The sequence below is a fragment of the Oryzias latipes genome, chromosome 5 (genome assembly GCF_002234675.1).
Source record: "Oryzias latipes chromosome 5, ASM223467v1".
NCBI lineage: Eukaryota > Metazoa > Chordata > Actinopteri > Beloniformes > Adrianichthyidae > Oryzias > Oryzias latipes.
The window spans coordinates 3,564,205-3,705,721 of record NC_019863.2 but is presented as its reverse complement, the minus strand read 5'-3'; the positions used below and the strand labels follow the sequence as shown (position 1 = coordinate 3,705,721).

The 141,517-nt window shown below is 40.9% G+C and overlaps 10 protein-coding genes across 14 annotated transcripts; 2 read left to right on the top strand and 8 right to left on the bottom strand.

Annotated features, from left to right (window-relative positions):
* Positions 1-12,314: 12,314 nt before the first annotated feature.
* gata2 (GATA binding protein 2) lies at positions 12,315-19,516 on the bottom strand. 3 transcript variants are annotated; one of them, XM_011474612.3, is made up of 6 exons: positions 19,062-19,516; positions 18,497-18,891; positions 17,559-18,140; positions 16,445-16,587; positions 14,279-14,404; positions 12,315-13,502 (listed from the first exon to the last, which is right to left on the bottom strand). In XM_011474612.3, the coding sequence occupies exons 2-6, from the start codon at positions 18,723-18,725 to the stop codon at positions 13,218-13,220; spliced, it is 1,365 nt and encodes a 454-aa protein (XP_011472914.1). In that variant the 5' UTR covers positions 18,726-18,891; positions 19,062-19,516; the 3' UTR covers positions 12,315-13,217.
* Positions 19,517-36,408: 16,892 nt separating this feature from the next.
* On the bottom strand, positions 36,409-43,234 carry LOC101171157 (fibroleukin-like). The gene is made up of 6 exons (XM_004068554.4): positions 42,617-43,234; positions 40,641-40,836; positions 40,256-40,333; positions 40,063-40,175; positions 39,673-39,935; positions 36,409-38,116 (listed from the first exon to the last, which is right to left on the bottom strand). The coding sequence occupies exons 1-6, from the start codon at positions 42,893-42,895 to the stop codon at positions 37,774-37,776; spliced, it is 1,272 nt and encodes a 423-aa protein (XP_004068602.2). The 5' UTR covers positions 42,896-43,234; the 3' UTR covers positions 36,409-37,773.
* A 1,539-nt stretch (positions 43,235-44,773) lies between these two features.
* rab7a (RAB7A, member RAS oncogene family) lies at positions 44,774-54,549 on the top strand. The gene is made up of 6 exons (XM_004068500.4): positions 44,774-45,115; positions 50,028-50,090; positions 51,633-51,759; positions 51,915-52,133; positions 52,361-52,489; positions 53,312-54,549. Exons 2-6 carry the CDS (start codon positions 50,038-50,040, stop codon positions 53,405-53,407), a joined length of 624 nt encoding a protein of 207 aa, XP_004068548.1. The 5' UTR covers positions 44,774-45,115; positions 50,028-50,037; the 3' UTR covers positions 53,408-54,549.
* A 2,593-nt stretch (positions 54,550-57,142) lies between these two features.
* Positions 57,143-63,003, top strand: LOC101157122 (actin-related protein 2/3 complex subunit 4). Its single transcript, XM_004068499.4, has 6 exons — positions 57,143-57,366; positions 61,223-61,341; positions 61,423-61,534; positions 61,644-61,739; positions 62,148-62,318; positions 62,539-63,003. The coding sequence occupies exons 1-6, from the start codon at positions 57,364-57,366 to the stop codon at positions 62,542-62,544; spliced, it is 507 nt and encodes a 168-aa protein (XP_004068547.1). The 5' UTR covers positions 57,143-57,363; the 3' UTR covers positions 62,545-63,003.
* A 274-nt stretch (positions 63,004-63,277) lies between these two features.
* Positions 63,278-81,047, bottom strand: LOC101174905 (6-phosphofructo-2-kinase/fructose-2,6-bisphosphatase 4). 2 transcript variants are annotated; one of them, XM_004068487.3, is made up of 15 exons: positions 80,854-81,047; positions 68,737-68,931; positions 67,708-67,824; positions 67,525-67,621; positions 67,373-67,439; positions 67,188-67,262; positions 67,048-67,104; positions 66,771-66,892; positions 66,486-66,693; positions 66,251-66,397; positions 66,067-66,171; positions 65,856-65,985; positions 65,712-65,774; positions 65,556-65,620; positions 63,278-63,858 (listed from the first exon to the last, which is right to left on the bottom strand). In XM_004068487.3, exons 1-15 carry the CDS (start codon positions 80,894-80,896, stop codon positions 63,799-63,801), a joined length of 1,551 nt encoding a protein of 516 aa, XP_004068535.1. In that variant the 5' UTR covers positions 80,897-81,047; the 3' UTR covers positions 63,278-63,798. The 2 variants fall into 2 exon arrangements, with proteins under 2 accessions (XP_004068535.1, XP_011472962.1); XM_011474660.3 differs by lacking the exon at positions 68,737-68,931 and having other exon boundaries at positions 63,665-63,858; positions 80,854-80,985.
* Positions 81,048-81,591: 544 nt separating this feature from the next.
* On the bottom strand, positions 81,592-92,798 carry LOC101170920 (neural Wiskott-Aldrich syndrome protein-like). Of its 2 annotated transcripts, none has more exons than XM_023954731.1 (9): positions 88,713-92,798; positions 84,308-84,454; positions 84,022-84,108; positions 83,864-83,939; positions 83,711-83,783; positions 83,558-83,642; positions 83,293-83,446; positions 83,072-83,171; positions 81,592-82,932 (listed from the first exon to the last, which is right to left on the bottom strand). In XM_023954731.1, exons 1-8 carry the CDS (start codon positions 88,809-88,811, stop codon positions 83,107-83,109), a joined length of 786 nt encoding a protein of 261 aa, XP_023810499.1. In that variant the 5' UTR covers positions 88,812-92,798; the 3' UTR covers positions 81,592-82,932; positions 83,072-83,106. The 2 variants fall into 2 exon arrangements, with proteins under 2 accessions (XP_023810499.1, XP_020558687.1); XM_020703028.2 differs by having other exon boundaries at positions 82,171-82,965; positions 88,713-92,797.
* Positions 92,799-95,084: 2,286 nt separating this feature from the next.
* On the bottom strand, positions 95,085-100,751 carry LOC101156158 (MAP kinase-activated protein kinase 2). Its single transcript, XM_023954730.1, has 10 exons — positions 100,158-100,751; positions 99,256-99,395; positions 98,067-98,131; positions 97,909-97,988; positions 97,710-97,836; positions 97,515-97,590; positions 97,276-97,400; positions 95,999-96,084; positions 95,513-95,593; positions 95,085-95,430 (listed from the first exon to the last, which is right to left on the bottom strand). Exons 1-10 carry the CDS (start codon positions 100,422-100,424, stop codon positions 95,218-95,220), a joined length of 1,260 nt encoding a protein of 419 aa, XP_023810498.1. The 5' UTR covers positions 100,425-100,751; the 3' UTR covers positions 95,085-95,217.
* A 1,273-nt stretch (positions 100,752-102,024) lies between these two features.
* Positions 102,025-113,688, bottom strand: uroc1 (urocanate hydratase 1). The gene is made up of 19 exons (XM_004068486.3): positions 113,444-113,688; positions 112,692-112,822; positions 111,120-111,213; positions 110,977-111,036; positions 110,770-110,898; positions 110,635-110,696; positions 110,493-110,559; positions 110,248-110,391; positions 110,076-110,164; positions 107,856-107,918; positions 104,505-104,684; positions 104,308-104,405; positions 104,156-104,228; positions 103,355-103,544; positions 103,163-103,261; positions 102,966-103,065; positions 102,654-102,735; positions 102,473-102,572; positions 102,025-102,375 (listed from the first exon to the last, which is right to left on the bottom strand). Exons 1-19 carry the CDS (start codon positions 113,567-113,569, stop codon positions 102,235-102,237), a joined length of 2,028 nt encoding a protein of 675 aa, XP_004068534.1. The 5' UTR covers positions 113,570-113,688; the 3' UTR covers positions 102,025-102,234.
* A 3,478-nt stretch (positions 113,689-117,166) lies between these two features.
* On the bottom strand, positions 117,167-119,730 carry LOC101170668 (mitochondrial intermembrane space import and assembly protein 40-B). The gene is made up of 3 exons (XM_023954729.1): positions 119,497-119,730; positions 118,381-118,479; positions 117,167-118,294 (listed from the first exon to the last, which is right to left on the bottom strand). The coding sequence occupies exons 1-3, from the start codon at positions 119,516-119,518 to the stop codon at positions 117,960-117,962; spliced, it is 456 nt and encodes a 151-aa protein (XP_023810497.1). The 5' UTR covers positions 119,519-119,730; the 3' UTR covers positions 117,167-117,959.
* A 3,656-nt stretch (positions 119,731-123,386) lies between these two features.
* sec61a1 (Sec61 translocon alpha 1 subunit) lies at positions 123,387-128,878 on the bottom strand. Its single transcript, XM_004068490.2, has 12 exons — positions 128,751-128,878; positions 128,102-128,169; positions 127,886-127,951; positions 127,058-127,136; positions 126,840-126,971; positions 126,657-126,766; positions 126,285-126,438; positions 126,029-126,189; positions 125,735-125,932; positions 124,870-125,061; positions 124,701-124,777; positions 123,387-124,341 (listed from the first exon to the last, which is right to left on the bottom strand). Exons 1-12 carry the CDS (start codon positions 128,755-128,757, stop codon positions 124,155-124,157), a joined length of 1,431 nt encoding a protein of 476 aa, XP_004068538.1. The 5' UTR covers positions 128,758-128,878; the 3' UTR covers positions 123,387-124,154.
* Between the last annotated feature and the right edge of the window lie 12,639 nt (positions 128,879-141,517).

Below are 141,517 nucleotides of genomic sequence, written 5' to 3'. Positions count from 1 at the left end.
TGTTTTTTTTTTCTTGGAACAAGGGTCTTTTTACTTACTTAAAACTCATTTCAATTCATGTTTTTTTTTCTAGCAGCTGCATTATCTGTGTGTTTCCAATTGGCACTGTATCTCATCATTGCTTCATTTCTGCCAACAAAAATATCCTGCTAGGTTAGTTCCAAAAAGGTTAGTAGATAAATCTTTTAAAAACGGATGGTGTTTGGAGTCAGGCCGGTTAGGATCACGTTCTTACTCTCAACATTAAGAGTGTATTCGGACTGGAAAAGTTCGTTGGTCCGGACCAAGTCCACCTATTTTAGTCTGAATTGAGTTCTGAACCAGAAAGTCCTGAAGAAGTGACTTACTGTTTCCTGTGTGGCAGCAGCAGTTTGATTCTTAGCAAGATTCTAGAAAAACAAACAAACTTTTTTTTACTATATTTCTGGATTGTGGATAAAAAACAAAGGATTGACCTGCGATTCAAGGGATATATGGCAAATTGAAAAACAGGCCTCCTGCTTACCTTTACTACTGGATTTTATTTCTGGATTTTTGGGTTAAGTCAACAAAATGTCAAAAAGAGGTGACGATGAAGTTACTACATGGTCCAGCAAAAGTATTTTTACAAAGAACTCCTTGATCATCAAGGAAAAGTTTTAAATCTTGTGTTTATGTGGACTCTATGTCTTCTCGCATGGACAACTTGGTTAAAGATGTCCAACGCGTGACTAAAGACATCCAGCACCTAAAAACAGGCCTCCAGTTTTCTTAAGTTGATTTAGAAGATATCATAACTACTGCAAAACAGCGAGCCGAAAGATTGCAAGACCTTTCAAAATGTCTAAATGACCATCAAGCTTCCTTAAACAGCTTAGCAGCTATAACTGGGTGTGATGAATAACACAACAAGACAAAAAAACATCATTATCGATGTAGTTCTAAATACAAAATCTGAATCTCTTTTTTTCCAGCGGTAAAAAAAAAAAAAAAACTTTTCTAGGAATACCTGAAAATTGATCCAATGTTCATTCTGACTGTTTCTTTGTTACAAGGAGAAAACAAGAAATACTGAAGAGAGCAACGTCTTGTAAAGGTACAAACATCTTTATCAATGAAGACTTCTTCAAGGGATTTTGCATGAACCGAAAAACTTCCACAAAAGAGAGGGAAAAGGGAAATATTGCATTTCTGAAGCATAACCAATCGGTTGTATGCCCTCCATGACCTGGACACAGCCAGATGCCTCTTGACTTTGCATTTGCAGGTATCTTATGTTATATTCTCTACTTTAACTATCCATGTAAGTTTCACAATGGCTAACTGTAAATTCAAACACTAACTGGACAAACCATATATCGATATCATTGATCCATCAATTCCATCACCCACCTTAGAAGAACATAAAGATCCACTCGAGCACAGGTGCTGTCTCACCTTTGCACAAATAGTTTGAGTGATTAAATGAAATATTTCAGGTGTTGGTCCGAATGCACAAGTATGCGTGTGTGAACGTCATGATTCATAACCCCTATTGTAACAGTAGAACATGTCCAACACAAGAGGCTTTCAGCTCTCATCTGTCTGCTCAGCTGTTGGACAGGACAAGTTAAAAAAAATAATAATAAAAATAAAAAAATACCAGACATTGGATCAGTATTTATAGAAATCCCAGACCGTAGAGTGTTAGGCAGATCTCTGAGTATTTGGCGTGTTAATCGCCCACCTGACAGTAATGTTAATATTGTATATGAATCACTATCCTCTGTTTTGAAGATACTAAAGATAAAACCTGCATTTTGCATGGAGATTTTAGTATTGAAATAATAAATGATCAAGTCAACGTTACAGTTCATTTTCTTAATATTGTTTATACAAATTCATTTGTCCCTCTTTTCTGTAAGCCAACAAGGATAACAAGCTCTTCTACAACTTTAATAGATCGTATTTTTTACAAGAACTGCAGGTATCTTACTCACAGATATTTATGAATATGCTGACTGTTTTGTTTAATTAATTTTTTCCTTTTGTATGAAAAAACAAAGAAAGATTTCATAAGCTTTGAATTACACCTGCAACAAAAAGTCTTCTATTACAGAATCAACATGAATATAAAGTCAATTACAAGTCCCACAACATTTATTATTTCATGGTACAAAATTTAGAAGAATCAATTTGTTAAAATTGTTAAAAAAGCTAAAATATACATCAGAATCAGAATCAGAAATACTTTATTGATCCCACACGTGGGAAATTTGTTTGTCACCATAGCAACTGACAGCAGAGGGGGAAAAAAGACTTAGAAATGATATAAAAAAGACAATAACAAAGAAAATGTAGCATAAATGCAAACATCAAGGTAGTATAATTTAAAAGCTTTTACTCAGAGAGACTGGCAAATTCGTGCAGGAATATAAAGAATACCTGGAATCTTACAAATTATACAAAAAACAGGTTCCCAAGTCTCTACCACCTAATTTTTGCAATGGAGCAAAGAGTTGTAATGACCCCCTTAATATTGCTAATGGTTTCAACAATTCTTTTTTAAATGTAGTTGCTTCATTGTCAAGAAGTATAACACCAGCAACAAAATCAAGGTTACCGATCCTAAATTTTATCTAAGTTTAACTCATTTTGATCCACCAACACAAAATCAGGCAAAGCCGATACTGCTGGAAATGAAGGACACAGCTCCATTATGACGAAATGAGAGCTGGTCTCATGAAAAAAGTAGCTGCTTTAATAATTGTGCCGTTGATTTATATTTTTGTTTTGTCACTTAAAACTGGGGTTATGCCAAAAGAACTGAAGTCAGCTAAAGTAACTTCTCTGTTTAAATCTGGTGACTCTGGCCTATTTAACAATTATCAACCAATTTCTGCACTTGAAAAAATTGTTTACGTCTGAATATCAAACTATCTTTTAGAAAACGATATCTCATATAATCATCAGTATGGCTTCAGAGAACACATGTCCACTGAATTGGCTCATAGAAAAAACAAAATCACATCAAATTTAGAGAACAAAAAACATACCATTGGTATATTTTTGGACCTGTCAAAGCTTTTGACACAGTCAACTATGAAATTTTCTTTACCAATCTTAAAAAAATATGGAACACAACATCATTTTTTAAGGTAGATACAGAATTATTTAGAACAGAGAGAGCAATTTGTTTTTTTAATAATCAAAGGCCAAATAGAGGTAAGTTAGTAGCTATTGCTATTTAATTTTCTGAAAAAAAGGTTCAAATTTAAATTTTAAATGATAAAGTTTTAAACTGATTAAGAAGCGTACAGTTAATACTTCAGTAGTAATTCATAAAGTCACTATTTAACTTCGCTCAAGTGATTACTAGAATTTATTCTACAATTATTTAAGTAATGTTCCTAAAAAAATAACAAAAGTTTGTCCTCTTTGTTTCTATAAAAACGATGATTCCCTGTCTTGTAGTGTTGCTTTATAGAAATTATTCTGAGTTCAAAGGATTGTGTTACTGCAGTGGCATTTTGAAATTAGCTAAAAATATGAGCATGAATTCCAAAACTTTTGTTTTCTTCTTCCTTTATAAAGTGTGCAAAATGACAAAGGCTAAATCCCTGAATGTTAAATGTCTGAGGGCATTGAGAGATGCGCTAAAGACTGGCGGTATAACAGAAGTCGTTCAGCTGGATTTAAAAGCTGCTGCTGCTGTGCACTGCTGCAGAGACAAGCTGGTCTCCTAAACCAACAAACATCAGGCTTCAACACTCTCTGTTTCTTTTTCTTGCTTGTTATTATCTTCTTTCATAGAACTTCCCCGGCCTGTCTGTCATCACTGGCTGTAGGCTGTCACACATTACCTCAGCACGGCTTGTTCAAACAAAGGCGGCAGCAGCAGTTAGCAGCATAACTTCCAGTCTGTCCAGTCCCACCGCCACATCTTTACATAAACTTAAAGAACTGGACATTCTTTCAGTCTGTTTTTATTTGTACGTCATCAAGCAATGGACAACTAATAGATAGTTCTTTACATGTTCCTATGTGAGAAACATTTGGAGGCATAGAAAGACAAGAGTTTAATCTTGCCAGCAGCCTCAGGGTGTCATCCACTGTTTTTTCTACTATGCCCTTATTTACAGCAAATGCAGCAGCGTGGAGACTCAGATTAGAAACATAATTTGTGAAACTGACTTAACAGTTTCACCATACCTTTTATCAATCGCTGGTCATTTGAGCAATAAAACACTCGATTTGGTCATTTAATTTTATTAAATTGTATTTATTTTACATTTCCAAATGGTTTGTTGTCATTGCCTTTTCAACTAAAATGACCATAGCAATACTTAAACTGCAAACCTTTTGTCGATTACATGTCTCATGATCTAGAAAACATAGGAAATGAATTTACTTGTGCTTTGTTTTCCCAGCAGCACATAGCTTCTCTCTGAGTCTGCAGAATGGGTTTCAGTGAAGCTGGTTACCAGTTTACACAGCTTTGATATTCTTGAAACTCTTTAAGTTTACTGTTTAAATGTACATGTTCAATTTAGTTAAATCGCAATGCCCTGTGATACTCAACAGGGACAAATTCCCCTTAAAAGGTTGTCCGAGCCTGCACTCCAGCTCTGACACGGAAAGGACCGGATAGGTGCAATGTACCTGAGAAGTTTTGTCCATCCTTCTCTCTTTCCTTCTGGCCTAGATACCCCGCCTCTCAAATTTCCTGAGGGCTGAGCCCTGGGCTTTTTGTCAACTTTGTTATAAGATAGTGGGGCCCAGACACCCAGTCCCAGGGGCCTTAACACAAGGGACATTAACCCAGTGTCTACAGTGTGGCACTGTCAGGCAGATGTAATTCTCCCTCCCTCTCTCCTGGACCTTCCTTCCTCCTTTCATTGGTGCAGCAGGTAGAAGAAAAGAGGTGTTTGTTCAGAGACGAGAGGGATGAATTTGTCTGCTTCGGACAGGAGAAGAAAAGCAGCTTGAAAGGGACTTGTCAGTGGCTGTGGATCGTGTACTTGAAGGGTGTCCCACTCCCACTCAGAGAGAAGACACTGTGTGCCAGCGTCTTTCCCTTTTTCTGCAGAGTCCAGTCAAACAGTGTCTGTCCTTAAAAGAGCGGAGGGCTGAATACATCTAAGATGAGTTGCATTGAGCATTTTTATTTAGAAAATAAGGCACCACAGCTGAACTTTCTCCTGGTTTTGTATCTTTCTGTCTCCATGAGTCCCTTTTTGTAGTTTTGCTGGTGCTTTGCCCCCTTCACTGGTGTAAGGATGGTAACTTTATTTTAAAAACTAGACCTAAACCTCAAACAAACAAAATTGGTTAAAATTTTAAGATCTGGTGGAGGTATGCCGTGCCGGCCGGAAGATCAGCTGTGTGGCCCAGCTCTCTGCTGCTTCAACACTTATTCAAAAGCAGCTGCGGGCTCAAACTGCCGCTAAAACTGTGAGTCGGGCAGCTCTTTATCTCCTCATTTTAGTGTCTCTGTGGTTTTTAGTGTCTTATCATCGCTAGTATATGTGGCCTACGTTGCTCTGTCCTTTCACATTATCCACTAATTCTGTCACTTTCCTAAACAAACACGACTACCTTCAGACTTGTTATGCGGGGTTGTAGTTTTCCAGATTTATTCATTTTGAATTATCTGATTCACTGACCTAAAATGGATCCAGGGCATCTTTAGCCAAAACTTCTGTGACTGAAGTTTTCCAGATTCCTCATATTTCTTGCAAAATAATTAATTGTAAAAAAATATGTTAAACAGGTACAGGTAACAGGTAAACAAGAATGAATGTCAAATCCATTCACATTTTAGTTCAGCCCACTGTTGTTTGATTTGAGTTCCAAATAATTTGGAACTCAACATTCTTAGAACATTCTAGCACACTGGATGGTCACATGACTTTGCTAAATTCAAAGTGTTTCCACACATTGGACTGGAATGATGGACTTATCCGTTTTTGATGACATCACATGTGTGTGTGTTGCTGTGATGCACTTGATCGTGCACTTTCAGTAAGAAAACACTCCTAAAAAAAAACGGATTCCAGAAAAAAGAAGAAATCTCAGGGATGCCCACATGAAGGAGGGATTCTCCCCCAGGACGGACAGGCGGTGTACCAGAACTCTTAGAGAAGAGGGAACTAATCTAACTCTACAACTACATGTTTAAATGGTCCAGCAGATGGGCTTCATCCAGATGGATTTGGGGGATGGCTGGGGCCGTGAGACGAACCAGAGGTGAGGTCCACGGCCAAGTGTGGGAGCAGGAGCAGAGATGAGCCAAAGACGAGGTACACGGTCAGGTACAGGGGCACAGACGAGCCACAGGTAACTGACTGTTTTACACTTGAGGAGTACTTTTTGATACAGAGCAAGTTTTGCCTTTTGGGAATAAACTCCCTGTGAGTCACAATGGTCACAAACCAGGCTTTCTGACCATTGCACAAGCTCCAAAAAAGTCTTAAAGACCCACTCCAATGAAAATCGTGTTTTTTCTTTTTGTATCATGTTTTTGTAGCATTTTATTCATGACAAAGGACATAAGATAAGATTAGATAGGAGTTTGTTGATCTCTGGAGGGAAATTTAATTGTTACAGCAGCCAAACAAGAAAAATAACAGTTGGGAAAACAAATAGCAAGAGAAAAAGACAAATGTGGCAGTGAAAAATGGTGGTAAGAAAACATGTCATTAATAAATAAGTAAATACAGTAAATATAGCAGCAATTTCGGCAACCCCTATACCGTGTTATTGTACAGTCTGACTGCTGTTGGGCAAAGAACCTCCAGTAGCGTTCACGTATAAAATAATTAAACATCAAAACTGTGTTTCTGTGTACGTCTTTATTCAAATTGTGGCGAATCAAAGCAGTTGAAAAAATGCTGTTTGAAAAAGCTCTCAGTTGTGACTTAGAAACTACAACCGGCGGGTCCCAAGCTATCTGTTCCACTCCATTCTGATGCATCCAGCAACATTGGAGCTAACCAGCTGTACAGCTTAGAGCCAGAAGTGGATGCATCAGAATAGAGAGGAGCAGGGAGCTTGGGACCCGCCCAGCCTATTTTCCACGTCACCATACACAATACAAGTTAGTTACAACGCAGTTCTCCAGAGGTTTGTACAGCCACCTTAAGGCCCATCGTGAAAATGGAACGTGTGTGTAGTAATGTGTATCGTAAAGTATTTTTAAAGTAAATGGAAGTTACACGCACTTATGACGGACGGGAGGTGCTGTTGTATTGTGCCCTTACGCCATCCTCCTTTCATTAGTAAAGTGCAAATTCTGGCTTCCTACTGACCGAGTGCAAATACTTCACGCACGGGGGGTGCACGTGACACGTAAGCGTCCGTAGAATGTTCACGCAAACTGCGCTCTGATTGTCTAGTTCCATCATTCCTATCAGTCAGGCTGCAAGCACAGAGTGTGCAACAGGAGAGGCAAGAGATGCACAAGGAGTGCGGTTGTATCACACGATCAGCAGTAACCGGCCCCTTGCACAGTGTACAGGGTCTGGTGGGGTTGAAAAAAGGAATAATCTGACGTGCCTGTGTCACGCTGACTTCACCCTTACTTAAGCCTGGTCTATACTTCACAGCGATCAGCCATCCTATCAATTCTAGTCACAATCGCCCAAACTAGTTAATACTAAAGTAGGCTGTTTTACTTTCAACTGCACGTGAGAACTGCAATGAACCTCTGAGTGGTGTTTATACTTTTCAAGTAGCGTGTTTTTTTACGTGAAGGACATCTTGCCCATACCCTTGCTCCTTCTGAAAACGCACAGGTACACCATAAGGCAGAGGAGGTGGTGTCAACTAGAACTAGAAGCTAGACAATACAGAGGCGAGAAAAAAATGAAAATTAAAAAGCAGAGGCCAGCTGCATTCTCTAGTGCTGCAAGATATGGGACATAGATATATCTTTCCAGTAACTTGCTCTATTTTCTATCCAGTTGTCCGCTCTCCCTGTGTCTGTCTGTGAAGTTAGATATTTCCTAACTTCTTTAGTTACGTTTTCGTCATCTTCAGTGTTAAAAAGTCATTTCTCTGGACAGGTTGCTCCGTTATCATGTACTCTAATTACTCAAAATTGTGTAAAATTCCAGCCACTGATGGTATCATCAGCAGGGGTCACATTTCCCAGTGATTGGGGTGATTCCGCTCCGATGGCCTTGCGACCAATGCAACCCATGTGATTACAAATCACTTTGAAGTACAAAGCGAGCCTAACCCTTGTGTGTTGTATAAGTGTTCACTATGACTCTTTGCCTGCAGCATGTCTGTAGAAAAAAATTGCATGAACATTTTCTCTCTACGGCTTCATGGAGTGGTCCACATACTTAAAATTTTGTGTGGGCTACTTGTGTACCCCAAACAAGTTTATCCATTTTTTGACAAAAAAACAGACCACCAATATTATGACGAAAGCAGAAATGGGCAAAAACTGTCCATTGAAAATGAAACTATAAACTCCAACATCTGTTTTCCTCTACATTTTAATATTCTTGCCTAGATGCAAACTGTGTAATCCTGTATTACATTAATAAGTATGTCTAAAGCTTTGAGCCAATGAATGTTGACATTTAGGACTTTTTTTATTACTTACTTTAGTATAAAATTGTTTAACAAAATCAAATCCATGCTATTTGTTTGTTTGTTTTTTTAAATCATGTGAGACAACGCTTTTATTATTTTTATAATTACTTTAAAAAAATAATATTTAAATGTGGTATCATTGTCCATAAATATCCCAGATATGTTTTACAGGCAAAATAATGTCTTTGGAAAACCTGCCATTTTGAATAAATCCTAATCATGTTACAAAAAATGTTCTCCAACTGATTACTTGTTCTTTTATTGATCATTTAATCCCATCAGGGAGGCACATGATTGGCCCCGCGTGTATTCTAGCAGGACAACAACCACAAACAGCCAAAGTCAGGAACCATGTTCACTGCTAAGAAGATCAAGAAGTGCAAAAAATGATGGCATGACTCCACAGAACCAGAGTGTGTCTGGAAATACACAAAGAGACAAGTCAACATCCACAGAAAATCTGAGGTTAGTTCTCTATGATGTTTGGAACACCCAACCAACCGAGTTCCTCAAAGACAGGAAGAACTGATGCTGTTTGAAGGCAGAGGGTGGTCCCACCAAGCTGATTTGGTTTGTATTTTCATTTTGTTCATTTACTGCATTTTTTTTAATTGCTAAATAATATTTTTTGACTTTGTTCTGCATTTTTTCACACCACTTTGCCTCTGTGCAGTAAATCTACTACTACTTCTTTTCCAAGTCACAATGGTTTGTATCAAGATCAAACATCCACAGTGTGGATCATTTGCACCCTGCCTCTCTACGGCCCTATGAACGGCTGTCATAGACTTGTTGTTTTGTTGTTGTTGTAGTTTTTCTTTCAGATTTCTCTGTAATGATGGTTAACAAAACTGAAATTCTAAAAGTCCTTTATTTTTGCGCTTTTATGTTCCAATGACAGAAAAGTCAATTTCATAAGAGCTTATCCAACGAGCAGATGTGACTGATTTTGCAACTGGGGAACATAAGCTTCTTCCAGCTCAGTTTCTATCAACAGTGCTGATCTCTGCTTTCAGGAGAAGACGGCTGTTTATTAGAAAACGGTGGGATATGTCAACAAGGGTTACCTGGGTAACTCTAAACTGCTGATCATGTGGTGAAAAAACATTTTGACAGTTCCATCGCTAACTTTCCATTCTTTTCTGCTCAACGACTATTTTTATGATCAGGATTCATTTAATTTCTTTGCAGTTTTTGACGATTAGCAGATCCAGAGCTCAAAACTTTCAGGTTTCCCCATTTAACCTGAGGTAGTAGATTTCATAAACTCCCGATCCAGTTTTGAAGGCCCCTGTCTGCCTTACTTCATTGTAGCTTTCACAGCTTCAACAAGCCTATTCTGATGTAGTTTTTACATTTCTGCAGAATTATAACCCAAAATATTGAAATGATCACAGAACATGAGCCTTTGTCCAATATTGCTACAAAATTCTGACAGTTGAGGATCAAGTTGCAGTAGCTTCAGCTCTGTCATCTATCTTTTTAAAAGCCCAGTGACACCATTTTTACAGAAATGTGCTGAATATCCAGCGCTCAAAATACTCCTGTACCATTTGAGCAAGAGACCGCTACTGTGCAGGTTCCATAGATAGCAGCGTTAACCACTGTTGAAACCCCTAAGCCAATGGGCTCTCTTTCTATTCTACATCTACGTTTGCTTTGAACGTTCTCAAATCTTATCTTCTACCAATGAGACGCAGTTTCAATATAATGGCAAATAACTGGTGTCAAAAAGGGAGGTCACTTTTCGTACTCACAGAACAACCGTTCTCACGTCAACCCTTTTCAAGCAGCCCTGATAATAAAATATTGGTAATACTTCTTTGCGTATTCCACCAATCACAGTAGTTGATTGTAGTTTTACTGACATGTTTTGATATCATCTTTAAAAGATTTCCAATAGAATCAGCAATAGATATTTTCCATCAGTGGTTGAATGAGATTTCTGGCAAATTCACAAGCAACCTAAACCATGAAAGTACGTGGAAGTGGCCGGTATTTGAACCATAACCTTTTGGCTATAAAGCTACGTAAACACTAAAGCGTGTTCTTGAACATGCATTTTACCCATGGTGTTTACACTGGATAAGCATGGAGAGGATTCTTTTTTCTTTTTCCTCAGCTACTGTTTACTAGCTTATGTCTGCCTCCTACGGTTGGAGGAGCCTTGGAATGAAATGTTAAAACTCGGAGCAAATCTTGTGAATCTTGCTCCAGGCTTTTTCTGTCATGGCCTTATTCGAATACATGAAAGACTTGGTGTCATATAATTCCGGCCGAACACAATCCGTAATTAGAAATTCTCCACCGTGATGAATCAATTAAAGGTCCTATTTCATGCAAAATCAACTTATTGAGCTTTTAGGTACAATATAATGTTAATTCCTCTCAAAGAACAACCCCAAAATAGTATTTTGCTCCATTCACGCACTTCTGAGTGAGTAGTCCTCTAAAACCCTGCACTCTGAACACCAGCCCCTCCCAATCCATGCAAAGGCAGTGGGTCCTCACATTGTGACGTCACAAAGTGAAGAGCAGCCCGTTCCAGCAAGAGTCCACACTGCCAGCTCCGCCCTCAGGCCAACACACACCCGAGTCGTCTTACATTTGGGTGGGAAAATTTGCCTTTAGCCCTTGTGCTATCCTAGGCACTTTAACATTGGGAGTTGGGTCATCTAGACCCACTAGACAGTGCGCTGAACCTTTTTTCTTCAATGATTTGTGATCTTCACTGGTGTCCATGGATTACATGAAATCTTTCCACCTTTATCCACCTTTGTCATGGTAGGGAGAACACGTCAATGCAAGGGCGGGGTCATCTAAGATAGCACAAGGGTTAAAGGGGCCGCCATCCATACGTCACTGCGTGATCGGAGTCCCTGATTGGTCCAAGTTTGACTGGTCTGACTTGCCACAAGTGTTCAATGGCCGTGTGTTTTGTACGCAGTGCTTGAAAATGGTTGTAGAAACTTGCGTAGCTGTGTCATCGTGAGAGTTTTAAACATGGAAGCCCGAAACCGGTTTCTATAGACTTTTCATTAGAAGTGGCTGGTTGAACACTCGCTGTAGATAGAGGGCGATGTGAACGTAGCTTTAGGCAGCAGAACTAACCGACAAACCGCCGTGGAGCCTGGGTTGTTCCAGACACTTCAGTAATTATCAGATTGGAGGGATTTTTTGTTGTATTGTTTTTGTTTTTTTAGGGACTTTCTCGAATTCCTTTATGCTGGATTCATAAACATGAGCCGATAGTTAAGAGACCAAAAAAAGATGACTTACTTTAGGCCTTCATTCAGTCCGACCATGACAGCTTAATATATCGTCAGAATCGAAAAGTCTTTGTTTACTGTTTGACACTGAAGTGCTGCATTCTTGACTCTGGAATTCCATGAAGATAAATGATTTATTATTTATTTTCCAAACTTGCAGATCCCTTGAGGAAACCTTTGGAAAACTGATTTATCTGTTCTAGGACTCTTTTCCTAAAAGCACTTAACAGGCATCGTTTTATCGTATCGTTCCGGTTTTATGGGGGGGGGAATAAATTCATGAATGACTGAAAGCATCACATAAATGTAATGTTCACTAAAATTTTAAACTTCTTGTCTTATTTTACCATGTTTGTACACAAAACTCAAAAATGTGGTGAAAGTTGTACCACTGTAATCATCTGCAGGACCAGTAAAAACGGGCTTTATTAATATCCATGGAACCCCATCACCAGAGAAAGGAATTAGCTTAGTCATGACTTCAGATTAGATACATTTTTATTTTGAAATCAACAGTATGCAATGGCAATCAGACGTTCAGCTTTTAGTGACAGGCAGCTGGAAGCACGCATGTGCTCCCTCCTCATGAGTGATTATGGTTTGAAGAATGAAGATAAAACATTTGCATTCGCTTAGAAGATCTGTTACCCCGGTTAGGCTCAACTGAAAAGAGAACAAAGTTTCCTACATTTTAGGTAAATAAAAGCGTTTGATGCTTTGACTTGTTATTTGCACATTCCTCATTAGCATATTGAACCTTTCTATCTCAGACTGACACAGAACAAGCAGAGCGGAGAGAACAATAGGAACAATCTCTTTATTCCTTGAGATCATGAATGTGGCGCTTCGGCTAAAAAATATACTCAGATCTGGTATAACAGCCTCAGGAGCTAAACAATAGTTAAAATAAATTATCTGCATAACAATATTAATTATTATAAAACTTATAATAGACAGTGTAAAATCAGAATTCATAAACATTTTTTATTTGCCAAGTGAAAAACTGCTTAAAAAATGTCCATGAGCAAAACAACAAAATCACATTATTTAGTAGTGAAGGGCAGTTTTGTGTCAGAGACCCTCCCTCCTGAGACATATTTACAATATTAACACTAATTAGAAAACTTCCCATTTGTGAGCAGTCAGGGCGTCAGTGGAGACCAGACCATGAGGCGCTGTGGCGCTCTCTGAGCTTGTGTCTGCACAACAGGAAGCCAAAATCTTTCTCCGTTAAATTTGGTACCATCATTACTAAAAGCTCTTCCTTTCTTACAATCACAAAGTAAAGACCCCCTCCGTCTGCACCACCAAGCAAGATGCGCTCCACTCAGTCTCTCATCGCCCTCCAAGTCCCCATCCGCTCAGGCCTGGCTCCTCTTCCTCTCAGCCCATTGCAGTCACCATGTTGGAGTGGTGGGGGTGGCTGAAGGACGGGTGTATAGGCGTGGGCGTGGGGAGCATGTGTCCAGCATGGCTGAAAGGCTGCAAATGGCTCATGGACATGTGACTGGCCAGAGAAGCGGCACTGAAAGGAGAGTTCTTGTCGTGCAGGCTTTTAGTAAACTCTTCGTAGGCGTCGCCGCCCCGCTTGCTCTTTTTAGATTTGTTGGACATCTTCCTGTTGCGTGTCTGTATCCCTTCCTTTTTCATGGTGAGGGGCCGGTTCACCTGCAGGAAAGAAAGGAGGAATGAGAAGAATGTTTGGAAGGACACAAACAATAGGATTTAATTACGTCATGCAAATTGTCTGGTTTTTAAAATGTTTTAAGATGAAAGAAAAAAACATGAACAAACTCAATTAACTAACAGGTGGAAAGCTCTGAATTCACAGGTTCTTGCTTACAAACGTGGATCCTGACAACTTTTCTGAGCCTGGTTTCTCTCCACGTATCTGAATAATGATCCTTCAGGAGCAAGATTTTATTCCTCGCTCTTAGTCCAACAAAGTAGGTGATAATTCTGTGATAAACCCGTGAGGCCGTTTTAATATTAGGTATGTTAGAAAGTCATCTTGGGATTTTTGTCCCTTCTTCTGTGCTGATCTGCTGCATTTCCACACTGTCCAGAAGAGTTTTTGGATTCACCATAAAAGCACTGCTGTTAATCATCAGAAAACATGCCACAGGGTTGGCTGAGGAGCTTCAACGTTCCTCTTTGCTGCAGATCTATATTTCCACAGGAAGCGCTCGTTAATTCAATCAAGTGTTTGTTTTTATTTTCTTATTCTTATTCCTGCAGGCTTGATGCTGTGGATTTGGATAACTACCTTCTGGCAGTCCCACTCAAAAACAGACTGAACGTTGTGACTCTCTGGGGATAACACCTTTCCTGGAGACAATGTGTTCGACTCTACTATACACTCTGTTAACACTCAAAAACATCGGGGTTCACCCCCTAACTTCTTGACTTGAACCCACACTGGAGATCTATGGTCAAACACGTACATTATGAAGTTTGTAGTAAAGGCCACAGGCGTTGCACACCGGATCTCCGCTCGCGTTGCGCCTCCAGAGTGTGGTGGTGGTCGTCTGACAGTTGGCGCAGCATGTGCCCGCTCGTCTGGCCGCAGACTGGAGGAATACAAGGAGTGACCTTAGCTTACATTTGTATCCCAGACACGAGAAGAGTACAAGTAGCAGTTCTTCATGAAGACACCTGGGAAACAATCACAGCTAAGATTGTCTGCATGACACCCATTTATCACCTCTTTGCTCCGTCTGATGCTCAGCACTGTCACCCTTTCTCATGTCTCTTTTGATCAAATCAAATGGAGGAAGAAAAAGAGGAATTCTCAGAAGTGGAGGCTTTTAGAAAAAATTTACTCTTGAAATGACATTTTGAATGTAAATGCCACCAAGAAACTATAGTCAAAATATTTACTTTACAAAAAATAATCATATGGATTAAATTAAATCTGTTTCTGATGCAACACAGAGAAAATATCAAACAAATAGCAATGTGTGTTTTGAACACAGGGTCTCAAATCTGTAAAAAATGCTTTATTATAAAATGTTTTTGTAAATTATCTCCGTCTGTATATGGGGCATTTAAATGGAGCATTTTGTCCTCAATGGCTTCTTTAGCAGCAGCTTCATGCTTTTTATGGCAACTTGCATTGCAGGAAATTGCTGTAAGTCACACTCTAACCAAATGTGTTTTGTAATCTAAATACACATGAAATCTATATTTGGTGCATTTGTTATTTCAATTATATATTTTTTTAAAACGAAAAGGGGGTAAAGGGCACATGTCGCCCTGTGGAGCTGACAGCCTGCGTCGAGGCTCCACTGGGTGTTTTTTTAACCTCAGTGCGTCGCTGCTCTGCGGTGGACGGAAGGCTTGACCACTCGAAAGTGAGGACTGGGCCTGAAGTCGGGAGGCCGCAGGAGGAGGGCTGGCTTTATCTGGACAGTCAGACATCCGGAAAGGAAGCAACTGGAAAGCTGCTGCCGCTGCGGGCAAAGACGCAGCGCTGCGCTGCGCGCCCCCACCGGGCTGCGCGGAAACCAGCCCTGATATATGGCCGCATACTCATTTATAGGCATTATTAATGGCGCTGAAAATGATTTGTAGGAAGCAGACAGTTGTTTTCCTGCTGGATTTTTTTGTCGCTGTTTAGAAAATTGAGCTTTTAAGGCAAACGATTGTGGGTTAGTGTTATATACGATACAGATTAAATCAAACGTTTTCCCCTCTTCTGATAAAGTTAAAACAATGTTTAAAGTGGTCAACATTGATGGCATCTCTTCAGTGAAATGGCTGATCAGGGGTGCAAACATTGCTCTCATTAAAGAAAACCGTCAGCGACACAATTATCCATGCAGAGATCCAGTTCATTACGAAAAGTCAGTATTTTAATAAACGTCACGCGCGATCGTGGACACTGCGTGCGTTGCTACCAGCTGCTTTTACCCAATAATAATAATAATAATAAAATTCCTCCAGATTGTTATCACTCTTGATGCCTTTTGTTTCACATGAAAATCACATTTCATCCTAATCAAAAACTGTTTTTTTAACGTTTTAGATTATTTAATAAAAAGCTAAACATTGATTTCCTGCAGCTGCATTGATGAGGAGATTTAGTTCCGGGTTCCCAAATCTAGAGTTGATCTGCGATCTTAGACATTTAATGATACAAATAAACAAAGGTGATCACTGATCTGTAGTTAAGCCTCAAGAAAAACGAGGGGTTTCCTAAACAAACAGCATTTCCAAGAACAAAAACCTGTCAGAATCGGCCAAAGCGCAGACATCTGAACATCTCAGCTCTTCTGGCCTCAAACCAAAACACAGCCAAATATTTTTCTGATGCTTAAAAGGGTGAGCAGGCCAGACCCATGAAAAATCCAAAAGCTCTGTGTGATTTCATGCTGGCCCTGCTATCAGTGTCAGTATCTGAAGGAGCTATAATAATGATAACAGCATCAACACAGATGGCCCCGTCGCCTCAGCAGAAGAACCAAGAGGTGAACCGACAACACAATTGCTGGAAACTGATTAGGAAAATATAACTTTCCTGGAATTGTGTGACCTCCCCCCTTTCCCCCTCAGGTTACGCTCTTTATATTTACTGCCCTTCACAACACACACACATGGAGGGAACTCACCAGCCTGCGTTTGGGTTTGATGAGAGGTCTGTTCTGGCCGTTCATCTTATGGTAGAGGCCGCAGGCGTTGCACAGGTAGTGTCCAGTGCTGTCACGTCTCCACAGAGGTGTAGACGTTGCCCCACAGTTCACACACTCGCGGCCTTCTGTAGAGGAAAACAGAAAGTTTTTAGCTATAATTCTGTAAAATTGCTGAAGAGCAATAGACCTTTCTGTAAAATCTACAATAACGGGAAAAAAGACCTAGACCAAAGACTATACTGGAAAGCGTGCATGACACTCTTAGAAAGAAGGAAAAATTAAGAAACCTTTGATAAAAAAAGGCTTTAAGCTTCTATTCCTCTAAACTTATTTAAAAAAATAGAATATTATTTTAATGCACCAAAGCAGAGCCATCTGCAGGGCTTTTGATCATTTGTTTTAGCTTTAGAGTAAAAAAAGCCAACTCTGATTAGTTTTTTAAGCACAAGTTAGAAGCAAACTCTCCTTGAGTTACAACCCAGTAATAATATACTGATTAATATTTTCATTGAACAAAATAAAAAACTAAACAAAGTCTGAGATGCAGCATAAATAGCAGTAAGTACAAAGGGTTAAAGCATCAACCAAATGATCTTTATATGGTTTAAGATCAAATTTGCCCCCCACTCCACGCGCGCGCTTTATTTTACCATTCTCAATTTTTCAAGGGATATTGTGAAGCATCAGCTACGTCACAGCCCGCACGTTTACAGAAAAGCCCGATCAAGACGTGATTTTTTAAAACGATAAATCAAAATATTCCTATACATTTATTGATTACATTTAAAAAAAAGTTTGTTTTAATTATTAAAGGTATTTTTTTCCAGAATAAAGCCTCGTTTATAAATCTTTCCATTTGAGGGTAATTTTTTTATAATAAAAAAAGCTGCAGTATTCGTGTTGTGTATTCTACCGATAATGTTGTGATAACACTCTCTGTAAATGGTGCAATTAAAACGCGTAACGACGCGTTTCTGCAGCTCTTGATTTTCTTTTTCTATATTATTCCCACTCGTGTTTTATCTGTGACACTGCCTCGGGGCCGTAGCATGATCAGACCCACAAGGCGGCAGGTTCTGCGCGGCCGACTCACCGGTGCAGGAGCGTGTCTTGCCTTTGTTCTTGAAGCTGGACGGGGATCCCAGCAGGCTGCCCGGGTGGAACAGGCTGCCGCCGTACTCGTGGGCCGCTGGGAGGGAGTAGGGGGAGTAGGTGGGGATGGGGTGGTGCGTGGAGGGAGTCTGGGCGCTCATCGAGGATAGGCTGCTCCGCAGAGGACTGGATCCCTCCATCTTCATGCTTTCGGGCATTTGATATTTAATAGAGTCCTTTTCGTCCATCCTGGTGACCGGGGAGCACGGAGACGCGGCCCCCGGATCCGGAGACACGTCCTTTGGTGGCGTGGGGGGGAAAGCGTACAGATGGGAGCTGGGGTGGGACGGCGGGGTCAGGGTGGACGCGGACACCGCGCTGGAGTTGCTGTTGCACGGGTAAACGGCGGAGAGCGCGCCGGGGGACGCGGAGCCCGGGTGGTGCAGGCTGGGCTTGCTGAAGGGGCTGACGGCCCAGGCGTTGTGGTGGTGCGCAGACAGAGCAGCTTTCCCCCCGTCCAGCCAGGAAATGCCCGGACTGTGAAGGAGATGAGGCCGGCACACTTGAGTCCCCGTCAGGCGCGCTGTCAAACCAAAGGCATTTTTTAAAAACACGGAATGCGTGAACGACTGCGTAAAATGTAAAAAAAAAAGAAAAAACGCTTTATTTATCTGTTTATTTTTTGGTGCAAGGAACTTTACCAACAAAAACAATTAAGACTTGTTGATTCAGTGGATTTGCTGGCAGGTAAAGCAAGATTCTTTTCCTGAACTACTCCGAGTTGTAAAAATTAATTATATTTTTATTACATATATATCAAGAATTACATGTGAATCAAAACAAACAACTTTTCCTTTATTTTAACATAGGAAAAATATTTTTCATTGCAGTTACGAGGATGAATACATGTGTATTTTGGTCTGCATGCTGCGTCCTCACCGTGCGCCTGGCTGTAGGACACCCGGGCCCTGGCAGAGTTGTGGTAATACGGGTTTCCCTGCGAGTCCAGGTGGTTAAAGAAAACGTCCACCTCATCTGGAGGAAGCAGCTGAGCTGCGGGCTCCATGTAGTTGTGGCCCAGGCCAGGGTGGTGGGAGTCCGGGTGCTGTCCGTGGTTTAGCACGGGGTGGTGATGCAGCCAGCGGGGCTGGTCAGCCGCAACATCCATTTCTGTCCTCCTCTGGTTTCAGCAAGTTGGAGGCAAGAAGACAGACTTTTGCTTTAGAGCTGTTTCTCTGTTTTCACAGTCTGTTCAGTGAGTCCATTAGCAGCGCGAGGCGGCTGGTGTTTAAATGAATTCCCTCACGTCTCCTGGACGTGGAGTCCAGTTTGACCTGCAACAAGGAAAGATCAGAGGTCGATATTTTAAAAAAAATGTCATAAACTCAGGTGAAAAACCTCTGTCGCGATGAATGTACAAAATAATAAAAAAATGATCTTATTATAGAACAAAAAATGAAGCCTTCAATGTCTTGTCTGTTGCGCTCCTTTGCATAATATTGACCTTTTTAATCCGGATCCCCGCAGCTCGGTTCGTTTTGTCTCCGGTTGCAGCTGCTGAATGTCGGAGTTGAGCGTCCGCCGGGACTTGAAGCGACAGTGCGGCTGTCAGCGCCGGGCCAGGCTTGATAAGTGCACGTGGGCGGGGCCTTCAATGAAGCCTGCACCCAGCCAATTAGGTTCCAGCTAACGAACGCGCAGAGACGCAACCGCTCGTTCTCCTCTTCAGAGGAGGGAAACAAACCGAAAAGTCAAGTAAGTATTTATCAAACAGGCCGAGCTGATGCTTTGCAGGTTTCAAACAAACTACAATGAAGCAGCATTTTTATCTGCGGCAGACTCTCTGTGGTGAGCCGCTCACGTCGCATTTCTGCGCAAAACTCGCAGAAATGAAAGTCCGATAAATCCGTCTGCGCGTGCGTAACGCAGCCAGAAACAGCAGCAACAGCAGCGCGGCTTTCTTTAGGCTCTTTTAGTTCATATTCTGAAGGTTATCGACGTTTTAAGGCAAAAGAATAGAACAATCACAAAATTATGAAAGAAAATATCAAATTGATTCAAAACAGACATAAGGAAGGAAAGAAAAGGGACTTCAGCATTTTGCATCTCACCCCCCTTCTCTCCCTCATGATTGACAGACAATAATTGGAGAGGGAGCGCGTGCTGCCCCAACCGACCGGCGCTGCCGCCTGCTTGACGCCGCTTTCCCGCGTCACTGCAGGACAGAAGAGAGAGGAAGAGAAGAAGAAGAAAGATTCCGATTTAGCAAAACAGGAACTTTTTTTCTGAGCCGAGCTGGTCCTGTCCCGGTGGACGAACTCCAGGAAGAGCAGCGATATTTACACAGTGGAAGCATTAATAATACATCAGCAGCCTGGACCCGCATGGACTATGAAGAACAGAACAAGGAGCTGTGGAAGAAAACACAATAAAAACACTTAGATTAGATTAGATTAGATTAGATTAGATTCGATTTGATTCGATTCGATTAAATTACATTATCTATCTATCTATCTATCTATCTATCTATCTATCTATCTATCTATCTATCTATCTATCTATCTATCTATCTATCTATCTATCTATCTATCTATCTATCTATCTATCTATCTATCTATCTATCTATCTATCTATCTATCTATCTATCTATCTATCTATCTATCTATCTATCTATCTATCTATCTATCTATCTATCTATCTATCTATCTATCTGTTTGCAGGTCTTGTATTTGGGCTCCAACTCAAACAGAACCGTCCATTTGTACAGATGATGATTTTCTGAAGGAGCTGTGATTCAGGCTGAGGCCAGCGGAACATATCAGGGTTAGGAGCTCAGTATTAGAGCTCATCAGCATGATAATGTGGAGATACACATGCTTGGAGTCTGAGCCCCTGTGATTTGGCCCTGCGATAAAACCTTATCGGCGGCAAACATCCACTTCCATTTCAGCATCTGACATTAATTCAATCCGCCCTTTTTATTTACGCCCACTTTCCTCACGTGAAAGAGCGATTCAGATGAGAATTTCATTATCAGACTGACACACACACACAAAAAACTGATAAACACATAAAAAAAGAAATGATTCTTGTTATTAAAATCATCGCAGGAATCCTGCTTTAGATGCTTCTGCCTCGTAGGTGCGATGTGCGCGTCAGAGGAGGAGAAATCCAGCGAAGGCGTGATTCTTGGATGTGGGTGATTATAGCCCTTCCCGGGGTAATTTTTCATCGGTGCTGGCTAATCTTTGTTCTTTGTGAAGATAATAAATAGCCTAATCGTTATCAGCGCGCTGCTGGAGGTGTCAGGGAGAAAGGGGCTGATCGGCCCAGAAAATAGGCTCCAAAGTGCGGTGGAATAAATGACATTTCTTATCTCTCCCTCCCAGATTACCGCCCCCCTCCTTTAAACTCACAACAACAATCTAAAGGGGGGGGGGTCGGTCATACGGACCAGATCTGTGCGCATGATTATCAAACACATGCGGGGGGGGGGGGGGGGGTTGCATGGGGGGAAATATTATTTTCCTCACCTTCACCATTGTTTTTTAATAAGAAATAATAATACTAATGATAATAACAATAATAATAAAACCAAATGTTGTGTCTTTGATGCATAAGAAACTCTGCTTTTCTACAAGGTTAAAGCACATTGTGCTTCAGGAGGCCTGTAGTCAGACTGAAAAAGGTATTTTTCCAATAAATACAAGCTGGGTGCTTAATAACTTGGCAGCTGCAGCAGCCTTGGGCCCTGCTGATGGTCTCCATGGTAACAGAGATAACAGCTCAGTCATTTTTCATATCTTACAGTCTATTATATTCAAGGATTATTTCTTCTTCCTGAAAAGGTCAAACATAAAGTCAATCCAGCCAGGAGAGAGCCTCGTCCTCCTCTTCCTCTTTATCATACCCTCTATTATGACAAAGGGATTTGCCATTTTTCACATTACCTTGTTAAACCAGTGTCATGCCCCGTGCAGACACAGTTTGACGAATGCAGGCCCATCAGCAGCAGACAACAAAACTCTCCTAATCTTTTACAGACTCATTTGGGTTGTGGAAACACAGTTTGTCCCTTTCAGTCATGACTTTTTCAGAGGTGTTCCTTCTGTTTTGTGTCTTATTGTAATAAGTTTCTTTATTTGTTGCTTCCTTTTAAATCCAGAGGGAGAAGAACAAGAAGAGAGCAGAGGGTGACCTTCTCCTCATCATTTGGAATGCTGTTCAACATCTGGTCTTTGCTGCTCGTTCAGAGGTTGGACACTTTCTTGCTTTGCCCACTGTCCAGTGAATGTTTGTTTGAAACAGAGAGAAACACTCAAAAGAATATAAAAAAAACTAAAGGGCCAATCTTTAGTCCAAATAGGATTTTTTTTTACTCCCACATCTGCCAAGCTGTTGAGGAATTTGAAGTGCCGTTCTTTGGTCTGTGTTTTGGTAAGATGTGAGAAAGATGACCCCATGAATGGTTATTTTTTGCTGAAGGTAGAGACAGAAGAGGCAACAAAACTGATCGTTCAATTATCAATTTGCTTAATTTATCCTTAAAAATCAGTTTATTGTGTTGATGAATTTCACACAGTCATACTGTTTTCAAGTATTCAGGTATTTGTCTAAATTAATTAATTTTTAACCATGTCACCCAAATTCACATTCACTAATTTGAACAAAAACTTAGGCAATAAATTAAATAAAACAGAATATTTACATAAACTATTTTTTTCAACTTGTTTTTCCAACACTCGAAAAAGTCAAAGGTCACAGCAAATGACAGAAAAAGAAAGAAGAGCTTGGAAGTGTGTTTGTGTGTGAATATTCCTGCCTCTGAGCTGCAGCTCTTAATGCTTTGAACAGCGTGAAACCAGAATGTTCTCCTGGAATAACCGAATGGTGACGTTTGCATCTTCTGGAGAGCATGTAAGCCTCCTCATGAAAAAACCCAACAGTCTGGATCAGCTCTGTGAGGAGGCTCCGTCACCTTGTGGTGGGTTAGAGGTGATTAAAGAGTCACAAGCCGAGCATTTTTAGTGATCAATGCAGGGTTGGAGGAACTGAAAGTTGAGGATAACCAAGGTGCTGCAGCTTGTAAATGTATTAATATTCCACCTGATACTGTTAAATAATGATGTAGTGTTTGATAACTAAACCACAGCAAACGATACATCAATTCTTTAGCATATAGAATATTAATACATTTACAAGCTGCATGTGGTTTGTCACGTCTGTTAACTCTGTCAGCAGCTGCGGTCAGTGTGATGACGTCACTTCTATATTCATAATGAATACATATATTTTTCTTTTTCTGCTTTACGTCTGTGATTGACGATTTCTGTGAAAGGTTGAAAAATGATTCTGTTTAAGTCATTCAACAGTCTGATTACATTTGAACAAAAACAAGTCACTTATTAAAAACTAAAATTATTCAATTATGTCTCATAATAAATGTTTAAATATTTATTAAGGTTTTGTAGTATTTGTTTCAAAAGTTTCAAAGTTTAATGTTATCTTTTGAATTCAGATGATGAGGGTGTGAATCATGAGTCAGCAGTCTGAAACAGTGTGTAACGAAAATTGACTTTTGTAATCTTTATGAAAGGCATATCAGGACAACTGATGCTGCAGAACAGTGCAAGGTTGAAATATGTAGATGAACAGTGACATCTAGAGGTGATGGTGATGCAAACTGGCGTTGCTGCTTCATCACCTCATTTCAGGCCGTTTTTGGATGGACAGAAGAGTGTGGGTAAAATTCTCTGATAAAACAGTAACATACACTATAATTGTTCAACTGTGTTCAAGCTTTTACTCTTTAAATTAATTACAATATGTTTAATATATGTTTAAAGCAACTCTCTTCTAAACAACATGTATACAAATCTAAGAGAGTTCAGACAAATAAGTTATCTATTTTAGAAAGAGGCAAACTTGTGTGACGTTTTCTAACTCCAAAACTTTGCATCCTAAATGTTTTTTTTGTTTTGGCATTTAAACTGGGATGTGGCTTTGACATTGGTTTTGCTACTGCATTTTACTTTTAAGCCATTTTGGAAAAAACAATCTGCCAAGTCACCAAATGTAAATGTGAACTAAAATGTCTTGAGAACATGTTCCTCTATATCACACACACCTAGGCACACCTGTCCAACTGCTCATATCACAAATTTGTAATCAGCCAATCACATGGCAGCAACTCAATGCTTTTAGGCGTGTAGTCCAGACAATCTGCTGCAGTTCAAACCGAGCATCAGACTGGAGAAGAAAGGTGATTGAAGTGACTTTGAACGTGGCATGGTTGTTGGTGCCAGACGAGCTGGTCTGAGGAGTTCCAGCTGATAGAAAGACAACAGAAACTCAAAGAACCACTGGTTTCAACCGAGGTCTGCAGAAGAGCATCTCTGAACACACACGTCCAACCTGGAGGTGGATGGACTACAGCAGCAGAAGACCACACCAGGTACCACTGCTGTCAGCTAAGAACAGGAAACAGAGGCTTCAATTCACACAGACTCACCAAAACTGAACAATAGAAGATTGTAAAACCGTTGTCTGGTCTGATGAGTCTCCATTTCTGCTGCCACATTGGAATGGTAGGGTCAGAATTTGGCATCAACAACATGAAAGCATGGATCCATCCTGCCTTCTATTAACGCGTCAGGGTGGTGGTGGTGTCATGGTGTGGGAGATATTTTCTTGGCCCACCTTGGGTCCCTTATTACCAAATTAGCCCAGTTCCAATGCCATAGCCTGACTATTGTTAGTGACCATGTCCATCCCTTTCTGACCACAGTGGACCATCTTCAGATGCTACTTCCAGCAGGATAAGGAACCATGTCATAAGGCTGGAATCATCTCAGACTGGTTTCTTGAACATGATAGTGAGTTCTCTGGACTCAAACAGCCTCCACACTCACCAGAACCCAATAGAGAACCTTTGTGTCGTGTGTCCGCCACAGTTAACATACCGGTCCGTGAGAATTTTGCCAGACATTAAACCGGTCCGTGGTGCAATAAAAGTTGGGGACCGCTGGTATATGGCGTATACTTACATAGCGCTTCTACCTTCCTTGAAGGTCCAAAGCGCTTTACAGTCACAGTCCCATTCACCCATTCACACACACATTCACACGCTGATGGCGGCTGATGCCAAAGAGAGGCGGCAACCTTCCACCAGAGGCAAGGTGGGGTTCAGTGTCTTGCCCAAGGACACTTCAACACAAGGGCGAGCAGCAATCTTACGATAAGTGGTCGACCGCCCTACCGCTGCACCATGGCCGCCCGATGGAGGACATGTATGAAGAAAAGTAAGATTAAAATTGTGTTTCTGAGTATTTTTTTATTCAAACCATTTTTGAACAGACGATATGAAAGAGCTTGCAGCAGTGACATGCTAGAATTGGCGGGCCACAAGCTCCCTGCTTGCATCCACTCACAGACAAAAACATCCACGAACGTCTTCGTTTTCCTCATCTGAGCTGGAATCTATCAGAGCTGAGCTCTGATACTGCTTACCATTTTTGTTGCACCCCTAATGTTAGATTAGGAGAGGGTGTGACCAGAGAGCTCTCAGATATGGGTGACAAGAAGATGGGTGGGGTTTCTCTACACCAACAGTTTCTCCTACAACTCAGCGGTGAATTTCCAATGAACTCCTGCTGCTCTACCGAAACTTTATCTAAGAAAATAACTCAGGTTTTTAATGTTGCCTAAAAATGGCATAATCCTAATCAAAGACCACTGGGAACGATTTTACAATTGCCCCAGGCAATTTCAACAGGGGGCGGTGGTGGGGCAATGCTTGGAAAAAAACTATTGGTTTCCTATTATCTGTTATATACAGAGTTTAGAATAGAAACCTATGAATTTCCGTCCCAGCAGCTGTTCCTGTCTCCTGTCACACTCGAGCCATAGAAGGAAAGGGGAGGGGTAGTGGGCTCAGGCAGCGCAGCCTCTATTGCGCAACACCAGGATCGTGGCGTGCCTTTAGATTACTCATGCCAATTATGCTAATAATGTCATTCTTTATGAACTATTGTAGACATTTTGATGACGTGTCTTTGTTTTCCATAAATGTAGTCTTTGTCTGCCTGTCTTTAGTTGGTGTCAGTATTTGACATGAAGACAGCAGGTAATGCAGGAAAACAGCTGCACTTTATGAGATCATAAATAAACAATCATTTAGGAAAAAAATCAACACAATGTTTTGATCTATTTCTTCAGACGAAAAACGTCAAATATATTGGTGCTGCTGTGTTAATGTTTCAGATCAATTTACATGTAATATTATTTATTGATTGAATTATTTTTCTCGGTATCAAATGGTTCAGTTGGTCAAAATGTTTCTAGTTTAAATAAGGACTGACAGATTAAAAACCCGCTGCATTTTCTTACCTTGGTTTTGGGTGCCAGACACACACACACACACAAACACACAATTTAAGCCATGTTATTTCCCATAACACACTCCTTTACTTATAATACAACAGGGCTGGATTAAACGTCGCAGTTTCAGTTATGGATGTTTTTTTCTGTATTTGACGTTAACACATACCGGTAAAACATGCATGCTGAGGTGTTTTAAAAAGGCAGCGAGCGCAAAACATGTTGGTTGTGATTTATTTTTATTTTTTTTCAGTCATCAGCCTCCAAAAATCCATCAAAGTCCTCATCTTCTGTATCTGAAATGAACAGCTGGGCTAAATTTCTATCAAACACACCAGCTTCCCTTTCCTCATCTCCAGAGTCCGTCTCGTTGCCATGCGGCTCCAAAGAACAGGGCAAGCAGACGCGTCCTATAGTCCAAAAGTGTGGTGTAACTCGCCCGTCCCAGTAAAAGGAGCAGAGGATGGACCACAAGTGACAAACACACCCCTAAATACCACCCCCCAAGTGACAAAAACGCCCCCTTAACACTAACCGCGGTTACATGGGCAAAATATCTTGATCGGATCAATGGTCGGGTTAAAATTCACCCGTGCACATGGGCACAGAAAACCTTTTTCCGATTAGAACAAACGTTCCCATGGCTAACACTTTCGGTCGGAATGAATCATTTGGGCATGCGCAGTAGTGCTTCAAAAACCCGGATGAGGAAATAGGTCCTGTTCGAAACAAAGAGCTGCCACAGACGTTTATTTTATGCAGCAGCTTGGTAATATATGAGACGATCTTCCAAACGTGCTTTTATTAATGTCATGAATAGTATGAAGCGCCTGTTTGCTCATCGTTTTATTTAATCCGTGTGGTTAGTGCTTTTTTTGTGGAAGAACGGAGCTGGGAGAAGGGTTAGGACAGGCTATAAACACAGGCTAACAACATTAGCCTGATGGACACAAAATCCAGGACCATAAAACGCTGCAATCTGCATTTTGGCTGCACGTAAATGTCTGGGAATAACATCAGTCTTTATTTTATCGGGACACAACTGGAAACACAAATCCACGTGATTGTTTGAACAGTTTCTAAGGACTGAGCGACATTTATTTCTGCTCTGAAAAGTTCACACACACCGCCCAAAAGCCGCAGTATGCTGGCGGTTCCTCCTGGGTCCTGCAGCCGCTAACCCAGAGCGGCGGGACGGCCCGCAGTCTGAAGTCTCCCACACATAACAAAGCAACAAAACGCACACGTAAAAAAGCATCCTCCCTCCGCTCAGACACAAAGTTATTAATCCGGCTCCTCTGCCCACTCGGGTGCCAGTGGACCGAGTGAGTGTCGGGGGGCACGAAGTGCTCTTTCCCCACATCTCCCTCATGAGGGGTGTAAGAGAAGGGAGAGCCAGCGGGGCGAGAGCGGAGCGGCGCTTTTCACGGGGCGTCCGCAGAGCAGCTGGTCGGTCCTGTATGCGCTTCAAAGCTTTCTCTCAGCGAAACACCATCTATGCATGATGTAAACCAGAACAGAAGTGACACACGATCTGAATGACCGTTTACATGATCAACGATCGGATAAACTATATTTATTTTGAATATTAAAATATAACTGAAACCCTCCAAAATGAATGACTAAGCTAAAGAGAATTACTTTGTAGAGAAATCTCCAAGGATGCAGGCAGTGTTGTCACCATGACCTTATGTTTACAAGACGCCATCTTGTTCTGGCTGAGCTTTGTGGTGTCTGCACCATAACCTCCAGGATTCATTAGTCATGGAGTTCTATTGGTTTCGAGCAGACTTTGGAGTCTTTTAGTTCCTTCATGATGACATGAAATGATGTACAGAAAACGTCCTTTGTTTTCATTTGCATCGGGGTCACAGAAAGGCTTTTGTTCATTTGCAAGTCCAAAACCTCACACTGACAAAACCGGCACCACACTTTTTACACTGTCGGTGAAGGTTCTCATTCATCGTAGCAACTGGGCTTAAAAAGTTCTTCCTCGACCGTTGAAGCCAGTGGTGAAGAGGATTTTAAGTCCAGTTGCTGTGCCTTAACTTCAAGACACTTTCAGACTCTTACAACCAAATATATTAGACAGATTGCTACAGTCAAACAGAGACAGTCCAACTCTTTTTAACATCCTTTTGGGCTAAAATTTGTCCACAAAGCCAACTTCTTGAATTTGAACAGTGATTATACCTGAATTTTCTACTGTATCTATGCTAGTTCTGCACTGATAACACAGTTAGATGTGTTTTATTCAAAAGGGAATCTGGCACGCAGTCTTTTTTGTGGCCTAAAGAGGACCATGAGACAAGTTTGTTATGTTTCTTTCTTTTTATTCAGAAAAAAACAGACTTTTCCATCTTAAAATCCAACTTCCTTCACAGCCTTTGTGTGTTGGGACCATGCTAATGCAGCAGAAGCACTTTATTCTGTTCTCACTCACATGTGGACAGGGGCCCAACCTCAGTTGCAAAGTTTGACTAAAAGTATAAAAAGTAGCATGTAATGATACAGTTCCAGATCTTTCTCAGCATTGCATTTTGTGACCTAGAAGATTGACAAACTACACGTTTATTTTTAAATACTTCTTATTTTGCAGAATGTTTTGCGAAAAAAAATGCACAAACGAGAATGTAGTGGGATTTAGAGAAGATGCAGCAGTGAAAAAACACGTCGGTTTTGCCAGATTTCTCCAGGTGCACCACAGAAAGCAGCAGACTGAAGAGGAACACAGCTGACCATTGGGCTGCCTTACCACATCCTTTACCACCCACGCACTCAAACTTTCTCGATTTCTTCAGAATTTCACAAACACGGCCTGTAAAATAAATGAATGCTAGATTTTAATCGAAGGTTGACTTTGAAGCAGGCACATTTCTAACCACATTTGTTTTAGGGTTTTCCTATCAGCCAGTATTTTCAGATGAGTAAATCCTTGGATTTCACAAAGATTGCCTTTTCTCTGCCTTTCTTGCTGTCCGTCTTTGAAAATGAGAGAGCAGCAACAGCTGTAGCAGACTACAGACTATTGGACCTCAATGTATTCAAAGGCTCAAAAACGTATACACAGAGCATGCTCTGAAGAAGTGCTGTTGTTTATGCACACACAGCTTCATCACAATACATGTATGTAATACTCCATGACCTGCTTCCAACATGGTTTATGAACTCAGTGTATTCATAACTAACAAATCTGCTAGCATTGGTTGCTAGCAAAGGAGCTAACAGCACAATTTTATTCCTTTTGCTGGTAAACATTTAGACATAAACAGATTTTCTGTTTCCAAACCACAGTTCATCCGTTTGAGTAAGAAAAAAAAGAAAGAACAAGGAGGCTTGATTACTTTCTGTTCACACATGAGCATAAAAAAGGTATATTTTTTGAATAGGTTAGAAAGGGAAATAAAAAAATCCTCCAATCTTTTAGGTCAGAAAAGGATCTCAACACCTACCATAATTTCTTGTGGAAGATATGTTTTTCAAGTGTGTATTAAAAGTAAAGCATGTTTTCTAAACCCCCCCCCCCCTCCCCCCCATCCTACCGTATGCACAACCGTCTATGTAATGTGACAATTTAGACAAGAGATGGAGAGAGGCCTGGCCTCAGTATCTTCTCTCCCTTTTCTCCCCTGCTCACCCCAGCTCTTCACCACATCAGGATACACTTGTTTTACTGAATTCCGGTTTCAAACGGAACGCTGCCTTGCTCTGGTTTTCTGCAGGGCCAGTATTAAAAGCAGGCATGTGTTGTCTCTCAGTGGTCCTGTGGTCAGGGACGGGGAGCCCCTAACGGCCTGTCATACTCACACACCTTTCAAACCTCACTAGCTCCTGCTTCCTCCCCACCCCTTGGCTTTCCTCTCCTCCTTGCCCCAGACAGCCGCAACATACACACTTATCACCACTGGAACATATTAAAGAATGAAAAGTTTCTTCCATGACAGGCCACAAAAGGCATCACTTCTTCCCACTTTTCTTGTGCTGTCAATTTCTTCCGGGGTGTCTTCAACTGATGGGTTTGTGGTTTATTTTTTCTAACGGCACTCAATACTACTAAATTAAAGTCTGTATAATAGTGAAAAAGTAGGTGTTGTGTAAAAATAAACGTACAGTTTTTCAATCTGTGGAGAGGTTTCTTCCTTTGACCTATGACCTCCATGACATTGCCCCCAGTGCTGAAAAAGGGCACTGCAACTGAAAACTTTTAGTCCAAAATTTAAACATTTAAATATTTTAGTCATATTTCAATTTTTAAATGTATACATTTTTTTGTTTTAAGTCCAAAAGGTTTTTCTCTTTTCAAAAAAACAACTAAAAACAATGTCATACTTCTTTGTACTTCCTGTTATTAAAAAGGAGACTTTAGGCTTGACTTATCACAATGCATTTTTTTTTAAAGAGAAAAAAAATAACCTTGGAATTAAGTGCTTTTTGTTTAGATCTGCAGTTCAGTTTTTCTGGTAAGTTATTCTGATTTTCTGTGTGCAACAAAGCCATCTAAGGGTGTATTCAGACTGGGACAACCGTTTGTCTTGGATCCAGTCTGCTTAATTCGGATGGATTCCTGAACCTTGCGTTTGGTCTGTATTCTGACTGCCATCAAGCGGCCTTTCCTGATTCGAACCAAAGCTAGTAAATACAACCACATGAATAAAATCTCTTGACTCATTGGTCATGAATTACAAGGATGGAGCAAAGCAACTAGAGAAAGTAATTATGGAAGTCCTGAGCTTTGCAGCCCTTCTCAGGGTAGTTCATTCAAGCTTAATACTTTGCTGAGCAATTCCTGTATCAACGTCAGGTTCAACACTTTTCACTGCTGCTTTGGTTAGGCTGAGCTATGCTGCAGCGCGGTTACTGATAAGAAGACATGAAGGTACACTGAAGTGTTTATGTCAGATAGATTGTTGGGAAAACGGTGAGAAGCAATGTGTGTCGCATTAAAAGTTGTTTGAATAAGCCTGCATTCATCTGACCACGTTTCAGTGAGTTGCTGTGTCTCATCGTTGTGGTGTTATAGCACTGTTTTTAAGAGAATTCTGTTTAGGAAACTACAGGGTAGCTTATAGGATGACGTCACAGCAGCGCCTGCCGGGCGTGTGCCGCGTGACGAGACCCAGAAAGCATGTAACAATTGTAAAATAAATGTTCTAACAAGTAAGGAGTTGGACCTTTTTAACTGTTGTCATCTGTTGCTACATTCCTACTCCGTTTACATCACATGACCACCGGCTACGGTGGCCGTTTTGGGTCAGTTGTTCCGCTCCGGGAACAGATTGTTTTCAGACGAAGAAATCTCAGAGCAGACTGAAGCTCAGTCCGATTGGAAACGAACCAAGTCCACCTCAAAAGATGGGTCAGAGAGCAGTTCCTGGTCCCACACCAGGGTCACACTTAGATGTATTCAGACTGAAAATTTGAACCAGATAATCAGGGAAACAAACTCTGGTTCACTTTAAGAAAACCAAATGTGTCCAGTCTGAATACAGCCTACAGTAATGTAACAACCTCAATGTGTGATTTCATTTCTGTTAACAATTGTTTTGTGTGTTTTACATTCATGACTTGTTTAGTTTTATTCATTTTCTGGTATTCATTTAAACCTAAATGCACAAATTTCTTTATTTAAAAAATAACAAACTCACTGCAACCCCTGCTGTAAATCTGCCTGATCTTACAAGACACGTATCTTTTCTTATTATCAGTCAAATTATTTTTTTTAATGTTTTTAAGGACAATGAAGTGATTTAACTGGAGGGTTGAAGAATTGCCTTTCATGGCACAACGCATTGGCAAATACTCATGGCTGAACAACAATCAAACAATTGCTTTAAATTTAAACTAACCCACTGAAGAATCGATGGAAAAAACTGATATCAGTTAATAAATCTAATGAATGCCAAATAATGGAAGAAAATGCATTGACCCACAAAAGCAAGACAAAAATGACTACAGAGTTTTGACAAACTGCTAAATGTCAATTTAGCTCAAAACACTTTAATAAACGATTTTAATGTTTGAAAATAACAAGCGATAACTAAAAAAAAAGATGTAATGAGAAAAATTTGGTAAAACATGCTCTAAAAATGTATACAATGCATTTACATGATCAAGCGTGGTTCCTTAAATTACATTATAGTAAACACTTGATTTTAGGGGTGTAACAATTAATCGAATTAATTGACGAATGAATATTATTCCTACAATCCAACCAGATCGATCTGTCTGAGGCAAATTGTTAATCGAATCGACCTATGCCATTTTAAAATCGTCTCGAAATGAAATAAATTGATTATATCCATCTTGGAAAATACCATTTGAATTGAGACACTGTAGGTTTATTTTACTATAACATGAAAACAATCAAGTCCATCACAGTGAACAACACACATATGATGTCAGCAAAAACTGATCAGTTCATCATTCCAGTCCAATGTGTGGAAACACTTTGAATTTAGCAAAGTCATGTGACCATCCAGTGTCTAGAATGTTCTAAGAATGTTCCCTTTGGATTCTTTGGATGTGAAAAAACAACAGTGGGCTGACCTTTAGGAAACTAAAATGTGAATGGATTTGACATTCATTTTAGTTTACTTGTTTACATATTTCATTTACACTTGATAATCTGGAAGAAATCTGAGGAATCTGGAAAACTTCACTGTTCAGTAGCAGGTATTTCTCTCTGAGTCTCACTGGTTGAAGCTTTGACTGAAATTCCATTTTAGGTCAGTCAATCAGATCCGATCCACAAATTGTGATATGAATCGAATGATTGTTAAAATGAATAATTACACAGCCATTTGATTTAAAGTATTTCTCTGACTCAGTTGTACACAACATAACTACAGTTAAAAATGACATTTGAAAAGCTGAGTACAAGTGAAGGAGTGTAATCTCCACTGAATTGTTTAAAGTAGCTTAGCTCTCACGATGACGCCAAGTTTTTAAGGCTTTGAAGCTTTCCTCATTCACTTTCAAAGAGCAGAAGGTGGCTCTATTACTGAAATGTAAAGAAGGGAAAAAATCTTAAGAATCAAAATCAGTGTCCCAAAGGAGCTGAATGTTCCCCAGAACGGTTGAAACAGCTGAAAGTATAATGACAATATATATTTTAATGCTAGATATTTAGGAAACTGAAAAGTCAGTTCAGTTCATTCGTAAAGTACCTGTTCACAGCTAAGGATGTCTTAAAGCGCTACACAAATTCAGTCAGAAATGTCAAACCAAGCAAAACTAAAATAATCAATGGTTGTTGTAATCCACTTTTTGGCAAATCCATTAAACCCACTTAAAGGAAAATGGCTTGTTTTTGGCTTTTTTATTTTTCTCAAAAAGCTTAAAAAACTACAGTCGGCGGGCCACAAGCCCCCTGCTCTGCTCCATTGTAACGCATCCATTTGAAGATTTGCCATTGAGGTCCACACGGGGGGGGGGGGGGGGGGGGGGGGGGGGCGCTTACCATTAGGCAAAAGTAGGTGATCGTCTGGTGCCCCCAATTCTCTAGGGGCCCCAAGCTAAACACTTAATGCAAATCTCTAAAATATATTTTACGCCCAACTGTCATGAAAAAACACCCCAAAGACTGATCATGTAAAAGTGCTTTTGGTCCTCCCGTCCTTCTGCAGCAACGGTATTATCCAGTCAACAGCAAGTCCAGAGACTTGCAAGTAAGCGAGCAGAGGCAGCATTGCCAGACTGGGCAGTTTCCTGCTCAGTAGGGCAGTTTTTAGTCTGACTTTGCAGGCAATAATAGCTCTAGGTGGATAAACATAATTTGGGATCGGTTCAGGAGCTTTTAGTTCCTGGTTGAAATACGTTTTTATGTCTAGGGAGAGGCAGGTGACAAGCAGTGCTTCACCTGTTGTCTTTCCCACCTGCCATCATGAGATGTAAAGCAGACTGATGATAAAATGAATATGTTTTCACATTAAACTGTTCAATAAATGCAATTTATTCATATCATTTTTTTATCCTCAAAATCACTGTATTTTGGTTATTTCCTGTTTAATTTTAGCGCAGTCAGCGAGCTCTGCTGCATAAGAGATTACACAGTCCTGAGGGAAGTCGGGTTGATTGTTCCTTTAGTTTACTTAGTGTATGCTAATAATGTACAGCCTGTTTTTTTTACATCCTAGACATTTGTATTTGCATGTCTGCCCTTTCTATATAATAGGTTATGTATTTCACTTCAGATCTGGCCTGAAGCTGCACTAAAAAAACAGAATGAGGCAGAAAAACAACTGATGTTTGTGATATTAATATAAACAATAGATCGTTTGTTATATGAATGCATATATTAGTTTTTGGGAGGATTTTTACTTTTGGTGTTGTGCAAAATTTCCTTTTAATACACAATTAGAAAAACAAAAAATAACTTTTTGGAGTCCGCTCAGGTGATATTTGATTTGGTTCCTAAGGTTTTATTAAATACTTGTAAAACTTCTATTTACAAGAACCAGTTTTCAAAAATCAAACTCTTATTTATTATTTTTTACAAGAAATGTAATTAACAATTGCTTTTATGTTATCTCACCTAAATTCATGAAAAGTCAAAACACAAGAACATTTTCCAGTGTTGTTCATGATAGACCAATAAGTTCAACTAGAACTTCTACAGTGTTTAAATATTTGTGTTTTATTCCCTTTTTTTTCTGATTGTTCCTAATATTTGAGAAAGACATCTGTGGTTGTTCGTAAAGTTCAATAAGAGTCCATTATTTTATGTTTTTCTCTGACTGACTGCAAACATGGTGGATGTAACTTCATAAAAACTCAGGAAGTAACAAATAATCAGTGATTAATTATTGATAATTAATCACTGATTATTATTTTGGGTGTTTTTTTGCTGGGTCTTGTGGTTTTTAGATGATTTTAGGCTGGAAAACCATGACTATCTGGCAACGCTGGCAAATTTTAAAAAGTAGTCAAATGAAGCAGAGTGATGCGGGGGGCTGCGAAAAGAGAAAAAGGCAAAGAGAAAGTAAGACATTTGTTGCTTAACTTTCAAAAGTGCTGGAAGACAGATAAAATGAAAAACTAGAAAAGAAAAAAAACGCTGTTTCTTTTATGCTCTTTAGTAATGCCTGGCAAATTAAGGAAAAGACAGAAAATTGTCATTTATTCATTCTAGCAAGTGAGGGATTAACACATCCGTGCATTTAAAAAATGTAAATGTAATGTTTTTCCAAGTAAAAATAATGAATATAATATAAAACACATTTCTTTAACATTTAAATGTGATTTCAGTTTTTAAATTATTTTCAAAACATTCAGATTTCCTGTCATTGATGTAGTCTAAAAGTGAATCAGTAAGGAAGTTATTAGACGATTAATTCTATGGGTAAGGGTTTTATAAACAATTTAATAATACAACCTGCGGAGGGCCCCGTGTTCTTATTCGCCTGGGGCCCCCAAACTACTAAATCCACCACTGGAGACATTGAGGTCCACTTATAGATCCATGTACAGTACAGACCAAAAGTTTGGACACACCTCCTCATTCAAAGAGTTTTCTTTATTTTCATGACTATGAAAATTGCAGAGTCACACTGAAGGCATCGAAACTATTAATTAACACATGTGGAATTATAAACCCAATTTTTCGGACTGACTGACCTTCATTTCTTAAAGTAATGATGGCCACTCGTTTTTCTGTGCTTACCTGCTTTTTTCTTGCCACAATACAAATTCTAACAGTCTATTCAGTAGGATTATCAGCTGTGTATCCACCTGACTTCTGCACAACACAACTGATGGTCCCAAGAAATCACACTTATTAAACCTGACAGGGCACACCTGTGAAGAGAAACACAAAACCTCGCACCCCGCACATGACACAAGAGTGTCATGTGCGGGGGGCTCGAGAGCAGGTAAGGACCCAAATGCAGAGACGGGAGGCCAACGGGTTCAGGACTAAAGGGTTTAATAACAGAACAAAAGGCGCTGCAGAGCAGGAATACTAAGACAAAACAAAAAATCACTGTGGCTTGGCGAGGGACGAGGACCGAGGCCCGAGGCCCCTAAGACATGAAGACGTGAACACCATGACACAAGCTAATGGACCAGCACAAGAGGAAGGGAGAGACGAGACTTAAATACAGACAGGGCAGACAAGAAACAGGTGAACACGATCAGGGCAGATGGGGACCAAAGGAAGTAAAACTCAAGAAACAAGACAAGACACGAAACCTTTCAAAATAAAACAGGAAACAGAACCAAACAAGACAGAACAAGAACTAAAGCAAAAACCAAGACAAAACAAACTCAAACCATGACAAAGAGTGTGCAAAGCAGGAATCAAAGCAAAAGGTGGTTACTATGAAGAACCTTGAATGTGACATATTTTCAGTTGTTTCACACTTTTTTGTTATGTATATAATTCCACATGTGTTAATTCATAGTTTTGATGCCTTCAGTGTGAATCTACAATTTTCATGAAAATAAAGAAAACTCCTTGAATGAGAAGGTGTGTCCAAACTTTTGGTCTGTCCTGTATGTCTTAGTTTTCCTCATCTGAGTTGGCATCTGGATGTAAACTGTAGCAGGAGAGAGCTATGTCTTAGAAAACAACACAATTCTTTTTTTCATTTTGGCTAAAAACGATATAATCACGATAGAACTGGGAATACTTTTACAAGAGATCAAATGAGGCTTGGAGTGGGACTATTGTTACTGTCTAATTAAGTCCAGATCACTCCAATAAGGACATAATCTTCACACTACATCAACGAGTTTTTGGTATTGACTAGTTGTTGTTGTTTTTTTCCATCGTTAAGCATCTTCAAATTACTTTATTTAGACAGAAGTGTGTTCATGCATGAATGCAGCGGTTCAAAACTCTGCAGTCACACTCTCTTCAGGGAGAGTATGCATGTTTCTAGGTGCAAAAGAATGTAAAGTTGTGTACAAACATTGTTTATTGTGTTGTCACAAAATCTAACATTGAACTTTTTAACTCAGGCCCAAAGGAACTTTTTTACGTTGTTCTTTTTTATTTTAGCAGTTTCTGTAAGCGTTGCATGTCTACTTCGTCAAAAGCTGTAGCAACATAACTGCTTGTACAATATCTAACCAGTGACAACGTTTCACAGTAGTAAAATATTGACTGTTAGGAAACTGCAGGTTGCAGCACAGTATAGTAAGTGGCTGGTTCAGTACAGTCACAGAATTGGAAGGACATCCAGCACAAACCGTCGTTCCAAATCTCTCAGGCTGTGTCAATGCCTGAAAACGGGCAACAGCCAGGAGATCAACAAATGTCGTGTAATGGAGTCTGAATGGATTCTATAAGTCCCCATAACCTGTCTCTCTTTGAACATTTTCAATGCAAAGCAATCTGTTTCTGTAATATTTCTTTGTAATACATGTACCATCCCCTGGCATTCTCGTTGTTATGACTATCGTTCTTGTCAGACATATTTGTTCTATTTGTTTTGAACAATAAAGTTAAAAAAAGTCCTTATAACAAAACCCAGAAGAACAAAACCTCATCTCTGACTAAATCTCTGCTTTCACTGAAATATTTGCTTTTGTTGACAATCATCCAATAATCATTGCATTTGAATGGCAGCACCAGACTGACCTTTACCTGACTTTTTTACACCCTGTCAGAGAACTTGTTTTTTTTAATTGAGAGAATGCAATTGGACATGTGCTGTTGGTCATCAGATGCAGCATTTGTCTCATTTTAACACCTGTGGAAATAAAATAAGAACTATAGAAGTCCAATATGTTGAATTTTTTAATCCCATAGCTGCCGTTAATTCATCTACTATTTTAAAATTCCCCAAACCATAAGTTTCATTTTTGTCTAATACGTGAATTATAGGACTTTTTCCTTATCTTGCTCCAATGACGTTTTTTGGTCTCGTCTTCATCTCCACCCTCTTAAAGGAGTAGCGTTCTCCAGTCCGTCCATCTGTCAGGATGTACCATGTCCCCCAGTAGATGCCATTGGTCACACCGCTGTAACGTCCACGGTAATACCGACCATTCAAGTTAGCTGCCAGGCAGGCGTCAAACCACCACCCTGCACCGTAGTATTGAGCACAGTTTCCAGAGGTGTAGCGGTCATGGTCTTGATCAGAGGTGCTGAAGAATCTGCCATCATGGTTGTAGCGTTTACTGTAGCTCAGCGCGTTTCCTGCATCGCCGCTGTATTCTCGAGCTGTCAGACGAAACCTGGAATGAAAACATGCAAACTATTTTAAAGGACTATTAGTACTTTCTATCTGTTTCTCCACCAGGCATGTAAAATGACCACATATTGTGGAATTTAGAATCAAACTGTGATAGTTTGGAAGTGATTTTAACGGCCCACTTTGATTTTCCTTTAATCTATCCTCAACGCATTCCCAGTGCTCCTTTTCCAAGAAATAGCTTCTGCAAAGCGGCAGTGGTCAGGGGCGGAGCTACAAGGGGGCAAGAGGGGCAGCTACCCCCACCCCCCACAAAAATCGTCACCAGCCCCATTTGCCTCCAAGTTTTGAGTCAACATTAGTTTCAGGATTGACAAAGATTAAGAAATCATTAACACAAGCTTCTTTAAGCTGAAAAATAACAAAGCAATACTTTTGAATTATATTTTGAAACCCTCAAAGTATTTCTACAGTCCCCTGATTCCTGGAGGTTGCACATGCAGCACCGCAGCTGAGTAAGGAGCTCTTTGAGTTCCCCCGTCTGCAGAGTTAAGGCTGTTTAAATTAAAAGCTTCTTTTCATGTTTTCCCTGAATTCAAATGATAAATGAATGTCTTAGAAGAGATGGTGCACCAAAACACCCCTGAAGGTTTCCATCAGCCATAGATACCATTGTGATGAATTCATGTGATCATGTCTATGATCCAAGATTCCTTGCAAAGCATCTAACTGCCTTTTCATCTACAATGTCCTGTAGTCTCATCCCATCCAATCATCTGCTTTGAATCCCTTTTAATGAACTGACAGCCGTGAAGGAATACAGTTTGAACCTAATTGAAGTTTCACTGACAGCTCTAGTACATCGCCTGTCCGTCCTGAGAGAGGATCCCTCCTTCATGTGGACAACCCTGAGGTTTCTACTTTTTTTTCTGGAATTTGGAGTTTGTCCTTACCAAGAAGGAGGGTCTGAGGTTTAACTTAGTCAGTTTAGTTTGGTTTAGCAATCAGTTATTGTATTTTATAACGGATTTTATGTTTTTTTTAAATTAATAAAGCCCATTGAGACAACTGTATATCTGGCTATATAAAATAAAACTGAATTCAAATTGAATAGAATTTCTTTAAAAACTAACCCATTACTCATAACTCTAGGGCTTAATATGGACATTTAGGAAATCCCAAGGGTTTCACCTATTGCAATGGTCCTAATCAGCCACTATAGTCTCTCAGTTGCTTTGATCTTGTAGCGATCTAGACAAAGGTGGATCTGATTTCTTCTCTGTGTTTGTTTGCAGCCATCATCAGTCAGTAGATGCTTGTTAGCTTTTGAGTTCATGTCTACTGACTAACAGTTTAATGGCTGATGCATGCAGTCAACCCTTTTCAATGGCCGTTTCTCCAGCTGTGTCCGACTCACCTCAGGCACAAACACAACCAAAGGGCGGTTCCAGAATTTCTGTCGGAATTTATTTGACCTTGCTTGTTTGTGTAAGCTACATTTTCATTGATGATACTGGAGAATTTCCATTTTTTGCTTTAATGCATGTTATATGATTGTTATTTACATAAGAACAGCTGTGTTCTTGCAGTGGGCGTCACCTCTGTGCCTCCGAGGCCACTTTGAAGTTGTTGTAGGTGGCCTGGCGCTTCTGCTGGTGCCAGTCTTCCAGCTCAATGCAAAGTTGGTGTTGGCCTGTGGAGGTGAGGGCATGCAGTGCTGCATTACCCAGCCAGTGCTCTGCCTGCATGTTGCCAAAGCCATCCCGATATTCCTGCCATGTCCTGTTGAAGTCCACTGAGCCATCCTGTCGATTCTGGATCACCGTCCACCCACCACCCGCCGCCTCCATGTCACATTTAGCCTGAGCCAAAACAAAAAGTGCTCTGACAAAGCCTAGATTTCACAGCCCTGCAGACAGATTTCTAAATGAAGAGAGGTGAGACGGGGGTCAGTCTGCGTGTTTTATGAGTGTGGTCAATCTGAAATACCTCCAGAGCTGGGCTGTGCAGATCAGGCTGGATTGTGTAGATTCCATTCTCACTGATCCCAAGCCTATAAATATCTGCACAGTCTCGGGGATGTAATCTTTCCACGGGGGCAACTGAAAGCCACACATTTCAAATTTTTGTCACCCTATCCATGAAAAAAAGGAATGTCTATAAATACCTTCAGGGCTCTCACCTGTGGGTGGGTTTTGTGTGATGCTTTTAAGAAAAAGCAGCAGATCCTTCTCACCCTCTCTGCTTGAGGCAGCAAGTTCTGTCAACCCGGAAAAGGTCAGGTTATCATGGAGTCAGAGGGGGTGTATACATATTTAAATATAGCGATAGGGCTCTTGCAAATGAGTTGTATGACAACACCTTACAGCTCCTTAACAAAGCTTTGCATTGTGTGTATGTGTGTGTGGGTACATGTGTGCTTGTACCCACAGTGTTTAACATGCTTTCCACTGCAATTGAATTCCGATGCACTCACCTGTAACCTGCAGCCCAAAGGGAGGTTCTGTGAGTATGAGAGGGAGGGACTGCAGTGGCATTTGTGTGTGTAGGCGTGTGTGTGTTCTCACCCAGGCGCTTTGCCATTGCTCCAAGGGTTTGGCTGTGACAGTGTAGGTCACACTCTGTCAGCACGGCAGCCATTAATGCCAGGATGGCCCCCAGAGAGTCCCTGTCCTGGCTTCCATGACTCCAGCGGTCCCTTGATTCCTGGAGGTTGCGCATGCAGCGCTGCAGCTGAGTTAGGCGCTCTTTGAGTTCGCCAGTCTGCAAAGTCGTGACCACAGGGCAAGGTGTTTTGTATTTTATTAGATATTTCTGTCTTTTTGAACCTTGCTTTTGGAGAGTAAATGACTAGACTTGACTCAGACTACTTTAATAGAAAACTTTAAAATCAGTCAATTAAAAGCAACTAGTTTTTTGACTGAATGACTTGAACTAAGTGGCCCTCGCATTCCAAGAAAGAAGTACCTGATGGCCCCGAGAAAACAAAATCCCATAAACTTCTAAAAAGAACTGACCATAGGTCAGAACAAACATGACCTTTTTCTTAACATTTTCTTGATAATCCTTTTTTCCATGATGTTTCTTTAGTACAAGTTATTCAAGATATAAGTTGACCTATCAGAAGCCTCAGTAAAAGTAGGGGCTCTCATGTCCCAAGTGTTTGATTGATAGATTTTGTGTGTAATCCGCTTTCAGTGCTTGGGGTGTGGCCTTCCATTAAGCTCACTCCTGATTGGCACGAGTGGTTGCCATAGAAATGTTGACTCGGACCAATTACTACTTAGTGACGACATCTCGTTCCAACGTGGTGATGTCCATGTAGCAAAAAAATGCCGACTGAATTGATTTTATTTGGTTGGAACCTGAAGTAAAAATATATAAATAGAAATTACTTTAACCCATTCAGAAATTAAGAAAGTTTATTTGCTTTTCTAACTTCAACAAAAAACGTAAACACAACACTTACCGGTACTTTTTGTCTAGAACAGATAAACATCAAATTAGTTTATGCTTCCAGGTATGTTCATCCGCTTTGTTTCACACTAAGAGACGCAAATTGCTCAAGATTAAAAATATAAAATGTAGAAATGTGTCTCTCGTGTGCTTTCGATAAAATAAATAGATGTGTTTGGAGGCATCTAGTAAATCTCTGCTTGTGGTTTATTAAATCTGCTCTCCTGCAGCTGCAATTACTGGGTTCTTTTGTACAGTGTATCTGAACGTGATGCACTTTCTTAAATTTACACCCTTTATTTATCCACCACACCCTCGACAGGCACTGTGACTGAAACTGAGCAGATTTTCAGTGATGAGGATGTGTTTCTCAAATGTGTGGATGTTCAGGCTTTTCTGGAGAATATACTCTTCAATTTTCCTAAGCTTCTACACTATCCTGTCTCCATTTTTTGGAGAGGATTTTTTAAAAAGAGGAGACGTGTTGCACTAATGCATGTTAATCACGGGTGCAGTAGTCTAAATGCTGCATGGTTGCATTGTTGGGGAGGTGGATATCAAGCAACAGTGTGTGCTCTAAATGGAGAATCTACTAATCCAAGAATAAATTGAGTTTAAAACCTCAAAAACTTTGTCTTTGAATAATAAAAAGCCACAAAAAATGTGTTTTTGTTATGAGTCTAACGGTATAAAGTCATATCAAAGATTAATAAACCATAAAGAACTCATCCTTTAGTTTTGTGTCACACCACGGTCGAGTTCCTCATACACCTGTTGCTGATGAGGTCAGCACAACCATTTGATGAAGACACTTTTAAAGCAGATCTATTTTTATCCCTTCTTTGATTGCAGACAGTTATTGCTCCATGGTGGTGCCAAATTTAGCGTCCCATGAGAAAGAGCCTGCAGCCCGATGATCGTACGCTGTTTGCTGCCACTGGCACAAATTAATAAAAAAATCAAAGGTTCTGTTCTCTTCTGAAAACTTATAGTGGTGGTCAAACAACATGGAAATAAAAAATATTAGGAGGTTTAATAAATGGAAACAGCAGCAGTTGTTTCCATTAAAAAGTAAGGAAAAGCTTACGTTAAACGGAGTGTGTCTGTGCTCCATCCTTTGAGGAACATCAGAGATGGCAGGGAGAGAAAAGCCCATCCTGCATGCACCTGTCCCAGCTTGACTCTCCGCCTCAGCCCTCACCCTTGCTCCTGACCCCGTTGGGATGGGCGCAGCCACCAGACTGTCCCTGCAGGGTTCCTCTGTGCAGGCTGGAGATGCATCTGAGGAGGGCACCCCTCCCAAACACAGTGACAGCAGAGGAAGCACGCTCCAAAAGCTTGAAGGAGTCCCTGGAAGGTGCTTCATTTCCAACTTTAAAGGGAGGCTTCGTTCTTGCGTTTTTCTTTTTTCTTTTCTTTGATTCTCTCTTGCAAATGTTTTGGGCCCTTTTCTTTTTGTTCTGAAAAGCACTTCTTTAAAAACCCTTTGCCAGCATGTCCTTTTTGTCTAAACGTTTGCGCCCTTGACCTTGTTGGGCTTGTTTCGTGCCTTCTCGTCCCTCTTGGTCTCTAACTCCTGGTAGTCCTCTTTGCCCTGCTCAGTCTGTTAGTAAGGCTGCTTTGGCTCAGATTCCTAGATAAATGCGGCACTCTTTGCTGTCTGACACGGACTAATGCACCCACCCCCAACACACACACACACCGTCTCCCCATCACCTCAACTCATCTCATTCTCTCCTCTACACTCCCACACAACCACACACAGATGCATGTTTGCACACAGTCAGAAATAACCAGACTCTGGGTCAAACATATCTTCGATGTTGTCCACTTCTTATTTTCCATGAAGACAAAACTATTTGACTCTTTAACTCCTCCTAACTCTTTTCTTCTGTTAATAATGTTTTGGTTGCATTGCAGCTTTCATGTACTGAGATCTGCAAAAGCCATGAAGAGTCTAGACTGAAAAGGTGCAGGAGGAAGGAATTCTTCTACAAACAACAGAGTGATCGTCATACTTTGGAGGACAAACAGGATCAAATTACTTCTTTCTAAGAGTTACTGATAATGGACACTAAGATATTAAGAAGTTTTATGTTTTATTCTGATGTATATGATATTAAAATAGACTGTTTATGAATTAACAAAAGTCTGTTGATATCAGATTTTCAAAAACAGTTGTGACTCTTAAAGGAACTTCCAAAAATCTTTAGAAGTCCAGGCTAAAAGTTAAATTACGTAAAATATAATTCAATGATTGAAAGATGCCAAAATTTTAGGGAACGACAGGTTTTTTTGTATGGAATCTTTTTTTTGGGTCATAATTCAAAGTAATATGCCATTCTCAATTTACAATTTATTACGCAATTTGATCATGCAACATGAAAATACATGTTGTCATTTACAATTCAATTATTTAGATTTGCAGTAGAATAAGACAATTTTAAAAAAAAAAGGTTAAATAACAACTTCAAGCTTTTTTTTTAAATCCCAAGCTTTCGTCTGCTCCTGATTAAACATGATTTGAATAATAACATACCCATAAATGCAATTTTTAATCTTAATTTTCTTCATTTATGTCCTTTAACATGAAAAAAAAGTCACAAAAACGCATTTTTCATTGGAGTGGGTCTTTAAGCATTCTCAGAACAGCCTTGTGGGACGGTCTGACACAGTTTTGATGGGATTAAAAATGAAAGGTTTGACTTTTTCTCTTATCAATGTGGGTCAGGGTTGACCTCTAGCTTCATAGCCAGGGTTAGAATAGAATAGAATACAATAGAATAGAATAGGTGTTTAATAATCCCTAAGGAAATTTATATTAAAAACTTTATTTTTTGCTAAAGAAAAGAAGAAACAAGCAGACCTTTTAAAATAACTTTATTAACAAATATTCCACATACAAAATACCAAATACAATACTCCACACTGTGTGCAAAAGACGATTTTCACGTTTGCCATGGAAATAAACAAAAATTCAAAAAAACATAATAATAACAATGTAAAACAGGTTAAGCAAAAATAAAACAAAAATAACAAAGGCAAAAGAATCTGTTAAAGTTTCAAAAGAGACCATGTTTCAACTGTTCTAACAGTGTTTTTGTTAGTAGAGGATTTTATACGGTTTACATACAGTACAAGCAAACTTTTTTTTCAGTACAAGCAGACTTTTCTGTCGGAAGCACTGAAGGGATTTTTTTACGTAAACGTCCAACGTCATGACGTCAGACGCACGGTTCTCTAGGAGGAAGTGAAAGGGGAAAACAGAAGCTCGCGCTACTAGCTAGTTAGCTTGCAGGCAGGGAAGTAGTCCAGGAAAGTGCCAAATTTACACAAGAATAGTAGATAACCTGCCCTCGTCATTTTACAGAGCGGGACCGTCTTTGATATTAGTGGAGTAGGAATTACATTTCTTGGGAGAATTTGGAACACGGCGTCTCCGAATTTACGATACTCTGTCTTAACGAATAACAAGATTCCGGCAAAGCTGACATAACCTCGTTAGCCGCCGTCGCTAGCTATCCTGAACAATAACAGCCGGCTCTCATCCGGGAAGGAGTCCGCTCGCTGCTCCGTTAACTTCGAGGTAAGTTGTTGAGACTGCTTTGATATTTTATCTAATCTCCGTTTGTTTGTTGTCTGGTGCACGCGCTGTGACTGACTGAACAGCTACGGCTGATGTCAGGATTTTGGGGAAGCTTGTTGGAAAAACTGAGGCCTGTAGCTTCTGTAGATCGAACTCAGACAGAAGGAGAAATGGGGAGTGGAGCTGAGTGTAGAAAAATACCAAAACCGTCTTCAAAAGCCTTAGTGGAATGGCGTAGATGTGTTTTTCTCAAGCTAATGTTGTTTACCCTAGTGAACTATGGGGGTTTTATGACCTTAAATGTTTTAGCTTGTTGTTCCGATGTCATGGTTTGACAAGTCACCTCGGGAACAAACTGCTGCTTTTCGCTTTTTGTGTGTGTGTGTTACTGACAGCTCATTTTCAGGTTTGGTTTCGTTTCAGACTCTTTGTTCAAGAAGGAAAACCCTCCTTAAATTAACCCAGTCCACTGTATAAAAGTTGAACGAGGTCCATTAAGACTACCCAAAGAGAATATGGTCCAAAAAATCTGTATTAATAGATGCACAACAACATTGAAGCTGACATTTTGAACTAACAAAACCACATTTTCCAACACTTTGTGGACTGGAACTTTATGTTCCTGCTGTTTTTGTTTAAAGATTTTTTACATGAAAAATTGAAACATTTTATCGAGAGTTGGTGCAGTTTCGCTGTAAAAGGCATTAAAGTTACCCCAAAAAAAACAACTTAGCTTTTCTTCAATTGAATTTCATTACTCAGTTGGCTCTTTATTTAAAATAAACGGTTTTACTTTTGGTGTTTAATGATATTTCTACTTCAATGATTTGACTCTTGAGTGGGGTCTAAGCAAATCTATAGTTCAGGTCATTCTACTGTCAAGTATTGTGTAGTTAGAAGTATTTTTGCCACTGGAGTGCTGCGGTTTTTCTGATAAGAAGAGAATTTGAGTCTTGCACTCAACAAAAGCAGCTGGGGTTTTTTGTATTTCCCAAGAATACTTCTAGAATCCACTTTTTTGTTAGAAGTTCTCATTGCTTTAGGTTTGGTCTTGAGCTGATGGCAGGTCATCTGATGATTTAGAAAATTCTTACCCAACAGGTTGGGATGTTTTTACTGCATTAGCTGGAAGCATATTTCCCTCCCATAATGAACGACAACATTGTGTTTTGTTGATAGTGAATGTATTTATTGAATACAGTGTTGGTTAGACCTAATGAGATCCTTTTATTGTGGCAAAAATGCTGCTAAGCATCGGCCTGAAGCAGCTGGTGCTTCTGCCATTTTTACGCTGTAATAGACTTTTTTTGGTTTGTGTCTTAGAAGGCAATAAAGTGACATTCATAAGGAACAGAAATATGAAAGTCTTGAAAAAGAATTCTTCATACAGTTTTCATGGATTTAGGCTTAATGGAAACAGTTTACAGCTAATCCCTGAACAGTGGATCATGTTATTGCTACATTTTCATAATTTCATATATCAAAAGCACACATTTCCAGTTCATTTAGATTCTAAAGCCTGAGTCTGTCGTAAACCTGGCTTTAGGCCTGCATGGTAAAAAGGATTTAGAGTGACTTCATGTTTTTATTTGGTCTTAGTGAAACATGTAGTGCAGGGGTCGGGAACCTTTTTGGCCGAGAGAGCCATAAACGCCAATATTTCTAAATATAATTTCGAAAGAGCCATACAATAATTTAGCGCTCCTTTTCCACACAGAGGCACGGAGACCTAACCTCTTTTAATGTTCTTTATTCTGGTTTGTGCAGACCGTAACAAACAACGTACAACTTGTTGAGCAACTCCTGAATCTCTCCCACCGAGAGCGCTTCTCCACAACTTTTTATTCTCTCGCTGCCTGCCACATCAGCCCTCCCATTTCCCTTATTTGGCCCATAGCTGAACCCCATTGGTCCAACCCCCCCCAATGACAAGCTGAGCGACACAACTAAGGGCCAATCAGAATGAACTCCTGAACTTAGAACGCGACCCAACAACAGTCAAACTCAGTCCGCTACAATATGTTTAAAACTAAAAATACAAGTGAATGTGTGCATTTGATGTATTTTCAACATTTTTAAATTATAATAAGTCTGTGGATTCTTTTCAATAACACTGCTATGCTGTTGCTAGTAAATGATGAGCATTTCTTATCATTAATGCGACTTCTGATGCTGCATTGTTTTGCTGATGCTCTTGTAGTCTGGCTGATAAGATGTGAGATTGAGCTTCATGCAGGCGTTGAGACTTCCGTCGGTTAGACGAGATCGTACATTGGTCTTAATGTTCTTAAGATGTGAAAAGGACTGCTCACATGCGTACGTGGAGCCAAACATCGTCAATACAGCAACACTCACACGCTGCAGTGTGAAGAATGTGACAGGCAGCGCGTTCCAAGTTTTGAGAATCAGCTGGTCTGCGGGTTGAAGTTTTTTTATTTCTTCCCACTTGTGTTGGCTCGCCAGCTCCGCTTTCTGTCGTTCAAGTCTTTCCAGATCTTCATTCAGTGACTTGAACTTATTCACCCACAAGTCTGAGGCCTTCAGGTCAGCAGCTTGTAGCTCAAAATCTCTGACAGAGACACCGGGGATGTAACTCAAGTCCGTGATGTCCACAGCGCACTCATGTGGATGGGTGATGAACTTAAAAAGAGGAGTGCGCTCGCGAAATTCTCCAAAGCGCGCTTTGAATGACTGCAGGAGATTAGATGTGAAGCCTGCTAGCTGCTGAAGATGAAGATGTCGATCAGGGTCACTTGCTATGCATGCATCTTTAAATTCTGCCAGTTTTTCAAAGTGCAGTAAACGACCCGTTTCAATGTCGGCGATGAAGAGTTCCAGCCTGTTTTCAAATGCAAACACTGCTTGTTGCAGGGAAAAGATTGTATTTCCAACGCCTTGCATTTTTACATTGAGGTGGTTTAAATGTCCAGTCATGTCCACGAGATAATAGAACTTCAGGAGCCACTCCGTGTCAGCTAACTCAGGATGCTCGACATTTTTCCTTTCAAGAAAAGTCCGGATTTCGCTCAGACAAGCCGCAAAACGGCTGAGCACCTTCCCCCTTGACAACCAACGCACGTTGCTGTGCAAAAGCAGACCAGGATAACTGTTCCCAACTTCCTCCAGCAGAGCTTTAAACTGGCGATCATTTAAAGCTCGGGCAACAATAAAGTTGACCACCCGAACGACCAGTGACATCACCTCGCCAAGCTGCTCGCCACACATCTGAGCACAAAGCGCCTCCTGATGTAGGATGCAGTGAAAACTTAGGATGCGTCTCTTTTCATGTTCACGAAGAAGCGCAACAAATCCTCTGTTTTTCCCCACCATGCACGGAGCACCATCAGTGCACACCGAAACAAGTTTGTCCATCGGTAGATTCTTTTCTTTAGCAAACTCATTGAAGGATTTAAATAAATCCTCCCCTCTTGTTGTCCCTTTCAGTGGCAAAACAGCAAGACTTTCCTCACGTATTGTGTCACCAGCAACATACCTTGCAATCACGCTGAACTGGGATAAATTGCTCACGTCTGTTGACTCATCCAGAGCGAGAGAAAAAAACTGTGCCGCATTTAGGTCCTTCACTTGTGTCGCCTCAATTTGATTTGACATCATGATGGTCCGATCGTGAACAGTTCTTGCAGACAGAGGCATGTCTTTTATCTGTTTTATTATCTTGTCTTTATCCGAAAAGTTGGCATAAAGTTCATTGGCAACATCAAGCATGAAAGATTTGGCAAACTCCCCATCTGTAAATGGCTTTCCGTTTTTTACAATTGCCAAAGCAGCAGCAAAACTAGCCGAATTCCCGTCACCTTGTTGGGTCCAAACACGTAGTTGCTGCTGGCTAGCTTCCACTCTGGACAGTAGCTCTTGACATGCTTTTTTTCTGCTGTCGCCCGCAGGATATTTCGATGCAAATGCAGCATGACGTGTGTCGAAGTGTCGTTTGATATTTGACCTTTTCATTGATGCAATTTTATCACTGCATATAAGGCACATTGCAGAACCTGCTCTCTCCACAAAGGCAAATTCATCTGTCCAATCCTGCTGAAACGTACGATACTCATCAACTTTTTTTCTTTTAGCCATCTTTAGCCTCAAAAGGTTTCTAAAGTTAGTTAGCAACAATGCGAGTTCACGGTAAGCCGTTGAGCGGACCCTTTTGCGCATGCGCACATCGTCCCGCTATTTTACGACATAAAATACGGCAATCCCACTTGAACAGTGTTTCTGCCTCATCTGCGTTGTCTATACTATAGGATTGATAAATAATTAGACAGCATGATATGTATTTTTGCCACTTTCACACTGAAATGACTGTGAACCCGCCTCTAGTTGCCGGTGACAGTCGCCGGTGACAGTCACTGGTCCGCGCATGTGCAAAGCAGTCTACTAAAACATTTTTCGTCTGCGAGCCATATGTGGCCATCAAAAGAGCCATATATGGCTCGCGAGCCATAGGTTCCCGACCCCTGATGTAGTGTGATGACACAGGTCTAACTCTGCATTTCCAAATAAACCCTGTCGTGATTCCATCCTTTAGTAAACTGATGCACCGTAAAAAAAAAAAAATTGGTTCTTTTATAGTTGTAATCTCATTAGGAGGGTAAGATTGAAAGGGTTTCCTATAGAATTCATATACGTCTGCATATGTGTGCCCGTAAAAAAAGGGAGGGCAGGCGGAGGAGTGATGGGATCCTCGTGATTTTTTTTTTTCTCCTGCCAGCAGCTGAAAAATCACATGACTGGAATGAAAAGCCTTCAAACCTCTGATGTAAACCATGAAAACCATGCTGGTGTTTGTGCAAACTGTGATCAATCCTCTGTGCTTTAGAGTGGATTTCACCCTTTTTGAGAAATTCTTAGACAAATAAAACAAAATAATTAATGATGGTTGTGTTCTTTGTAGCTGTGGAAACATGACTTCTAGGAAGAAAGTGCTGTTGAAAGTCATCATCCTGGGAGATTCTGGGTGAGTGTTTTTTAATCTGCATGTTAAACTGTTGGTTGATGTTTTTGGTCTATAAAAACATTTAGAAAAGCATCTTGTGTACTTTATTAGTTAGCCATACTTTGGTGTGTTTATTGGTGTCAGTTCAGTGGAACTAAATGAAAGCAGTTTCTTTATGCTCTGCTGCTTCCTTGATGGGAGGAGCCATGGCATAAACTGTCGCTAGGCAGACTGAAGCATTAGTGGCTTCAAATATAGAAGGATTTTTTAATCTATTTATTACATCATACTTTTTATTGAAATGTTCCCCTATTTTCGCATATTAGTGTTTGAATTACAACACAGTTTTAGTCCTCTTGTTTTGAGCACACTTGAAACGGTCTATTTCAGTTTTTTAACTTCTTTCTGAAAACAACGTGATTATAGTTACAAACATCCTGTTATGTTTCAAATCTAGGAAATGAAACTTTATTATTATTTAATCCGAGTGTTTTTCTGCTTTTCAGAACACAATTGCCTTCTATTTTTAAATGACGTTTATTCTTAGCACCATGATTGTTGGGGCTGTGCTGTGGTGTCTGTCCTCACAGTGTTTGCTCGGTGACTTTGGCCAAAACGAACCGTTAACTTCCCACAGTTTTGTCACAAATGCAAAGCTGCTCCTCAAACATCTTCTCACATTGATGGTCCATCTGTTATTGTGGCATCACCTTTTCATAGCTACACTCCATTTCACTTACAATGATGACAAAAAACATACAGCAATAAGACTGTGGATTGTTACTCACAGATCAAACCACTTTTCTTCCTCTTTATTATGAATTCATCTGAACAGTTGCTGTATGTTTGTATTTTTACTGGATGTATACAAATTGAAATAATTATTTAATCACTAACATTTTTATCTTTTTTTAAAACAGGAAAGCAGAATAAGCGAAACATAACAGACAAAAACACAAAGATATAGAAGGAAACAGTGTTTATCCCTTTAAACCAAATCCCACTCAAATGTTTTTCTGTCAACTTCCTGGTTACCTTTAGCAGTAAACAAAACATAAACCTGGCTGTTGTTTTGGATCATTGTAAATGGTAAATGAAGACACTGGAGCTTTATTTACTTTCAGGAACAGTATCACATACGGTTTCTGTTTGTTCTGCATTTTAGAGCAATCATTTCATTGTTTGAAGTGGATTTCTACTACACTCTACTAGATTGATAAAGATTACGAATCAGCGGCGTGAAATATTTCATATTTATGAATATCCAAGTCTTCTGATATTCATTATAGCCTTATACATTCATATGTTTAATGTTAAAACTGTAAAATCCTTATTTTTATTACAAATGTTTTGTTTCACTCTAAAGAATTAATTATCAATTTTGTATCCTCATATCCCATTTTTAAAATTCTATTTTTTTAATTTAAAAGCCTGTGCAGTATTTTTATACCAGTCTGAAAACAAAACTTGTCTTGATTTTATTAAAATCACATCGACCATTTTTTAAGACCCTATCTCCTAAAGTTTTATTATTTTTTATTTTTTTTGCCTTGTCTTTTTCAGTGTTGGAAAGACTTCACTAATGAACCAGTATGTGAATAAAAAATTTAGCAACCAGTACAAAGCCACAATAGGAGCCGATTTCCTGACCAAGGAGGTGATGGTGGATGACAGACTTGTAACAATGCAGGTAGAGTTGCAGCTGGAAGCCTCTGTGTGTGTGGGGGGGTGTGTGTGTGTGTTACACTTGAAGCCACATTTAAATGTTTTTTTTTTCTATTTGATGCCGATGCATTTAAGACATTTATTCTTGCTGAACGTTTTTTCTTTGCTGTCATGATCCAGATCTGGGACACGGCTGGCCAGGAGAGGTTCCAGTCACTGGGTGTAGCTTTCTACCGGGGAGCAGACTGCTGCGTCCTGGTTTTTGATGTGACCGCGCCCAACACCTTCAAAACGCTCGACAGCTGGAGGGATGAGTTTCTAATCCAGGCCAGCCCCAGAGATCCCGAAAACTTTCCCTTCGTGGTTCTAGGCAACAAGATCGATCTGGAGAACAGACAGGTGCTTATCTGGTTCAGACTTGTGAGACACAGACCAGGACTGGAGTCCATGAAATAACACAGCAGCAGTGTAGATTACTGATAGCCCGACTTTATGATTCTTACCTTGGCCATACCATGAAAGTGAACACTATTTAGATACTTTATTTAGTCCAAATAATGTAATTTAGTAACTTCATAAAATGAAAAACCTTCCTAATCCTTGTTCATTTATCTCTGTGCACCCAGGTGACCACCAAACGGGCTCAGGCGTGGTGTCAGAGTAAGAACAACATCCCTTACTTTGAGACCAGTGCCAAAGAAGCCATTAATGTTGAACAGGCATTCCAGACAATCGCACGCAACGCCCTCAAACAGGTCAGTCACAGCTCGTGTCAATGATTACAGCTGCTTTTCCTTTCAAAATCTTTTTAACCCTCAACACCAATTTTCTTCTGGGCTTTTAAAGTTCATTTGATTTGTTTGTTTTTTGTTGCATGTTCATTCTGGGTTGCAGCAATTAACAGCAGCTAAAAGGAAAAACATGGAAGTAAACTATTAAATTTAAAAAGCAGCCAAATCTGACCCCCATGGGTTCTCCGGGGTTAGAATCCTTTTAATATCTCTTTGGATTATATATGCAATAATGATAATTGAATGAGTTGAAGCAGTGATTTGACGGTGGGTTAAAATGTATAAATTATGGATAAAACTGGTTCTGTGTGGGTCAAGAACTTGCAAATGACCTTGTTTCATAAATTCCACCAGAACATGTAACAAAATCAATCATCAAATAAATATCAATAACCAGGTGCTTTCACTTTTTATTCACAACCTTCCAAATATTTTCTGAAAAAAACTTTCCACTGGCCAACAACAGGCAAAAAAAAAACATTTACTTGGTGTCTCATCTGTGGTAGAAGTTCATCAATGTGAGGCTTTGAGCTCAGCAAATCCTCAGGCTTGAATGAAGGTGATGATTTGTTTATCTTCCTTGAAGACGCATGGATTCAATGTGAAAACAATGCATTGTGGGATTTGTAGTGCATTAGTAGCACATGTGGGTCAGCTCTAGTAGTAAACCGTTATAATCAAGCAGCTCAAAAATGATAACGTTGTGGACTGAACCTACGCTGAATTTGACATATGAGCGTGCTTTTTAATCTTCTTTTTTTTGTGTGTTTGTGTGTCGTGTCACAGGAGACAGAAGTCGAGCCGTATCCCGACTTCCCCGAGCCCATAAAACTGGATAGAAATGACCGAGCTAAAGCTTCTGCAGACAGCTGCAGCTGCTGAGGGAGAACTGGGACCGTCTTTTCACGTGAAACATCCCGCCATCACCTCCACCTCGCTCCTAGGGAAAGAACTTTCCCACCGGTCTTCCTCTTTCACACAGCTCTTCACTCTTACTGTCACAATCCCTTCACGCATTTTGTTGCACATGGATGTATCTCTCCACATTTGGTACACAAACTAAGACATTTCAGTGTTTTCCTTTTAATATGTAAACAAGTCCAGTGTCCAAAGAACACACAAGAAGGATAACGCCCCCTCATTGCAAATGAACTGCTGATTTCTGCTCCATGTGTCAGGCGGGACCCTTACAGACAAGGCCAGGTTGGGGGCTCGTGTTCAAAGAGTGCAATCTGGGTGGACTGACCGTTTGTGAGATGATGTTGGCTAATTGCAGCATCCCAAGTATCACTTCTTTCGCTTTTTTTTGCCAATTTCCTAGATAAAATATGACAAAATATGTAGTTGATGATGCCATTTTTGAACTAATATAAAGAACTTTTTCCTCCCTTTGTTTTTTTTTTTGTGTGTGCACTTTTTGCCTTTAAATGTTATGCCATGGGGGGGGGATTGGATGATTTTGGGCAACATCTTCAATTGCAGTTTTCAGAAAGTTACCTTCCTTCATCGATCGATCGGTTCCCCTTTTCAAACACTAGTGATTGTAAGTCCTCTCCCCCGTTGAAGTCGAATTGAACTGCCTCGTACTCTCTTAAGTAAACGTTGACACGGCGCTCACTGTGCAAAATGTTCTTTCTCTGAAACAATGATTTTCTTTTTTGCCTTTTATGTAACATTGCTTGTACTGCTTCTATTACCGCTGTATGTGTTCTGTCTCTGATCAGGCATCTCTGTGCATCAAAACAACAAAAAAAGACAGAATGCATCACCAACAGCATCAATCTGAAGTCTTTGTCATTGCTGTTCAATCTATCTGCTTGTAGCTCAGGTTGGCAAGTACATATTTTTAACAGATTGTGTATTATGGTGTATAGACGGCAAAGAATTAAACTAAAATCTTTCTTCTGTCTTTCCATTTAAACAAATGATTTGACTTTCGGCTCTGGTTTTGCTCTTTACAGAAAACTTTACTGCAATGCCAATGATGTTGTGGAAGAAACAATAAAACTCTTGAATAAATCAAAGGTTTTGCATTATTTGTCTCAAATTTGGTGTCAGTGTTGGTGACGCCTCAGTGGTAAAGCTTAGGTGTTCCATTATTTTGCTTGCCTGTCAAGGGTTTGAACATGTGTTCTTTCAGCATGATCAACCAACTGAGAGGGAGTTGACTGTAAGAGCTCTTGTTTTCTGAGCCCTTAAAGACCTACTCTGGTGAAAATGGTGTTTTGGTTTTTTTAACACGTCCTTGTGGCATTTTTCTGATGATGGAGGACAGATATCAAGCAAATTAGCATCAATTTACACTTCTGAGTTATTTCTTTACTTAAATTGTTGTGAATCGGAAGCAGACAAAAAAGGCAGTTTGAAAAAAAATTGTATTTATGTAGAAAATAAACTGGGCGGAGCCACAAGCTCCCTGCTCCGCTCCATTCTGATTCATCCTCTTGCAGACAAATAGATCCATGAACGTCTTTGTTTTCCTCGTCTGAGCTGGAATCTGGGTCTAAACTGAATGGCTGGATAAATTGAATATTGCTCACCATTTTTGCTGCACTGCTGATGTTAGGTTGGGTTTGTGAGAGGCTGTTGGCCAGCAGGAGAGCATGTAAAAAAAAAAGGCTTGATGGAAAGCCTTTCGCCATGCCAACAGTCCCGCCCAAAACTCAGAAGTGAATTTCTAATGAGCTCGTGCCAATCTGAAGAAACTATGACCTAGAAAACGACAGTTTTTTCTTTTTTTTTTGTAATTGTGGCCTAAAACAGCCTGATCATGATTCAGAGACCACTGGGAATGATTTGAAAATAGATCAAAAGATGATCAGAGTGGAACTTCAAGAAAAACTCAATTCATGTTGCTTCAAAGCATTGTGAGCACTCTGGTGAAAGCCTTGGCAGCTTCCTCACCCAGAGATCTCCCTCCAGTAGACCATAGTAAGGAAGCCCTCGATGGAGTCCTTCCACCAGCCCAAAATACCACAGTTGAAGTCAACAGTTCCCCATTTGCACCGAAATCAGAGCTGGCAGAAGACTACTTCCTCATCCTGAGGCGTCCAACCAACAGTCGGTCTTCATGACGTTGCCAAACCCCTCAGAGGACAAAGTTTTTAGCCCCACAACTGTCATTTTGGACCGCCAGAACCTGTCAGTTGTTACCACAAACCATTCAGGCTTGGCAGGTTTTCAGCGGACAGGATTCCTCTCTTCTGGCAAACGTTTGGGTCTGCTTCGTCTTCCTGTCCCTCTCTTTACCTGGGGGTCCAAGACACACAGCTGAAGTTCACCCAAGATGACTACAACTTTGAGCGTCGGGCCCCTGCTCAGAGGGTCTTGGTGTCACGTGCACTGGCAACACCGTTATGTTTGAACATGTTGTTGGTTATGGACACGCCATGAGTAGTCCAACAACAGAAAACCGCTCCGATCAGGAAAATCGTCCTTTCCAATCACACCTTCCAGATGCATCCGTTAATGCCCAAGCAGGCATCGAGGTCCTCCAGGAGGACAATGGAGTCCCCCGTGGGACAATTTTCATTACCCCTCCTAGAGACACGAACAAGGACGAGACAAACTACTATTTGGCCCGTCAGAGAATTATCCCGGTCCCAAAGAGACAACCCTCTGCTCCGTCTCCACAGGTAGGCTTGCTCCAACATTTGTTTCTGTTGGGGTTTTGTTTGTTGCTGACTTACACATTAGTGTTGCACTTAAAAAAAAAAAAGAAATTTTTTGGAAATGGTTTGTGGGATTTTTTTTTGTTTAGGCTACTTTTTTCAAATTTGTTTTGTCTTGTTTTTTGTTTAGACCAAAAGGCCGTTGACCTTTAAATGAGTGTTGCCCTTTTTGTTGCTGCTGGCCATAGAAAAGGATTAAGCCTTTCTGTGTTATTCCGGTGAAGCTGCTTTTCTCTTTTCCTTTATTTTGTTGTTTCTCAATGTCAGCTCTTCACATTCAGACTGGCCTTCTGTCACAGCAATAAGACGTTGATATTTCAGTTTTGAAGCCTCAGTAAAATAAAAAAAAGCCCAAGTTTATTCCAAAGCCTTTTTAAAAATTTTGCTTGAATATTTTTTTAATCTAAATTCTGTTATTTCAGATTTTGGAGTGCATCTACTGATCCTTTCTTATTTTCTAGCAGTTTTTTGTAGTTAGTGCAATTTTTTTATTTATTTTTCTGCCGAGTCAAATTAGAAGATTCAGTTACGAGCTCTTTGTTCTGGTATTGCCATAATTACCTTCCTCTCATATTGTTATGCACTTTCCCCCCTAAATCTATACTAACAATCAGACGTAAGACAAAAGGCCAGGAAAACACTTAGAAGAAAAAAGTCCAGCTAAGCACAAACGCTGCAGCAAAAAAGCATTATGACATGGACATCTGTCCTCTTTTTATTAAATATATTCAAATTCAAATACGGTGGAACCGGCACACCAACAATCAACATTTACTATCTAGAGGTTTATGATCTTATTATATATAGAAAAAAATTGAACCAAACAAGAAATTGGCTTTTTAATAAGTCTTTTAAGAAAAAAAAAAGTCTATTGGTGGATCATTTCCTTGTGGTGTCCACACCTCCAAAAAAATAAAACTTCATTGGTTCCAGGTGTCATCTATAAAAATAGAAACTTTTTTAAACAAATCAGACTGACAGAGAAAAGTGTCTTTGTGGAAGGACAGCACAGGAAACTCCAAAAATCCAAACAGTAAACGTTAGACCAAAGCATTTGCATTCGTTTGGTAAAACCTTCGTCTGGATTCGTTTATTTCCGGAAAGCTCTCGGAAGGCGCCGCCGCAGCTGCTACTTCCGCCTTCAGTCGCTTCTCCAGAGACTTCAAAATGGTAAGAAAATATAGACGCAGAAACACTAAAACCACCTCCTATGTCTGGATTTATTTTCTTGAAATGTTGTTGCTCGATAATTGTCTTTTTTTTTTTTACTCATGAAAGGAACGCAGTTCCCATTTCCTCGGCATTGAGGGTAGCTATTAGCCGACAATAGCTGTTCGTTTTGATTCCAGTCAGCTAAGCTAACACCCACCGTGACCCCCGCTCTTTTAATGTGGACTCTTCCCATTTCTATGTTAAAAGTTGCTGCTAAACGCCGTTCTGCAGAACAAGGAACCCTAAATCTGAATTTAAAGACCAACCATCAGTGCCAGTTTAGGTGCTGTCCATATTAATTTGACATCTGGTGAACTATATCGCTTATTTTTGTGAACATGTTATGGATCTGGTGTCCTTATGATGGAACCGGAAGTTGTGAAAAATCAGATCGAATCTGTTCTCAAGATCCTTCATATGTGATAAGAGGGATTCATCCTCTAAAAATCCTCCTGACGTGTTCACAGGATCTTTACAAGTGTCATATTTTAAAATTATGAGGTACAGCACTAGTTTGTGTTACCAAGGATGGAAAGTGCTTTATAAATCAATAGATTTAATTTTAGAGAAAAATCCTAGTGTACTATGCTGTGTACAGTAAAATTCAGACAGAATAAAAAATACCACTTTTGTAAGGACACCCGGTCTAATATGTTTAAAATATTATTCGCTGTGCCAACATTGTCTGTTGGACAAATCTTTATAAGATAGTCTACATCAGTGTTTTTCAACCGGTGTGCCGCGGCACACTAGAGCGCCGTGGGAGATGGTCAGGTGTGCCGTGGGAAATTGCCCTCATTAACTGATCTAAAAACATTTTCCATCTCCAGGATATCAGCTCTGTGTTCATCCAAACAGGCCCTGATAAAACACAGAGTAGTTAGGAATATGAAAGATCATAAAATACTTTTTTCTTTCTGTTTATTTGATTCTATTAAAGACATTTTGATAAGAATGACGGTACCGCGATTTAGCCGTAGCTTCAGCTCTGTTTTCTGAAAAGTCCCGCCCCTTTCAATGTCTCCACCAATCATTCTTGGAGTCTTAATCATACGTCATCAGTCTGACCAATCAGAAGTGGTTAAAGTCTTCACTTCCTTGTTCCATTTCTGCTCATAAAGTCTCTCAGTTCCAACAAAAATACCAGCTAAAGCTCGTCTTTAGCCGTGTAGTTTCCACAGAGTCCGGTATCAGACCGTGGAACAAGTGAACAAAACAATGAATCTCAGATAAGGGAGTCTGTCTGGCATCACTACATCTCCCATGATGCATTGGGTTAAAGTGACAGCATTTCAGCGCACAATGAGTCTTCCTTGTTAAACGTCTTGAAACCACAACAAACACACATCAAACCGTTTTTAAATCTTCTAACTTAACTTTTATTACATCTTTTAGAAAAAACAGCTGCAGCTTCCAGCTTTTTCTGCCACAATGATCACAAAATGCATGTGAGATTGCAGAGGGGCTGAAGATCAATACAGACCAGGAGTTTCTCCTTTTTATTTGGATGCTGGTGTGCCGCCGGATTTTTGTCAAGGTTAAAGTGTGCCGTGGCTCAAAAAGGTTTAGAAAAACACTGATCTACATACATTTTTTTAGTCTGTTAGGGGAAAAAAACATGGCTGGTTGGTTTTTATACAGTTACATTTATGTTTTTAGTTAAATTTTCTGGATTCTCAGGTCCAAAAGAACAAAACAAATCAGATAAACAAGTTTACACATGGGTTGAAACCAGATTGCGGGGTAAAAAGTTGTATGTAAATCACATTTCTTAAAATCAAAATTACTTCCATGTTCATGAAAGGAAAATATTTATCTTCCGTACTTCAAACCGTTTGATACCTTCACAAATGAGATTGTTGGTTTGTGTTAAAGCGCTGATTACCATTTTCTCCAAATAGTTAAACATTTTTGTGAGTTGTCTCCCCTCACAGAGACGGTGTTACATTTGAAAAGCCTCTGCTCCAGAGCATCGATGTCCAGCCTGTTCACGATGGCTAAAACGTTTGTCCTTAGATCAGGAAAATGATTGTACTTCTCTCTCCTTTTTGCTTCATTAATGTATAACTTCTTAATTACAGCAATATTGTTTTTATTGTTAAAATAAGCTCCTGTAATAAGGACTATCACTAGCTGCATTTCCATGGTTGACCATGAAATTGCATAAATTGGATTTGCGGTAGTAAATTCTCTTAATGGAGACACGACAATTACAAAAAAAAACTTGTATTTACCGAAAAAAAAGTTTGCACATCATCGTGGGATGCACCAGAAAAAGTACAGTGAAAGTCATCAGACGTTGAGTTTGTCATCTGAAATTGTTGGATCCTCTGCAAAATCACCAACCACCATTTCCCAAAACGGCCTCAACCGTAGTCGCTCCCACGTGTAAGGAGCTCGCCGCTCCATGGCCTGAAGAAGACGCCGGCGTCTCCTTGGATGGATGATGATGAGGGCTAGTGCCGTGGCAGAAATGCAGTGGTTCACATAGGGGTGTGACGATAACCGCATCACAAAAGTAACTTTTTTTTTTAAAGTTCTGCCTATGGTGCGTGATTGGAACTATAATAAACACACTAAACACGTTCATCTTTGCTGGTAATTTACTTTCTCTGCTAGTCCTGTGTTCAGACTTTAAGGGTTTCTGGGGGAAACCTTTTATTAATGTTCTCCTTCACTCCCTGCACCGCGCCTCTCTCTCCCTCTACGCTGCACGTGGTGCGCTCCCTCTACTCACACACACACGCATGCGGTTTCAGCAGCACACAAACACATCCTCATTCTACAACAGAGGTTTGTGTCTCGCGAGGAAATACGACAAATTTACTGCATTCTAAGTATTAATTTCCATCGTATTGATTCCCATTACAAGCTGCGTGCGTTCTTGAGTGCGCAACACGGCCGCCCACCAGAGGATTTTGTGTATTTGGGGGGGGTACTACTGTTTTCAGTCACTCCATTACACCAAACATTAACGTGCGCTGTTAGATTTCCATGAATATCACTTCATGTTTTGTTTGGGAACTATTTTGTGGAGGGCAAAGTTTCGTGTCTGTGTAAATAAAGGCGGAGCCTCCTGCGCCGCCTTCTTCATGGGTGTCAGGCTTCATAGGAACCGGAAAGGTGACAAAGTGTCTGCATTCTGTTTATTACTGGGCAATATATGATATTCTGAGAAGATGTCTGTACCAGAGAGCACAGGTGAAGCCTTGCATGCAGCTAGAGAGCAGAAGAATCAACACGCACCCCCAACACACGTGTGTGCTCCTTCCTCCTACACATATAGCGCGCTGACACACACACACACACACACATAGTCATTCTACAACATTCTCAGTCAATATATATAGTTAGTTAATTAGTTAGATAGGTAGTAGTTAGTTCTTACTGTCATTTGTCAATAAAGAATACTGCATTGTAACTGTATTCATTTGCGCCTCGGCTGCCGGGGGATTTTGTGTTTGGCGCCCCCTGCTGGTTGCTCACAGCGGTGATCAAAAATCCCACACCGTCACAGCTCTAGGTTTACATCCGTCGCCATGTTTCTGAACGACTTATCGCTGGAGTTGGTTTCTGTTTATTCCATTTATGATTTAAAGGAAACCGTGTAATTGCCAAATTGTGACAAAGTTCTGTGCATGTGTGATGGAGACGCAGCTACTGATGAATTCATGAATGTCCGTTACTTGATCTGCTTCTGTTTTCCACCAAGCCTCACCTGCAATTGTTGTCTTAAATCTGAGTTCAGGGAAGACCTGCACTGTTATGTGGAACAAGACTCGTTTACATGTAAATTCTTGTTTCCCACCATCAGACGGCCACTTTGCGTCCTTATCTGAATGCTGTGCGTGCCACGCTGCAGGCGGCGCTCTGCCTGGAGAATTTCTCCTCGCAGGTCGTGGAAAGACACAACAAGCCAGAGGTGGAAGTCAGGTACAGCTAGCAATGCTTGTGTGAGAGTTTACTTCCCTAAGTCATGACTGGAACAAACATCTTTACTGGTGTTTCTTTTAGGAGCAGCAAAGAGTTGCTCCTTCAACCTGTCGTCATCAGCCGTAATGACAAGGAGAAGGTTTTAATTGAAGGCTCCATCAACTCTGTTAGGGTCAGCATCGCTGTCAAGCAGGTCAGTCCTGGTTCTGTCTTGGTTCTGCTCGTCATTTTGAGCCTGTGGTTCAACAGCCGGTGAACTGTAACCTGTTTTAAATCACGTTTTCTTCATATTATATTTGTAGGCGGATGAGATCGAGAAGATTCTGTGCCACAAGTTCATGCGATTTATGATGATGAGAGCGGAGAACTTCTTCATCCTGAGGAGGAAACCAGTGGAGGCAAGTGCAGCTGAAAGTCTCCCATTCAAGCTTTAAGGGGCCTATATCATGCAAAATCCATTATTTTGGCGCTTTTAAATATATTCTAATGTAAATTACACTAAAAACCCCAAAGCGTTACTTTGATCCGTTCACACATGTCTGAATTAAAACCTGCTCTTGAGCACCAGCCCCTCCCAATCCACAAAAAAGCTAGCGGGTTCTCACATTGTGACATCACAAAGTGATGGCGGGATGCTGACTCAGCCTTTTACTTTCTGTGCACATCCATCTTTGCAAATGTTGGGATGTTGTCGTCTCTTTTTGGTTGGATGCATTTGCGCTTGCAGGTTTGGATTCTTCGGATGGTCAGATGGTGAAACGGCTCAGTGTGATGAAGGTCTGAACCCCTGTCTCCTTTCTCTGCAGGGTTACGACATCAGTTTTCTCATCACCAACTTCCACACAGAGCAGATGTACAAGCACAAACTGGTGGATTTCGTCATTCATTTCATGGAAGAAATTGACAAAGAGATCAGTGAAATGAAGCTGTCCGTCAATGCGAGGGCCCGCATCGTCGCCGAGGAGTTCCTGAAGAATGTGAGTACAAAGTTCATCACATTGTGGATGGCTGGAAAAAAACACATTTTTGTTTGAACTTAGAATTAGATAATATGAATAAATATAATTTTTATAACTTAAAGACAATTAGGGTGACAGATATGGAGTGACTGTAGTAATGTATTCATGATGAAGATGAATAAAAAAATCATTTGTTCTGTCCAAGTCTTCCATTTCCAGTTTGATTGTTTTTTTACAGTTCTGAGAGGAAATCCTGCACCACATTCCTGTCGAGCTCTTGTCGGTCACAGAGGAGGCTTTGGATCCCAAACCAGATCAGTGCCAATGTGATCAGTCAAGAGAAGAATCAGAGGACGTACAGTAAGACTGTAAAGGAGGAAAAACTCCTGTGCTCCAAATATTGATGGCTTTACGTGACGAATGTTCACCGCAAACTTCATTCCTGCCTCTGGGACGTTCGGGGCTTTAGAAGGAAAATGGTTTGAATATTCTAGAGCACAAATATTTAACGTAAAAAAAAAAAGAACATATATGAACATGTATATATTATATGCATATTAAAGTCCTTTTTTTGCTATGTTTTGTTACCATGAACCTCAAATCACGAAGGCAATCAGTGACGCGTTTTAGTTGGCCGGGACATGCGTTCAGTTTGGTTGTTTGCTGGAATTGAAGACGATGAAAATAAAAAGTGACACTCTGACATGTTTTGTTTTAATCAACAAAAATATTTCACGTTTATTTACTTTCACAGCTGCAGACAGAAATGCTGTTTACATTTAGCTCAAACACACACAATGGAGGGAAAAGCATCGCGTAAAAAACTGGTGGTTTTAATTTGATTTGGCAGATTAAAAAAAGTATTGATCATAGTACCTGAGATGACATGCGGACACAGATTTATCCTAGCTTGTTATCAACGTCACCTAAAGACACGAGCCACACCAGAACTACCACGGTTTGGGTTATAGCACTTGTTTATTTGATTTAAAAAAAAAAAGACATGATTGTTATTTTCATTTTTCTTTCATTTCTGACATTTCTTTTTTATTGCTGGAATGTTGATGAGTAATTGCTTCTACATGCACCATGTGGAATCTCTCCTTGTGCATGTTTTTTAGTTTTTCCTTCAATATTTATCACCAAAAAACAAACAAATGTTTGGAAACGATATTTTGATTTGTTTTCTGGAGATTTTCACACTCATCAAAAAAAGAAACATCTTCTTAAACACAGTGTGAGGGGAGACGACTCACGCTAGGCTAAATATCAAGTAGATTTCAAGTGTTACAGTAGAAAAGACTTCACACCACAATGTAACAGTTGATCCACGCGTTTGAAATACTGGCGTTCCGCGCTGCAGTGTAGGTGGCCACAAACGACAGTGAAACGTCTTGACAGGATACCCCTGCTGGAGATGAGCGAGTCTCTGCGGTGCCGCCCGCCGCCGCCGCCGCGCCCGGAGGCCTACACGGAGTGTGGCAGTTTGTGAGGAGACCTAGAGGTGAGCTGGGACCGTCTGCAGAGCGTCTTCTGTGCTGCGCTGCGTCGTCACGTTCTGGAAAATGTCATTACAACAAAAAAATAAAGGTTTAATCTCAAAACAATAAATCATTGGAAGAGTGGGTTAAACTTTCACACCACCAAATTGTGCACATTAACCCTTGTGCTATCCTGTGGGGTCTAGATGACCCCACCCTTCCATTGACGTGTTCTCCCTACCATGACAAAGAGCACTGTCTAGTGGGTCTAGATGACCCCACTCCCAATGTTAAAGTGCCTAGGATAGCACAAGGGTTACAACTCCTGTTGATACTATTGAACATTACTGGAGTACTGCTGAACGCTCTAGAGGTGGAGGCTTCGCAGAGAGAACATGCAGACCATAGGTTCCAAAAGGGTCTCTCACTTGACACAGAGCTACAACCAGACACTCCTCTACAGCTGTTTTTCCACATTTCTTGACCTGAGGTCCACATTTTCTTTGGTAAATGGCAATTGGCGTATACTTGTATAGCGCTTTACAGTCACAGACTCATTCACCAATGCACACACACACACATTCACGCACTGGTGGTGGCTCCGCTGCCAAACACAGGCGCCCACCTCCCACCAGAGGCAAGGTGGGGTTCAGTGTCTTGCCCAAGGACACTTTGACTCATGGGCGTGCAAGGCGGGAATTGAACCTGCAACCTTAAATGAAATCATCTTTCATGGCACGCACAGTGTACTCTGGTTGAAAAACACTGGATTGTGGTTGAAGCAAAATGATTCTTTTCTGCTCTATTATTTTTTCAAAGTCAACAATCGCTACATTTGATGCTGCTCCTTGTTTTTGGAGTTTAAATAAATTCTTCTACAAATATCTTTACATATTTATGAGTATAGAATTACTTTACTCTGCTATCCTAGGCACGTTCACATTGGGAGTTGGGTCATCTAGACCCACTAGACAGTGCTCTGAACCTTTTTTCTTCAATGATTTGTGATCTTCACTGGTGTCCATGGATTACATGAAATCTTTCCACCTTTGTCATGGTAGGAGAACACGTCAATGGAAGGGTGGGGTCATCTAAGATAGCACAAGGGATAAGGGAGAAGTTTTACCCATTTAATGCACTTGAAGCAACACAAATTTAGTAGTTTTGTTTGGCTTTTGCAAGAAATCCAAGTCACACAGTGAAGCAAAACTCACCAGGTACAGTTTAGCACGTAAATATATTTACATTTAAGAAAATTACCACTCAGAAAAATACTTCAAAATCTGTTTTTTGCTGTTTTCACCACAATCAGTGGAGAAGAAGTCAAACTAGACAAAAAGTATCAGTGTTTTAGAAACAAAATGTGTGTTTATTCCTATATTGAAAGAGTTTTTTTTGTCCACAAAGAGACATGTTTTGGTACAGAGCTTTATTTATTGAACACATACAGCTGAGGGATTTGTCCCGAAATCCACTTTCGGGATTTTCTTCTAACAAAAACTCAAAATGAAGTGTTAAGGTTGTTTTGTGAGTGTGTGGAGAACATCTTGACGTTTGTATTCACAGAGTGACTTGAACAGTCCCGCATGTGGCCGACAGCCAGGCCAGCCTGTAACGGCAGCAGACGTGACGGGCCTCTCAACGAGGCCTGAAACACAGGCTCTCTGTCTGCTGGGTTATCAGAGCAGCGTCTCCATGGAGACTTCACAGGTGACACTGTTGAACACACGTGACGTTAAGCATCGTCTGTGTGACGCCTCCGGGTGCCGTTTACCTGAGGTCTCTCCCTGTGTGTGTTCACGGACTCCACACCTAAATACATGGACTCCACCTGACAACCTGAAGGTGAACGACAGGAAGAGAATTCAAGCGTTTGCCAAGAGGACAGCCATGACGGTGGTTTCTACAGACGGAGTGAGGCTAAACTCACCGTAAGCGATGGGGGTCAGCTTCAGCACGGTGTGCAAGGGACACTTGAGATAAGGCAACTCATCTGTGGTGAAAGACACATTTCAGTGCAGAAGGACTTCACCGTATGGAAAATGCAGACAGATCGTCGGCGACTTCTCCTCACCTGCAGTTTTGTCGAGGAAGTATGCCAGCAGACAGCGCATGACAGCTTGGTGACAAATGACCAGCACGTTCTCCTGCCTCTCCAGCTCCATGATCACAGGCTCCAGGCGCTGCACCAAGTCTTCATATGACTGACAGATGAATACACAGCCCATTCAACATTTGAACCACTCGCCAATTACATTGGTTGAAGAAGGAGGAGTGGAATTCACCTCTCCTTTTGGATAGCGGTAGCGGTATTTGTCCTGATCTCTCATTGCAAACTCCTGTGGATAATGCTCCTGGATCTCCTCGTACATCATTTCTTCACACACACCCTTCGTAAGTAAAGCAGAAGGTGTTTGTGGATTTCACAGCGACATTTGAAACACACATGGAGGTCAGAAGTGGACATACGGCGTCGATTTCATTCAAAGCTTTCCACTGTTCGTATGGGACTCCGAGGCACTCTGCAGTCTGGATGGTTCTTTTCATCTGGCTGGTCCAAACCTTCAGGTCTTTGATTTTCTGTTCGTCGATAAAATTCCTCAAACGCTTGGCAAACTGTTTCACAAACACAACACCATACTTAGCTCTTTGAAAGATGCGGAAACTGCTATTGACCTTAGCAGCGTTTTAGTACAAAACGCACATCTTTTCCTCTGGGAGACAAGCCAGAGTCTCCGCCAATACGCCCTTTGATGTTGAGGTCACTCTCGCCGTGGCGGCACAGGTAGATTGAGCGTGGAGTGATGTGGATGTTCATTAGATAGTAGACGATTCTGCTTTGGATGTGGTCAGCAACGCGGTTCACCAGGTACTGACGGCCCACGTCTATGATCTTTATGTACGACACATTCCTGTGATGTAGAAGATGACATGGAGCATGAGGACATACGAGCAGATCCACCTCAACAAATCCCTCTTGGGTCCTCACCTGTCCAGATCCTCATCCAGAGGCTGGTATGAGGACTCATAGCACTTTATCCTTTTCATAAAGTCCTCCAAAGCCTCTTCTGGGTTGCAGTTTTTGTAGTCTGGGTTTCCCAGCTTGACTTGCTGTAGTGAAACCGAGAGAGAGAGCACAGCGGAACAAATCACTGCAGAACACTTCCAAACGCCTAACTCACACTGGAGCTGTGACGGTGTGGGATTTTTGATCACCGCTGTGATGCGGTTATCATCACAATAATTTAAACCAAAAGCATGTTTACCACAATGTTTTCTGCAATGACATCTGGATCTTCACAAACAGACTCCACGAAAAAAACCTACATAAAGAAGAAAACATGATAAAAAAAAAACCTGAAGGTCATCAAGCAAATGTGTCACAAAGTTCAAAACACTGTCCTACTTTGAACCCATTCTGCTCAGCAAAGTTGATAATGGTGTTTCTTCTTTCCCTTGTTGTGTTTGTTGCATCAAACACCTTAAAGCAGCAAAAAAATACAAATTAAAAATGTGGAATCTCCACACATTTCTGCATCATAATTCATGGCCCCAGCATGCAGACGACAGGAGAGCTGATAAAGGACTGACCGCAACATGGCCTCCTTCCACGCTGAGGTACTGGCAGACGTCATTAAGCGCCGACGTAGCACAATGCCTGCGAGGAGACAGAAGGAAAACATTTTTGAATCCCAAAATGTTGTGCTGAGGCGTCTGTTGGTCAAACTGTCATTTGAACTCACCGTCTAATTTTCAAGCCCTCTTCGTTATCTGGACGGAAAAACTCAAAAGACTTGTAGATCTTCAAACACTCCCTCCGATAGTCTCCCACATTAAACTCTGTTGACAGGAGACAGACGGTTACATGTCAAGCTCAGGCCGCATCTGCTGCTGGTTCCAAACGGATTCTGAGATGTGGGCTGGACCTTTGGTCGCTACTCCAATCCAGTTCAAGTAACGAGTCAGCTTTTTAGAAATGTAAGTCTTCCCTCGTGCAGGAAGTCCCACGGTGACAATCAGGGTCGGACAGTTGGTCATACAAACTGGAAGAGAGACAGACAGGATATTTTAATGATGAAATTTGATGAATACACTTTTCAATCAAAAGGCAATTAAGCTGGCATTTTGGCAAGTCTGAACAGGTTCCCTTCATGACCCGCTGTTGCATAATGTTCTGAAGAGAGCAGAGATGCGGTAATTACTGAACCCTGCATGGATGAAGAACTGAGAACGTGTTCAGAGGAGAGAATTCTGTACAACAGCTAACCAGGAGCACAAGCCCGGTCATTAAGAGCAGCATGGTTGAACATCTGCCAGGTCCAAGCCTACTAATGTTAAGGCAAGTCCACAGTTAAGTCAAGCTGGTAAATGCTGATGGTGGTGTCAGTAAGAGCATTAAATATGACATTTCTGACATATCAAATAGATTGATTTGTACGTTGAAGTAACCAGGTGACTACTGTTTTCTTTCTCCTATAGGAGCCATAAATCCGTAAACCTGCTTTCCATGAAATGTAATTCCACTGTTTCTGGGTGTAGATGTGTGTCTGTGGAAGTCGGTCCCCGCATGCGCACATTTGCAGGACAAAGGCTGCTGACTCTCAGAACCTAACTTTACAAAAGAGGGAAGCGTCCCAAATGTCCCCGAGGTGCGGGGACCCGGTTACTGCCATGCTAGTGAGCACACCGGCAGCTTTCTGCCCATTTAAACGTGTCCGTAAGGAGGCAGAAAACCCTTAAGGCCGAGCAGATGGACCCCGGGAGCTGCGCCGTCTCTCTCCAAGCATCACCTCTCCAAATGTCCACGCGCTCGAGCGTCGTTACCGTAAACAAGTTGAAAATGATGCAACACTTTCGGGATGCAGCCGAGCTGCCGCGCTGGTTCACCCAGACGAACGGAGGTCCGGGAGGACTGCCTCCCCGTCTCCATCCTTTTGGCGCATTCGGCGTCTTACCCCGTCTGTGCGCAATGTGGCCGTTCTTGTGGGGCATCCAGATCTTCTGCAGCGGGTTCTGGGTGAGCTCCCGCGGGTGACCCTCAAACAAGAACTCCTCGTTGTCCAGCATCCCGGCTCCCGGGTCGTTGCCGTTTCCCTCCCGATAACCCACGGAGACGGTGGGCTTCATCTCTGCTAGTCTGATGAGGAGGGCTGGAGGGGCGGATGTCTTATATCAGCTGAGAAGCAGCAGTTTTCTTGTTACCGTAAAAACCGGAGGAGGCGCGCAACGACAGCGGGAAGGAACAACAACAACAACAACACGTCTGCACGGCGGATAAACACTTGACCGAGAAGACAAAAACACTTTTATTTCTAACAAAACAATAACAACAAGTATTTAAAGCAACGTTAACTTAAAAAAACCTTCCAGTGGCCAAAGAAACACGTCTTAGTATTTTAATTTGGTAACGCTTTTACTTTGACAAAACAAGTCAAGTCATCTTATTTTTCTATATTTGATTTCTAATAAATTCTTTTATTGATATGTGATTTTTATTTTATTTTTTTACAGTTTGAGAAAACTTCTGTCCACATTTTACGGTGAGTAAAAGGGCGAGCAGATGCTGGAGAAAAACAACGGCCTGCTGGCTCACATGCACTACGCATGGGCAGCGAATGCAGCAGAGAAACTGACCAATAGGAGCAGAGAACACCCGGCCAGCAGCCAATCGGAGAAGCGGAAGAGGGAATGGCAGGCATGCTCCCTGAGAGAAGCTCCTTGTGCACGAGTGAATGAAAATCCCTAAGTCTTGACTTTTGCAAGACCCTGTCACGGGCACCGAAGAGTTAAACCCACGCGTGGACCAGACGGATGTTTTTCAACAGCCTTCAACACCCCCCTCCACGACAGAACATTCTGTCCTTTGCGGTGTAAAGCTGTTTGACAGACCCTCTTCTCAGTGAGAGATGCAAGAAAAACAACTTTACCTTCGTTCTGTACGTGTAACTCAAGTGTTAAAAACTATGAACTAAATGGTAAATATATTAATTTAAATGGAAAATAATGGAGATCTGATATTTTTACAGGTTTAAATATACTTTAAACCACTAAACTCTAAAAAAATAAAAGTAACAAAATATAGATACAATCCCATCAATGTGACAGAACAGAGAATCCAGCAATGATGAAAAATGAACAAATGCGTTGCGTCCAATGTGATGTGCTGCATAGATGGCACCAGATGGCGCTATATGCACGCGCGTTTAAAAGGCACGTGATCAACACCATCCTTCACCGTTTGTCACTTCCAGAACAAACAGCAAAGAACCCAAAACCTGGTTCATGAGGTCAGGCTTTCTGCACAGCAGCCAGCTCCCCTTCTGCCTTTTACAGGTCAGAACTGCTGCACATTTCCTCTATGATGGTATTTGTCCCTTTTATCCCTTGTTCTTGTTTGTTTCCTTAAATTCACACTGTCTTCTCATGGACAGATTATGTGGCGTTCATTCAAAATATAGTTTCAAAAACTTTTAACACCAACAAGGTCCCACTTTTAAGCTCCGTTTGAGTGTTTAATGTTGTACAGCTTGTTGAATCGTTACTGTGCAGAATTTGATTCAGCTTTAGGATAAGGATTCAGAGAAATTGTGCGATTAAAGTAAATGTGCAACAAAACTGTAAATCACATCAGGATTCTGTCATCCTAACTCTGTAGTATTGTTTCTACCAGAAAACAGAAATGCTCGCAAGTCCAGGCCAGTTTTCTATTAAAAGTGAGCGTTCTGTCATCATTTTAATGCTTTAAAACTTTGACTGACCATGTGACCATGTGAACTGAGTGACTCCTCCCCCCTGGCGCTCCTTCAGAAAATTACCCGCCATAGATTTATTGAGAAATAAACAGCTATTATCATATTTTCCGCACTATAAGACGCACTAAAAAGCCTCTGTTTTTTCATAGAATGACAGCGTGCATTGTAATCCGGAATGCCTTTTTATTTGGATTAATTCTGGTTGTGCTTAATGATGCAGAAGCAATTTCGAGAAGTACACGGCGCTCTGTCAAAATGTCTGTCAGTCTTTTTTTACGCGTTGCAAACAAGTTTATGTGTTTTGAAACTAGCTAACGCAGTCTCGTGGTATCAGACCATTACCTATTAGTAACACATTGACGTGTTACTGAAACATAAGGGGCTCCCTTCTGACTCTTGTTTTCCACTTCAACCTCCGACCACTAGATGGCAGCAGAGCACACAGAGCCTCTTTGAGCACAAAACCACAGGAAGACCTGGGGGGTATTCCAGAAAGCAGGTTCTGCTAGCTCCCACGGTAAGTTTGAGGCTAAGGAAGTTGATAACCTCAGCTTTCGGTTCCAGAAATGGAGGTATGTTTCAGGGCATGTCAAGTTGCCACGGCAACTCATGCTCTGAACATAACCTGGTCTGGAGCAGGTTTAGTTGAAGCTTAGTTTGTTTTCAGAGAGGTGAAACAGCATGGCGTGTCCATTTGAAGATGATTTAGTGGATGAAAAAGTTCAGATAATACTTTTTCCACCGTGAGAAGGTGATAAGACCACATATGGATGTTGAAAAGATAAACTTTTTTACTTTGATCTAACTTAATTATTTGATTCAGTTAAGATAAATCATTTTTTTGTAAGGTCACCTTAAAAATTACACGTAGTTTTCAGACAGTTATTTTCCTTTCGTTCAAATTAATTCAATTAAGTAGGTGTAACTTTGGTGCTGCTGTTAGATCGGCACCGCAAGGGATTCTGGGATATCATTCCCTTTGCCTGTCTGGACGGATTTGGGTTTAAGTGTGGGTTTTTTACAAAATGTGTTTAGTTGTATAGCTGTTTTACCGTGTTTCACCGTGTTTTGCCGAGCTATTTTGTCCTACTATGCTTAAGTCTCTGCACCATGAGTGGGAGTAAAGTAGAGGATGATGAGTCTATATAGCACCTCTACCACCCAAACCTGTTATGACAGTGATGGAATATTCTGTGATGAATTTTTGCACTCCGTGCATTTTTTTCCGTTCTTTTATTGTTATAAAAATGAGCATATCTGCCGGCTCAAACTTTCCGTTCTTTTTATTGTTATAAAAATGAGCATATCTGCCGGCTCAAACTTAGACATATGAAAGTTCAAGAAATATAAGTAATTAAGATGGAAAAAAGATTAATGGAGTAATGTGACATTTAGTTAGATAAATACGTAAATTTGAGTTGTATAAACAATTATTGAGTTTGAATAAATATAACTAAATTATCTTTCAGCCGTGTTACTTTTTTGATGGACTTATAATTTCTATCCGCCGTCATTAAAATCTCAGACTCCGTCTCACTTCCGTCTCAAGTGTCGCGCTTTCTTTTTTTTTTTTCTCCACGCGTTTCCATGGTGACTCCAGAAATCGGCGATCTATTGAGAATGTCTTTATGTACCGTGCATTAACCCAGGGTTACCAAGTCGAGCGTAATTACGCCAACTCATATCCGGTCTTTTGGAACCGACATACCCCGAGTAAAGAAGTTCAGGCGGATTTCAGCCAGAGTTCAGGCTTAAAGTCAGGCTAGTTTAAACATGCTTCCTGGAATACCCCCCTGGACTAGAGGCAGCTTGTTTTGTTGTTATGAGACATGCAGGTATGCATAGTTGTAATACCTAAAATGGCCACTAGATGGACCATGACAACGGATGAGCACAGGTAGTCCAGAAACCAGCTTTCTTAATTACCTATAAGGGGTTTAGGAAAAAATCGATTTGGCAAAATATCGCAATAGTTCATTTGGTGATACTTGTATTCAAAAATGCTGCCAGGATGATATTTTTTTAAATTATTTCCGAGCGTCCTTCAGTGTATGACCCTTGTTTTCCACTTCACCCTCCAACAACTACCTGGCAGCAGAGAACATGGAGCCTTTTAGAGCAGCACCACACCACACAAAATAACAGGAAGACTGCAGCCAGAGGCCGCTTGTTTCGTTGTCATGAGACATGAACTACATTGTTTTTAATTGGGATGGATACCAAACAGAAACTCTGAGCCATGTTGCTGCCAGTAACATATAAAAACGTGGATTGCTGGGATTTTTAGCAGCTCAGATAAAAATGAGTTAGGCACGGCATCGGCTAAAATGCTATCGGCAAAGCGGGCCAAAGTTCTGTAGAACCTCCCAGCAACAGATTCTAGTTTAGCGACCTGATGGATCAGAGGGGATGTGTATATATATAGCATACGCTCTGAAAAAAAGGCTGCTATCATGGCGAGGAGCGTTAGCAGTTACTTCCGTGTGTGAGAAGCGTGGCTGCAAAGGTGCAGCAGAGCAGACTGATATGTAAACAAAGCAGCTTCTTTGTCACATAAAGCAACTTTCCTTCGTTCTTTTATGCTGACTCATCATCACACTTTATTGTTTCTGGAGAGAATCAGTGCCCCCCCCCCCTTTATTTTTGAAGCACCATGCAGGTTCCTGGAACGTGTAACCCTTGTGCTATCCTAGGCACTTTATCATTGGGAGTTGGGTCATCTAGACCCACTAGACAGTGCTCTGAATCTTTTTTCCTCAATGATTTGTGATCTTCACTGGTGTCCATGGATTACATGAAATCTTTCCACCTTTATCCACCTTTGTCATGGTAGGGAGAACACGTCAATGTAAGGGGGGGGTCATCTAAGATAGCACAAGGTTTAAAAGTACCGGAGAAGCTACATTAATGTTAAAGTGCCTAGGATAGCACAAGGGTTACGCAATATTGAAAATAAACAGCATTTTATGTCCCCAATAGAAGCTTGTTGGTTGAGGCACATTCATTCTTTGTTTTTTCTTATGCTGAAAAATATTTTGTTGTGGAAATCTGAAAATGTTGACTGTTCCCTTTCTATATTTTTAGTTACCAAAATAAAAGCACTATGAATTTGCTTTGGTAAACGCAACTTATAGATGAGATCCAGTTGCAGTGCTTAACATTGTGATCATTAAATAAACTGAATTTGACCATTTTATTACAGTGGAAGACATTAAAATTCTGGTAGAGTTTTTTCAAAGTCACTTTTTTTTAAAAAAAAAAGAAAGAAAATATGTTTCGGTAAAATATCGGGATACATATCGTATCGCCAGACTCTTGCCAATAAACACACCCCTATTACCTATGCCAAGGATATTTTGTTTTCATCACGATCTGTCTCTAGGTCTGTTATTAACTTGTTTCAAGAGGTTTGGAGACATTTTCACAATTTGTTTTAGAAAATGGTAGAAATGGGTCAAGGAACACTTGATTATTGGGAGTGATTCAAGATATGAATTAAAATGAATTCATGATGAAATAAAGAAAGAAAAAAAGATCACCCTGCAGATCCAGGATTATTTTTTTCAAGGAGTCCTCTTTCATACAATGATCACATATTTCTATTTATTCTGAAAAAATGATAAAGACCGCAAGGTTGTAATTATCAGCAGTGAAGAAAGACTGGGACTGAAAGGGTTAATCCTGGAGCTTTGCTGCAGAGCTAATAGGAGGACTTTTTCTGGATTACATCACTCCCCCACATTAGCATATTGTAACACTAGTTAACTAGCTGACAATTAGTTCTTTACTGAACTAGTAAAGTGAATAGTGACTTTTATTTACAGATGACTAGTGGACTTGCAAGACAATATTTTGCTTACAAACTAACAAGTGGGCTTTTTGCACTAGTTAAGAAGTGCACTTTTAAAAACATGACTAGTCAACTAGTTGTACTTTTAGCTTTACTGGTCAGGTTTCACACAGCCTGATATCAAGGATTGACTGACGTAAAGGCTTGCTATAGCTATCAGTCAAACAATGTTGGGAGTTACAGAGTTACAGGCACTGTGAAAACTAGTGGAGCTAACATGGCCATCGCGTAGCGTGCCACAAACTGGTACTAGAGTCCCCGTCAACACAGTCTGACTGCCGTACGGACTCATCTCTGACTTTGGAAACAAACCATCAATCACTGCTTACGGACGCCGTCTAGCTCCAACAATGCGGCATCCATATAAGTAGATTGAACTGAATTGACTTTGTTTGGTTGTAGCCGGAAAGAAAACCATTTTCTATGGGTGATGTCACAATAGCTGCGGCTACATGTGCAAAATATCTTTGATCGGATCAAAGCTCGGATTAGAATTGAACTGTTTTTTGAAAAACTTCATCCGATTATATTAAGTGTTTACATACGCCACACTTTTGATCGGCAAAAATCCTTTGGACATGTGCATAACTCTTTAAAAATACAGAAAATGGTCGTGGAAAAAGAAATGATGAGTTCTGTTGTAAGCAAACAAAGCTGCGACATAGAACGAGCTGATCTTCTAAATGTGCTTTCATTATTGTTATGATTATTATTAAGGGCCTATTAGCTTATAATGTTTTTAATCCGTGCGGCCCCTCCTTTATTCTTGGCCGAACAAACCCGGAAAAAGCAGGGTTAGGATTAGATTAATACAATCCAACAACATTTAGCCTTGAATGCAGTTAAAATCTGTGCGGTCAATGCTGCAATGTGCATCTTAGCTGTACGTAAATATGTGGGAAGAACATCAGACTTCCTTTTTTCTCTGGACACGACTGGAAACACACATCCACGTGATTGTTTACACGGTTTCTCAGGACTGAGCGGCATTTCTGTGTTGAAGAGCTGCCTCCGTTAGCTCACACGCCGTCCCAAAGCCGCTCCTCTGCTCGGAGACACAAATCTCCCGGGAGACATGGTTCTCTTGAGTCACACAGAGCGGCCGGACGGACTGCGTTCCAAAGCCTCCTCCATAACAAAGAACCCTCCCCTGCCCGCAAACACGAAGCTACAAGTCCGGCTGCTCTGCCCAGAGACATGGAGCTGCGTGGAGCAGGTCCTGTTCGTGCTCCAAAGCCTCCTCTGGAGCGCCACACTGTCTATGCATGACGTAAAACCAGCGTAGTAATGACCCACGATCGGAAGAAACTGTTTACATGCACCACGATTGATCAACAATCAGCATAACCTACATATCTCTATTGGAAAGAAATTTTGATCCGAATGAGTCTGATCGGGGAAGAGTATTTTGAACAGCGTGTTTACATGACGCACTTTTAGGAGTTCTTTTGATTACTTTTGTCCACTGACTCATTTTAATTCTAAGAAACAGTGAATGTTCTGGACGCAGAAAAAAGCTAAAAGGTCTTTCTGTAGCATCTCCAATGAAACAACAGCAGAAAGTTCACAAGGCGCCTCAAGTCCAAAGTCTCTGAATGGGAGACTGAAGCGTGACTGAAGTCCAAGTCTGCACGTCTGCCACCAAACAAAAACCATCAAGGCAATAAAATATTTGTGTTTATCCCTAAACATTCCTATTTATTAGACTTAAAAAAAAACAGATGTTACAGTTTCAGCAGACTTTCAGCACTGAGACCGACTTATCAGTCATTTAAACCAATCAAGTGTTTCTTGAGTTAATCAACTTTATCACTGGACAGGAAACCAGATTTTTTTCCCCTTGATTCCTGAATTTATTTAAAGTTACAAAAAAGAAAATTCTGCTTTGAAGTAGGTAATTCTGGAGCTTTCGCAGCTTTACTGGGAAATAAAACTCCTGGCTAGAAAAAGAGATCTCAGGAGAAAAGAGAGGGTTGATAGGAAATGTGGCCCTAAAACTGACTGACCTGCCTGTTTCTGTTCCTAGGGAGGGGAAGGAAAAATCTGCAAATGACAAGATGGTGCATCTTACAGAAAAACAGTTTGGAAATGAAGACCTTGCTTTTTTACAGTGGTCCTGAAGCGCAAATCACTGAAGGCAACAACAATTTGAAAAACTGCAAACAAACAATGGGAAAACCTTGTATTTTACAAATCAAAATGTAATGTTACAAAATGAAACAAAGTAAGAAACTGGTGAGTATCAAAGGTCATCCCTGATTGGATGATGATGTTTGTTCCACCTTTTCAACAGGACGTTACTTGTCATGGCGGTATCTACAGACAGAGATCATTCTTTAAGCCTCTGGCCACGCCCACTGCAAACGTTCAGTGGTTGATCAATCAACGCATCACCACAGTTTAGGGAAACCATCCTTCTGCTTTCCCTCGTCTTCAAAGCTCAAACGTCATCATCCAATCAGCGATATCCCACAATGCCTACCTTTTCCAGGTTCTTTGTTTCATTCTTTAACCCTCTAATTGGATTTCTGGAAATTTTCCTTTTTCCTGAAATGACTTTTCTTTACGTTTTGATTTCTAAAATAAAATGCTGTTGTTTGCTTTTCTTTTTTAATTGCCGTCGTCATCTGTAACCCTTGTGCCATCCTAGGCACTTTAACATTGGGAGTTGGGTCATCTAGACCCACTAGACCAGGGGTCGGCAACCTTTTTTACTCCAACAGCCATTTGGGACCGCCCCTAGTAAAAACAAAGCACTCGGAGCCACAACCCGTTTTGACATCATTATATATATTATGCATGTATATATTATTCAAAGGTGCTCATTACTCGATCGCGATCGACCTGTCGATCTTCAATGACATGAGTGTACATCTCGGGCCAGAAAAGATTTAAAAAAAAGTACTTCTTTAAAATCCACCAGCCAATCAAAATCCTCACTGAGAAGTACGGATTTGATTGACATGGAGATTGGCCAATCGGACATCGTCTGAAGTAGGCCTGCACAATATACCGCAAATTTATCGTTATCGCGACATTAAGCTGTGCAATATGCATACCGCAAAAGACGGCGAAAATCGCAATAAATGTTTACCTTAAATGTGCTAAAACAATCTCATGGCAGCTTGAAATATTGAACAAATGACATAAATGCCTTTAAGCATTTAACCAATCAGAAGGACCTGTTTACGTTGTTGATCAATCAGATGAGCCCTTTTATGTTTGATGTTTGCCTCCTACGTCGACGAGGGTCATTTGGAGTATAATTTTTAAACTGTTGCAGTGAAATGGAAATTATGTTTTTGGTTGTTTTGCTATTTGTTTATATACCGTGAATTATATCGTTATCGCAATATTAATCACCAATATTGCGAGTTTTCCTCATATCGTGCAGCCCTAGTCTGAAGCATACGTCGCTGCAAATGCACATTATGTTCTTTAAAAGATGATACCGCGGCCGCGTGTGGGAGGAACTACTGGTTCTGGTCTGATCGCTGCATGGAGCGATGTGTTATCAGGATTATTATTTTAAAGAGTTCTACTTGGTAATCATGTTTCCATGTTTGAGTTCATAAAATCATCCCAGGGAAAGCCTCTGCTTCAACTCCCGCAGGGAAAGCTGCGTCTCAATCTGACGCTTTGAAGCCCCTCCTCCGCCCTTTACCTGCTTTTCCTCTCTACCTGTTCACCTGTTCATATCCTCTGCAGATGAGATTTGTTTCCCCCGCGCCCCTCAGTGTGTCCTACACAGAGAGCGCTAAATACGATAGTCAGGGCGCTTCAGCGCAGCACAAGGATGAAAGAGCCGGACGCAGGTTATAGTGGGGATAGAGCGGGTTAAGAAAATGAATGGAAGAAGGCGGCCTGCTGAAGAAATATTCAATATTGTACACATTTTATTTTTAGTCTGAACTATCTTTTATTTAAAAAAATCTTTCATTTTATCAGTCCAGTACGAAAAAAAACATCAACAAAAGATGTGTTGGGCGGTTTTTGGCTGGGTCTGGCGGTTTTCAGATGACTTTTGGGCTGGAAAACTGTGACTCTATCTGGCAACGCTGGCACAAACTCTCTGTCATCAGCGAGTTGGTCTCTGCCCCGCAGCACATCAAGTTCCCGGCAGAAGATCAGAGTGTTTATTGAAGCCGCCCTGCGTGTCTCCTCCTGCTATCAGCTCTGCAGGTCCCGCCCGATAAATACGAGCTCATTACGAAGCTGTTTTACTCGCGCTTCGTACAGAGCCATCAGCGCCTTTGAAATGCCATGAAAAATGAACAAACTAAAATAAAATTTTATTTTTATAAAATACTCATTATTTTCCAAAGTCACAGGGAGCCATAACAGATGGATGAAAGAGCCACATGTGGCTCCGGAGCCATGGGTTGCCGACCCCTGCACTAGACAGTGCGGTGAACCTTTTTTCTTCAATGATTTGTGATCTTCACTGGTGTCCATGGATTACATGAAATCTTTCCACCTTTATCCACCTTTGTCAAGGTAGGGAGAACACGTCAGTGTAAGGGTGGGGTCATCTAAGATAGCACAAGGGCTAATGTGTTTTTTACGTTGAGTGATGTTGTTGATGTGATTTGCTCATCAGGGCCACCATATTTGTTCTATAGATTTCATATTTTACATAATGCATAAAGACAGCAATCACAAATGCATTGAGGATGTAAAGAAAAACATTCAGATGCATCATGCTCTAAGCATTTCTTTTCCAGAGATGTGGTTTAGTCATGCTGACAGACCATAATGAACGGGTATCGGGACCTCTATTGGTGGCGAGGGACACAGAGTCCAAGGGCACGTTCCTCTGTCTTTTTGTTTCTTGTCTTTGTAACACGACCATTTCTACCCGTTACAGTTTCCATTGATTCAACTTACATAGATAAGGAATCTAAGAAATGCTCTGCAGATGGCACTGCCCGAGCCTCTGCATGACAGATTCAAGTGTACACAATGTACAGTAACCTTAAAACATTTACATTGTTAACAAAAACAAGCCTAAGACAACTGCTAATGCTTTGCTCAGAGCTGCTAAATAAGAAATGCAGAATGACGGCGGCCTGCATATGCACTGCACAGCCTGCCTGGGAGCTCCAATGTAAGCGAGCGGGTGAACTTTCCCCTACATAAGGCAGACACAGGGAAGGGAGGGCCAGAAGAGGAGGAGGAGGAGCATGGAGAGAAGGAGAAAGCATGTAAACAAGGGCAAAAGGAAGTGATTTATAGCCACGCTTCTGCTCGATTGGACAAATAAATGTATAAAATGAAGGCTTTGGGACTGCAGAGACGGCAAAGACCTCCATCAGACATGGGATTTACTCCTCCCATGCCATGGAGGAGCAGATGCAAGGATGACGGCGTCTGCTGCACCCACTGCATCCACAACACTCACGGGCGTAAAGATGCTCCCATTCTGTGCATGACACTGGCGTGTGGCATCAGGGCAGCTCTATGATTAGTTCATTGCCTAGACATTTTAAATGATAAAAAATACCCCCCCCCTCCCTCCAAGAAAACATGCAGCTCTCCCCATGTTCTTATACCTGCAGACCGCCTGCAGACCTTTAAACCACTTGAGTCCATCTGTCTGCACAATGCATGCAGACAGCACAGCAGAAAACGTTATGACTCATTCAATGACATAACAGACAGCAAGGCTGGGCGGTAGTAAACATCTATGCAGCACCTGTGCAGATGGGGGCATCAAACAGGTACACGAGGAAGAGGAGGAAGAAGCTGTCACACCTGGATCCTGAACCCCACACAAACAATGCTGGCTGTCCAGCTGTCCCTTCAGCCCCCGCAGCACGTGCTCAGAGGAAAATGACCCCCCTCAGCGGGTGCTAATGGCGTAAGGTACTGCAGACCCAACAGTCTCTTTTAGGCAACATATGAAAATAATTCAACTCAGACAATTAACATGGGACTTCCTGAAGAAGAAGAAGCCCTCCAGTCCTACACACACGAAACACAACTGTTGTGTAGTGTTTGGGGGCATTGTGGTTCCCCAACAGTCTACTACACTCAGTTAATTGTTTAAAACATGTACTAACTTTTGTAAAGTCTTGTTATCAGCCTCGTGCTCCGTGTTTTAGGTGTGTGTTCGGTTATAACGCAGTCATGTGTGGATAGTGTGTTGTTGTTGTTGTTGTTGTGAGGCTCTCCTCCTGTCAGCTGCTGAGAGGATTTGGTAGCAGTAGCCTGGCTTAGCTGCAGAAAGGAGACTGCAACTGTCGAAGGAAAAAAAAAAACCGCGAGCGACTTCACAGCCGTGAAACCCACGGCGCTTCCGTGGGTTTGCCCTGCGTGTCCTCCTGTCAGCTCCGAGGCGAGCCTACGTGACTGACAGACTTGTTTACCTCACAGCCTGCTAGCCCAGCAGCCCTAAACAGCGCGTGCGAAAGAGTCGAACGGTCCGAAAGAGCGAGACGGGGCCGCGTGACGTGGAGTTCGGGACTCACCTGTGTTGTCCCGCGTGTTTCTCGGGCGGCAGCAGCCCCTCATGGTCCCCCAGTTAAAGCCCTCTTCTGCCAGGAGCGCGAGCGTACACCGCAGCGAGCGCGCGGACGGCAATGAATGAAGTGGGTGAACGCTGAGCGCGCACTCAGCGCCGCGAGTGCACGTGCGCGCGCTGCCTCATTTCCATGTCGCACGTACAGTGAGGTTCATGTCAAGCTCTGAAAGTTGTGGAGGCGGGGCCGAGCCACGCGCACATTTGGATCTGTTGGGGTTTTGTCACAGTGGCGCCTCCAGCCTTTGTGATCGCTGTCCACTCTACACATCAGTCAAAGCTTTGTTGTTGCCAAAAACACTGTAAGAAGAGGTGGTTTTTTTAAGTTGTTTTTTTTTTTTTTTTTTTGTCTCATCTAAATCTTCCTTCCTTCTCAGTCTGCGGACACAGCTTTTATTTTGAAAGAGCAGACGTCTCCAAACTCACTGCTGGTTTCCAGTCTCAGGTTCTGGACATGTCTCGTGAAATCTCCTTGTCTGAATTTTAAGCTTGACCCCAAAGGCACCACTCTATTTGGGAGCTATATATATATATATATAGATCTTCTGGTTTTGGAATACGCTGAAACAAAAGCTATTCTAGCTCCCAAATATATAATATGACCTCATTAACACTGACCTTTGTGGTAATCATAGTGCAAAAAAAAAAAAAAAAGGCCGTCAGCCTTTCACATGCCAAGAACTTGTTCTTTTTCTGTCTCCACTTTATCCTGTCAGGGTCAGAGAGGATCCAGAAGAGGCCCAGAAATGAGATCCCTCCTTCTGCATAGTGGAGATAACTTGCTGGGGTTTGGTGCATCTGTTCAGCATGACATCCAGGTTACTCCCAAACACAAGCCTGTCTGGAAGTCCTACTGACCAGAATCCTATATAGTGGGTCTGAAGCTAAGTTCACACCTCCCTCGGCAACGCGCCTTCAACCACTTCCAGTTAAAAGTCCATGTGTTTTGGGCTTCATTGCTACGCAGGTTTCTACGACTGTTTTCAGGCGCTGCGTACCAAACGTGCAGCCATTGAACGCGCATTGAAAGGTAAACCAGGTGGAACTTTGATCAAAAAACCTTGTCTCGTTGGACTTCCATAAGGTCCTGCATTACTTAATGTGGCTGCAGTTGACACTACATTGTTATTACAATTTAACAGCTACATTTGTTTTTAGTTAAAAGGATTAAAAACAAATAAAATTCTAATGAGACAAATGAAAGCCAAGTGTAACTGAGTCACCTCTATGCTGTTCTAGAGAAATGTAGGGCGTTGTGACACAGCAACACCCTTGGAGACCACCTCCATTTATTATGGATCTGGCAATGTGTTTCAAAACAACACAAAATGATAACAGTGTTCTAGATCCTTTATGAAAACAACAGAATTAGCTTATATTTACATAAAAAACAATAACATCTTGATTGTTCTCTTATTTTTATCTTCCATTATATGAATATATTTCCTTTTTTTGCAATATAACTCATATAATAACAGAATATAGGGCAAAACGAATATAAATTGACTATTGATATAGTTTTTGTTACATGACATCCAACCAGACAATGAAACAAGAATGGGAAAGGGAAAGAAAGCCCAGAGCATATGAAGGAGAAGCCCATGAAGAAGAAGAACGTAAGGACAAGTCCCTCACTGAACACAGAGGTTAAAGAAATAAAGGGATAAACAGCATTTTATGTGATTAAAACTAAAGGACAGATTTCGTTCTGTTACAGCAGCATGTATAATGAAATGGACTACACCTTTATTATTGTGTCTGTAAACAAGGTCTTGTTCTGGAAATCTTGAGCTTTATTTGATTACTGGATCCTGACACAGAATATAACTAGACTTATCTAAAGATGTGCATACACCACAGAATCACCAAAGATCTGTTCCAACAGAGAATGAGGTCAAATACAATGGCGGAAAAATCAACAGAATCAGCAGAAGCCCTGTAAATGTTTCCCAGCTGAAGACTCTGGAAGCGGCTCACCATCAGAGTTTGGATCTTTCTTCTTCTCTGCTTTGCGGAAACCTCCGTCCACCTGACAGCACAAACGTGATGCACCTTTGTGCGTCTGAAAAGGGAACGTTGCCGTTTTCCTCTTGTTTTACAGTAGATGTGCGCACAAACGTTGAAGGACAAAGGAGCATCCGGTCAAATGAAGCTGTGACCTGACATACCTAGCAAGAGGTGGGGAGACATTTGCAGTGGAGCATCAGTGGCCAATCCTGTTGGGTTTAGGAGCCAGACCCCCTGCAGGTCTTGGAAGCGTCTGCGAGGCTATGAAACAAAAAAGTAAAGGTCCACAGGGATCAATTTGAAATTGATGCTTTAAAACTGTTAAGTAAAAAGGATCACAGTTTTAAACAAACAAACCAACACCTGACTTCAAAACCCATACCGGCCTTTCTCAGCTCTTGCTCCACAGCCTTAACTCCTCCAGACCGGGCGAATATCAGGTCAACAGCCTCTGTTACGTCTCTGTTTTTGAGATCGTCCTTACTGAGTCCCGCCCGCACCAACACTCTTTCTATAGCAGGATCCAAATCCACAAACTACAAGCAAATGCAACACAGAATACATTTGACACGGCAGCAATAAAACATGAACTGATTTGAATGAGATGTCACTGAGTTTGACTCGGTTTTCTGTGTGAAAGGACTCACAGCTTCCGAGTTGTCATGAGCCATGCTGGGCTTTGCCGCTGCTGGAAAATCTTTCCTCCCGTCAAGACCGACTTCTGACGTATTTCTACGTTGAACATTGATTTACTGTAACTCATTTTTGCCCTTTTGTGTTTTGGAAATGGAGTTTCTTACCCTGAATTGGGCTCTTTGTTTGTTGAGCTGCTTGCTGTTGTTTCATTTCGTCTCATCTGATTGGTCCTCAACCCTGCAGGGAAAAGGTTTCAATGATGCTTCAATGTGACGTATTTCCTCCGGGCTGATCTAAACCATTGCTGTAAATCTCACCACGAGCCTCCGTCACTGCAAGATAAAATTCTTCGGCTTCATCATCATTTGCAAAGTTGAATCCAAATGACTGGGCCTGAGGAAACACAACAAGTCTACCTCTCAAGAAGTCGTGTCTCACAAAGAACAGAAACTTAAGGTGGAGGGGGGGGACTTACTCCTGCCAGAAAGGTGTGAAAGTAAGGACGTGACACAGTGTACTCAGAGGTAAGGCGCAGGTCCTGCTCCCACAGTAACTCCGCTTTCTGCATTTGGGACAAGAAAGGAAAATCATTGGTGGAAACCAAAGAGCACGGGAGCACAGAGGTCAGACATACATGGAGGCACAGCAATCGAGATAAGACTTTGAGATTCACATGATCCCTGATTCACGCCGTTGTGCACGCACACATGATGACAAGACAACTCTGTTCTTTGAAGAAAACACCATGCCCCTCCTTTTACCTTAACACAGTAGAGACTCAGGAAGTAGGAGGATGCAGATTCCTCCTTCAGCAGGCACAGCACACCGCTGTCAAATTGGTCCCAGCTCTGTTCCTCTCCTGGAGCGCTGCTGGCCTGTAGTACTTGTGCTACTGTTGATTTAATCAGCTAAAACACATAACAATTCACACATAACTGATGCAGCTCTATAAAAATAAAAGCCAGTGTAAGATATAGCTGATTATAGTAACAGATGGTCTCAATTTACTGTGAATTTTACTAAATGATTCACTGTGGCGATCCCTGAAGGGATAAGCCAAAAGGTTAAAAAAAACCCACATATTTTTCTAAACATAATTAGAAGTTTTTTGGAGCAACTTATACTCATGTGTGACTTATAAACATTTTTTTAATGGAAAAAAAATTAATACCAACAACCACTAGAGTGCCTTGGAGGTGTGTGTATCAGTATTTGCTACTGACAACAATGCAGAAGAAGCAGCACCGCTCAGTCTCACGCCAGGCTTGGTGGAATTGTTCCAAAACAACACAGAGTATGAAGAATTCAACATATTTACATGACTTGAAATGATAGAAATAGTTTAGTTGACTTGTTAGTGTGTTCATGCTATGGTTAACTGAATAATGTTGCACTAATGTGCTAAATCCCTCTTATGTTTCATTAAGTTTGAATGCATCAATGTGATTCGGTAGAGAAGCGCGCACATATTCTGTCTCTTTTTGCTATTTTATACCATGGTCCGGGTGAATTCTCGATTCTGATTGGCTGCTGGGTGTATAATGTCACGGTTTTAGGTTTTTCTGCTTTTGTGTTCCAGTTGTTTTTTGTTCTGTAATGTTTTGAGTTTAACTTCCTGTTTTATTTTGTAGGGTTTCCTGTTTCGTTGTGAGTTTTACTTTGAGTCCCCATCAGTCCTGAGTGTTTCCACCTGTGTCTTGTTGTCTGCATGTATTTAAGTCTGGTCATTCCCTTCCTCCTCTGCCCATCCATAGTTTGTAGTTTTGATATTCCCTGTTTCTGTGCCTTTCTAGTGTCTCAAGTTTTTGAATGTTTCTAGCCTGCTCAGCAGTGGTTTTTGTTTAGTTTAGTTTTAGTTATTAAAGATCCTGTTCTCCTGAAACTCCTGCCTCCTCTCCTCTCTGCGCCTGGGTACATCCCTCAACCCCCCCCCCCCCCCCCCCCTGTCGTAACAGATAACCCACACCTAAAAAAGAAGTTCTGGTGACATACAGTACCATAAATGTTCTGTTTCACTGCGCTGGCTTCTTCAAAACAAACTTTAGCTTCCTCATCTGGACATAAACAAACGGTAAGAGGTGAACTTTTTCTCTGAACTGATGCTTTATTTAACCCATCGTGACGACCAGCATGTTCCTTTGCAGTCGAGATTGGAAGTCAGAGCGGAGCACCACGTAACAAATAGTCCGCTTTTTGTGAAAAAGCTATCTAAATTTAAAAAATAACAAGAATAACGTACTAAAAAATGATTGAATATGTATTTCTTTTGAAGGGAAGTAAGCGGGTTAATGGCCATTGAAGTGTGCATTCTCAGAATTTACACACTTCAGGGAAGCGGCCGTCCTCTGCTTTGCACCTGGTAGTTTAGGCTTCCAGGGCGTGCTTTAATTTCTGATAATGCGCACTTCGTCGACCCTTGACCCTTACTTATTCCGTTATTATGATTTGCCCTTCAAGTTGAAATGTCTATTCTTGTTCCAGTATTTTGTAAAATACATTTCTCTGATAAGAATGTTGAAAATGCTGAAAACTGGGCCTCTTCAGATGGAAGCATCACACAGACTTGGAGGAGATCTTATCTTTCATGGAGGAAGAAAGGATTGAAGTGGACAGCTGCAGGGGAACCGATAGCTTCATCAACGGGCTGCAAAGACCCTGCAAGCCGCCATCAATGAATAAAACAATGTATTAACCGTATATGATAAATGTTCAGCTGCCACCTTGGCCAGATTTTTATTGTGAAAAAGGATCTTTCAAGTAAAACGGCAAGAAAACACTTTCAATAAACATTCAACTCACCTGTTCAATTGAGTTTAGTCGTCTGCTATGCAACTGCGCGGCGTTCACTTGCTGCACTGTATGCTCACTGCCACTTTAACCCTTGTGCTATCCTAGGCACTTTAACATTGGGAGTGGGGTCATCTAGACCCACCAGACAGTGCTCTGAACCTTTTTTCTTTAATATTTGTGATCTTCACTGGTGTCCATGAAATCTTTCCACCTTTATCCACCTTTGTCATGGTAGGGAGAACACGTCAATGTAAGGGGGGGGTCATCTAAGATAGCACAAGAGTTAATCTTGTAAGTGTACAACTTTAAATTTCATATATTTATGAGAAAAAAGTTGTAAATTTAAGACTTTCAATCTCGTGGCCCTAATACCTTGTTGTAACCTGTGCTCCAGGTGTGATTTTTTTTTTTTTTTTTTTTCTTCTTTATCATGCATTCTTTTTGGCTGCTGTGACTTATACTCTGGAGTGATTCATGGTCCTTTCAAGGTGACGTTAAATTAAGTGGAGTTCTGGATTAAATGGAAATGAAAATTAGCAACATACCGCATGATGGAGTAAAGGCATAAGAGAGTGAAGGAACATTTTTAACCCTTGTGCTGTCTTAGATGACCTCACCCTTACATTGACGTGTTCTCCCTACCATGACAAAGATGGATAAAGGTGGAAAGATTTCATGTAATCCATGGACACCAGTGAAGATCACAAATCATTGAAGAAAAAAGGTTCAGAGCACTGTCTAGTGGGTCTAGATGACCCAACTCCCAATGTTAAAGTGCCTAGGATAGCACAAGGGTTACACTGATCATATTTGAAATTGTTCTTTTGTTGGACCAGATGGAAAAGAGGAGGATAGTAGAGAGAAGGATGTTGGGGGGATAAGGGCACATAAAAAGAGGGAAAAAAGGGGGCTTAAGAAAATAAAAGGATGATTGTGTGTGTGTGTGTGTGTGGGGGGGGGGGGGTTATGAAAGCAACAAGTTGCTGGAGATTTATAATCATAACTGTCAGGTGTAGATGTTGGACTATTAGGGGCGGGGCCTGTCCACACACACTCTAAAATGTTATAAACACACCTGTTGGCTCCAAAAATCTTCACATACAAATAAGTCACAGGTACACAATACAGCTACAGTTCACAGGTGCATGCTAATGCATACAAACCAGCACATGTAAATCATTTCATTCAGTCACGCAAACTATTAGTGCAAAGGTGAGCTAACACCTGTGCTCGAGTGAGTGTTTATGTTCTTCTGGGGTGGATGATGAAATATAAAAAGAAGGAGGGAGAGTGCCCAGCCACCCCCACACCAAGACCCCCACCATAGCAGCAGCGGCAGCCAGGCACCCCCTGACACCTGAACGGTATAGCAGATGGAGGAAATCTGCCCACAGGGCAACCACATTTGCCCCCCCTTACCAGGGCCAGCAAGACCACCACAGGGCCCCCCAAAACCAGAGAGCAGGGAGGAACAGGAGGCATAGAGAGTGTGAACCTCAAACCAGAGAAGCCCAACCAGAGGAATAGCCCCTGCCGTGCCCATGGGGCCCAACATGGGTTCCCCGCCCCTGGAACGTACCCCCTGCACTGACAAGCAGCCCACCACCACCCAGGAGTTCTGATTGTCCCCCCACCCCAACCCCAGGCAAGACCCAGAGCTCCCCAAGGGAGACCCGTCCCACGCTCCAGGCAGCTTCTCAAAAGCTCCAGGCAGCTTCTCCAGAAGAGAGCAAGGCAGGGGCCGCCCACCCGCACCCAGGAGTAGGACATCCGAGAGAAGTGGGGGATTCCAAAGAGTGTTGTAAACATGGCCCGACCAGGCTCACCCACTGCTGAAATTACTGGCGAGGCTCAGAGCTCGAGGACAAGGCTGCCGGGCCCAGGAAGCCAGAACCCAAGGGACACGGTTGCAGAGGGCCTGGTTCCCCCCGCCAGGGATGGGGTAGGGGACAGAAGATCAGCAGTCCCTCCTTCTTTGTGTAAGGTCTTTGTGTATGTGTTGGAGTGTGTATTGTTGTGGGGTAAAGGGTATGTGTACCAAAGGGGGCAGTTGAAAATTGGCGGGTAGGGCACTGAGACGACCATCTCCTGAGAAGACCATCTCCTGATTGCTCACAGTGATGACCAAACACCCTCTCACCTGTCTCTTCAAATTGTGTTACTTAGACTAGTGACCTGCTCTGGGGAGCTAAACAAACATCAACTTCCAGCAAATCCTCACAAAACCAGTTTATCTTTTAAACATGGAAACTTTAAAAGAATTATGTGGCAACACTAAGTAACTACATACATTTAGTTTTGGTACAAACGTTCCCTCAGAGTGTCACACACAAAGACAGAAAAGAGCTATGCTGTACTTTGAGGTCACAAGCTTACCTGACAGCGGGGTTTGAGAAGGGACACGAGGACACCTTTCTCCCTGATGGTGAGGAGATCACTCATCACATCAGAGTTGTGGATCAAACAAAGTGCCATGTCTGGACCCGTCTTGCCTTGTCCTCACATTCATTCCATATGCTTCCACTGAAGCCTGTGTGGTCCCTGTAACTGGTTTGAGTAGCAGCATTCACAGAGCAACAGAGAGCCATGCAAATTTATGGGCAGGAGGTGGGTTCCAGTAAGCAAATGCACCACAGTGTGAACAACAAGGTCGTCGCGGATAGCCTGAAGACAATCTGCAATCAATAAGATGCCATTGCTGTCACTTTGAATGTTCTGCCGTGATCAGGAAAGGAGTGGCTGTGAGCCGCAGAGGCTGATGAGGGAGGATGAGAGCCGTTCTTAGAATCAGGTGATGTCTGGGAGTCGGGTCCAGGAGCAGACTGGAACAGAGAAGACAGGGCCAGTCAGGATCTTAACCTAACTACTGTGGAGTCAGGACTGCTGGGCAGCAGTAACAGAACTGATTTCTGGGGAGAAGACGGCAGCAACAAACAATCTCAGCCACAACAAAAGAAAATCAGAGGAGGGCTGCAAAGAGACCGGAGCTGTCAACAGCACACTGCTTGATTGAAAAGAAGATAACTTCAAGGTTCCATGAAAATAAACTTCTTTTACTATGGAATGTATATTCTTGAAACTCTTTAACTCAACACAGCACTGGATCTAATTTGGGCATTACAGTTTTTCTCCATTGGTGTGGATCATTTCTTGAAACAGAAATTACATTCTCAAAACTATAGGATCATTTGGTAAAACAGTCTTACAGTTCAGCACAACAGTATAGCTCACTTGCAAAATCTAATATATCTCCCAAAACTGTTTGACTCATGCTTCAAAACTAAATTCCTTTCCCATGTAGTGTCAGTGCCACCAAAATGGCAAAGATCCTTCTCAATTGCTTTGGCTCATTTCTTGATCAGACCGGACGTTCTCAACAGTCTTGGTGCTTTTGTCAAAATAATGTGGATGGTTCAGCACAACGCCATGGTTCATCTGCAAAAGCTCATATCTCTCCCAAAGCAATTCACTCATGTGTTAAAACTAAATTTCCTTCTCATTTAAACTGTCAGTGCCCCCAAAATACTTTGTCCCTTTGGCATTGTGTAGGCACTGCAGGTCAAAATGATTAGATGTTTTTTCACTATAGCAGAGGACCATTGAAATATCCCTCATGTCCACCTTTCAGTCTAAGCTCAGTCCTTTATTGACAATGGTAACTGTACTGTTTTTGTATAGCTAACAGAATACAATTTTGTACAAAACTGAAAAAAAAGGAAAAGGATTTTAGGGTAAGAGTAGCCTTTACAGTAACAGCACACATTGCACTCATACTGCCAAGGAAATTGTGACCATTATCATTCACACACAGTAACTTTCATACATCAGAGTAAAAAGAAAATGTATACAGCATAATATACTTTATAATTTAAACACAAAAATAACAATGAAAATGATATGCAGCCTACAGTGCTGTATATGATGCTCAAGTTTCACAACTAACAGTTCTTCACTGGTTGCTGTCCTCACCCTCCCTCTCCTGGCCATCGTCCTCACCCTGCTGGCCATCCACACGCTGCTTTCTGTCTGGCCACAGCTTCTCGTCCACATCACAGCATATATTCTCCCTTGTGATGCAACGAGGGAAGAAACCGCGTGCATGTCGCAACCATCCCCTACACTGATCCCCCGTAATATCCTCACACGCAGCATCCATCGCATGGAGCAGGGACCTCTGATCTTGAGCCCGATGCTCATACACTCTCCACCTCCAAGCAGAGAAAAACTCCTCAATAGGATTGAGGAAAGGAGAGTAAGGTGGAAGGAACACTATGACCATCCTTGGATGAGTAGTGAACCAGGCCCTGACCAGTGGGCCACGGTGGAAATTCACATTGTCCCATACAATAACATATAGTGGTAGGTGAGGCCCTAAGAGACCTCAGTTTCAGGGATCAAATCAAAATACAAATAAATGTATCAAATGTTCCAAAGGATTCATAAATCACATTCATGGTATTATGTTCTTGATAAATTTTGACAATTGAACAGACTATTGTGCATGTGATGACTTACACAATGAAATGATGCTGACTCATTTTGGAGCAAACAACCATTAGACTGAGAATCAACAATCAGTTTAGATCAACAAGATCTATTCACTTGGAAATTGTGCTAAATGAAGGCTACCTGTGATCACTTGCAAAGCTGTACTGAGACATTGAGACATGTACTAAGACATTTGCAATTTGATGAAATTAATGAGTAAATTCCATTCTGTTGTGAACAATTGCCAAGTGGTTTGGAGGTTTGTCCATGTTGTTTTGAGAATGTAATTTCTGTTTCAAGGAATGAGCCAAACCAATGGAGAAAAACTGTAAATATTGCTCAAAATGGGATCCTAGTCGTAACATTCATTGACTTACAGAATGTGAGTCACTGTCCTCCTTTTTAAAAACAATTCTTTATTACAAATATTACTTTTTTACATCTCCTTGGACAAATGTTTTTAAAATGAATGAATGAATGATCTCATGACTCTTCTCAACCTGAGATTTAAGGCTTAAGGCAAACCACCTGACATTCTCGGTGTTGCTGCTGCCAGCAGGTGGACCTTCAGAATCAGTGATAAAATGACGGTGGAGTGACACTTTTTGATCACATTCTCAGGATTTTGTTTCCTGCTTGAGAATAAGTTCAGAGAAACAAACAGCCTGTGTTTTACTCTGCTTTCACTTCTTTGTTTCCTTTTGATGAGGGATGCCTTTGGAGGAGTATGGGCGACCAACCTGGAGGAAACAAAGCTGGACTGAACCCTGCACCGCTCAGGCCGATGAAGCCACTTGGACCAGCGGTGAAATGAAAGAGATTTGCAGTTGCTACGATTTAACTCCAAGACAATGTCACCCAGATGAATGAAAACTGTCACCTATTTTTACTGACGATGTCAACCCCATTTGGTTTTATTGAATAGTTTTTTTTACAATGCTTACACTTCATGACATGCTGGATCAAAAATATAAGGAAAACAAAAGTTTCTCCTGCTTTAGTTCTGTGAACTTCAGCATGGGTGAATAAATACGTATAAAACATTGTCTCACACTTTGGAAAATAGAAAAACCAACAAAATGATTCATATTGTTGTTCTTATTGAAAGTAAAACTATTTACCTTATTGCTTCTCCACTCATGTGATAGTGTCTAAAGAGCTGTGTGGATCAATACTTCCGTGCTCATTTAGAGTTGCTGGTGGATGGTCTTCCTCATGGGAGCTCTGGGCATGACTCACTCTTGTTTACAAAGCTATCTGTTACTGTATATTAGTCCATCTATCCATCCATCCTTCCGTTCTTCCATCCATTTTCAAAACCTGCTTGATACTATTTGGGGTCATAGGGGTTACTGGAGCCTATCCCAGCCAATTTTGGGTGAAAGCGGGGGGCAGGCTGGATGGGCTACACACACATTCCCATTCACACCTAGGGACACTTTAGAACTAACCTTTGAAGCATGCATATGACTGTGGGGGGGAGACTGTGACTGTGACTTCTGACTGTGCCTGGAGAAAACCCACACATGCATGAAGAGAACATGCCCCCCCCCCCCCCCCCCACACACACACAGAAAGAGCCCAGATGGGATTTCAACCAGGGCCTTCTCACTTGGAGCTGGGATGCCAACCACCACACCTCTGTGCAGAAGCCATGATACACAAATATTAACCCCTAGTAGCTGTTTCTTTTTTAACCAGTTCTTCATTCATCCATCTTCTTGCACATATCCAGGACCGGGTCACGGGGGGCAGCAGTCCAAGCAAAAATGCCCAGACTTCCCTCTCCCCGTCCACTTCCTCCACTTCCTCTGGGAAGACCCCGAGATGATTCCAGCAGAGAGACGTAGTCTCTCCAGCCTGGGCCTTCGCCCTGTCATGCTGGCATATATTTTTGGTATTTTCTTTTTCTTTTTTTCTTTTTTTTTAACTTGTCCTGTCCAACAGCCCGGCAGGCAGATGAGAGCTGAGGGCCTCTTGTGTTGGACATATTTTACTTTAACAAGAGGGGTTATTAATCTTCAGACAAACCAAAGGTCTGTCTGAATAAACCCCTTTTGTAATTGAGGCCAAACTTTATTAATTTCAATCATGTTTGAAAATCTTTGGTGTTGAACCGGACAGAAAAGGAAAGAAGGGAAGAAGAGAGAGTGATGTTAGAGAGAGGGGGGGGGGGGGTTAGGAGGGTGATAATAGGAGGGGGGGAGATAAGACCATGAAGCAGCATAAAGCAACAAGTTTATTGGTTGTTTATCGTTACGGTGAGGTTCAAATGTAGTACAAAAAGGGCGGGGCCTGTCCACACACACACTCAAATGTTATAAACACACCTGTTAGCTGCAAAAATGTCCACATGTCGACATGTACACAAACAGATAGTGTTCACACATGCATACCTATGCCTTAAAACCAACTAGTGTGAAATATTTCATTCAATCATGCAAACTATTAGTGCAAAGGTGAGCTATCACCTGTGCTCAGGTGAGTGTTTATGTTCTTCTAAAATGGATGGTGGAATGTGAGAGAAGGAGGGAGAGTGCCCAGCCACCCCCCCACCAAGACCCCCGCCGCTGCAGCAGCGGCAGCCGGAACCCCCCAATGCCACACGGCAGCAGGCAGGGGACAACCGCCCCCCGGGCGACCACATCCGCCACCCAGGCCAGGGCCAGCAGGACCGCCGCGAGGCTTTTTTCTTCATTGGTTTTTTCTTTTGGCACAATATGAATTTTTTGGGTTATAGTGATTTGATTTCAACAAAATGTTAGTCTCTTTTTAACCCAACTTGTTTTTTATTTTTAACTCTGGAACTAGTGTGCATTTTTGATCCAAGTGGTAACAATTATACTGTTTCTGAGTAAGGGAGCAGGAAAAAATTGATTCTGTGAAATATGGTGATTTTCTTTTGGCAATACTGATATTGATTTTAAACATTGCTGAAATAATTTTTGATTTATTATTTCAAAGCAAACTTATAGTTCAGCGTCTTACCTTTGTGTTCCACTAGCTGGCAGTGCAGCACAAGCCTCTTTCAGCAGCTCTGCACCAAAACAAGAAGATCTCAGGAGAAGCATCTCCGGTTAGATGTTCACTCATTAGTCTCACGGTTGTTGTAGTTACAGAGCTCCACGACACATTTTCACCTCCGTAATAACAGGCAGATTATTGGAGATTGTTTAGTGTTTGTTTAGTCGTTTAATCCATCTTCTAAATTCATAAACTACTAAGCAGCAGTGTTTGAAATTCAGAACATTGTATTTTCTTACTAAAACTTGAAGGACTTTATTGGTTAAACCACATTTAGACTTGTTTTTTTTTAAATATACTGAAAATTATTTGGTTGAGAAAACAAAAGTTGAGTGTTGAAAAAATATTTCAAAGTTTATCAAAAGGAAAGCACTATGAATAAAAAATGAAAAGTTGTATGTGAGATACAGTGGCAGTTCTTATTGCTCTGATCAATAAATAATTGGTCATTTAAACTATTTTTTTCATGTGGAATGTGCGTTAGTATTGAGACAAAGATTTTTTCAAAGTCATCCTCCTTTGAATTAAATTATCTTGGATAAAGTCTTGGGATATTTTAGAATAGACATCGTATTGTGAGATGTGAGTCGTGGTACGTGTCGCATGGACAGCCCTAGTTCTGACTTTTGATGATTACGCCTTTCTGTTTTTCCAATGTGCGCAAACTTTCTTTTTATGTAAAGTACAAAACTAATTTAAGTATCATGTGTTGTAAGCTGTAGAACTGATTTTGATGCTTTTTGTGTGTTTCTTTGCTGCCACTTCTCACTGGTTGTGTAGAGCAAATAAACATTGTTTTAAAACTTGTGCTCATGCTAATACACTCAATATAAATGAGTTTATATTTAAAATTCTCCTTTTTTAGGAGCTTTTCACTGAGACTCATTTGGTTTCTCTCTTAAGTGATCCAGTATTGTTCCATAAGCCAAAATAACAGGAAAAGTTTGACAAATTCCTAAAACAGGACTTGTTTCAGCAACAGGAAACGGATGTCAGCGTTAATGAATGTTGGAGCAAGTTTGAACTTTCTTAATTCAAACACCCTTTTTCCCCTGTAGAACCCAAATTATCACAAGAATTCCAATGGACTCTTGTTTGTCACGTTCAATACAAAAAACAATCAGACTTACCGACTTACCCTCTGAGATCATTACCATCACAAATAAATCAGTTATATCTCTTGGAATCAGATGAGCCGGGTAAAATTACAGTTTAGGAACAAAAGGATGTGACAAAGATGGGAAAAATGTGTTTTAATTGGTCAACTAATAAAATAAATGGCATTCCCAACTTTTAGGTGCAGAGTCACGTTTACATTGTACAATATCTGATATTGGCATAGAAAAGAGTACTTACAGATACTTTTACTCTACTTTTGTTCAGTGATATTTTCTCTGTCCTTTTCGGCAACGTCTTTGTGATTAGTACACCCTTGGTCAGCTGCTTCTGCCTGTGCAGCTTCTGGAGGCACCGGCTTCTTGCGTCGCTTGTTCAGCAGAGGATTGTTGGACGTGTCCAAGTCTTTGATCTTCACCTGGTCGTAGTCCACACGCATGGTAGCCAAAGCGCTGGTCAATTCATCCTGGGAGAACAAATGAGTCAGTACCTCTGAGCTGGTACTCTCCCCCTATGGTCACGTAAGAAAGACAGGTTATGACCTCTACCTTGACATTGTCCCACAATTCTTTGTCCTCGGTCAAAACCCGCGAGGTGTGGAGAGGGGTTGATGGGACCACCATAGATTGCTGTTAAAGAAAATAACCACACAAATCAGCCTCAGCACTTGACATAGACACAGATGTTTGCAAGTGGAAAGTACGGTGGCCCTGAAGTGCAAATCACACCAAATCATTAGAGGCAAAAACATTTTGAAGATATCCTATTCCACGTTTCATTGTTACCATTTCATTTTGATTGCTGGAAATTATATTTGTCTTCTACAAAATTCCATTTTTATTTTGTGTAATTTCTTTGGAATTGTGTTTTGGTTTCTGGAATGGAATTTCTCAAATGTAATTTTGTTTTTTATTTTTTGTTTTGCTTTTTAACGTGTTGTTATGATCTTTAAAATATTTTTGGGGTTGAGTGATTTGTTGGTGTGATTCGCCCTTCAGGGCCACCATAGGAAAGCTTTGAAAGCGTGCACATACACTGATCCAGGGGTGGTTCATGAACTGTCCAATAGTCATCCTCTCACTGGGATTTGTCTTCAGCAACTGAATGATGAGCTGCTTTGCTGCACAGAAAATGTTTACTTCAGATAAAACATATGGAAAACTATTGTATTCCCCACACTACAGGGCACACTTATGTCACATATAAGTCGCCCCTAACTGTAGGGCGTATTATGCAGTAACTCTACATACGCTACATGTTAGCCACATCAGCGTGTTTAAAATACCTGTAAGTCCCAACATGGTTAGTAACACGTAAAAAATACAGTCTGACACTCCGACACGTTGGCTACTGTAGCATATTTACAATCATACCCAACCCTGCTTTTAAAAAACCAAACTGACTTTTGAACACAGCGCGGTGTAGCTCTCAAAATCGCTTCAACATCAAAAAGAACAACCTAGACCTGAAGCTGCGTTCACGTCGAATGGGATTCGTGCGGCAGAGGCAGCCAGTTTCAAAGTGAAGTCAATAGCACAGACGAGATTTGAGGTCCTGCGGCGTGATTTAAGCAACGGGCACGGTGTGAAGGTCCTGCACCAGCACGATTTCAGCTGCTTGCCGTGGCGGGCCACAGTTGAAGAATCGTAACTCTGAAGAGGTGGCTGCGTCGTGTTAACCAATCAGAGACACAACTTTCGACACGTAACGTTTTCAGTGTTTAGATGCAGATCCAATATGGTGAATTGATCTGATGGTTCTCGCCCTGATTGGGGAGGAAGCCTTATCGGGCCTCCTGAACTTTATCATATTTTCTTATATAAAATGTAAAAGTAAGCCTCCAAACTGAGCCACAGAGAGATGGAAACACAGCACAGCGGAAGCGGCCGACTTTCAGACACAGCAGCGGAAGTGGAGGTCACTGTACCGACAGAGTCTGAATGATCTCATGAACCAGACATGGAGACACCATGACTGATGCTCTTCAAAATCAAAAAACCTGATGTCTCAACATCCTCTGTGTCTTCCATGCTTTGTAAATTAGATAAACACAGACATTTGGCTCCAGACACACAATGCTCTATGTAGCGATTAGGCTATAAACATTTGCTGGTAGCTCCTCCTGGGGTGCCAAGCTTATGTACACCTTTTCGGACAGGCGCTGACGCAAATTTGTCGCGCGAATCGCGTTCGCACAGCTTAAGGCGCACTGTGTTTTTATTTATTTTTTTTTTTTTAATAATTCAGGCTTTTAGGTGTACCTAATAATGCCAAAAATATGGTGGTTAAAATGAAAGTAAAATAGTCTGACCTTCCTCTGAAACATCAACCCACTCAGGGTTAGGAAACTCATACTGGCCCAGCCTGATCCTCTGCTTCATGCCTGGGGAGATGGCCTGGCCTGTATTTGAGTAGAAGGGAGGAAACCCACACAGTCTGGTGGAAGGAGAAGAAAATGTGTCAGTGTGTCCTTTTCAGAGTGAAAAAAACCCACACGTCCCTTTTGTCAGTGTTTTAAAGAATATTGTCACAGAAATAGTTGGAACTTACAAGATGTATGTGATCACCCCCAGAGACCACATGTCACATGACTTGTCGTATTTCTCTGGTCCAAGCACTTCTGGTGCTGAATTTCACAACGATGCCCACACAGAAAAGCAGAAAAAAGTGAGTGTCTCAACTGAACCGCCACGAACTGATGAACACAGTCAGGAGGAACAGATCTGTGAAAGCAGAAGCTCTCACCGACGTAATACGGGGTATAGCAGGGGGTTTGCAGCGACTTGTGCAGTGAGGTCTCCTTAGCAAAGCCAAAGTCTGTCAGCTTCAGAGTGGCATTGCTCTCTCTGGTGGTGTAAAGAAGGTTTTCTGGCTGTGCGATACAAAGACAAATAAATCAAAAGGAAGAATATTCCAAGGCGTGCACTCATTTTTACATTCCTACCTTAACATCTCTGTGAGCGATGTCCATGCGGTGCAGGTATTCAATAGCTGAGCCAATGTCATGCATGATCTCTGACACTTCTGATGGACAAATATGAAAACAAACATGGTGAGAAAGGAAAGGAAAACCAAGAGTGTTGTGTGTGAATGGTGGCCCACCTCTCTCTGTGAAGGCCTGATCCCCTCTGGCCTGGATGCGGCTGAACAGCTCCCCCCCCTCCATGCTGGCACAAGGTCAACAAAGAGATAAGAACTAGGACAGTGAGGGGAATCCTGGCTAACAACCCCAGTTCTCCACTGTCACGGTTTTCTAACAAAGTGAATCATTGTGCTTCAATATTTAGTGTTCTGATTAGTCCAGTTTTTAGAGCAGAACTGGAATCAGAACCAAGTGAGGACATTTAGACCAAAAAAAAAAAATCCAAAATCCAAAAGGCTTCTCTCCAAGGACATAAATGTAAATCATGAGGAAAATATCTGAGAGATAAAAATAAAATAACTTTTATGCCAGATTCAAGTTGATATTTTACACTTTCTTATAAAAATCCAAATCATTTGTTTAAGTGTACATCTAATAAAGCAATCACTCTGTCTTTGCTCTCTGACACTAACTTTATAAATTTTAAAATATTTGTTGCACCTTAATTTTTGCAAAGACAAAAAAACATTTGGCAATTTTTTTGAACATCTTAACAACTGAATAAAGCTTTATTGAATTTCTTGTATACTGCACAGTCTCTGATTCATTCATTCATTCATTCATTCATTCATTCATTCATTCATTCATTCATTCATTCATTCATTCATTCATTCATTCATTCATTCATTCATTCATTCATTCATCTTATGGGCAAAGGCAGGGGACACCCTGGACAGGACGCCAGTCTGTTGCAGGGTCACAATCACACACCCATGCACACTCACACCTAGGGACAATTTAGAGTCTCCAATTGACCTATGAAGCATGTTTTTGGATGGTGGGAAGAAGCCGGAGAAAACCCACGCATGCACGGTGAGAACATGCAAACTCCACACAGAAAGGTCCCCCATTGATGTTCTGGTTCAGGTTCCCCCCGGGACTTCAACCGGGGGGCAAGAGCGCTAACCACTGCCCCACCGTGCAGCCAGTCTGTGATTCTTCAAATAAATTAGAGTAAATGAGTAAATGAGAAAAAAAACAACGTTCTTTGCTCCTAATAATGAGGAGAATTTCTGCCTGCTGTCTGATTTCTGAGTACAAGCTGTTTGGCTGAATTTGCAAATGTATTTGGAAAGATGATCATTGTTTAAAAGGATAAACGGTTTGATTTAGGAACAATATTATTAATACAGTGCAGGTGATGCTTACCATTCCATCACAATGAGCAAACACTTCTTCCCCTGGTACATGTTCTCATACAGGCTGAGTATCTGTACAATGTGGGGTCCTCCGGACACTCGCCAGTGCAGATCAACTTCTCGTCTGGCTTTAGGAGTATCATATAGAATCTGCTTAATCAGAACAAAAACAGGTTTAAATGTACTGTAAATTATATTTACATCGGTTAGTTTACACATGGCATGAATCTGGTTACGGAGAAAAGATTTTCAACTGGTTTCTGCATCTGAGGAATGTTCCTCGTGCAGTCAAAGTTCTGCACATGTAAAAAATCCAAAGTGAGCAAAGCAAGAGGATGGGTGGAAGGGGAGACCAAGAAGGTATGACTGTCCCTCAAAAAGCACGATGCTTCCACTCATCCATGGAGCTTATTGGTGTAAAAGTTAGAAAATTTCACAACACCCGATTAAAGTTGCCTCCAAAGAATTTCCAAAGAAAACAAAGTGATGTGGCGCATTTCCTCTTAGACTTTTTGCAGGTTTACTGCAACACCGGCCAGATGTGCAGATTTCACAGCACCGTGGAGTTTTGTGGATTTCTGTTTGTTTTATTTTGAAAGGGTGACAAACATAGATTTGATCGTTTTGCTGGAATTAAAGCTGCATGATTGCGTAATAGATTGACAGAGAGGGTCATTGTCCATCATTAGGCCAGACATCACATCACTGTCTGGGTAACTCAAGGCCAGCTTTGCCTTCAGATCACTTCCTCATCGGGGATTTACTTGTTGATTTAATCAGGCATAAAATAAGAGGGAAATGAGATTTCCAGTAAATGGAAGAACTACCCAAACTAAAGACTAAAATCAATCATTGATGTCAGCTCTGTGTCCTTTTTCACAACAGCCCTGTACCTCCGCAAAGCTCACGCACCTTCAGTGCACACTTTGCCCCCGTTTTCTTGCAGTAACACTCCAGCACTTTCCCATTGATGCCCAGGCCGAGAACTTGTGATGTGATCTTGTAGTCCTCTGTCACTGCGTGTCTCCTGAACTCCAGTTTGCAGTAAGCAGATTGCTGGAGGTCGCCGAGGCCGCTGCCCACACCGCCCCCCAGGCTGGTGGAGCCGCCGCAAAGCGCTGTCCCGAGCTGAGCTGCGCTCTGCGCCGCAGGCGCCTCATCCTCCTGCGCCCCGAGCATCGCGGACCAAAACAACAACAACAACAACAACAACAACAACAACAACCTGATCTACCAGCAGCCGCCTCTGTCATCCGACGCTCTCATTTTGAATCGGAGAATTATTAGACCCAGTCCTCCCAGTGTGACAAACAACGAGAATATCCAGTAAGAGCCCCTCAGTGAGCAGAAGGGCAGAATTGGAGAGTTTCCTCTGTTGGCACAAAGAAGTTCTGCTAAGGAGAAACAGAGCTGGGGAAAAAAAGTTAAAGGCGCACGGATGGACGTCGCACCCCCATCTGCACCTCGTCACTACTCTGCGCTTCACGGAGGGATCACCGACCCCTCCAGCCCCATGACGTCAGCGCGGACAGGCTCGAATTCATGCGCATTTTAGTTTCCCTTAAAGGAACAGGCACGCGCAAAGACGCGCGATTGAGGAATGGAGGAGCGACAGCGGATCAGAGGAAACATAAATTATGATGGATTCAAAACACTTTGACATTTTTTGAAAGTCTTATTCACCCAGAAACGGTTACAGACCAGTTTAAAATCTTCTGGTCATCAAACGGTCAGTTATATAAATGATTTTTTTGAGTTATTATATATTTTTTTTTAAATTTTGTTTGGATTTACTGACAAAACAACCTATATATTATTGAAATAGAATAGAAGAAATAGAATAGAACTTTAATTGATCACATGTCTGAGAAATTGTCCATGCCATGCCTGGCATGTCCAAAGTCCGGCCCGTGGGCCAACTACAGCCTGCATTCAAATTTCCACTAGCCTGCAGGCTCCTTTCATCGAATCAATAATTTGAGGCTACCAGCATTTTCTAAAACTGTGTTTGACTTCTTGTTGGGGATTGGCTTAATAACTTTATAAGTCGTTGTAAACCTGTGACAAAACTGTCATGGGACCCGTCTGGGACACTTTTAATTGTAAATTATAATGAAAGGAACAAATGGAAATTGCTAGATTGTTTCAGTAAACTGTCAGATAAGTGTCTGCGTAGTATGCTTAGATAGTGTTTTCAAAGAGTTCATTATCCAGAGGAACCACCAGGCAAATCTAAGAGGGAATGAACGGTGTGAAAAATGGACACACTGACAGTAATTCTGGTAAAAACATATTTAGATGTATTTGTTTTCCCTGTGAGAACATGAGAAGTATGCCGATGCAATAAAATTTCATTAGTACAAACAAATGTCAGGCCACATTGTTGGCCCTTAAACAGATTCCCCTCACCAATTTTGACTTTCTTTGCTGAGTGAGGACACCCCTAGTCTGATAGTTTGCCAAATGTTCTATTTTTTAAAGTATGCATCATGCAGTGTTCCTACTTATGATTTAGTGGCAAACAAAGGCCGTGCCCAAAGTAACTATCCATTTTTCTCCACTTTGTTATCTTTGTCTGCAGCACCATTTAAAGAAAGAGCTTGTGAAAAGTAAAGACTCCAGCAGACCGTTTTCCTGATCTATCAGATGAGTCAATTCCACGCCACCACCACATGGTCACTTTACATAATTATTTTTTATAATTTTTTTATTTTATAATTATGATTATAATTATGATCCAACAAATCCAATTTAATAAACATAAAAGAAAACAGTTGGATATTTTCTGCATGAGGTCAGTTTTATTGTCAGTACAAAGAAAAATGAAACGTGTTAAAGAGAAATATCGTTTTCTTAAACTGCCTTAAGGGCAGAACAGTCAAATCTTCCAGTTACTTATAACCAATGTGACTTTCCCTTTGTTTGAGTACCATTTAACACAGTGTCACTCTGTGAAGTGATATTACTTTAACCAAAGCTGAAGCGTAAATCAGCCCTGCAGGGCACGGTCCAGCACCTGCTCGTCCTGAACAGGAAAGGGCATGGTGACCTGCAGCTGCTTGTTCTCCTTCATGGTTCGCTGAATTGTTTCAAATGCATTCAGGTTTCCGGACCAGCATCGTCGAGCCACCTGGAAGATACAGAAACCCAGAGATCACTGTAAGCAGTTTTCTAGTCTGAGCAACGTGAAAAAACAACTCAAGGTATCAAACAGCTTCTTTTTTCACCCCATTGGACACGTCCCAGCTGAGCATCAGACTGGCACGATTTGCTGCATCCTCAGAGCCGTCAAGCACCAAACCGAAACCTCCGTTGATCACCTCGCCCCTGCAGTCATAACAACACAGACTTCAGCAAAGAAAAATCGACAAAATTCTGAGGTTTTAAAGCACAACCAGCCAACTTTACCATCCAACCCCTCCTCCATTATGCAGAGAGACCCATGTAGCACCTCTGAATGCATCACCAACAAAGTTCTGGACGGCCATGTCTGCAGAGGAGACGGTTTGTGACTTGCTCTGTTTACATGGAGGGGTTCTTCTAACAAAGGAGTTTTATGCAAATTCAAACACAATCCCTGTTATTTTCAAATTACTCCATGATCTACAGTTTTTATTTATATGACTTATTTATATGATTTATATTAACAGCTGAACTCTCCACAGCCCAGCTGGTTCTGCGCAGCTGCAGCCGAGCACACAGCTGCAGCCGAGCACACACCTGCACAGAAAGCAGAGCCGTCGTAAACGTTGGATGTTTCCCGGAAGGGGCTGTCAGTGCCGCTAACGTCGTGATGGTCTCTGCTTATAACCACAGGTGCCTGGAAAAGCAAAATTATAAAATATGTTACAAACTCCGACTCCACGAGAGGAATGATAAGATTCAGGAAAAAAAAACATATTTGAGTTCTGTCATACTGAAACTTTTCCATCTGCAATGGCCTGGTTGATGGCCAAAGCAATAGAGATTCTCCCTCTCTGGTCAGAATAGAGAATTCTGGCTTGAGATCCAACAACCTAAACAAAGGAGATAAACAGATAAGTTCAGTTTTGGGTGAATGTTCTTTCAGCATCATAGTGATTAGTTCAGAGAGACTGTAGAATTGTAACCATTTGGTGTTTTCCAGCTTCTCTGATCCAGCGAATGTTGTCATTGTACTGTTGTCTGATACGATCTGACACGTTCGCACAGATTTTCTCCAGAACAGAAGCAGCAAGGTCATCAGTCACAGCTAGATCCTTGGGATCTCCAGACGTGCACACCCAGCGAAACGGTCCAAACCCCAAAGAAAAGATGTCCCTGCAGGAAAACAGACTGACTGTTTAGCTCTCAATAGCTGTTCCACAACTATTTTACTTGTTGATAAGTTAAAATACAGTCTATAGGAGAAGAATAAACTAAATCTACTAGATCTAAATCAGGGCTGCTCATCCTAGTCTGAAAGATCTACCACCCTGCCTTTTCTTCAGCTCTCCCTGCACTTCTTGCCAATCTTGCAGCCTGAGCTGCTCCCAGAAAACCCATTAAAGATAGTTTTTATAGTCATGATTTTTGCCACCTAAAACTGACTCCAGCCCCTGAAATATATCTGAACCATGGAGCAATGACCTTTTTTACCTTCTACCCCTACGGTTAGGTAAATATGTGACGCATTATATTTCATAGATGCTGTTTTCTTTTGGTTTCTTGTCAACTGTTACACTGCAACGAGGACATTTCCCCCCCTGAGGGACCAACAAAGGTCATCTTATCTTATTATCTGGATCAGATGTGCTCAGTCTATAATAACATTGAAACAACTGAGTCAGCGAAGGAGAACGGGAACACTGGAAAACAGGCAGGATAGTAGATTCTAATGACCAGGGTTGAGCAGCCCTAATCTGGATTAAATAAGGAAGAAATGGTCTCACCCCATGATGTGCTGAACATAAGAAGGGTAACGGAACTCAGTTGCTCCTCCATCCCCCTTTTCAACCTCTGCACCTATAAAAACACACTCTTCTTCATCATCCTAACCTGATTGACCCAGATGTTCTGTGTGTTTGCTTTGTCCATTACCCACCAGCTCTTTTAGCCTCCAGGAGGAATGCGTTGCCATAGTCCCAGAAGAACATACCCGCATCAGCCAGTTTGTTTATTGCCCTTATTTGTCTTCTGAGGCTGTGGAGGCATCAAAACGTGTGTTTTTGTGTGTGAAGTAGTTAGCTAACTATTACAAATTAACTGCTGCTTTAGATGACAAACTCTCAACAAGCTCACCTTTCCTTCACAGAGCTGCGGAATCGAGCGGGGTCACTGGACATGAGCTGGTTGGCCTGATGGAAGCTGAGTGGGACGGGGTAGTACCCCCCATTGAAGGGGTTATGCAGCGAGGTCTGGTCTGAACCCAGGTCTACCAGAAGCTCCCCTGTTCTTTCAAACTCTAGAAGGAGTCTCTCCCTGTCAGAAGACAAAAACACATTTCAACCCCTTCTGCCCCTGCCACCATGATCAGAGCTGCATGGGATAAATTCATGAAGAAAACACTATTTTCTCAAACTCAAACTTTAATTATTTCTATAGCGCCTTTCATTTCAGTTAAAAACACAAGGCGCTTAACATGAAAGCAGATATAATAATCGTTAAAAATGAAAATTATTATTATTAAAAGCAGAAAACACAGGACAATCACACACAGATAGGACCCCTCCCTCACCAGATTACTCCCTCCACCCACCCAGTTCCCCCAGTAGAACCCTGAACAAACAAGAACTGCAGCTTAAATAAAAAAGGTCTGGTTTGGTTCTGCTGTGAGGAAAAGGTATCATGGAGATCCATTCACTCCAAGGCCCAGCCCGACCACAGGGGTCATTACCACAGCACCCGCCCAACACAGAGCAGCCTAGGGCCCACTCCATGGCTATTAGACCATAGAGCGGGACCCCAGCTAGCCCAATGAGAACGAGCACAGCAGCAACAGCACCCCCTACAGGTGAAGCCGGTAGTGCACCAAAACAATGGATCCCAAGAGGAAACACTGAAGTAAAAAACATCAGAATAAAATGATTATAAAATAACAACAAGAAAAATAAAATAAGATATAATAATATTAGTAATATATAAACAAAATACGTAAAATGATTAAAACATAACCGAAATACCATAAGTAAAATAACAAAAAAGAATAGCATTTTAAATACATAAAGATAATTATAATGACCTTAAAAAAGAAAAAAAATTAGATAAATTAATAAATAGATAAATAATAAAAGACATAAACAATTACCAAAGTCATGTAAAAGTCAGACTAAAAAGGTGGGTCTTGAGCTTCTTCTTAAAAACCTCTACAGACTCTGCAGCCCTGAGGCTCTCTGGCAGGCTGTTCCACAGGCGAGGACTGTAATGGCAGAACGAAGCCTTACCATAAGTTTTGGTCCTCACCTTAGGAACAACTAAGATATGGAAGCGATTCTGTAGCATCATAAAAATAAAAGTCAATACTAGAAATGCTTTTTCATTTTCAAAATGAAGCTGCATTTTTTGACTCAAAATTAAAATGAAATATCAATACTTCAAAATGCTTTTTCATTTTCTTCTTCAACACTTCTTATTCTGTCACTTAGTTAAAATGATAATGAAAATAGTATTTGACATTTCATTTTCAAAAAGTTCTCTGGTAAATGTGTAGCAAAATTCATTTAGAAATGTCTAATTTGACAATTAAAATGGATGAACAGAAATGTTTTTTTAATTTTCAAAATAAAACTGCATCAAATGACTCAAAATTAAAATGAAATATCAATACTTCAAAATCCTTTTTCATTTCTATTTAAAAACAGCTTATTCTGTGTCATAATTAAAACGAAAATGCAAAGAGGGGATTGCATTTTCATTTTCACATCCACCCTGTGAACATTGTCGCATTATTCAATTCAAATAAGCATTTCCTGCGGGGAGGCGGGACGATGATGTCACTGCTTTCTCCGTGTGTCCGGCTGCTAACAGACACATGCTAGGAGCAGTGGAGCTTTGTGTTAGCGGCAGAGAAGAGGGCTTTGTGGTGGTTGTGAACTTCTGATGATTTTACACAGCTTCTCTGTACTACGTAGCAGCATTTTCACCTTCCGCGGTCCTCCTTCGGACGCACCGCAGTTCGTCGAAACTTTCCCCGGGACTAGTAGCTTTGTCTTCAGACTGGCAGCCGCCTTCGCATAGCGGTGCGCGAAGGAGCCCCGCGATCCGAAGCTCCAGATCGCCGAAGGCGGAAGTGCTGCTACGCAGATTTGAGAAAGTCTAAACCATCATATGAATTTGTGTTTCCAGCAGTGGCGGCTACTAGTCTGTCAGAGAGGGGAAGCTCATTTTCGGCCTACATCATAAAATTGTCTATTTATTTAAAAGTAAAAAATCAAGCAATTTCGCCAAGCAAATATCAAAGAAATAGGTTGCAGCAGTTTTTATTTCGACTGAACTTGAGAAATCCGCTATGGGACTGAGCGCGAATGGCTTCAGTGATTCCTTATAGAACAGAATCGCTGTCAGTCAAAAGGAGATGCAGTCTTTCGACAGACCCTCCAATCATCATGCAGAAGCTTGGAGTCCAGGCCAGCCCACTCCCCATTCACCCCCAGAGACGCTGAGCATCTGTGGGCGGGACATAATCGCAGCGTTTATCCAATGACGTCTAGTTTCGAAGCCCTGAAAAAAAACGATCAAAGCAGCCCCATTGAAGTCAATGGATGCTGGGCTTCAACAGGGAAATGCACTGTGACGCTGCGGGAATGAATGAGAAGGAAATGGAGTCAGCCGACCTGCTACATGTAACTGATTCTGAACGAAATCGTCTTTGAGATGACCTTTTTCTAACGCATTTTTAGTTCACATGTTTGACCATTAATTTTGTGACATTATGAGGGAAGCCGAGCTTCCCTTGCAGTCTTAAAGAAATCGCCACTGGTTTCCAGTGGTGTCCAGAACAAAATAAAGGATGATGTAATTCCCACATATTTACATCCAAGATGCTCATTGCCCGCACAGAGTTTTAAGTACCTCCACGGCTAATGTTTTTAGCACATATTAGCATAATTCTAACCCGTCTTTCGGGTCATTGCAGCGAAGAAAAAAGCATTGACCGCACGGATTTAAAAAAAATATGATCGAGCAGGCCATTAATAATAATCATAACAGTAATAAAGCACATTTAGAAGAGAGTCTCCTGCAGCTTCACGTTGAGTGCGTGTTGGTCCATCCTGCAAACGTTTAGCATGGTAAAATCTGCTATAGCAGTTGATGGGACTCCAGCTGTCCTTGAAAAGCAAAACCAGCGCAAAGCTGCAGGAGACTCTTCTAAATGTGCTTTCAGGGGAGGGGGGGTCGTTTACCATGCCCAAAATTTGCCCAAAGTGTGTGGCGGGGGGGAATTTTCGCTCAAACGTTCAGTAGAAAAGAGTGTGCCTGCGGGACAGAAGGATTTCCCACATGTGCAAAAAGAAAAAGTGCAAATAGTTTGAGGACAGAACTTTCTGTCGCCAGAACTAGATTGAGATTTCCTGCCTGTTTGATTAAGTCAGTTTTTGGATATGAAAGGAAAAGGAGTAAAAGAAAGGGATGAAGTTTATTACTGGCACTTACCACAAGTCTACAATGTTGCCATGGTATCCCAGGCTGAGGGGGGTCTTGGAGCTCCTCACTTCTCTGTAAGACGTATTTAACGTAACGTAGTTAATGGACATGAGAGCAGAACTCAAGCAGAGCTTCTGGTGCTGTTCTTCGTTTGGAGGCCTGTGTTTGCTTGTTGAACATATTGCTCTCCTCTGGAGCCTCCAGAGATGATTTTTCAAACTGTGATAAACTTTTACTACATTTATCACCTGTACTGATTAAAATTGCGCCTCAATTTTAATATTTTGCTTTTAAATGAAACAGGATAATTGTTCTCGACTGCAATGTAAGCAAAAGATCTCTGAAATGCAAAAGTGAGCTGATGAATATGGAGACCTATACTGTTCATAATTAAATAAATAAATATTTAATTCAATAAATAAATATGACCCCATGCAAATACACAATCAACCAATAAATCTCTCATAAATATATAAAAAGATCATGAAATTGTGAAAAACCAGCACACTGATTTTAAATTAGCCATTGTATTATTCAATATATTTCATTTTGCTTTAAAAACATGTTCATTATTTTAAAACAGCATTTTAAAATATTCTTTTTTAATCATGTTGAATTTTACAATAATTCTGTCTTTTTTCAGAAGCTGATATTTCAAAAACGAATATTTTTCCAAAGTAGCTTTGTTTTTATTTCATGTTGCTGTTTTTCACAATGGCGTATTTATTTCATGAAGAGCTTTTTCAGCAGAATGAGTCTATCTGTCAATCAGTGAAAGTGGGCGGGATCTAAACGCTCATTGGCTGATCCATGGAAATCGACTCATATTCCTCGATACCCGCTCAGCGGTGTGCCAGTCAGAGAGATGACATATTTCAGCGATATCCGCGAGGCTTTGCTGACATTAGAGATCAAATAGAGACAAACTATCTGTCTGCTGCAGAAGATGCAAACATCCACAACTCTGTTTTTGTAGTTTGAGGGTTTGTGTGGACCAAACCACAAAAGGAGCTCCGGTCGTCAACATCTTCACACTCCTCATTCTTACGCCATTCACTCACAGCTCACATCGTGACATATGTCGGCTCGCAGGAGGATCGACAGAGTGAGACCAGGCAGCTGTGCAAAGCGGGACAAGCCTGCTCGGGCCTCCTGAACCTTATGATATTTTTCTATTTTCAATGAGACAATGATTATAATCAGGTCCTCTGGTTTTATTTTTCCCTCTCAAGAAAAATGTTGAACCTTTCCTGCGATGACGTTTCTGACATCTTAACACTCTCCATGTTCATTGTGCATCCATGCATTGTTACTGAGATAAGCACAAGCAACCGCTCCATGTGGCTATAAGGCTAAAAACATTAGCTTGTTGCCCCTCCCACACGCGGCATGGTGCGTTCATGGAAACTCCAGTTCATAGAAGCTTAGTGGAACTCCAACAACCACCCAGCCTAACTTAGACCACTACTATACGTTCATGAGAAGATAAAAATTGCCAAACCGACCACAAAATCACCTGAAGTATGCACACTCGCCCAAAGCCACTTTTATCCGCAAATTTAGAACCAAAACTGCCCAATTTCTTGTAACACTGTGGATGTGTTGAGGTGCATACTCCCCCTAGTGTTGAGGAGTGTGCATTGCGCCATCACGTTTGCCGAAGCATCTTCGATCGATATAGTCAGGGGAGTTAGGGTGCTGCTGCTCATGTCTGGGTAAAGGAATAGCCAATCACAAAAGTGTCTCCGCCTTGTCTAGTTTGATTGACAGACAGACCCATTCTCCTGAAAAAGCTCTTCATGAAATAAATCAGCCATTGTGAAAAACAGCAACATTAAATAAAAACAAAGCTACTTTGGAAAATATTGATTTTGAAATCCGAGGTTCTGAAAAAAGACGTAAAATTATAATATATTCCACATGATTAAAATGAATATTTTTAAAATGCTGTTTTAAAATAATGAACATGTTTTTAAAGCAAAATGAAATATATTGAATAATACAATGGTTAATTTAAAATCAGTGTGCAGGTTTTTCACAATTTCATGATCTTTTTATATATTTATGAGAGATTTATTGGTTGATTGTGTATTTGCATGGGGTCATATTTATTTATTGAATTAAATATTTATTTATTTTTATTTATGAACAGTATAGGACTCCATAGATGAACCCTAATACAATAATATATTCCTACCAAATTCAAGCTAGCCGAAGTGTGCACTTTACCTGATGCGTTTGATGCACTGGTCCAGGCTGCTGGTCACCTCCATAAGCCAGCCCTGCTTGTGGCGTTTTATCAGCGGAGCTTCATCCACCTATGAACAAACGCCTTAAATCACCAAAACAGTAGGTCTGTTGAGACCCGTCAGCAACAGCAGATGATTGGAAAGTTACCAACCTCAGCAATCACACCAACACAGCCGGCAATCACAGCAGCTTTAGCCTGAGCTCCGCTCATGCCCCCTAAGCCGGAGGTCACAAAGACACGGCCTCGCAGGTCGTCAGTCCCCAGGTACCTCCTGCCTGCATTCAGTACGGTCAGCTACTCGGAGAGCCACCAACAAACAGAGCGTGAATTAAAAGCCCTTTTTAAAAAATCCAATTAGACTTTATGTGCAAGTCTGTTTATTTCTCTTTACAAACCATTGTCCCGTGAACAATTCCTTGAGGACCAATGTAGCAATAACTGCCTGCTGTCATTTGACCATACCTGTGTGCAGACAGCACAAGTTACACCACAGCTCCCCTGTCTTTGCTTGCAACAACTCCACAGGGAGAAACTCACATTGATACGCCAAGAGCAAACATCTTCTCATACTGATCTCTGGAGGAATAATTTGGAATGACCTGGAAACGAAAAAGCAGTGAGTGTTTTGAGTATCTTTGCGTTGCTTTACTGCACCGGTGGTGCTGCTGTTACCATGCCGTTGGTGATGATGGCTCGAGGTGAGGATGGCAGACTGGGGAACAAACCCATCGGGTGTCCGCTGTACATCACCAGAGTCTGCTGCTCCGTCATCTGGCTCAGGTAGTGCATCACCAGACTGAACTGCACCCATGAAAAGGCAGAACTTTACCTGCCGAATAAAGTGTCAAAAACACATGAAAATGCAAGAGTAAGTCATACCTGGGCCCAGTTACTGAACACCTGCCCATTCCCTCCATATGTGACCAGCTCCTGAGGAAACTGCAGGTTGAGGAAACATTCAGTTGGTATAGACCAGAACAGCTCTGCCTTTCCTTCCCCAACAACATGAGGAGAAGTTTCACCTGAGCGACTGCTGGATCCAGATTGTTCATGATCATCAGCATGATAGCAGCGGCTTGTCTCGTGCGGCAGGGATACTGGTCTATGGGATAGGCTCTGAAGAAAAAGGGACGTATCCTTTAAATCAAAACCTGCTGTTGAGTTTTTCCCCCTCTGGTATTAATGGCAGGAAAGGAAATGTTGACCAAAAAAACAGAATTTCATCAAAGTGTTCCTCATGAGAACTTTAAAACTAGATATACAGTGGAGGAAATAAGTATTGGATTCTTTGATGTCTGTCATCCTAATGGTAGGTTCATTTGAACAGGTAAAATGAACACTGTTCAAATGAACTTCTTAAGCAAGGGACCCTGCAGACCCAGGCCGAAAGACACCATCAAAAGAAAAACTCACAGTTAAAACAATAAATTAGAAATAAAATACAATTAAAATGAACAGAACCACAATAATAAAAAGGTTAAATCATGAGTTATACAGTCAGGTCAAGAGTGACACGTGCATATTTCTTTTAAAAGTTAAAAAAGTATTGCTTTAATTCAATTCAGGGGAAAAAATGGACGCAGAGAGTTTTGAATATTATTGCAGGAAAGTGGAGCAGCAATAGAAAAGGTGAGTAAGTAAATAGTAAGTCAATTTTATTTGTATAGCACCTTTCACAGACAGAAGTCACAAGGTGCTTCACAGGCTAATATGTATAAACATGACAGATAAAAAGCATATACCATGTAAAACAATCATCTCAAGCCCAAATAAAAACAGTTAAAACAGTTTCAGTTAAAATGCTTTGCAAAAATAAAAAGTAAAAAAAAAAAAGGCTGTTTTTCTCAGTTCTGTGAGATATCTGGCAACGGAGAAAAGCACTCCGAATGAAGAGGGAGAATTATGTATGCCGGTAGCAGCATAAAATCTCCCCAATGTTTTTTTCTGTGAGATCATCAACCAACTCCTCCTGTTGTTTTTATTTCTCTCTGTTCTCTGGATCATGTTAACCCCACCAGGTCAAATCTGGTTTGGAGCCCCAGACCTAACGGTGGATCGATGATCCTTGTTCTTGTATTGTGGCATCAACAGGTGTTCTCTTAACCTCCAGCTTCTTGGTTTTGTCGTCCATTCTGGTCTCGTGCAGGTCTACAATCTTCTCCCTTAAATCCACTGAAAGCTCTTTAGTCTTTTCCATGATTCTGTGGACAGGTGTCTTTTTTCTACAGGTAGCAGGTTCTAAGAGGTGTCTTCAGTTAAGGTGAAAACTTTAGGAGAGTTTTAGGAGAGTTGGGCTGGTCTGTGTGAACCTCCCAATGGTTACTAGGGGATCAAATACTTATTTCCCTTCAATGAAATGCAAATACATGTCTATAAATTCTTTAAAGTGGATTTTGTGATTTTCTTTCTCTCACTGGTCAAATGAACAGACCATTAACATGACAGACTGTCAGTTTCTTTTAAAGTGGGCAAACCTACAAAATCAGCAATGGATCAAATACTTGTTTCCTAATGTAACTGATAGAAGCCCATTTTGGAGTCATGGTAAAAATGTAATCATAAAAGAGGATTTTTCCACCATCAGAGTTCCTCACCTCAAGGGAAATGAGGGGCAGAAGCGGTACATGTAAATGTGGCCGTACTGCTGCAGCTCTTGAGCAAATTCAGGTGCCAGCGTTGCATGGTGGGAGGGAGGAAAATAGCGCAGGGCGTTTCTCAGTGCCAACTAGGAGACAAAGTAAAAGAAAATCACTGGAGAAAAACTATCTGACAGACTGAGTAAATCCTTTACTCTCTTTACTTATGCAATGGGCAAAACGCTTTTAGTCCATCTCTTAATTATTGACCAGCTTGATGTGAGTTTGGACAGTCGCTTTGAACCTCTGAGAATAATCAGCTTTTGGGTAAACCAACTGTGGTGATGCAACAAGACAAAGTACACAAAAATAGGCGATGGCACAAAGTCAAATGTGTTCACAGTGTGGATGCATTTATGGTAAATGAATGGATAGAAAAAAAAACAGAATACATTTAGAGAAAGGCTTTGTGATGACCGTTTTCCCTCAGATAGCACGCTTTACTGCAGTTCTGCTTTTCCCAGTGCTATGGCGGGACTTTCTGTCTCACAGTAATTACACCACAAACAGCATTTGGATGTCAGAGCAATAAAGATGAGAATAATTAAAAATTGCATTGTCTGCTGTTAGAATTAGGCGATTATCAAAGTTAGTGTTTTGAAACAAAAGCCTAAAATAAAATTAAATAAACCACAGTTGTGTTACATATGAAAACACAAAGTTTCTTAAAACATTTGAAATGGTGAATAATCCTCACGACATCTACTCACTCGCTCCTCCTCAGCTGTGAGGTTGGGGGTCCGAATGGGTGCATGAGGCACACTGGGATCTCTTCCACGGTTGGGTGGTAGGGGGTTCAACGGTAGGCCGTTGCATATCTCCTTTAAAGAAGCCATACTGCTGTTTCACACACTTGTTCTGGATGTGGACACAAAGATCTGGTTGGACTCTGAAGGCAGCTCCAACCCTGACTCTGGAGGAAAGGCTGTGTTCTTGTGGACAGTTTGGGCTGATTACTACACCGTCCTGCCTCATTGGCTTTTTGACCGTCGTTGCCCTTAAGAATCGACCAATGGCACGCCACCGCCAGACTAGGGAGTTTGGTAATTATTGATCCCTGGCAGAGGTTAAAGTGGCACATGTTTCTGTGGACAAACACTGACACCAGCCTCCGTCCCAAGATGCTTCATCTCACAGCTAAATATTAAATTAGAGTGTCACAGAACCTGATCATGAGTGGAATTGTAATCATTTTATTCATCTGTTCTGTTTCTTTTAAGCCAAATTCAGTTTTCATGTGAATGCTTAGGTTGTCTTTTTTACCATAAATGAATACAATTTCAAATTAAAGCTGCAAGTGTTGTTGTTTGGCCTGAGGGTGCTACCTGCCCTCGCAGCCCCCTACTGACCTGCCCAGGGGCGGTTGCTACACGCCCCCTCTGCCCCTGCCACCCCGGTCAGAGCTGGACAAGACAAACACATGAAAAAAAACCAAGACTTTTTTTTCAATTGGTTGGTTTTATCTCCAAAGCAAAGATTTAATTTTTTTGGTCGTCTAGGGATGACGGACGTGTCTGCGTAATTTTTAGAAGAATTGGCAAAAGTAAATTTTGGGGTTTCCTTGGCAACAAAGGTTTTCTGCTAACCACGCCCACATTTGTAATATAGTTATGTCATTTCGTTTTATTCAGCTTTAGCCAACGATTCTAGTGTTACATTTTCACAATATTTTGGTGAGAAAACATGCTTTTGAACGCTAACGCCGTTCAAAATCAACAAACTTCACTTCCATATTTTTTTCCGAAATAGTTTCCAAACGATGGTGGAGTCAGGACGCAAGAGTTTAAATTTGGAGAAGGTTAAAGTGATTGTTTTGGAAAATTCAAGCTGGCGGCCTCTTCCTGAGCTAAAAGTTCAACGAAACTTTGTAGACTTAAGCAAGTGGCATGCGTGTAAAATTTTGTGAAAATTGCTCGAACAAAACTTCTCTCTCCCCATATTGTGTAAAAAATGGAAAATTTCACACTTTACTGCAAAATGGCCAAACCCGAAGTCCTGTGGCCATCCCATAATCATTTCCAAACTTCATTTGGATATCCGCAGCACATGTGTTTCAGTTTCATCAGTGGATTTTGAAATATGTAATTAGGCCCTAAAATGATTTTGTCAACGTTCATTTTTTTGACGATTTCTCCCGCTGTGATGTCATCGTTTTGGGAGAAGGGGTCCGTTCACTACATACAAAATTCTTTTGCACTGGATCATTAGTATGTGCAAATTGAGGTGAGTTTGTGGCGGGGGGCATATTTTTACTAAAAAGGCGCAGTAAGAAAGAAGAATTACGAAAAAAAGAAATCCCTGGTACTTGCGGTCCAGGACGGCTTTAGGACAGAATCATAGATGAAGGTTGCTGGTTTAAATCCCACTGTCCTATAGTCTGGCTGCATTGCTTCATCATTATTTTAAGGAAAAATGGTTAAAAAAATCTTCCATCTCCATCTCAAGTCATGATAAATATCATGAACCAGTTCAGTTTTGTTTTCTGCTGTGTTTTTGCTCACAACTGTCTCCTCTGACTGAGGGAGCTTGAGGGGCAGAACTGAGGCACAGCAGGGGGGCAGGGGCATCTGCGCTGACTTTTTCCTTTCTCTCTTGGAGCACAGACCCTTGACTTCACAACCTGTCTTTCTGGCATCTCTTGTGTTGCTGAAACAGATGACTGAGTGCTGCCCTGCAGATCTTCCCCTTCTCAACTCCTCCGTCACAAGTTAGTCTGTTATTCTATTTTCTAAGACAACTTTTTATGAACTGAGACTAAACGTTGGACTATACTTGGAATAAAATAACCAAAAGTAAACTTTAATCTGATGTAATCTGTGTTGACATACAGTCATTAGCCAGGCGTTGGAATCTTGATTCAACCATTTAACTTTTGTCTTTGAGCAAGCAGGAGATGTCCTCTCAGCGCCCCACCCGCCAATTTTAACTGCACCTTAGACATTTAGGGCCCCTTGGTGGGAGGGTGTTTGGACATCACTGTGAGTAATCAGATGTCCTCTCAGTGCCCTACCCGCCAATTTTAGCTGCACCCTTTATTACACACACCCCTTTCGCCTCAAAATATACACTCCAACACAACACAAGCAAACAACACATACTTTACACAAGGAAGGTGGGACCACTGATCTTCTGCCCCCTACCCCATCCCTGGTGGGGGGAACCACGCCCTCAGCAACAGGGGCCGGCTTTCCGGGCTGGGCGGCCCTTTCTCCACGTGGGGAGAGGGATCCCTGAGTTCTCGGGTGGACCACGAACCGGGGATCATAGTACATCTGAGCAGGGGGTGTCCGTGTCCCTGTGGTGCGGGTTTAGGTCTTTAATCTCGAGTGTTGGCCCCCTCCAAAAAAAGAGCCTGGTCGGGCTATGTTAATTACTCTCTTCAGGGACCTCCACTTCTCTTGGGTGTCCTCCTCATGAGCGCAGGTGGGCGGCCCTTGCCTTACTCTCTCCCGACCTCCTGGGTGGGGGGGTGGCTGCCTGGAGCGTGGGGCGGGTCTCCCGCGGGGGCCCTGGCTTGAGGAGGGGGGATGCCCGGAACTCCAGGTGGTGGTGGGCAGTTTGACTGGGGCTGGGGGCGCTGTCCGGGGATGGGGTCAAGTGCTGGGGCGGAGGATTGTCCCCCTGGCCGGGACGGGGCCAGCACCTTCCGTGCTCCTGCATATGTGTGTGTGAACTGTAGTTGAGTACATGTTAATGTGATTGTACATGAATATTTTTGGAGCCAACAGGAAGGTTTTTGACACTTGAGAATGTGTGTGGACAGGCCACGCCCCTTTTGACTAACATTTACACCAGACAGTAATGATGATCCTCCAGCATCTTGTTGCGTTAAGACTGTACCCCCCTCTGTAATCCTCCTCCTAACCGTCTTAGCTCCCCGTTTCCCCCTCTCTTCTGTGCCCTTACCTCCTGTCTCCAACATCCCTCCCTTCTTTCCTTTTTCTCTTTTCCGTCCGGTCCAACGAAAAAAGGATACAAATGTAATCAATATTAAAAATTTAAAAAAAAGGTTTAGCCTGAATTACAAAAGGTTTTTTTTTAAATACACACCTAGTGTGTCAGAAGATCCAGAACCCCCTGTTGGCCTTCAGCTCCTATCTGCGTGCTCAGCTGTTAAATTAAAAAAAACTTTTTTGTCTTTGGATAAAAAACAGGCGCTACAAAAGTTTTATGTAAAAGAGGATAAAAAGTATTTTTTGGAACAACTTTTGCTCACTTTTCAAGAAACACATAAATGCAATGAAATTGACAGAAGACGAGCCGAACGTGAGGGAATTCTACAGACTGGAATCTATATGAAATCCTCCAGACTGAAGGGGCTTAAAGTCAACTATCCTAACGTACCGTTAGTGAATCCTAAAGATGAGGACAGATCAGCATTAGAAGGTCAGGATGAAACGCACGCATGAACTGAAAAAGGGTAGCGACACGCCTCATTAGAAAACTTTCACAAGTATTTTTTATTCCCCCTCTTGCTGCACACAAACGACTCAGTCGAATTCTGTTCCAGAGAAAGCTTGAAGGTCAGTAAGGTCAGGTCCAGCTCCACAGAGCAACGGCTGAACACAGAGGAGTTCACACCAACGCGCTGCAGAATCTACAGACTGACGACTTCAGACACTTCAGCATCAGATTCATAAAAAATTCAAGTGTAACGGAAGGAAACGTAACGGGACAAAAACCTCAAACATGGAAATGGACAGAATTACAATTAACAGAAAATATATTCAACCAATTTTACTTTGAAGTTTCCAGCTTCTCTGGGGGAAAACAATTCTGATAAATACATAAGCCGTCTGCTAGTACATCAGGCTTGGTCATTTCTGCTCAGAACATTTAAGAACTTGGGATTTCAAACTTCCATTTGAAGTTTTTCCTTCACAACTCGGTCTATAAGTCTGAAGTTCCATAAAGATATGAAGAGCCTGAAAAAGTAAACCAAACTCTAACTTATCGGTACTTATAACTTTTTTGGTTTTATTTCCAGATTTCTTTTGTTTTCTTGGAGAGTTTTTTTTAGCCAACCAAATAAGTTATATATCTTTCCAATGATTTCTACATCATTCATACCCAAACACCTCATCAGGAGCTCTGGTAACTTTAAAAAACAAAACAAAACCGGTTTACATTTGATCCATACAGTATTACCTGCAACTGAAAGGTGGACATTGAGCTTTGTGGCTCACACACACACACACACACACACACACACATACTGGACTTCTATTAGCTCCCCGGTGAGCTTTCTGTGTTGGGATCTGAGGTATCAGAGTCCTGCTCTGGAGCAGGGCTTGAGTTGGCGGCCGAAGGCCCTTCAGCAGCAGAGTCTTTGGAGCTCTGTTTGGGTGAGGCTTCATCTTCTTGAGGGTACAGCTCTGGGTAGAGCTGCAGGCACTGCTGCATGGCTGTGAACTGCTCCATGCAGTCTGAACCCTTGATTTCCTCCTTGCTGTAGTGGAAGCAAGAGAAGGCATCCTTGAACTCTGTCCCGCAGGGACCGCTGGCCATCCCACCCAGACAGGGGCAGTTCCAGTTTATGTCACCGCTAGGAAGGATGAGACCTGCGGTGGAAGCAGCAGCGTTAAACCAAACTGTACTTTTTAAAGGTGAGATGCAAGCGTTCAGTTTTAGGTGGGTTTTCCCATACCCTGCTCCTCATAGGGGTCATTGGGATCTTCTTCTACAAGCTCAGCATTGCTGGGAGCTTCATGATCTTCTTTGGTGACAAAGATAATTTTGTCTTTTCCTGTTGAGGAAAAGATGTGTCAAAAAATATCTGAAGAAGAAGAATGACAAAAGCAGAGTTGCAGACATGTCTGGATCCCATTATACTGATAATGATTCCATGTTGATAATTAGTTGAATGGACAACACTGTCTTTGATGGTGTAGAACAGGAACATTTACATTTTAAAGAATTTTATGCACAGGGCCCCCGGTAATCAGAATAAACTAAACTCAAATTAAAACCCATAATGTCCTCGTGTTTCAAGAGGTTAAAGGCTGGATTTCTGGGGGATAAAAAAATCTGCATTTTTACCTTTAAAAATGGGAAATGAGTTTTACACCTTCATGAAATGTAGACATCACAGCTCAGTTAAGAAGAGACTCCAAATACATTCAAGTCCATGATTCAATTTACATGAATAATTCAATCAAACGTTCCGTCATTTATCACATTTCTAGGTTTAAAACAAACTGCTTACACGTATATGTTCAAATAAACTGAGAAAGACACAACCTTCACTTATAGAATCAAGATTTATCAAACCAAAATGTTGTGTTAGAATAACAAACACATTAGATAATAGAAAGGGGATAATACATGTAGAGTTTGGATTAACCAGCACTGCATTTTGTTAGTTGATGACCATAATAAATATCTGAGTTCAGGTCAATCAATGAAGCTGCAGCTCACAACAGGATGATCTGATGGACAGTTCAAGGACCTGGAAGTCACTGTTTTACAGCATGCTGCCTGACAAAAAGCGATGTGACTCACCAGACCAGTGAAAACAAGAAGAGTTACTTATCCTAAAAGTTTGATTAATTCGGCGGAGGACAACGCAGATAAAACTGAGTTAAATCTCAAGAATAGTCTACACATAAACACGCTAAAGATGTTAGGTGAGGTTACTTAAATCAACCTTCTTTACAGTTACTTTAACTACTGAAATATTAAAGGTTTTAACTCAAATGAATGACTGTTTTCATTAAGTTCGTCGTCAGTCTTTTAAACAAAGTTGACCGGCTAGCTTCCTTACCTTCTTGTCTAACCGAGCTCATTTCTTCAAGCCGGAACAGATCAGACACCTCTTTAGAATTCACTACGATAACTTAGAGTTCATCAAGGATTTCTACTCTACCGATACGAACAGAAAACGCCGCTCAAGCTCATTAATCTACGCATAGATCCTTCATCGCGTTTCACAACTATCCTTGCTGCTGCAGGACAAACTCTTCTTCTCTGTTTCTGTTTCCGGTGTTTCTAATGCTGCGGCGCGCACGCTTTCGCCCCCTACAGTAAAAGAGCGGCATAACAGGCTTTACCATGCGAATCCCAATGATTTCAGCCAAGCTCCCGGGAAGCAGTTCAGACAGCTGTGTGTTTCTGGATTGCAGCGTTCATACTGAGAATTTATTAATATATGTGTAGAGACTAAAAGCTCCAACAGCACTCAAGGAACGAATAAGCATATTTGGTATAAAAAAAAAGCACAGCACAGGACCATCTTTAACATCTAAATGTCTCAGTGTGTAAAACATTTGCCTTTAGGCGTTAAAAAAAGATAAATATTCAAGTCAACTACAAATAATTTAACTATGAACAGACATGAAATCAGAAAATGATCATATTATATTTAACTCTGTGGTTCTTAAAGAAAGAACCAAGATACTCATAACAATTTCAATGTATAAATCAATTTTGTAAAAATGTACAAAATATTATTTTATCTTGTTTTTTAAGTTATGATTAAAAGAAAACTTATCAAAGGCCAGGCAGCAATTTGATCCCTAAAAAAGTTCTAAAACCATAAAAAGTTTTAAATCTCCTTTACATTGTATTATGCTGCAATGTTTTAAGAGTAGTTCAAATAAAGAAACTTTGACTAAAACAAAGATGGAATCATAAAAGACTTGACCAGATGCCGTGTCTTCCAAAAGAAAATCTCAGCTGTTCACTTAGACACAAGGAAACATCATGAAATCTGCTTTAATCTGGATTTCTACCGGTACTGTGTGTTAAATTTAAGACCTTTTGAAAACCAAAGAATTTGAACAATTAAGACCAATATTTCAGCCTTTTTCACAGCCCTACTGACAAAGAAAAAATAAAATACTTGAATTTCAGAACAATAGTTTATTAAACAAACAAAACCATTGTACGTCAGAATGTGAAGTAAAATTAAACAATAAGTTAAAAAGTAACAACTAAAAACATAATTTACAGACAAAGTCAACTACTTAGCTCTACACTCTTGGCAGTAATCTCTTCATCTACTGGAAAAACTTCTCCTTATGGCGTCTTCTCTTGATGTTGGGTCTTCCCTTCAGCCTCCTCTGCCAGCCTCTCTGCATCCCTGACCAGAACCTCAGATACCTTTATAATCTTCTTTTCAGCCTTTTCCTGTCCCTCCATTTCAAGCTGGTCCTCCTTTCTCGTCCTGTTAGGAGCCTGAGCTTCTGCCTGCATCTTCTAAGTCCAAATGGACCCAATATCTGCTTACCAGTAGCTGTTTTAGCGCCTTGGACAAAGAGAATCAGAATCAGTAACAAAGTCCAAAAAAAATAAAAAAATCCACAAAGTTGGTCAACAGTATTATTGTAGTGTAGCCACCAGCCAGCAAGGCCAAGTGGGCCCCATGTGGTTTAAAAGTGGGCAGAAAATGTGGGCCCCACCTGTGTTTGCCCACATTGGCTTTAGTGGGCATTCAGCGCTTTCCACCAGGCAGCTGGCGAGCACGGCGAGTCAGCCCACTGAGTGTCCACTTAAGCCAATGTGGGCTAAGTCGAAGAAAGTCTAAGGGGCCATTCGATTGGCTGAAAGCGAGCACGCCTGCTTTGCTGATGAGTTTGATTGACAGATGGATTAGCCAATGGTGACATTAGTTGACCTGCAGCGTGAAGGGAGTCTCAATATTCACCATAGAGTAATCTCTTACAAATGTGTCGAGATTCACAAATGAGAGCGGGTTTGTGAATGCACATTCTAACATTTGCACGATCTGTGAATTCATATTACTAGTGTAGCTAAAAATGATGTTTGTGAAGCATCTATTGTGCATTTATGAAAATTTATTGGGAATTTCTGGAAAAATGTATTGTGTTTTTGTGAAACACAGCGTGCATATTTGTGAGAAACACTTAATGTACATGTGTCAAAAATTTCGTGTGCATTTGTGAAACACAATGTGTGTGTTTGTGAAACCCCACGTGTGCATTTCCAAATGTATATTGCACTTTTGCATAAAATTACAGTTGTGAATTAGAGCGTGTGTATTTGTAAAACCGGTTGTGTGCATTTGTGATTATCCCTTGTGCCATCCTAGGCACTTTAACATTGGGAGTTGGGTCATCTAGACCCACTAGACAGTGCTCTGAACCTTTTTTCTTCAATGATTTGTGATCTTCACTGGTGTCCATGGATTACATGAAATCTTTCCACCTTTATCCACCTTTGTCATGGTAGGGAGAACACGAAAATGTAAGGGTGGGGTCATCTAAGATAGCACAAGGGTTAATGAGACTGAATTAACTCCATACACCCCCTCACCCCCACCCCCCCAACACAAAATCCCCCAGCGGCCGTGTCGCAAATGAATACCGGTACAAGTAATAATTACAACGCACTATTCTTTATTAACAAATAACAGTAACAACTAACTATCTAACTAATGAACTAACTAAATAGGTGTTGTAGAATGAGTATGTGTGTGTGTCAGCGTGCGGTTTAAGCACATACACATCCTCGTTTTACAACACATGTTTCAATTTGGGCACATGCTGTTTATAGATAGATGCGGCTTATGTATGTACAAAATAGTTTATCCTTTAAAAATGTAATTAGGTGCACTCTATAGACATGTGTGAACTTGATTGTGGTGCAATGATCAAAGCTCTTGTAATTACAACCAATCAGTATTAATTTGCAATGTGCAATAATGATTACTAAAATGTTTGAATTACAATCAAAAGCTTTTGATTTTCTTTACTTGATCAGCAATGTTTAGCAATAATTACTGGTTTAATGTGATAATGTGTTCGAATAATCAATAATTACATAACAGTTACAGTTTAGTGAAATCATGAATGAATGTTTTCTGAAGATAATCAATCTTTACTAAACACTGGATTTTGTTACTTGAAAAGAATCTATTGGATCAGAAGTGGATGACAAAAACTATGTAAAACTATAAAATGAACTCAGTGGGGTGGGATTATTTTTAAGCAATAAATCAAGCTCTACTTAACTTCAGTTAATGATCACTGTATTTAATTAATCAAATGTGCTTTAAGTGTCTGTGTTGTTTTTTTATTTTCTGTCTTTTTAAACTATGCATTTCAACATTTTTGTAATGAGTTTGATAAATGTGTAAATTATTTATGGCTTTGAATACAATGCTTGAAATAAATCAACAAATCAAATCAAGCTTTAAGCCAGAATTAATCATCACCTTACTGCAGTGGTGGCACTACAATATTTTAGATGTCACAGTCCCATTCACCCATTCACACACTGACAGCGGCATTTTGTGAGAGAGCCGGAGCCAGCATTTTATGACAGGGGCGAAGCCATCTTTTTTGTAGAGGAAGGTGGAGCCACGATTTTCTAAAAGAAGGCAGAGCCAGCCTTTCACGATGGGAGGCGGAGCCAGCACTTTGTGAAGGCGGAGCTAGCATTTTTGTGAAGGAAGGCGAGGCCAGCCTTTTGTAGCAAAGGTGGAGAAACTGCTTTACTCTTATCCAATATTACCTTGATTCAAAAAAATAAAATAAAAAACAAAATGTGTTTACAATATAAGACTGCCAACAATCAGCTCAAAACATTATAAAATAAAAAAAATGGATACGTGGGTGAATATTCCCAAAAAAAATAGACTTAATTGAGAAAACATGGAGAACCACTTTCTCCATTAAAAATGTTTTAAACAAGTTTGTTCTGAAATGTGTTTATTAGAACAAGTTCTTTTTTTACACTTCGTACAAATTCAAAAGTTACTGGACGCCCGACATTTGAGCTGAAACTTAAAAAAAGAACGTCTAACAAATGTTCAGCTGACACTTTTGAAACTTAAAATATATAGTTTGGGGGTAACAAGTGAAAGGGATCAGAATATTAATACTGTAAATTCCTGGGAATGATGCACATTATGACATGGATGACACCCTGGGAAACAGCTCGGACTTTTCATCTTAAAGCTGGAGCCCAATATGAGCCCCTACTGAGACCCAGCCCACTTAATGCAGTGTCACAGGTGAGGATTACACACAGATCTGAGTCAGCATCTGGTCCACGTCCTCACCTGCAAGGCAGGAACTAGAGTACAGCTGGCAGTAAGACAGAAGAGACTAAGACAGGCAAACATACAGCAAGCAGTTGACTGGTATACAAATCAGGTACGCCTGCATACTGAAGCCCTCAGTCAATCTGAGAAGGTCCCACAGAAGCCTTTAGATTTCACAGGAAATTGGTCTTGAGATCTGGACTCGCATATAAAAGTTGCAGAACTGTTTTAAAGTATAGTTGTTTTTTTTGGAAAAGGATTGGAGGGATCAAGTTCCAGCAACTTTCCAAACCCCACTTAAACCAAGCTTTCTGAAGTTTTCCCAAATGTCCTAAAACTGCAGAGTCAGAGAGGCGGGGGGCTCTCAGCTTTATGAAATACGTTTGTATAAAAGTTAGCCGTGGCCGGGATGACGTCTAGAAGAACATCCCCCCTAAGCTGCCCATTTCACTCTGCTCTTTGACAAAGATTTCAAAGTATTGGTAGATGATGGTGACAGCCAGCAGGATCCCGGTGCCGGAGCCGATGGCTCCGAGGAAGTCTGCCATCACCGACAGACCACCGATGCACAGCCCACCAAAGGCAGCCGCGGTGGGGATGTACCTGCAATCACAACAAACAGTGTGGTCTTTAGCCATCATGAAAAACAAATGCTATACCCCAAATCATTAAAGCTGATGGGGAAGAAGATTCAGAGGTGAATTTTTAATGAACTCCTGCAAAACTAGGTCCCAGAAAACAACACAGGCTTTTGATTTGGGCTAAAAAAGCCACAATCAAACCTAAAAGACCACTTTAAAAATAGATAGAAGATGATCGGAGTGAGACTGAACGTAGACTAGAACAAGTATAAGCATAATACTGGATAATAATAAAATAATTGATATTTTATTTATGACTAGTTTGTAAATTGAGCATAAACCTGATAACAGCAGGTGCATGCCAGTTGTTTTTCATGTTACCTGTTGAGTTCATGAATCATTGAGGTTTCTCTGTGCCCCCTCATCACCATCTGCTGCTCCTTCAGCTGCTTTGCCACCTGGAACAGAGGAAAGAACAGCTTTAGGAGAAGGAGCAAAGAAGAGAAAGAAACAGAACCAAACCACCTGGTGGCAAAAGACTTTGACGTACATCTTTGGCCGACGATCCCGAGACTTCAATCCAAGTCTTGGAGAAGAAGGCACAGGAGCCGAGCATGAAGAAAATGTAGATGACTGCATGGATGGGGTCTTCCAGAACGGAGCCAAAAGACTCAGGGGGGGAGAAGTAGTAACAAAGCCCCCCAATGGGATAGGCACGGGCCGGGCCGCCTGATGTGGAGTCCTTCAGTCAAGAAAAGAGCAAGAAAACAAAAGTTACATTAAGTCAAAAAAATCAAAAAAGTGATTCAAGAAAATCTGTAGCAATACATGTATGTAAAAAAATAGATCACATTTTTCACTTTGCTTTTTAAAGGACATAACGGTATAAAACCAGTCATGACGCCAACAACACCTTACCAGAAGCACAGAGTCACACCTGTGTAATGTTACTCTGCACTTTGCAGCTACTGGTAGCAAGAAAGGCAGAACCCAACCAGTGTGAGAAGGTGAAAGGTCAGAGCCAGGCTAACTATCCAGATCTACCATCATCTAGTGTCATAAACTCAACATGTGACTAATGTTTTTCCAACGCTACATGATCTTGGTTCTAGTGTTTCTGCCCTAAAAGAAAAAAAAACAAAAGTATTGCGTTTTTTTAAAAATACCTTTTGATCAAGACAATTACAGAATTTCTCCCTTTTGTTAAAGATGCAGAAACTCCTGCATTCCAAAATCTAAATCTCTATGAGGACAAGCTTATTCCAAACACAATAACAGTATTAACCACCATGAGGTTTTTTTTTAAACATTATGACACTGAATTGGAAACATTTTTGACATGAGACCATACAAATCAGACGCAGACACATTTGTTTCCCCTAAAAACAACAAAAAAGGACAGTTTGTGTACTTACAGACCATGTTCCAAGAAGATTCACCAGAAAATTGCCACTGAAGCGTGTCGAAAGCATCTGAGAGATAACGTACAAGTTTGAAACCAAGGCAGACTGCAGGATGATGGGGATGTTGGAAGTGTAAAACAGCTTGATGGGGTAGGTGTTGTATTGGCCACGGTAGCGAGCCGACTTGATGGGCAAATCCACTCTGAATCCCTGTAAGGAGAACATTTTTCAGACAGTTAGCAATGCAAAGCAGAAATCTCAGACAATAGAAGATGAAGTCCGCCAATCTGCAGGGCAGCAACAGACCTGAAAGTATATCACTACGGCAAAGACAAAGATGGTGGCGATGAGGTTCATGAGGTTGGGCAGGTTCTGTCTGTAGAAGGCTTCCCTCAGAGCCCGCACTTTGTCGGACCTCGTGGCCAGCAAGTGGAAAAGAGCGATAATGGCTCCTTCAAACTCGGTGCCTGAAACATACAAAGCCACAAAATCATGAATCAGAACCTGGGGGGTGGGGGGATACACATTCATTAAAACACAGATCCAGTCTGTGGGCCCTCACCTCTTCCAGTATTGACTGTGGTCGGACTAAAAGCCTTCCAGACGATGGTTTCACAAATATTGGTGGCGATAAACAGCGAGATCCCTGATCCAAGCCCATAGCCCTTTTGGAGCAACTCATCCAGCAGCAGCACAATGAGCCCTGCCACAAAGAGCTACAGCAGAACACATGAAATGCTGGGTTACAGCAAATATTTAAGCTTTGCAAGAGTGTAAAGCCCCAAAATATCATTTAAAAAGCTTTATTGGTTAAAACAAACAGTATGGTGTAATTCCCTATTCAAAGTAGGAGTAATAGTTCATGGGAGTGAGAATTCTTTTGTATCCAAATTTTGAGAGTCCACACAAATCCCTCATAGAACGTTGCTGTCACCTGAATGATGATGAGCAGGCAGATCCCTGCACCCATCTCTGATGGATCTCCATACATGCCGGTCATCACATACACAATAGCCTGGCCAATGGTGATGATCATTCCGAACACTGAAAACATACAAGATTTGAGACCCAAACGTCTTACACCACTTGATGCTCCATGTGACCAGAACACGCTTACATTTTTGAGCTCCATTGAAGAGAGCCCGGTCTTTTGGGGTGTCTCCCACTTCAATGAGTTTAGCTCCAGCGAGCAGCTGCATTATCAGGCCAGAGGTCACAATCGGTGAGATACCCAGCTCCATCAGAGTTCCTGGGAGATAATGTTCTCATCAGTCCACATCAGCAAGGCAACCAAAGTGTTTTTAATCATCTATTCAAAGCTTGAGTGACCAATACCTCTGTTTGAGGCCAGGATGACTCTCATCCAGTAAAACGGATCTGCAGAATCTGAAGACATTATACCGAAGAGGGGAATCTGGAAGAACAGAATACAGGAGAGAAATTATTCCTCTGACTAATTTGGAAAAAGTAAATCTAGAAGCCGACTTCTTGGTACCGAAACAACTTCTCAGATATAAAAATTCAAAAAACAGTTGACATAAGTTCTGTACCGACATAAACAAAGTTTTGTTAGAGGCGAACAAACACTGAACCACAAACCTCAACTCTAAACATTTAACTATGGGAATTAAAAAATAACCAAAACTAAATTGTTTAAAATTTAAACCAAATTCTAACATCTACACACACAAATATTATTTACAGTGGTAAATAATAAAAAATAAAAATACATTTTTTTTAAAACAATAAATAGATGAAAGAGTGTCTAAAGGTTAAAAATGTCTGTTGCCTCGGCCAAATTATGTCTTCCTAAAAAAACGGCACTTTTTTGTGTTGCTGATTGTTTTTACATAATAATTTAAGTAATTCATCTTTGTCATGTGCTTTATTGATACTTAATGATTCTTAATTCTGTCTGATAAAAGTTAGGAACCGGATAATGATAAATCATGTAATAAAATGGTTACAGTATAACGGGGTGGGATTATATAAATTCCCTTCCTTCCACTCCCTTTCAAGCAATATTTATTAATATGTCTAATTATCCTAAGTTTGATGTATGAATGTATAACTGATGACTGTATTGTTGTTGTTGTGTATTATTCTTATTTGATTGCTTGAAATAAACCATTTCAAATAAAAAAAACACACACCAACACTTACCTGACAGCACACTAAGAAGATGAAGAGAGTTATTGCAGTCCATAATACTTTTTCTCTGAACTGGATCTGTTGGCGAAACGCATGTTAAACAGTTTTATTAGAGGCAGATAAATGTCTGTAAATATCATCTTATTTAAAAATACTTCACATTTCTACAATAAAATTAAAGATTAAGATGATAGATAAATTAAATAAATAAATATATAAATGATGAACCTTTCTCTCCGGCTTTTGGATCTCTGGCAGGATTGCACAGAACGGCTTGATCACTTCCAAGAATTTAACTGAAAACAAACAGAGGAGGGTTTTTCACTGGACTGTCCTTCATTCATCAGGACGTGGCAGTGATTGTGTGTGCGGTGGTGGTGGGGGGTACACGGAACTAGCAAATTTCCGTGTAAAATATGTATTTAATCTAATCAGCGCATTGAAAACCGCCGCATTTGGGGTTTTATTTAACGTAAAACATGCCTGTGTGCTCGGATATTTGCCGAGAACGCTGTAGCATCAAAGCAGCCCGTGCTAACGGCGGATGGGTTATGCGTCGTCATCACTACTGTCGGTGTCTTTGAATGAGAGGCTAACGACTACTTTTCAACAGGTCACGGTACGCAACTTTTACGTACCTTTTCCACATATACGTGATTTAAAAAGTACAACAAATCGAATACTTTAACAAGAAAAAAAAAGTAATTTACCATTTACCGCTCAAGTTACAGAAACCTAGCAACTTCCTCTGGGTTAGCATTGCTGTACTAGTGAGCTAACCAAGTTCTTAAAAACAAATTTAAAGCTCGATTGAAGTTTGTTCTCATAAAACACTGGTGGAGGCATAGAAAGGATCGAGTGAAAGAGTAATACTTACTGCCCATGATGGCCCAGCTCCGGTAGATATGCTTCTTTACGGTGTAAATGAAACCTCGGTAAATCTTACGGACTGGCAACGGAAGAGGAAACCAGACCGTGGAGACACGTCACAACTACGTCACTGGGAGGGATTTAAAGAGACAGCGTCCCTTTTACTCTTACGCACACGTGCATTTCCGCATTACTGTTTTTTTTTATGCAGGTCTACTTCCAGCGACATTTTAAGGGGTTAAGACTTATGACTATTTATGAGCCAGGAAAGTTCTGGATTCATGTAAGGAGATCTGATGGATGGATTTTTCTAAAATAGAACAGAATAAAATATAATTTAATTTTGTTGTCATTGCACATGTCTCAAATACACAGCCACAAAATGCAATTTGCATCTGTCCAGATTGCTTTAGCCATGTAAATATATATACAAATGTACAGTACATTATAGGATAAATAGTAATGGCAGGTAGCAACAAGTATTTACAGTGTGCATATACTGACGGTTTAAAATTTGACAGTGAAGGTGGTATAAGAGCTGATTCAGTACATGTGTTATCTTTGTGTGTGTGAGAATACAGTCCTTTATCGATGTTGACAGTGGTTTGTGTATTCTGTCCAGGGGTAATGTGGCGTTCAGGTGTCAGGAGGCAGAGTTCAGAAGTTGGACAGCTGTGGAGAAGAAGCTGTTTTGAAACCCTGGTGGTTTTGAGAGTCTGTGTGCTGGGTGATCTCACCAGGGAGGAAGTGGGTTTAGAGCAGTGCTTCTCAAATAGAGGGGCGCTCCCCCCCCCTGGCAGTGGTTTTAGGCACAGGTAATAGGGCCAATTGCCCGGGGCGCAAATGTAACCGAGGGGGGGTGATAGTGGCTCAGTGCTTGGAAAAATATCTGTGTCACCATCGCAAGCCATTTTAACATTTAAAATTAAGTCTGACTATCCGGAATTAACATTTTAGATATTACCAATAGTTATCTCAAATTTCAGATATCTCTAATCAAATTTCATTTGAAGATATCTGTAACTTCATTATAGATATCTACAGTTAAATTATGACTATCCCTAGCTCCAGTTTGAGTATATCTACAATGCCATTTTGACTAGTCAAAACTTCACTTAAGATATCTGAAAAGGAACATGTAGTTTTGACTAGTCAGAATTAAATTGTAGATATCTGAAACTGGAATTACAGATATCTACAATTCAGAACAGATATCCGTAATTCATAAAGTGGATATCTGCAACTGAATAGTAGATATCTGTAATTATAAACCCCATACAAATGAATGGTGAAATTGATGTCATTTGTCCTAGGAATAATATCTTTGAGGATATCTGAAATTACAATTATGGATAGGAAGAATGTAGTTGTGGATATCTGAAATGTTCTTTTTGACTAGGCAAAACTGAAATACAGATATCTGCAACACACATCCAGTCTAGCTTTTAAATGTTAAAATGGCTTTCCATACAACACCAGGATCATTGAGCTCCTTTAGATGACTCAGCTCATGCTAACAATGTCATTCTTTATGAACTAATGTAGACATTTTGATGACGTGTCTTTGTTTTCCATAAATGTAGTCTTTGTCTGCCTGTCGTTTAGTTGGTGTCAGTATTTGACATACAGACAGCATGTAATGCAGGAAAACTGCTGCACTTTATGAGATCATAAATAAACAATCCATCATTTAGAAAAACAATCAGAACAATGTTTTTATCTATTTCTTCAGACTAAAATCGTTAAATCTATTGGTGCTGCTGTGTTAAGGTTTCAGATCAATTTACATGTAATATTGTTTATTGATTAAATTATTTTTCTCAGCATCAAATGGTTCAGTTGGTCAAAATGTTTCCAGTTTAAATGAGGACCAACAGATTTTTTATTTCAGGCACTTGAAGCTTCTTTTCTGTTTTAGACTATAACAGGGTTTCTGTGGCAAAATAAAGTCAATATTTGTTGAAAGTGGATTTATATTGCTGTTTTCTTTTGGTAATGTTAGAAGATACAATATCAGGTATACTTTCACATTTTTTATAGATAGTAACCTATATATACTATATTCATGTATATTCATGGCTGGTATTCATACTGTCAATTTAATTTTAATTTGGTAAATTGCATAGAAGAAGTCTACTTTTCTCTCTCCGCATATTTAGCATAAATGTAATGTGTTTAAATGGGAAGAAAGTCCCAAATAAAGTATTTGAATTATGGGTGATTTGACAGGAAAAATATACATTTTTAACCCATTTTGAGCGTTGGGTTCATACCTGTTGGCCATGCCTGATTCTTTACAATCTGATTGTAGTTAAAAACGACAAACAAAATGAAAAAAACTAATGTGGTTTTGTCCATATTAAAAATGACGCTAAGGTGCAAATGAATAAAACTGCTTTAACGTTAAATGTACAAGCATATCGTAAACGTCATGAGGACATTTTAGACAAGAATTCTGGTATTATTTGCTTTTCTTCCATCAGTGTTCCTCCACTGGGGAGCAGCAGTGACCAGCTATTGTTGGTCAGAGGTAAGAACAGTGAATCAAGCAGACTCTCACCCTCTCTAAACCCATTCAAATATCCATGTCAATCTAGACCAAGTTAATATTTTAAGATGACATGACAAAGACAGCTAAATAATCAACTGAAAGCTAGAATACAAAGGACGGGTTAGCCATCTGTGTATCAGCAGCATTTAACCTTGACGGCAGAGCATCAGTCAGCATGATTTTGGCTGAAGCCATTCTCACACAGCTGGAAGAAGAGAAAAACACACACAAACTTTCAGGGAACATTCAGGTTTCTGAGAACTTCCTGGCTATTTGGTGGTGGGAAATACAGCAAAAGTGTCAAAACAGACCTGAATCTTTAAGAACTGAAAATACATTCACAGCCACTGAAACAATCCCATCATTCTTGAACAATTACATTAAACTAATATTCAAAACTTTGAAAAAATAGATTTCTGTTAGGTTAAAAAATCAAACATTGACAGCAAAGTAATACAAAAAAGACTGTTTTTGTTTTTTTTACATTCACGCACATTTTGTTTTTAGCCAACTATCCTTGATTGAAGACGTGCGGTGCTTTATTAATATTTTGTGCTCAAGTTAAAGTAGCCCTATAGTTTCTGTGTTGCTCATTTTAACTCCTAAGTCATATTTAAAAATGTTTATACCATGCACATGTGGAGTTATTTTGTGCCAAATCTTTTAAGCAGAATGGAATAATAACTCAACCGGCACATTGGGTTTCTCAGCAGTTTTCAGTCACTAAGAGCACTGTGATTTATTAGTCATCAATTCTTACAATAAAACTGATTGGCTTTCTTTTCTACACTTAAAACGCTTGAGTTATTTCTTCAATCCAATTCTAGGGTTATTCATGTTGGGATATATTTTTTGGAGTATAGTGATTTTGTTTTAACCCCTTTTTCCCTGAGGTTTCCCTGAGGTTTCCCTGAGGCTGATTTGTTTAACTATTTATGTTTTCATATTCCTAAATGTCTCGTAACCCTTGTGCTATCCTAGGCACTTTAACATTGGGAGTTGGGTCATCTAGACCCACTAGACAGTGCTCTGAACCTTTTTTCTTCAATGATTTGTGATCTTCACTGGTGTCCATGGATTACATGAAATCCTCTCCATCTTTATCCACCTTTGTCATGGTAGGGAGAAATTGTCAATGTAAGGGTGGGGTCATCTAAGATAGCACAAGGGTTAAACGTTTTTATGTGATATTTCACATAGCTGAGGGATTTTTTGCTGCTTTGGGAGTTTTGAGAGAGAAAGATATAGTTAGCAAGTCCAAAAAGGGAGAAGCCATTCTCCAGTCTTGTTTCTGTAGCACTCATATCTAGTAATGCATTTGGCATTAAACTGTTGCAAATATAAAAAAATTAGTTAAAAGTGAAAGAAAAAAAAACATGTAACAAGCTAAATTATATTTCTTTTCTATTTTTCTATTTCTTAAAAGTTAGATATTGGGAAAAAAAAGCTTCTTTATGTTCGATAACAAAAAGACAAAATGAGCAGAAACAAAACAGACGACACTGCAGTTTACGGGATTTGAGCAACTGTGTCAGAGGGCAATCCAGGCAGGGGTGCCTTTGAGCACAGAACACCTGTTTTTCCTTCACAGAGCAGGAGGAAGAGCAAAAACAAGATTACTTTTAGCTGTTTTTTGTTCCAATCCCTGATCTCTCCTAAAGAGGTGTGCTGTGACAAGGTGTACATTACCTACTGTATAAAAACAATTGCTTCCTTATACACAGGCCCTATTGCCTCAAATGAAACTTAATTTAAAAAAACATGAACATTTGTGTTGAAATATCGGATGTTAGCCTTATATTTAAGGCTATATATATATATATATATATATATATATATATATACTGCAAGACTGCAAGTCACGACACACCAACCTGTGCACAGACTGGATTGATTACAAGAAGGCCTATGACTCAATGCCACACATGTGCATCACTGAATGCTTGGAGCAGTACAACATAAACAGGACTCTAAGAGCCTTCATATGATTTAAAGAAGCTGTGGAAAACCATCCTTGAAGCCAATGGCAAGCCACTTACACAAGTGCCCATCAAATGTGGGATATACCAAGGTGATGCTCTGTCCCCACTGCTGAATATAAGAAAAATTTCATAAGATTTATGATACCTAGGTTTGCTGCTTTGCCATACGATTCACAGGACAAAGCTCCTGTGCTAGCTCCGCTGCGGAGCTCTTTTGCTTGTCATGCCGGCATTTGGGCAGCTGGCTGGCCGGTAGACAGACAGCCAGCTGATATTGTAGTTTAGGGTCGAATATAGGAATAATAAAATTCAGGACTTGTCTTTTATTAACATACTCTTTAGCAGTGGCTTTACATTCGAAGGCTAGCAGGCTACATGCTAACTAACTAGCCGATCATTTATCCGGTTATTCACGCCATAGATTTACAGCTGATACCTTCACATTTCTGTCTGTGCGTGTCTCATTAAATTGCATTGAAGACGCGGAGGATGTTTTGAGATCAGATTTATTTATTTTAAAAAGCACAAAAGCATCGATCTGTAATCACGTTCATTCCCATCATCCTCTGGTACGCTCTCCGTCCATCTCGCTGTAAAAGCCGCTTTCTGCCGCTACTTCTGTGTCTCTGTGAGCATTCAATAGGGGTAAAAGTAAAAGCAAGAATGATCGATCTATTATTGTCTCGATGAAAATCTGAAAAATATAATAAGATTAGGATGGCTGCTTCGCCTACTGAAGAGCATATCCGTGTTTATGAATGAGTTATCACGTGAATAATTATTGCGTTTGAACGAATTTATTATTGCGTTCGCACGAATTAATCATTTCGAGGGAACAAAATAGTATTTCGAGGGAACGGAATAGTATCTTGTGGGAACTGAATAGTATTTCGTGCGAACAAGATATTAATCTGTGGGAACGAGATATATTTTATTTTTTTAATGTCAGGACACGGGCTCTGTGGAAAACTGCCAATAGAGTCAGAAAAATGGTCTTGCCATTTTTTTGAAGAAAAAATGGTCGTTACTTAGACAGGATTTCTCAAACTAAGAATATTTTACATTGAAAAACGTTTTTAATAAGATTATTTTTCTTGGAAGACAGAAAATCATACTTTTTTTTAAATCAAGGGACTTTTTACTTTCTTTAGATTCAGGTTTTGCAGTGTAGTGCTTAAGTCTTTACAGTCAGGACTATTCCTCCATTAGTGGTGGTCAAATAGCCTCCATTCTCTGATTAAAGCTGTTTCTTTGTTTTTAAGTTTCTTTATGTTTGTAGTTTGCTGACGATCAAACTATTCAAACACACAGATTGAAGTCTTGGGGTGAGAAATCCTGAGCAATCGGTTATTGGGGCTTTCTAAAGGCCACTTTTCCCATGTTTACACTCCCACCATTAAGCTATGTTTTCTCACATCCTGCTCTCCTTTAGTTGGACATGAGGTTCTGGAAAGGGTGAGCGTGAGAGTGGAAGTGCATAACTATGTGTCGGCGAGAGCAAAGAGTCACACTATCAGCATGAGGAGTTGCAGGGCAAGAGTATCTCCTGTCCCATTTTTATCGCTGTCTCAGAATAGCCGTGCCGTATGATGGTCAGGTTATTTGAGGCCAGTCTTTGTCTGAGCCTCCACTGCTTTCTAAAATGGTCCACAGGTCTTTTTTAAAACTGTGTACATGAGGCTTCGGCTGAGTTTCCATCACATCTCAGAAACAACTATGCTGGTCACATGAGTTTTTAGCGTGAAATGTAGTTGTCTCTGTAAAGGCACCAGAAGAACAGCTTGTTCTGAACTCAAAGCCTCAAGTAACATATGCATCAATAGATCAAGGAGGCAGACTGTTTTTCATACAGCATTAGAGGGTTTATGAATGATCAATTCAACTTTAGGGCATGATCAATGATTAGGTTTAACGTGCTGGCTGTGTCAGTTTGGATTCATGGATATGTTTTCCTGTAGATTGTATGGAATATGGAGTAAAATTTTAAGGCTATGTACTGCTTTTACTTTCATTTTTAACACCAGTCTCTTTGAGTACCAGGCTTCCCTTGTTTGATTTCTAAACAAATGAAGGTATTTAGAAATTCAAAACCAGCAGCAGCAGCAGCAAGTCCTGCCAGCAGCTCCATACTGAACACACAGTGGTGCTTTGACTTGAATTTCAAAGCTCTGAAATTGTTGGTTTTGTTTGTCACATTAAAGTCAAGTGGAAAACCTCAATATGATCAATTCTTAGAACAATGCTTTTCAATTTTTTTGAGAATTTGCTGTCAGATGTTGGGACTTAAGCCTAATGAACTATTGAACAACTGAAGCCATTGAAAGCTGAATGCTTTGGAGGTGAACGTGGAAGAAGAGAGGCAGAATTTTTCATGTCTTAAAGCTTTGTGAATAACACCACCTTTAAAACTCAGAGCAGGAAGGGACTTGGTTGCCCTGTTAATCTCTTTGTAACGGCTGTGGTAAGTTCAGCCTCGGTGTCTTATGTAACCCGAGCCAAGGTTACCTGATTCCTCAGGTTCTAACATAAACATCAGGCTAAGCTGCAATCTGAACCTAGTGAAGACATGGGGTTTCTTTTTCTGAATAAAAAAAAAAAAAGAGTCAAAAACTGTTCAAAAGGGGAGGCTGTTTAGATATTGGAAAATGCTTCTGAGCCGATGCATAAACTGTTTTACAAACACTCTCACAAAATAGTGACTTAAAGGAGGAACGTTAGACTAACACTGGAGGAGGGTCGACATCATAAACCATTTTCTGAATTAATGGTGTGTGTTGGTCAGTGACGGTCAGCTCTGTTGCCTCACAGCAAGAAGGCTCTGGTTCAAACCCCAGCTGGATTCTTTTCTGTGTGGAGTTTGCATGTTCTCTTTGTGCATTTGTGGGTTTTCTCTATCTTCCTTCTCCTGTCCAAGATGTGTTCATAGGTTTGAAAATGGTTTCTTAGAAGTGAGTGTGTGTCTGCGTGTGGCCCTGTGATGGCCTGGTGGACTGTCAGGATTTACTCCGCCTCTGCCCTGATGAAGCTGGGACAGGCTCCAGCAACATCCCTGGCCCTATGCTGGGTAAAATGATGCAAGGCTGTTCTGAATTACGGTCATTAAAAGTGACATCATTGTGACCAAAAGTGCATATTGATGCGAGCTAATGACTGTAATCTAAGAATCAGCCCTCTATTAAGTGTAGACAGAGAAAAACTGATGTTCAAGCAGGTAGGAAATAATCTGTGATTAATGCAGGGTCAAGTCTTACACACCCACTCCAAGGAAAATGGTGCTTTCAGTGCTTTAATGTGTTTTCTGATGGTGGAGGACATATATGAAGAAAATTAAGATAAACATTTCTGAGTTTTTATTTATTCAAATCATTGTGAATCAGGAGGTGATGAAAAATGCCATTTGAAAAAGCTTGTAGCTGTGACGTAGGTGCTACAGCCTGCAGGCCGTAAGCTCCCTGCTCCGCTCCATTCTGATGCATCCACTTGCAGACAAACAGATCCATGAACGTCTTTGTTGTACTCGTCCGATCTGGAATCTTCAGCTCAAACCTGTGGGCTGGATAGCTTTTTTTATCGTTGCACCGGTGATGTTCGGTTTAGGGCGTGGGCAGTGACGTGCGGTGAGGTTAATGGCTGGTGAGGCACTGACGTCATCAGTCAGATTTACAAACATATGAACCATACTGAGTAACTTATTCACTATTTAATTGACAACAGTTAACGTGTTTTGTTTAAAATATCATTTCAACATGTTTTTTTTCATATACAAACTGCAGCATAGAATAAAGCACAAACCTTATTATCATCTTTTCTTTACTTGTAAATAAAGTCCATACGCCGCTCCTTCTGAAGAAAATGACTTGCCGCTTGCTATCACTTATTCTATTGTTTTTCAGCGTCATAATCTCAGGGCTCACCGGCGCCCCCTAACATGAGGCACGAGAATGTCTGGCCTCACCCAGCGGCTTTTTTGCCGGCGTTTAGCGCTCAGCACAAGAAACACGTCCCTCACATACAGTTATCTATAAAAACAAACACTGTACATCATATATATCTGCTAAATTATGCAAACTCAGCTCATATAGTACAAGTGATTGAACCGACATACAGAGAGACAGCAGTACCGTCTGACTGCATAGGTATTGCGCAATCCAAGGTGAGGCTCAGCGGGCTGGTGCCTCATTGCACGTCACTTTTTAGTATCTGAACGGCAAATGCGGAAATTCGGCGATTTTGAAAAGAAAAAAACACCCCAAAATGGTACATTTAAATGGAAAATGACTGCAAAGCACAAATTACAGATTAAATATAATAATTGAATTTATTGTTTCTCTTTTCTTCCCATAATGACAGGTGAGGCACAGCCTCACCTGCCTCTCCTGACTGCACGTCACTGGGTGTGAGGGGCTGTAAGCTAGTGGAGAATGTGTAAACAGATTGGTGATGGAAAGTAGGGCCGGGCTAATTCCAAGCCAACAGTCTCACCCACAATTTAGAGATCAAATTCTAATGAACTCCTGCCATCCTGCAGAAACTATGTTGTGGAAAACAACACAATATTTTGATTTCGGCTAAAAACAGCACAATCCTAATTAAAAGACCATTCAGATCGCTTTGAAAATAGATCAAGGGATGATTGGAGAGGGACAACAATTATTTTTACAGAGGAACGTTGAGAACCAGTATGTAATCAGAACCGTCTTAACTGCAGTCATCAAGCATAATCCAGATTAGTCTAGACAAGTCACTGTGCACTAGTTACTTTCCTTGCCTCTTTTAGCCTGTCTGGGTTATTTTTGGATCCTAAAGACCTTCTTTTGGGGGTTGTTTTGGCTAAAGGTAAAGTTGGTGCACTTGTGCCATTGTCTTTGTTACCAACGGCTGTACCTGAGAAGAAATGCTCATGTTGCAACACATTCACTCCATTCTGCATAACGAATACAGACATTTATACAGTAGCTGTCATCATATTCAAAGGATCGGCCTTGAAGGTATTTAGAACAGACAGACTTACAGTATCTCTTATGTGATCTAAGAAGAGTCCCTATTTATGGAGGTAATATCATTACATTTATATGTGTGTACGTGTTTAAAAAGATCACTTCAACCTTTGAAATGAAACTGGAAGAAAAGAAAAAGATCCTTTAGATAGGCTTCACAGAAGAGGGTTTCAGTGTTGCTAGGTCCAGTATTTGCATGTTCATTTAAAGTTTTACAGTTGTCCATTCATCGTTAGCTGGAAGTGCACAGAAACTACAAGAGGCTCTCAGTGACACCACGGTTGTGTCCGAATTCCTTCCTATATAGTTTTTTAGTAGTTATGGAGTAGGGTGGAAAATAGCACACAGCCCACTACGCAGTCACACAACACCAATCAAACTTCCATCCATTCTTAAAATGATTATGTAGTTTTGAATTTTGTCATTGAAAGGTTTTTTAACAAAAAAACTTCTATCCATCTTTCTTTTTTCTGGGACTTTGTGAGGAAGTCAGAGAAAACACACTGAGAAAGGACCCAGTTAGATTTGAACCAGGACCTTCTCACCGAGAGGCAATAGTGCTAACCACTACAACACTGTATTATTTTCATTCTTATCAGGCTTAACATGATTAACAATCAGATAGTTTTAGGCTAACCAGCAGAGATAAAGCTGTCAGATAGCAGTGTACTCTAAGATAGCAAACATGTTAAATTACGGACAATGTTGTTCCTCTTGCAGGGTGATTTACCTCTCAGGTGTTCGTGCATGGTTGTATAATAGTCTGTGACGTCATGACACCTGCATGCATGGAAATGATTTGACTCGCTCGTCTGTCACACCTTCTATCTTTCAGTGAAAAACATAAAGGTGATAAGATAACACCTTTATGGTCCCACAGAGAGGACATTTGGAAACTATATGACACTAACTATTACTAACAGGGAAGCTATTTCTTTTCATTCCAAAGTTAAACTTTGAACCATCACACTCTCTAGAAATTCTTACCTTCTTACCAGGTTGTTAGCAGGTTGAATTGGACCTCACTGACCATGTAACACGACAATGGGTGTCCAATCCACATCCTTACTATGATTACTCTTTATATATTTGACTGATTCCATCCTGAAAAAAAGAGACTTGGGCTATTTTTAGTGGGATATGTAACATCAGCGGTGTCCACAAATGGTTCCACGTTGCTGTTTTATCTTGTTCATGTGCAAGTTTTCATTTGTAAAAGTTATTGAAACCTTTAAATCACCTTTTAGAAAAATTCAAATTTTTAAGAATTGATTTTTGCTTTGCTTGACAGAGAAGTCAAATAACCTGAGAACAGGTGGGTTGAAACAAATAATGAAAAAGAAGTAAAACTGAGAGTGTAAACAGGGAACGGAAAGCAAACATAGACAGAAAAAGATAAAGAGAAAAAGACTAAACACCAGGAGGAAACATGAATGAAACAAGGATGTGAGGATGTAAAGCCAAAGAAAAAAAAAAGTAATTAAATTTTCTTTTTAAAAAAGGCCCTCATTTTAGTAAACCTTTTAGCGATGTTCCTTCTTGGGTTGGGTTAATGTTTTGGATGGGAACCGTAACCTCTCATAGTTTGCGGTTCAAACATGTTAAAAATATCAGGCATATTGCCATAGCAATGTACTGCTGTTGCAAAAGCAGGCTCAGTCATTAACTAGATGTGGGCTCTAAACACTAACGTGAGTGATAGAAAACGTCAAACCAAAATCTCTGGCAACAAACTCGACACAAAACCCCCCAACCAGCTGCTGCTGTGTCCTTCTGTTGGGATTTTTCAATTGAAGGAAACCCTTTGTGTTCTTTTTACTCGTTTTGCATCTTGAACGTCACAAAGTTGGAACTTTTCCCCACTTCGTGGCTTTCAAAGGTTTTTCTTCTGCTTCAAATCCCTCCACCCTCCATTTTGGAAACAGGTGTGCAAGTGGACTGGAAAGAGTTGGAAACGTTTAACTCAGCAGCCTTTCTGTAAAGTGAGCGTTTGTCTGAACACCAAAACATTTCTGACAGACAACAGTTTCAACAACATCAAGTTTAGGTTTTTGTACCTGCATGTAAACCTACGTTTTTAACAATTTCTGTTTATTTAAAGTCTCAGGATTCGTGAGACCTTCTAAAACTTCCTGCTTAACACTTTGGAACTACGAAGGATTTTCCAGTTCCAATCTGAAACTGTACTCTGCTCTAATCCAGATCAGTCACCGATGTCACAGCTGAACAGGAACTGAGCCAAAGCTCCCATTAAACCCCTTAATATTGAACTTTGTAACCATGCTGACGCGTGGTACAGGGTGAGGTTTCCACTTTGTCTCTCTTCAGTAGACTTGTGAAAGCACAGAGAAAGCCTTTTGGAGTGGATTTGGTGTTTCTTGTGCTGCAGAAGTTTGCATTCAGGGGTGGTCCGCCGATTGATTTGCTAAGTCATAATTGCAAATGAGAATTTGTTCTCAACTCCTCGTTCTGGTAAAATAAAGGTTAAAAAAATATCAATCTGTGACCCGTACAGTGTGTAGCAGGTGTCTTGTGTCATGGCCCTGGTCCATATTTTCCATCCTGAATGCTGGTCTGTGTGTTTTACCTGCTGAATTTATCTCTGGGTTGTGACATCCACCTTAACAGAGGATGGTGTGAAACAGGGCAGCTCCAGTTTATCACACCCTTTCTTTAAGGTTTTGCTGTGTAAATATGACCCAATCAGAACAAAGTAGTCCTAAAGCTGCAGCAGCCTTCTTTGTCTTTGTTTCGAATATGGCTTTTCTTTGTCTTGAATACGAAATTTCCCCTGTTAACACTAAAATACATTACGGGGTAACAGAAATACATCCAGTCCCGAAACAAACTAAAAATATGCAAATTGAAGTCTTTTTTTAATTAAAACAAAATGAAAAAGACATTTTTTGAATGTTATTGATCCCATAACTATCTTGATGGCCATAGCTCTGTTAAAAATAGAATAAAATAGATCGTAATACCGCGATCGTTGGTGCCGGGCGACAGCAGCTGATCGTGTAAATAATGCACCAGCGAATTGTTTCAGACCCAGAAGTGATGAAAAACCGCCCAGAAAGCCATGGCAGACATCTCATTCGTTAAATGTAAAAAAAACAAACAAAAAACAAAGATAAAACAAAAACAGCTAAGCTAACTCTGAGCTAAAGTAGGCAAACGGGCAGCCGACCGTTGCTGCGGTAAAGAAAAGAATACCCGTCTTTCTTTTTAAATATCGCTACAGTTA

Coding starts and splice junctions, on each gene's coding strand:
- sec61a1 (XM_004068490.2), bottom strand. Junction 126,439..126,656: donor GCCTGCTCATCATCATTCAG/GTGACAGCAACG, acceptor GTTCTGCTGTAG/CTCTTTGTGGCAGGGCTCAT. Junction 124,342..124,700: donor ATGATTCATGAACTCAACAG/GTAACATGAAAA, acceptor TTGTGATTGCAG/GTACATCCCCACCGCGGCTG.
- LOC101157122 (XM_004068499.4), top strand. Junction 61,535..61,643: donor TCAGCATCGCTGTCAAGCAG/GTCAGTCCTGGT, acceptor TTATATTTGTAG/GCGGATGAGATCGAGAAGAT. Junction 61,740..62,147: donor TGAGGAGGAAACCAGTGGAG/GCAAGTGCAGCT, acceptor CTTTCTCTGCAG/GGTTACGACATCAGTTTTCT.
- gata2 (XM_011474611.3), bottom strand. CDS start 18,725: ATGGATGTTGCGGCTGACCAGCCCCGCTGGCTGCATCACCACCCCGTG. Junction 16,591..17,558: donor CAAGACACGCTCCTGCACCG/GTGAGTCGGCCG, acceptor TTTCCTCTACAG/AAGGCCGCGAGTGTGTGAAC. Junction 14,405..16,444: donor TCAAACCCAAACGCAGGCTG/GTGAGTTCCCTC, acceptor GTATTCCTCCAG/TCTGCGGCCAGACGAGCGGG.
- LOC101170920 (XM_023954731.1), bottom strand. CDS start 88,811: ATGGCACTTTGTTTGATCCACAACTCTGATGTGATGAGTGATCTCCTC. Junction 83,643..83,710: donor AACAAAGAGCCCAATTCAGG/GTAAGAAACTCC, acceptor TGTTCAACGTAG/AAATACGTCAGAAGTCGGTC. Junction 83,447..83,557: donor CTCATGACAACTCGGAAGCT/GTGAGTCCTTTC, acceptor ATTTGCTTGTAG/TTTGTGGATTTGGATCCTGC.
- LOC101174905 (XM_004068487.3), bottom strand. CDS start 80,896: ATGAGGGGCTGCTGCCGCCCGAGAAACACGCGGGACAACACAG. Junction 67,263..67,372: donor TGGAAGGAGGCCATGTTGCG/GTCAGTCCTTTA, acceptor TGCTGCTTTAAG/GTGTTTGATGCAACAAACAC. Junction 65,986..66,066: donor ACCGCTATCCAAAAGGAGAG/GTGAATTCCACT, acceptor TTCATCTGTCAG/TCATATGAAGACTTGGTGCA.
- LOC101170668 (XM_023954729.1), bottom strand. CDS start 119,518: ATGAGCTCGGTTAGACAAGAAG. Junction 118,480..119,496: donor GAGCTCGGTTAGACAAGAAG/GTAAGGAAGCTA, acceptor TTTCCTCAACAG/GAAAAGACAAAATTATCTTT. Junction 118,295..118,380: donor TGACCCCTATGAGGAGCAGG/GTATGGGAAAAC, acceptor CTTCCACCGCAG/GTCTCATCCTTCCTAGCGGT.
- LOC101171157 (XM_004068554.4), bottom strand. CDS start 42,895: ATGAAGCACCTTCCAGGGACTCCTTCAAGCTTTTGGAGCGTGCTTCCT. Junction 40,837..42,616: donor ACAGACACACTCCGTTTAAC/GTAAGCTTTTCC, acceptor ACGACTTTGCAG/ACTGGCGAACTCAAAGAGCG. Junction 38,117..39,672: donor GTGGCCTCGGAGGCACAGAG/GTGACGCCCACT, acceptor TTTTCATTCCAG/GTTTCGTCTGACAGCTCGAG.
- uroc1 (XM_004068486.3), bottom strand. CDS start 113,569: ATGGCTTCTTTAAAGGAGATATGCAACGGCCTACCGTTGAACCCCCTA. Junction 111,037..111,119: donor TGGATCCAGCAGTCGCTCAG/GTGAAACTTCTC, acceptor CTCAACCTGCAG/TTTCCTCAGGAGCTGGTCAC. Junction 110,697..110,769: donor CCATCATCACCAACGGCATG/GTAACAGCAGCA, acceptor TTTCGTTTCCAG/GTCATTCCAAATTATTCCTC.
- LOC101156158 (XM_023954730.1), bottom strand. CDS start 100,424: ATGCTCGGGGCGCAGGAGGATGAGGCGCCTGCGGCGCAGAGCGCAGCT. Junction 97,989..98,066: donor TCAGGCCTTCACAGAGAGAG/GTGGGCCACCAT, acceptor TTTGTCCATCAG/AAGTGTCAGAGATCATGCAT. Junction 97,837..97,908: donor TCGCTCACAGAGATGTTAAG/GTAGGAATGTAA, acceptor TGTATCGCACAG/CCAGAAAACCTTCTTTACAC.
- rab7a (XM_004068500.4), top strand. CDS start 50,038: ATGACTTCTAGGAAGAAAGTGCTGTTGAAAGTCATCATCCTGGGAGAT. Junction 51,760..51,914: donor ACAGACTTGTAACAATGCAG/GTAGAGTTGCAG, acceptor GTCATGATCCAG/ATCTGGGACACGGCTGGCCA. Junction 52,490..53,311: donor CACGCAACGCCCTCAAACAG/GTCAGTCACAGC, acceptor GTCGTGTCACAG/GAGACAGAAGTCGAGCCGTA.